Below are 135,834 nucleotides of genomic sequence, written 5' to 3' on the forward strand. Positions count from 1 at the left end.
CAGACTTGGGTGCCTGAAGCTAAGCATCCAAAGTCATATTTAGGTTCTCAAGTCTGGAGAACATTGGCCTCAGTCTTGATCATTGCATTTCTGGAATGAGAGTGTGGGGTTTTACAGGTTCTTTTACTTACCAAAGAAGCCACCCAGTCACAAAACTCCTTAGTCACTCGCCTTACGTTCTCATCCAGGGGAGGAACGTAGCTCAGACTGGCCTCCTTTTCCCTTGCTGCTACCTCTTTCTTGGACAGGTAGGTGTACTGCGGATTCTTGCCTTTGGACTCCTTGCTGCTTAAGATATTAATGTTATAAAATAACATCTAAAATGTCTTTGATTAGCACAAACAAGACCCAGTAATAACTGGCACGGCACAGTCACTACTACAGAGGACCACATAAAACTTGTGTTTATCTTGCTTTGGCTCACAAATGGTCCAAATGACTTGTACAGTTGGGACTAAAATAGCACAGTGATTTCATGCATTAAACGTTCACCTATGGAGGACTTGGTTCAAATTGGTCTCACAAACATAGGGAAGCCACCTATCCTGCATCTAGCGAAAGTCCCACGGTTTGAAGGCCAGGCCTATGTTCAGATCTGCATTTTTCTGGGGGGAAAAAGTAATCTGGCTAAAAACAAACAACCCTTCAAACTGGCAAACGATACATGTCTGTCACTACACCATTCTGACACTGGAACCTTCATCCTCCCTTACCTGCTTGTTGTATCACTACTGAATGTCTTGTCTTGGTTTAGACTGTGAACTCTTCTGGAGTTGGACTGCCTCCTTGTGGTTTTGTACAGCACCCAGCACAATGTGACCACATTCCTGATAGCAGCCTCTGGGCAAGACTAACTAGTGTATTCTAGGACATCAGTTTATAGTCAGTATAATCTGAAGCAGGGGTAGGCAACCTATGGCACTTGTGCCAAAGGCAGCATGCGAGCTGATTTTCAGTGGCATTCACACTTCCCGGGTCCTGGCCACCAGTCCGGGGGGCTCTGCATTTTAATTTAATTTTAAATGAAGCTTCTTAAACATTTTAAAAACCTTATTTACTTTACACACAACAATAGTTTAGTTATATATTATAGACTTATAGAAAGAGACCTTCTAAAAATGTTAAAAAGTATGACTGGCACGCAAAACCTTAAATTAGAATGAATAAATGAAGACTCAGCACACCACTTCTGAAAGGTTGCCAACCCCTGATCTGAAGGATGCAAGTAAGGGTATTTTGTGATCATAGAACCATAGAATATTAGGGTTGGAAGAGACCTCAGGAGGTCATCTAGTCCAATCCCCTGCTCAAAGCAAGACCAACGCCAACTAAAAATACTGTCCCTTTGGTATCAGATTTTATTAAAAAGGTTGACCCAAGAAATATTTTTTCAGTAAAAGACACGAGGTGTTTCTCAGAACACTGACCACCTCAAGATATATTATGTGGGTCTAGATGGCTCCCAAACTCTTTTTGGACACACCAGTCAAAAATACTGTACAAAGGTTACAAATATGGAAAGGAAATGTGACAACTGTCCTTCTCTGCACAGGAAAGTATGAGGATTGACATAGCCGGGGGCTATGTGTCAGGATTAAGATGTATTTGCAGAAGAGCGTAATGTGGGGAAACTTGCTTTGGGCCATGTGCCAAGTTCTGTGCTGACTTTTGTCCCATGAAACACCACTGAGTTTGTCAGGGTTACCTGGGGTGTACATCAGCAGAGAATTCACCTGTGTCTGGCCCTAGTTGGCACCGTTACCATATCACCTGTGTAAATAGACACTTTAAAAGTCATGCGTTGGCCATGTTTGTTCTCCACCTATCTGGGGAACATGGGTTCCCACGGTCACTCCCTGACCCAGTTCTTCCGCATGGCTGTGAAACATGCTCTGACAGGCAAGACTCTCTGAAGGTGAATTGGCACAGAGTATGGAGTACCCCCAGCCTTAGAAACAGGCAACTCCTCTCTTTCAATACAGCTACATTCAGAGGAGAGAGATTGGACTGGATTGAACCCAGGCCCAGCAGCAGAAGGTGGATTCAGGTGGCCCTGGTGCTGCTCGCACTGTCCTGTCCAGTACTCACAGGGCTGATGACCTGGGACATGCTTCTTTACTTTTCCCATCCTCCAGCTGATACTGCACTTGCTGAGGAGTGTGGCTGTCCCGGTCACAATCCTCGTATCCACCTTCGCTATTCAAGCGCATCTCAGGATCCAGGATGCCCACAATCTCTTCGAAAAGCTGAGAGCCAAACAAGAACAGAGCACGGTATTCACACCAGCGCAGTTCCCATGGAGACTGCGTAAGGGGGCACATTACAAACAGAGCTCCTGGACAGCATAGCGATGACCAGACGGAATCAGTCCTATTGTCCACTCACCTGTCCCAGACACCAGATGCCTCAGAGGAAGGTGCAAGAAACCCCTGAGTTGGCAGATGTGGGATAATCTGCCCCCATGAAGGACTCATACAATCCCCCAATAGTTAGAGATTGGTGTCATACCTGAAGCATAAGGTTTAACATCCCTTCCAAAACCTTGTTTAGCATTAACTACTGTATCTCTGGATAGTTATCTATATAAATGTCCAGTCCTTCTTTGACTCATGCTAAGCTCTTGGCCTGAACAGTATACTGTGACAATGAGTTCCACAGTCTACTGATACATTGTGCGAAATATTTTTCTTTCATTGGTTTTGAATTTAGTGCCTTTAATCTCATCAAAAGTCCCTCTGTTTCATAACCCAAGGACAGAAGTTGAGGCTACGCTGTGACCTGGGGTCTCACTGATCAGACCCAAGATTCCTCATTTACCCCACAAATTTCAAAGAGTTTGCCTGACACACTAAATACACTCTCCTGATGCTCTTACTGCTTCTTATCCTTACCCCAGTATGTTCCCTCATAGCATTCTGCCCTGACGAGGAATATGCTTGCCATGAATTCCTCTCTCCCTTGCCCCTCTCCCAACACGAGACTAACCCTGTCCCTTTGCCTGGTCCCTTCCTCTCCAAATGACCATGTTAACTCTCCCACTCACCTTCACTGTCTGCCCCCAGCTTGCCTGTACAGAGTCCCTCTGAGCTCTGTACCAGAAGCTCCCTGCCCCAAACCAGAGGTAGAACTGTGTGCCGACTACTCTCTGCTGCTTCTTTGCATGAAGCAGGGAATGGGTAGGGACAGAGGCTGGAGGAAGATGGGGCTGTTCGAGAGACAGGCTGGGGAAGAACGGGAGTTGGATCAGGTCAGGACTTGCTCTGGTATCTTGGTCAAACTCTTACCTCTTTAATTTTGAGCAGAGACACTTACTGTCGTGGAATATCTGGTTATATTTGATGTCTGGTAATAACTTAATTTTGGCTACACACTGCCTAAATACAGCCCCGTGTGCTTGACTTCTAAGCAGCCCTTTAAAAATAATGCTCTCTCATGTTACATTTTGACAAATGAATGGGGACAGGTTCACTGACTGCAAATAATGTGACAAAACTCAAAACTGACGCCAGTTCAGATCTCTCGCTATGTTTAAGATCATTCACCTTGCCATGATGAGTCACATATTCTGAAGATTTTCTATATAAGGAACAGCTGACAACTGAATTATTTGTGTTTAAACTTGCCAGAAAGACACTTGTCTGAAAGAAGAACAGCAGCAATCATGGAACCTTTACCTCTGGAGGGATGCTTTCTTCCAGATGAGGGTAGAGTGCTAGGGGGTGCTGGCTCAGGCAGTGTTCTGTTTGTGCAATGTGATCCCGCCTGGCTTTCTGCAATGGACTGAGCTTGGAAAGGCTGACTTGGGTTTTGGTGCACTTTTTACTTCCTTTCTGCTGGGCCATGCGTGAAGCATCAGATGCGTGATTACGCAGAACAATTGGTACAGGCCCCTTTGTGCCACAGATGATGATGTTGTCAGATGGTGGAGGGAAGCCGCTTCTGAAATCATCCAGGCCGCTTTTCAAGAATCTCCAGCGCTGGCTGTTAAGGGAATCCGAGAACTTCCGTTTGTTGCGTTCTTGAAAGTACTTAGATGGCATTTTCTCCTGGTACCTGAAAGCAAACACTTCTGGTCGGTGCTGGAAGTAATGGGGCTTTTAATGAAGCACATGAACATCACTGGAGACTCTCTGGTGTTCTTATTTGCAGTGTTGTTAAACATTCAAATTCCAAATGGCTATGCAACTCCCCCATGTTGGCACACATTGTCCAGGGGGCAAGCCTGCTCCATCACTCAACCTCAGAGAAAAGCCTGGCCCTAAGTACGGCTCTAGGGGAAGCTGGTGATCCTATAAAGTAGAGCTGGCCAAATGACAGAATTGCCATTCTGGGGAAATGTTGAAATTTGGTTTAAAAAAAAAAAAAAAGTCAAAATCTGGGAATTTTTTGCAAAATGAAATATTCTGAAATATTTCATTTTTATCAAAAGCCTTGATTTAGATAAGGTTGAAACATTTTGTTTCTACTTTATCATTTCTACTGCTATATTATGGTTTATATGTTTATTTAATGTACAGTATATTATATACTGTAAAACCGCAGTGTTACGAACACCAGAGTTACGAACTGACCAGTCAACCACACTCCTCATTCGGAACTGGAAGTACGCAAGGCAGCAGCAGAGACCAAAAAAAGAAAAGAAGAAAAAAAAAGCAAATACAGTATAGTACTCTGTTAAATGTAAACTACTAAAAATAATAAAGGGAAAGCAGCATTTTTCTTATTCATAGTAAAGTTTCAAAGCTGTTTGAAGTCAATGTTCAGTTGTAAACTTCTGAAAGAACAACCATAACATTTTGTTCAGAATTATGAACATTTCAGAGTTACGAACAACCTCCATTCCTGTCATGTTCATAACTCTGAGGTTCTACTGTACTATCAAAATTGAAGTGATAGTCAAACCAAAATGATAAAGTCAAAATGAAATGTTGTGATAATTCTAGCTAAAGTTTTGTGGAAATTTATACATTCCCATGACACTTTGAGATTTTGTCAAATGTGCATTTTTTTTTAAATGGAAAACTGTTGGTTGGAAAAATTTTCACCAGTTCTACTATTCAGGTTGTCATTATGGCTCATTACTATGTGACTTCAATTGCCCAGAACTGGCAAATTCTAACTGCTCAGGCTGAAATCATTCACTCATGGTCTATGCCTCAAACTGATTTTTTTTTTTTTTTTTTAAAGTTTCACTGAAAATGATTTAGTCATTTCTAAGAACAAGATCAGGGAAAACAGGTAGTTTTACCAATTTAGAGTTTATTTGTTGTTTTTTTTAATAGCTTTAGGGCAATTTTTTTCAAACACACCAAGGTCCTATTTTCAAAGCAGACTTAGACAATGAGGAACCTAAGTGCCATTAACTTTCCATGAGGTTTAAGTGATTTTACAATTGCTGCCCATAATGCCTCCATGGATTGGAACAGAACTTGCAATTTGGCAGGAAGATGGTCCTGTGGCATGATCCTCATCTGACAAAGCCCAGAAGATCTATCAAACAGATTGCATATAATCTAAATTTTAAAAAAAGTTTCCAGGAAACATCCAATTTACTCTGAGCATCAGACAATTTAATTCCAGAAGTATGTTACAATAATTAGTTAGAATACCATGGTATTTTCAATTTGATTGTGAGCTGAAACTGCAAAAATCAAAATACATACCTTACGTGTTGCACAACTCAGGGTAAAACTCTCACATGCAAGATGGCATCTAGCTCTGTCACTGATGCATGGACTGGATTTATAAAATGCTCCCCATTCAATGACAGTGCAAATAAGTGTGTAGCTACGTTTTTAAAAATACAAACTCTTGCAGTGTTGCTTCAGGGCAGGCAGGCTCAAATGATAAGCTCCCAGTGCATCTTGCATACTGTAGGCATGTTTGGAGCTGGTTGTTATGGAAACCAAATCCCATAGACTCACAAGTCCTCTCTCTCTCTCTCTCTCTCTCTTGCACACACACAGAATTCTTGAACAGTTTGTTGTGAAATGCAACTTACGAATTAAAAGCTAAATTTGATTTCACCACACCAGTAGAGTTCTCATGCATGAAGTGTTATAATTAAAAACTTGACTAGAAAGTCGTCCCTAATGTTTATAAAATGAAATAATGTTCTCCCTCAGTGATGTTTTGCTTCACACGATTATGCTAAATTGTCTTCAGTGTTGCTCTGCACAAGTGGGGGAATGTTCATTTAAAGAATAAAACAAACAATTTCTGATCCGGGAATGACTTAAAGGGAAAATGCTATCACTGACTCATGGACTTGAATGGGAACTACTTGTGTAAGTAAGGACTACTCTTGTGAACAAATGTCACAGAATCAAGCCCAAAGGGAGTATTAAGTTGGCAGTAGGCCACATCCAGCTTGTTCCTGACCACTGCAGCTCCCCTTGTATATAGAAACTAGACAATCATGTGACCTAAAATAATTATGTACATATTACAAACACACAGATTAAAGGTGTCATATAGCTGTTGTGCACATGTCTATAGCGGAGCTTTGGAATCCAATGATGTGCATACTACAAACACACAGATGAAAGTGTACTGTTGCACAGATGTTTTGCACATGTACACAGTGGGGATTTTGCATTTGTGGACCACTGCATAGAGTTGCTGCCTACACTGTCACTTACCGGCATGCTACTGCTGCATCCCCAATGGTAATATAGTACCAATACATAACAGTGCATCAGCCCTTGGAGACAGAGAGTTCAAGGTAAATCGTAGGGAGCAGGTTATACCTATGCAGCCACAGCAGCTGACAGTCACTGCTGGAGCAGAAGTAGCCTCAAGTAGGTAATTTTGAGTTTTGTGGCAGAAACTGGTAACTCGGATTGGGGCCTCACACTGGCTTTCTGAGAGAGAGCAGGGTGGGTTGGAACTCTCATCTCTCTCTCCTCCCTGAGGGACCAAACAGCTACTGTGCTGTCAGCTAGCCTAGCCTTTCACCAGACCAAGGCAGCAGGGTAGGCTGGGAGTTGTAGTCTCAGGGGCTAGGTGTATGAGGCACTCCCTTCCTTCAGTGCAAGGAGAGCGCTGAAGTCACTGATGGGGAAAAAAGGCCAGGAAGTGTGTGTTTTCTGTATACACCAAGGGAAGACAATTTCAGAGACTAGGGAAGGAAAATAGCTTTGTAGAGGGAGGGATATCGGTTTATTTTTTTTAAAAGAATGCCACCACATTTCAAATATTCAGTAAATCGGTCACTACATTTTTAAATAGCTGTTTATTTCGAAGGTCAAGCAGTTTCACAAACCATAGCCATACAAGAGTTGCATGACTATTACAGATGAACACCACGTTTTCTTTAGAGAAAGATTATTCAAAGTTTTTCTTTTTGGCGGAGTAAGAAGTGGCAGGAAGATGCTTCCTGTATAACTACGGTTGCCAACTGTCTAATCACACAAACCCAAACACCCTTGCCCCGCCCGCTGCAGCCTTCCCTAACACCCTGCCCCTTCTCAAAGGTCCCACCCACTCCATCCCCTCTCCTTCCGTCGCTCGCTCTCCTCCACCCTTACTCACTTTCACTGGGAGGGGGGCAGGGGGCTGGGTTTGGAGTGTAGGAGGGGGCTCCAGGCTGAGCCTGGGTCAGGGGGTTGGGTGCAGGAGGAGGTGTGGGCTCTGGGAGGGAATTTGGGTGTAGGAAGGGGCTCCAGGCTGGGGTAGGGGGTTGGGGTGCAGGAGGGGGTACAGGGAGTAGGCTCTGGCCAGGAGGCACTTACCTTGGGTGGCTCCCGGGCAGCAGTGCTGCAGGCTAAGGCAGGCTCCCTGCCTGCCCTGGCCCCACACCACTCCAGGAAGCAGCCATCATGTCCTCCCCCTGGGGGAGGAGCAGGGGTCTCTGTGCGCTGCCCGTGCCCGCAAGCGCCGCCCTCACAGCTCCCATTGGCTGCAGTTCCCAGCCAATGGGAGCTGTGGAGTCGGTGCTCAGGGCACGGACAGTGCGCGGAGACCTCTGTCCCATCCCAGGGGCCACAGCGAGGGACGTGCCGGCTGCTTCCGGTAGTGGCGCGGGGCCAGGGAAGGCAGGGAGCCTGCCTTAGCTCTGCTGCACTGCCAGACTTTAAGCGGGCTAAAATCTCCCGGACTGGCTTCAGTAGCCTCTGGGATATATGGCCTGATTCTGGGAGACTCCTGGCGAAACCAGGAGGGTTGGCAACCCTCTGTAAAACCCAGGACTGATTGTTTCTAGATCTTATACTGAAAGAATTTTCTCTTTGCTTGCATTTACAAATGGAAGACTATTTATATTCAAAGATGGGTTTCAAATGCAGTAGATGAGCATGTGGTGACTACTGAATAGTAGTTCCTTAAAATTCAGAGGTCCATTTTTGTGTTGACATGCATCGGGTGAATGAAGCTGCAATTTAGAAGCAACAACTGATTCCCGCAACTGAAGAAATGCTCCATGTCATATAGCAACTGTTTCCACCAAGCTGGATTCAAAATGGGGTTTTCACTGACTCAAACTATTACCGCAGTCCAGAGGAATTGTAAGTCAACAGGGGTTTTACAGCGAGAAATGGTTCTTCATCTGCTCTAGCAGTGGACCAGCACATTATAACAACATGTTTTGCAAGAGCACAATCGGATCCAGAGCATCTAATGTCATAATAGTTTTGGACAAGGATAGCAACTTCAGATGTTTCTCTCCCTTCAAAAGGTGTTTAAGGGAGGAATCTTTATGACACTAGAGAAGTACACATCTGTCACCTCCAATTGTATTTTCCAATGGGAGGAAAATAATGGAGCAGAAGTTATCTAGGCTAATACCGGTACCAACATGGAAAAGTGTGGGAAAATGTTGTGACATTAGGATTTAGGACTCCAGTGACATCTCACTCTCTGCACGGGGGGTTTCTTTCAGAAAAAGACAAAGCAAAGTGCAGCTTCCTAACTGCTCAGAGTCCTCCAAGACCCCCGCAGTGCCCTGTGTCATGTCAAAACAAGGTGTGACTTCCATGATTAAAAACAATTTCTAATTGGGAATGAAGGTGCCCAGCAGGAATGGTTTGGGAAAGTCTGGGGACTAACTAGCTCGCACTTAAATCTCCTCTCAAACATCACTGAAATGGTACGACACGGAACAGCTAGCTGTCTCCAAAGCTACTGAGAGAAGACACTGAAGCCTACTCCATATGGGTGATGGCTGTGATTGCTTGTGAGTGATGATATCCCTCCAAGCAGCTCTCAGGCGGCTTCCACAGGTTTTCCTGAAGCCCATGAAATACAGAGGAATCAGGGGAAGATAAAACAGGCTACAAACCAGTAATTGGAGCTCCTAAAATATACCCTGCTTTCCTCCCTCCCCACATCTACACTCCTGGATATTATGCGGTACAAATCTCTGTTGAATTATTGTGTCCTTAAGCCAAGGACCTCACTTGGGACATGAAAACCATTTTCTGCCCAGCTCTACTGTCAACCCTGCAACTAAGGTCTGGCTCATCCTGTCTCTTCCTCCAGATTACCGGTAGATGGCAGCAGAGAACGCCTTTCCCTGTGATCTTCAGACCACAGGGCTACATAGTCATAGATAATCTGTTGGAAAACGACAAAGCATGGTATAATGGGTTATCATTGTGTAACTTTGGGGCTAATACTGCACAAAGGCCCCAAGAATCAACTGCAGCCACTTTTTCAGTTTGGAACCTCGCCTTTAGCCAGAAAGCAGCAGGAATTTTGGCTGCAGGCTGATTGCATGGTGGCCTGCACTCGCCATGTCACAGTACTGTCTTTGGACGTTGGTGGTATTTTATAGGGGCAGCAGTGGCATGTGCTGCTCCACCACATCCTGTTAGGAATGCCGTCATGTTGTCCACACTGCTTATTTGAGAGGTTTCTCTGCTGATATCGTAGAGAACCTCCATATCTGAAGATCGTTCCACTATCTGCCACCCACTGACGTGCTCAGGTCAGTGGGCAATGCATGCTTACGGGCACTGGAAGGGAAAGTTGGTAGCAGAAAAAGAAGAGCTTGCATGGATGATGTGGTATTCTGGGTGGATCAAAAGGACTGTTCATCCAAAGATTAGCAGAGGACCATACTGAAGGGCCGCCATGGTTGCAAACCTCCAGTGACAAAGCTGCCATATAACAAGAAAATAAAGCATACGAGAAAACAGCTGTTAAAATACAAGCTTTTGCTTTAGTGCTACAGCCTCCAGTTCCTCCCTCTCGACTCAGTCGAGCCATCCAAAGTGTCTGCTCCAGGTACTGTCCTTTTTGGAACCTTCCTCCACCTTCACGCCAGGCACCATCCACAAAATGCAAAGAGCCAGGTTGAGAGACCATCTTGACAGAGAGACTCCTCTCAGGAGAGGCGTTAGTTCTGGGGTTAGCTGTGCCTCCTTAGCACCAACAAGAGTGGAGGAGAGGGTTGTGTAGTTTGATCTTTATGTGCTGTGGTTCATGCTCATGCTGACCAATTCTGGGACTAGTTTCACAGCTGTGAGCCATGTGCCAAGCAAGCTGTTAATTATGATGGAATAAGTGGGGCCAGAAAGTCAGATGTTAACATGACCCTGTTGCTGTATAACACTAAACAGTCAAACACGGTTTGAGGTTTTGGGTACAAAGGTCTCAGCCTGCTCAGTTCAATGGCAACAGCTACCATTACAAAACCAAAACTTTATAACCTTTTATTAGAGAGAAAGAGAGCAGTTAAAGCAATTAAAATTGTAAAGCATTAAGTGAGGTTTTAGTTTAACAATACCCCTTGAATGTTCATTCGCTTTAGCTATCGAGAGTTTTTAAATAAGGAAACACAGATTCGTCAGTCATTTAGATCAGTGGCTCTCAACTTTTCCAGACTACTGTACCCCTTTCAGGAGTCTGATTTATCTTGTGCACCCCCAAGTTTCACTTCACTTAAAAACTACTTGCTTACAAAATCAGACATAAACAATGAAGCTAATGTCTGCTGCAAACTCTTCCTTGCTACCTCACTGCTAGAGAAACACAGGCACCTCCAGGGCCGGCGCTTCCACTAGGCGACCCTAGGTGGTCGCCTAGGGCGGCAGGATTTGGGGGGGGTGGCGTTTTGCCACCCTTGGCAGAAATTCGGCAGCAGGCGGTCCTTCCGCTCCGGGTCTTCAGCTGAAATTTGGCAGCGGGTCCTTCACTCGCTCCGGGACCTGCCACTGAAGTGCCCTGAAGACATGGAGCGGAAGGAGTCCCGCTGCCGAATGCTCAGAGGAGGAAAAACCCTGGCGCCGCTACTGGGCACCACACACGGTCCGACCAGCATCTATGAAACCTGGCAAACTTGTGTTAGCATTGGGGTGTTTAAGGCATTGATTTTAGCAGCCTTGCTGGTCCCAGGCTCATAGCAGTGTTGCGAAAGATGCAGTCTTGGCCAGCTAAGCTGGGAACTTATTAAACATAAGGTTAAAAAAAAAAAAAAAAAAGAGATAAGGTGAGGAAGGAAAATGACACTAGAGAGGGAGCGACAGCATGATCCCATGGCTCACATTTCAGGTGTTGTTCGGGATTTAGCCAAAGCCAGTGGAGGTGGCGCTGTCATTGGTTCTCTCTCTCTGGCCCAGACTGGTCAGGATGCCTTTCAGGATCAGGACGATAAAGAACCAATGGTATCATGGTAGATTTTAGGGACCCAGGAGAAGTGGGGATGGCAGCCATGATGGTAACACTCGCTCCTTCCAGCCCACCCATCTCTACCCCAGCTTCATGATTCCCCCCAAAGTCTCGTAAGGACTCCAACGAAGAGGGTGATTGATGGAATAGCCCACCCCCTCATTATTTTGTTGACCACTTAGATCTAAGTTCTGACACCCTAATTTTGGTCCATTGATTTCTGATTCCATTCTCCTTTGCTCACTACTTATGATCTTAACACAGTCGTTGGGTGGCGTCAATAGACCTTTTCGTTTGGACAAATTCAGTCTGTCTAACTTTTTGCTGACTTTTAGAAGCAATTTTTTGTAACAGGCTGAGTTGAACTTTTGTTACCTTGAGCAATTTAGAGTGCAGGCCTCTGCACAACAGCTCTGTCTCCTGCACACAAGTTTTACTCACAAGGATAATATGTCCATTTTCCGTGCAGCGTAGCTGTGTGGGGGAAGTCATGGCCACACAGGAAAGCAGAAGCGGCTGTGGAAATCCCTGTCAGGCTCTGTAATTTCAGTTGTGAAGAGTGGAACATTGCTAGGTCCATAAGGAAACTGGGACTTCCCCACAGAGACTCAAGAATCGCTGAGACAATTCTGTGTCTCCTTGAGCCTGGAGGGCAGCAGGCACCAGGGTCATGTCTGACTATAAAGGACACAGGTCGCACAGCTATATCTTGCTGCTACTTATGTCCGATAAACAAATGACTGGGGAATTTCCTCACATACAGCTAGATTGTTCTTTTGGCTCAGGTTTCTAATCTAGACCTCAGAATTACAATGCTAGTTTTGTATAAACATGTATGTACTGTAGCTCAGGGGTCTGCAACCTTTGGCACACGGCCCATCAGGATAATCCACTGGCGGCCTGCGAGACATTTTGTTTATGTTGACCGTCCACAGGCAAGGCCTCCCACAGCTCCCAGTGGCCGCAGTTCACTGTTCGCGGCCACTGGGAGCTGCGGGGGGAGGGAGGGGGGGGTCGTGTGCCCGCAGACAGTCAACTTAAAAAAAAAAAGGCTCCCGTGGCCCGCCAGTGGATTACCCTGATGAGCCACGTGCCAAGGCTGCCAACCCCTGCTGTAGTTAGTGTTACTTCATCTTTTTAGCTTCCTGCTCTGCTGTATAATACACTCTTGCAGGCGCTGTCATTTTGAAACCTGGAAGAGGAAGGGAGAATCTGTGCAGCAAAACAAGACATCCAAATGTATTAAATTAGCTAACTAAATACAGTAGAGACAATGGCAGCCAAATGGCAAACCTTCTAATGACTCCAGTGTCTGCACAGTGGTAAAACGCAAGAGAATGCCTTTGGAGCACCAATTGTCCTCTGGAACATGTAGTAATAAAATCATACTATTATAGATAAAAGTGGATGCACCTTGTTATTTACACAGGTTGTTAATGGAAGCACATTGTTACCTGAAGTACTGAGAAAGTCATTATTCAGAATGTAAATATGCAGATTTCTTAACCTCAGTGCAGTTGTTAATCTACAGCAGCTGACCAGAAAACAGACCTCACTCACTTCCACGATACTGCTTCCAGCTCTGGGACCGTCTCTGCCACCAGAACTGTATTCTCTTCCAGACAGAGGGGCAGACCCTTAGCGGATATAGATTGTCCTTGCTCCATTGACAATAATAAATCTCCAACAATTTACAGCAGTTGAGGATCTACCCCAGACTACCTTACAGACCTGTGCAGTTCAGAATGCTAAATTGATGGGCCATAAAAGGCCCTTCCATGTGTTTTTGCTGTGCAGTTCATGAGTTCTAAGTCCATGCTCATGAAGAAGATGCTAAATGGAGGTAGTGAATTTACCTTGGACAGGTTGCAACAACCTCATTGAGGGATGGATTATGGCTAAATGATGCTACTTCCACCTACAAACTTTGACATATCTTTGCCAGACTCTCCCTTACAGTCCGGTCCCCTAACACCGGAGCAGTTATTCCTCATTCACAGCAGGTGGATGACATGAGCTTCAAAAGGCAAGCTTGCATCAGGAGTGAAGGGGCCATCTTCTAAGAACAGCCCTGTGACCTGTTATTTTATTTTGAATGCTGATCTCAGAAACATACCTTTTGAAGGAATGAACATTGAATAGTGCTGCAAGACCCATTTCAGAACACGAGTCATCTTTTTTTATCATGTGGGCCTCAGTTATTAAGTTCCCAGGTGGTGTACTGTAGAAATGCTTCACTCTCACCGATCAATGTTTGAACAAACACCCTCGTGACGCAGCTATGGACCTGATCCAAAGGCAGTGGAAAGGCGCACAGTGACTTCGGTGGGATATTGATCATGGTCTAATTAAATACTCTTATTTCACAGATGGTGAGATTCAAAAAGGGACGTGAGGGCCTAATTACTCAGCACCTGCAGCTCCCACCGACTTCAAATGGAAGTTTTGGGTACTCAGCACCTCTGAAAAAACCACACCTTAAGCAACTTTCCAAGGTGCATTTTGAAAGTTGATCTGGAATAAACATGTTATGGAAATAAAGAAGATGACTCTGACATACTTACGGGCTGAATTCTGCCCGTAGATTAATGGGTGTAGTTTCCATTAACTTCAAAGGAAGTCCTGGGCACATATCTGAAGGCAGATTTTGGCCTTTTGAATCCCTTTAGCCATAATACTGCCGTATTAGCTGAACACTCACCTAGGAATCACCATTAAGTTTATTCACATACTGTGCTTCTTCCATCAAGTGACAGTAATATTTCTTTTAAAAGCAGACAGCACAACAGAGCTTCGGTGGGCATTTTCTACTCCATGCTCCCCAGTCTCGGCAAGAAGCTACCTGATTTTTAAATCTTGTTCTGTGATTTTTAGCTGTGTTAACTGAAACTGGGGTGACCCAAAGTTTAGTTTGAACTAGTTTTAACAAAAGGCAAAGAGTACGAGATTGTGCTGCAATTGGAAAAAAAAGATTCAGAACATTCCAGGCAATTATAAATAAAAACATCTCAATTTGCCCTTTTCCTACCCACAAAAACAGAAACCCACCCACCCACTCACCCACCCACACAAAGAAGTCTTGTTCAAAGACCCTTTTCACTTCTGAATAAGAATTGTTTTGTGGGAAGTAGAAATGAACTAGTGCCAAGAGGATGAAGGCAGGGGATTTCTGGGGGGGAGAAAGAGAGAAGCAGAGTGCAAGTGAGCCCTTGTCTACACTACCACTTACTTCAGTATAACTTATGTCACTCAGGGGTGTGAATAATCCACCACCCTGAGTGACATAAATTACATTGACCTAAGCGTTGGTGTGGACAGCCCTATGTTGGCAGGAGAGCTTCTCCCGCCAATGTAGTTACCGCCTCTCACAGAGGTGGAGTTATGATGCTGATGGGAGATCTCTCTCCCGTTGGCATAGAGCGACTTCACCAGATGTGCTACAGACAAGGCCCTAGTGTAGACTAGCCCAGAGTTTGAAGCTGAAACTCAGAGGTGCACGTATGTGCCAAGAGAACTAGGCAGCAGATGCAAAAGCACATTCAGGATTAAAACCTAGACTGGAAGCTAAAGGTTCTTAAGATTTTGTTTAGCAGAAGCTGAAGAATGGCAACTCAGTAATTAAGGGTAACTTTTGTTTCTCACTAAGGTCAGAGAAAGGCATCTCCATACTTTAAGAGAATTATTTAGGACATTTAAGGGTACTTCTGTTCCTGCAGAATCAAGGACCAAATCCGGAGGGGGAAAAGCCATCTTTTGAGAATCCAAATCAGTAGAAGATGAACCAAATCAAGCCAGACTTAAGTGGAGGCTCCTGTTCTGTATGTCCAACCAGCTGTCTTGCCTTGTACCTGGGACTAGAGACTTAATATTAAAAGCCTAGGTGGAGTAATAGCTAGGACTTTCTATCATAATATCCAGCTAAGAAGCCTTTAAAATACAAAAACTAATCTGAAAGCTGCCGTAGCCTACAAGAGAAAAGAAGAACAAATCGTTCAGTAACTTAAAAGTTTAACATCTTACTTAAATAAGGCATTGAAACATTTGTCTAGGTTGACCCTTTTTGTATCTGCAGCGGATAATGAACACTGCTAACTGAACGGAAAAAGTGACCTGTCATCTACCTTTCAGTACAACATAATATGAACTACAGAATTACAGGGTGTTCTATTGTGAGTTGCTTTTAACAGCTAGCAAAAAAAGTATAATTTAGTTTATTACATGGGTGGAAACCTGAATCCTCGATCTTAGGCTTTACTGAATGTTAATTCGTTTGGGCTTTGTCCAGTAGGAAGAAATCAGCCTTTTGATAACACTAGTCAAAATGTTAATACATTGTTTAATGTGGATTCCAAGTGACTAATAGTCCCATAAAAGGAAACATAGGGCACTGGGAAACTCCCGCTGGCTAACAGTATTGTAACTAGTTTCAGAGTGGTAGCCGTGTTGGTTGTTTCTGCTGATACAGACTAATAGTGCTTGTGGCACCTTAGAGACTAACACATGTATTTGGGCATAAGCTTTCATGGGCTAAAACCCACTTCATCCGATGTAACTCTGGCAGTAGCCACATCCAGCTATCCTCTGCCATGAGGGGTTCCAGCAATGCATGGAAGTGGTGGGGATATGAAGGTAAATGGGAAGAGAATAGGAGGTGTGAGGGAACCACATATACACAAAAATCCTCCCGGTCTCCTAACACAACAACAAGGGTTCAGTTGAAGTTAAAAGGTAGGAAATTAAAAGTCAAGAAGAGGAAATGCTTCAGTAATTAGACTGTGGAATCCACTGAGGCCAAGAACTTAACAAGGTTCCGAAAGGGACTGGCCATTTATATCGATATCAAGAATATCCAGAGTTATAATCAATGCCAACAAAAATGTGGCTGAAGCAATATTAAACTTGGGTTTGAGGGTTTAAGCCCTTCTCCAAATATTAGATCCCAGGATGAGACCTAATAGGGGGTGTATGTGTGTGTGGGGAGAGGATTTTTCATGTCTGCCTACTGGGGGGTTCTGGCACCTTCTTGTCCTCTGAAGCATCTGGGGCCAGCCACTGTCAGAGACAAGATACTGGCCTAGATGGACCTTGGGTCTGACCCAGTCCTGCAATTCCTATAATCGTCTGCACCCATTTAGCCCCGGTGATGATATACTTTAATTTCTAATGCGGAGGAGCAATTCTTACCACATATAAAATGGTAAATCTAGGGGGAGGAGGGGAAGAAAAGAGTTTTTGGATGGAAACTAGCATGCCTAAATCAGCCGGCACATAGAGCCAGGGCCTGCCAATATAAAACTAACTAAATAATAAAATCATAAATGATCAGACCCTTGGATTGAGAGGAATAGGTAAGGATTTCTTCTAACCGGGAAAATGAAACTAGCACAGACTTGCTTATCTACGGGGAAGGAAACCGAGCTACTCAAAGATAGATGGGGTTTTCTGATGTGGGAATTCCCACCTACACACTTGTAGACTAAGTGAAAATGCCCTACAAATAGCAGTCCAGAAGCTCCCTCTGAACTCCACACCACATCTACTTGCCTCCAACTGAGCAACAAGTGGAAGAGGAGCAGCAGCAGCTACAGAGCTGAACATGAAGTCTCTTATTCGTCTCTCACTCCTGCTTCTTCTGGCTGCAGTTCTGGTGCAAGGTACAGTAGCATTTCCCGCGGCACAGCTTGAGGTTTACATTATTCCTGCAAACTTTCATTGCTCTTCAATCCTCTTTCCTGCAATGTGTCTTAAAACGATCACCCGTCTCAAACCCTTAGCACAAAACCCCTTGTTAAACGCTTTGCAGTCTCTTACAAGTGTTATGTTAGAGATCAAACCTGCTAAGAGCTGCACAGACACAATATCAGGAAATACTTAAGGCAATAAATAAGAGGTAGCTGTTGACTTTGTGTAATTGACAATGCAAAGCAAGCTACAAGCAGGAAAAGTCACTCATTTTGTACAATCTTATTTTGTTACTTAATGTGGTTTCTCCCCTCCCCTTCTGGAAACTGGTCTCTCCCAGCAGGAAAAGTCTGATTTGTCAAGCAAAGTGTAAATTAATGCTCAGTTTATGGTAAAATAGATGCTCTTCATTACAGAGATATAATTTTATTATATATGATCATAGAAAGGGAAAGTATAGGATTAACACCACCAGCTCCATGCAGGTGCTGATGTGCAAATGTCTCCCACGCAGCCATGATCATGCCCAACTTTCATTTATCGAGGCAGTGGTTGAAATGTTATTTGGAGCCACCTCTGCTGGAAATGAAAGGGTTAAATACTGCTTAACAAGTGATTCTGGCCCAGCTTCTCAAAGGTATTTAGGTTCCTAACTTCCACTGATTTCAATTATTCGATTTCCTGAATACATTTGAAGAACCGTCTCTCTCTGCTCTGATCTGTCAGAAAACAATTCAGACACAGGCAATAGGCCAAAAACAAACAAACAAACAAACAAATAAACACCACACCTCTTATTTTATTTCACCTGTCACAGCTGCTAAACCTACACTGACTTTGGTGGAGTTACACCAGCGTAAGAGAGGAGAATTTGACCTAGTAGTTTTATCATAATAAACAATGTTGTGCTCAAATGTATTAATAAATCCATATTCTTTATGTCATCGTAGGAATGGCAACCTCCAGCAGAGGACGCTGTCTTTGTGTAACAGCTGGTGCAACTTCAATCCACCCAAAATATATTGCAAAGGTTGAAATATATGGGCAAAGCAGCAGTTGTCAGCAAATCGAAGTGATGTAAGTGCACAATTAATACCGTGCAGCGCACATTATTTTAGTATTTATTTGGTCACTTCCTTTTCATGGTAAGTCATCTTTTCTCCTGACAGTGTCACACTGAGAGGGAACGGGCAAAGAAAATGTCTGAACAGCAAATCCAAGCAAGCATCACGCCTGATACAGGTAAGTCATAAGGATGTTGCCTCTGTCCTGGCTTTTTCTAGAATGCTCCACTTAAAGCTTTTTCGATGCAAGTTGTAGGGAATTCAACTTTGGGATTTGAGGAAATATTTTACTTTAGTCTGTACTAAACCCTTTATAAATCCAATGTTAGACATTTGAGAGACAAGCCTCAGCGCTTGTTATCAGTCTACTACATATCTTTAGCAGCTGAGTTTCCTGGATCTCAAACCCCCGGGACTGACAGCACTGGCATTTTGGTATTGGGAGATACCGTTGGATGAGAGGATCCCCTTTTAGCACAGCGTACAGGAATCCTGGGTTTAAACCCCTTTTCTTAAATCACTGAGTCATCATTGTGCGGCTTTGTATTGGGTCTTTAAGTCAAATAAATCAAGATGCTCATTCTGGACAAGATTTTATGAGCTCTTAACTTTAAAAAGACCTAACTTGCATGCATTGTATTTACATATTAGATGCAACGAGGAAGCTGATTCTTTGTCTGTATGAAGTATTATCATTGACATGAGAGGCAGCAAGCTCAGGGCCTAGATTTTAATGTCACCCCTTAGTAGAGACCTATAATATTGATGTAGAACAAATGCACAATATAACCCTTTACAAAATACACTGTAATGATTTCCATTATGCACAGAAGTATAGAAGAAGGGGGAAAAAATGGATGGATAAGTGACTCCAGTAGGAAACTAATCCTTTGTGAGATGGTGAAGCCCAAGTATAGGAATACAAAATGGGGTAGTGGAATAAGCTTGTTTAAATAATAATTGCATGCCCTAAGCTAGAGCACATGCAGAAACACAGTGATAGCCCGTTCCAAAGGGCACCTTACAAAGCGGGACAGCTGTTCAGAAACAGGCCCCAGTGCACCTGACAGTAAACTCCAATAGGAAGTTGACCTGATCGCCTAGATTTGTTAAATGAATAGATGGACTGTGCATAGCTCAACTAAAATTTTACTTGATAGAAGAGCCAGGCCTTTGGAAACAAATGGTTAACCTAGTAACCATGTATAACAGATTCCTGTAATGGAGTCTGAATAGGAGATATGAGGCTTTCAGTCCTGGGCACTTGAAAGTTTTCTGACTGGGAAGGGAAATTTGATCATGAATGTGGCCCACGTGTAGTTGTGTGTGTTTCTGGTTTGGCATTGCCTGCCTGCTGTTTGCTCTTGTGAGCATTTGTGGGTTTTGTGGTGCACCATGCTTCCAGTTCACTGAAGCAAAGTTTTCAAGTGAAGCAGTGTCCTCTGTTGGTTACAATGGGGTTCTGAGAGTCAAGACTGCTTGGTTCTATTCCCAGTGCTGCTACCTAATCACTATAAACCATATTCTGACACATTTAGACCCAGCAAGTATTACTCTAATCCAGAAATAATCCCATTGACTTCAACAGACTATTCCTGGAATAAGGGGCTATTCAGCATAAGTAAGGGTATCAGAATCTGGTCCTGTGTGACATAGTGTAAAGTGCTCAACCTCCATGCCTCAGTTTCCCCACCTGTAAAGTGGGGGCATTGATATTTCCCCACCTTTGTAATGCACTTTGCTATCATGGAGATGCAATAATGGAACATGCTTCCACTGTACTTGAAGGAGGCCAGACCAGAGAACTGATAGTATTTTTCCCCCTTCCAGAAATTCTTGAGGAGAAGTAAGTAACAGCAGCGACCCGAAAGGAAGACTGTGGAAAACTACTAGTGAACATGACTGCTCATGCCATTTACCTGCTCACAACGAGGCAAGCACCCAACCAGCCTGACTCGTCACTGGAGTGCTATTCCATAGCTTCTAGCCATGAAAGTACATCAGGATGTGTGATCAGCCCCACAGCAGATAAAATATTTGCAACTGTTTTTCTGTGTCAACATCTGTCATCATTCTGCACACTGGTTATTTTGACTGCTATTGTTTAGCCTTGTCAGGGTTTTTGTTATCAGGGACTTGACCTCAGCCAAGGCAGATTTGCTAAGACATGAAAAAAAAGTAGGTCCTCTCTGATATGCATTTACCTTAGAGATACTGTAGAACTCCGTCCCAAAGAAACCAGTTGAGTCTTTTGGGTCAATCATTTATATTCTATGAATATTCAGGAATAGCATTCTCCTTTTTTAAAAAATATGCAAGGGAAACCCCCATTTAGCTAAAAATAGCTTGATGCAAACTAACAGAAGCCAGCAAACTCAAGGTCAGCGTTTTAAAGCTTGGTTTAACTCAAAGTACTGGTTTATTAGTTTCATAAGAGAGTTTAAGAGGAATTGTCACCCTCCGTTTTGGATTTTTATCTTCCACCAGTTTGTATCATACTGACTGTAACATTGAGACAATTTGTCATGAATAGTAAGTATAGATGTACAATCATTTCAAAAGACATACTTTGAAATACATAAAGGTACATTTTGTTTTTTGTCTGAGTGTAGATTTTTTTTAACATTGAACTAAATATCTTGAATTTGCACAAATGTTTTGTAAATAAATAGATGTGCTGGATACAAGCATTGCTTTTTTTTCTTCTAAGGAAAAAAATACATACCTCCCCCAAACACACTGTGAATAATATTACTGGACTCATTTTGGCAGACCCTCAGCAGACATAAATCAGCTTAGCACCACTGATTTCAATGAAGCAGTGTTTGCGTTGGCTAGGGGACTCGTCCACTATAACAAAGAACTCAGTAAATAATTCTCCCTCTCTCCCTGCCCTGCCATTCCATTCCCAAAGCATGTCTACAGTAGCATGCTGCAACTTACCCCTGCACTTCAGGGGCTCACAGTTCTCATGGGAGCAACATTACCAACCCCAAAGTTTAAAAATCCTGAGTTAGGATCCCCCCCGCACAAAAAATGGGTTAAAAATGCCCTCCCCCCCACAAAAAATGGGTTAAAAAAATCATTTTTTTAAATGATAAATTTTAAATAAAAAAAATATTTTAAGGTAGGGGAGCAAGTCGCACACTTTGTTACGTCAGCAAACTGAACTCCTTGTGCTCACCATTGGCTCCTTGTCCCTCCATTCTCACCCACAAGCACCAGGTGTACCATCCTCCCCACTTCCTCCACTTCAAGGACACACTGTAACTAGCCCGCACTCCATGCCAGGGAGTCTGTTTTCCTGCACCCGGAGAACACCCCTTGCTTCGGTGCAGGATGTTGCTGCTACCTTCGGCTCCAGCACCTCCTGCCAGCTGCCTGCCTCTGGGCCCAAGTCTTCTGTGGCTCAGGCCTTTGGCTACATCACTTAAGTTCAGACCCCTTCCAAGATATCATAAACAAGCCCCAACAGAACTGAACAGTTCTCCTACCCCTCTGGGCTACCCAAGTCCTTTTCTCTCTCTCTATTTACAAGCTGTATCTCAGGGCTTCCCTGGCAGGAGCCTGCACCACCCCCATATCCCCTGTTGTCTGTACCTGGACCCTGAACTCTTCTCAGCTGGAAAAACCTACCACCTCTACCCATACCAACCACCCTCAGTCTACTTATTACAGCTTAGCTCTGCTCCCTCTGGCCAGGAGCCAGGTAGTGACACCTCCCCAGCTGCAGGGCATGACTAATTGGGTGCCTGTGCTACTCTTGCAGGTGGTGGGGGTTAAGCCTTATCACAGCCCCACCCCCTCCCCAGGCTTTCTATGCTCCCCATTCCTCCTACATAACAGTGGTTCTGTGTGCCTTCCCCCTCCTCTTTTCTTCCCATGCTGCAGGTTCTAGGTAGCCACCTAACAGGGTCTGTGTTCTCTAGTCTCTTATTTCTATCAGACAGGTGTCACAATTTATAGGGTGTGTGTGTGCTCTATACCTCCAGCTTTCATACAGTCTTTCTGGGAGAATCAGCTTTGTTCTAGGCCCTAGACCTTTGCTTTTTGCAGTGGTGAGCCTTGCACCTCAACTACCCCACCACCAGGACCTCTGGCTTCTCAACATGGCTCTTCCACCAGTCCAAGTGAGTTTAGACCCCTGGGAGAGACTTCACCCCTTTGGGGAGTGACACAGCCAGCAGGACAGCCCTTCAAAACAAGCCAGAATTTATCAGTCAACTGGAATACAATATTTAAGGGTCCTCAGGTTACCATGGCAAAGCAAAACTTAACTGAGAGCAGGGCCGGCTCCAGGCACCAGCCCAGCAAGCAGGTGCTTGGGGCAGCCAAGGGGAAGGGGCAGCACGTCGGGCTGTTTGGCGGCAATTCGGCGGCGGGTCCCTCTCGGAGGGAAGCACCTGCCACCGAATTCCTGCCGAAGAAGAAAGCGGTGCGGTGGAGCTGCCGCTGGAGTGCCGCCGATCGCAATTGCGGCTTTTTGTTTTTTGTTTTTTCCCGCCGCTTGGGGCGGCAAAAACCCTGGAGCCGGTCCTGACTGAGAGCCCATGTTTGCAAAATTACCTGCCCTCTTTTCCAAAGCCTCCTGGATTTCATCTGTCTCTCTGCCCTAGAGAGCAGCAGCAGCAACAACCATATATCACCATCTGCCCACATGTAGGCCTTTCTTTCAAATTGCATTCATGCTGTGTTCACATGTTCTGCTTCCCTTGGCTCCAGGTGTTATCTAGTTGTTGGTACTTCATTATACCTCTGAGGCAACTCCTTTGATACCCTGACAGTTAATTCACACCAACCCACCCATGTCTATTTAACACCAACACCCTTATTTCCCTGTCACAGGGGAGAAATGAACTCCTTCACAACCAGTGGGTAGCAATATGACGTAAGTGGGGGAAAATGAGTCATGCATCTCTTCATAATATTACCACAGAAATGTCCATAGTCTGCAACAGGCCATTCAGAATGTTAACATTCTAAACTGAGATGGGGGTATTATGCTGGAAGGTGTTAATTGCTGCCGTTAAGTGATATATAGACAATTGGAGGTGTTTGAAGCTGATGAGACTGCTAACCAGATATCAGGGGTTCCACATGCCCCCCATTTTCCCCTTCCAGTTTTCACCAAAAGCAGTTTACTCCCCTTCGATGCTTAGAACAGTCTCAGAAATTTTGGAATTGATTGGATGCAGATTTCAAAAGTTATTGCATTGTAGACAGAACAATGCCCTTGAGGTGAGTGTAGGGCCTCCCAAGCTTGGCCAAAAAGATTAGTTATGTTTGGTCTGTCGTCTGATTTGTGAACTCCATCAACCAAAGGGGTAGTGACGGTGAGCAAGCCGTGAGTGAGCTAAGTCCTTGTCACACTTTCATTTTTGGGTCCCCAGTTCCTGCATCGACCAAGCGTTATGCTTATAAGAAGCACATGGGATTTTTTTCAGGCGAAAAGCCAAATGCCGTGTTTATTGAAGATACAACAATTAGCATGTGCATTTTAATTACAACACACACACACACACACACACACACACACACACACACACACACACACACACACACACCAGTTGATGTTATAGTTACCAGTTTAGAATCCGGATCAACCTAGTGGCCGGCTACGTTGATCACCCGTAGGAAGGAGCCGGGTTCTGTCGGTCGCGACACAATGCTCCAGGGAAGTCTTGGCGGGACGAACCCAAAGTTTTATGGCAAGGCACTTTGTTTATATAGCGATTTTTTTTTATTGGGCCAATGAGTTTTGCACTGATATGCTGTAATTAATTGTTGTTTGACGAGTGCTTGTTTTTTTAAATTGTTTTTTTTAATTTATTGTGTGTTTTTATTAAGTTTTTTAGGGAGTTATTTGATGCTGGTTTTGATTACAGCTATTTTGTTTCCATTGATAGGTGCCTGTTTTAATTTTAGAGTTGTTAATTTGCCCTTTTTTGACATTTTAATAGGGGCGTGTTGCAGCCACCTGACAACCTTGCGTCTGTCTTTGGTTCTTTTCTAGACCATTGCACTGACACCCAGCCCCAAATCAATTAGTTTTGTGCCCCCAGCCCTCGTATCTGTCCCCACCCCCATACGCACGTTCACTTTATATGCATAGCCCCAGTGTCCATCTGCCCCTTGTCTCCAGTACACCCCTGCTCCTTCTGCAGCTGTGGAGATTCTTCACGTCCCCTTCCCAGAGCTGTTCACATGCCCCCTCTGGCTCAGGCCTGGTGATGCAGATAGAGAAGAGCGGCGCTGACCCATGCTTTCAGTGTGGCAGAAGGCAAGTAGAGCTCTCCTCTTTCCCTCAGGAGCAGACAGATTTTTTTTTCTTTTTCGGTGGGGAGAAAGCAACGGCTACCATTTCAACATTTATTTACATGTGTCTGACAAAGTGGGTATTCACCCACGAAAGCTTATGCTCCAATACATCTGTTAGTCTTAAAGGTGCCACAGGACTCTCTGTTGCTTATTTCAGCATTGCCATCCTCAAGTGTTCAGAAACTGCAAGTCAGGCCTCAAAAACAGCACAAGATTGGCTTGCAAATCACAATATTTAAGAGCCACCGGGTTTTTATTTTCATTCTGGTTTCTCAGTCTTCAGGGTACATTCAGGTCATGTTTTCAGGTTTTCCTCTTCATCCATGAGGGCCAGACACATTTTAAACAAAGGCTGAGATTTTCATCGAATCACGGGACTCCAGAAGCTAAGACTTTAAGACAACAAATATCACAAGTTTCACCATAAAAATATAATGAGAGTTGGCAACACTGATTACAGAATAACTACTCAGTGGGAGAATGGGTATCAAAAGCTGTCCCTAAGTATAAGCCATTATTGTTGAGACAGACCCTTTACTCACACTGGTGAGCAATTACATGAGTCGTCCCATTGACTTGACTGGGATTGTTTGTGCAAGTAACTGCTCACCAATTCAAGTAAGTGGTGCACAATTTTGCCCTAAATTACGCTGACATTAAAATTTCTCCTTGGAAGAGTGTTTTTACACTTACTGACAACTAATTGCTGTGGGAAACACACTAGCTTTCTGTGGCTCAGCTATCTGTCATACTATTCAATATAGGATGACTGTTGGAATAATTGTTACTATTCATAAAGGACATGGGAGTGCCAATGGACTTGTGTTGGAGGAATTTAATTAAGCGATTTGAAGGCTGGATTGTTGTAGTTTTGGATAAATGCCAGCAAGCAGAGAGTGACTTCCCAGAAATCACATCTCTTGACTTTCAAAGCAGCGTCCAGAGTCACAAAATGCCATGGACTATATTTTACAATATCCCACAGACTCTGTAGGAACATTCCTCAGCTGGTTTAGATTATGTTATAAAAGATTTCTATTTCTTGTAAATCATGCCTGTTCTCTGCATTTGCAGTCTCAGATCATCCCATTTTGCCACCCCATGTCATGATAAGTCTCAGATACCAGAAAGGGATGTTATTCACTATTGCATTGCAGTCAATAATTGAGGTGGCAAAAAATGGAACACATAGCATCCCTCTCACTCAAAACTGTACTTCCTCTCTGCCCCCGAAGTCTCCCCCTTTCTTTAGCTGGTAGCAGTCAGAAGAAAAAAAGTTATGGCATAGCCACATTCAACCTTCCTCCCCTGATCCAAGCACAGACACTAGTGTAAACCCAGGCTCTGATCCTGCACACGCATCTGTAGCCATGTCCTTAAGTTTAAGCACACAAGCAAGCCCATCAGGCCCTATACTTGTGTGAGTCGAGTTAAGGATGAATGTGGTTGGAGGATCAAGGCTCGGATTATGTTCCTAGGGTCTGAGTTCCAGAAATCCTGCATACCCACAGCTCCAGTTAAAGTCAATGAGAGCTGAAAAAAACCCAGCGAGACATAAGGTCCAATTCGCCTTTGTTTTGCACCATGTGCAGCCATTTACAGCTGAGCAAGCTGAGTGCAAATTGGGCATGAAATGATACCATGCTGATTTGGTGACATTTTACATCCACTTTGCATAGGTGTAGACAACTCCACAAGGAGCCCTGATGCTGGGAGCATATGGTAAGGATTTGCTCTTGAACCAAGTCTAGTTGGTTAAGTTTTAGCTACTAGAAATCATTGTATCTTTATTTGTCTTGTAACATTTTCTGACTTTAATGCCTTGTACTCTAGGGATACCATATTGAAGGTTTTAAAAAAGAGGACACTCCACGGGGCCTTGGCCCCGCCCCTTCCCCGCCCCAACTCCGCCCCTTCTCCAAAGTCTCCGCCCCCTCCCCGAGCGCCCCGCATTCCCCCTCCTCCCTCCCAGCCGCAAAACAGCTGCCCGAGCGCTACTGGCTTCACAGTTTGCCGGGCAGCCCCCAGACCTCCAGACCCTGCGCCCCCAGCCGGGCGCTTCCCCAGCGCAGCTGGAGCCCAGGAGGGGAAGCGCCCGGCCGGGGGCGCAGGGTCTGGAGGTCTGGGGGCTGCCCGGCAAACCGTGAAGCCGGTAGCGCTCGGGCAGCTCGGCTCTTCAGCTACACAGAACTGAGGTGTCTGGGGGGAGCAGCAGCAGCCGCCGCAGGGGAATCCGCCTGCAGCTCGCAGTCTGCGGGAGCCGCAAGGTAAGCAGGGGACTGGGGCAGGGATGCCGGCAAAGCTATTTTCCCGGACATGTTCGGCTTTTTGGCAATTCCCCCCGGATGGGGATTTGAGGACCAAAAAGCCGGACATGTCCGGGAAAAACCGGACGTATGGTAACCCTATTGTACTCGTACTCACTTAAAATCTCTCTTTGTAGTTAAATAAACTTGTTTTATTCTTTAATGAAACTAATCCAGTGCTGCATTCACGCTGAATTGTTTGGGTAACTCCTTTTAAAGTAGCAAACTGTTGGATACTGTTCCCTTACAGGGGCAACTGGACCTAAAATATCCAAATTGTCCAGGAAAAGGCTGGCCAGTGCAGAACACACATTTTGGGGGAACATTTGGGACTGGGAGTGTTTTGGGGTCACCCTGCAAGTGGTAACCAGCGCAGGTGGAAGCCAGAGTGTGGCTGGGAGGCTGCAGCTATACACAGACACTCAGAGTGTGACCTTCAGGCTGTTTGTGGGAGCTACAGCAGCAAAGCATTGTGAGGTGCTCCAGGTTGCAGGGGAGGGATGTCACAACCCCTCGCTGATCTGCATTGCACCTTGGAATGTCAAAGACATATAGCAAGCCTCTCATTTTTTCAAAATTATCCTTGACATTTTGACAGCAGTTTTTAAACAGTTTGTTGTCAAAATTTAGCATTCAGTTTCTGGAATTTACACTGTGAGGATTATCTAAGTCATAGCATTGTTTATACTCCCTGATTGGATGATTTATGCAAACAAACAGTGCAGATTTCAAATTCTGAATATCACGATCATCTACAATGTGAAATTTGCTTTGAGTGAATATTCAGGTTCAGCATTCTTTGTATTAATGAAGTTCAGCCATTCACAAGGAGCCAGTGCAAAATGGTTGCAAATATGGTCAAATCCAAGTTAGTTTTTGTAAGCAACCAAATATTTACAGAATATTTTTTGCAGTTCTTTCCCTTCTATTATATAGATACTGATTCAAAGCCCAGTGAAGTGAATAGGATTCTTTCCATTGATTTCACTGGGCTAGGAATGGGCGATGGGGGATGGATCACTTGATGATTACCTGTTCTGTTCATTCCCTCTGAAGCACCTGGCACTGGCCACTGTCGGAAGACAGGATACTGGGCTAGATGGACCATTGATCGGACCCAGTCTGGCCATTCTTATGTTCTTAAACGGTTGGTACCCAAGTGAACAATGCTTATCTTGGACAGAATAACATTTCGGCTGGTTGCAGACATGCTAGGACCTTTGGATTTCAAAATGGCAATGTCCTTCCATGATATGTACAAGTCCTGTTTATTTCTCAGTCACCAGTGTTTTGCTGGCTTGAGGCCAGAGTGCTCAGTCCTGTTGGCCCATGGCCTTCACAGTGCACATGTTTTTAATCTAGTTTTCTTATCAAAGAAATTCTGTAATCTCACTTTACTCCACCATCCTCCTCTTACAGGCGGTCCCAGTCACTGGATCAAGGTTTCTGATCTCTATCTTCCCTCACACTTCCCCTTTCTCCTGGGTATCATGATGTTCCCTGGTTAGCCACATGCTTAACCTGAAGCATGGAGTAGGTCCACTAAAGTCCTTGCTGGATCAGAGATCGTGTTCAGCACCTTGTATGATCGAGCCCAAGAAGATCTGGAAGTGATCACCTAGAACTGGGTTATGACTCAGATTTATAAAATGGAAAATCTCTTACTTTTTCCCTTCTGTCTTAGTTATGCAGCTAGCAGAGTGTCAGCAAGACTCAGACTGAAAGAGGAACTGGGGAGTTGGGGGGTCTCCTGTGGTTATAATGAAGATATTATTTCAATATAACAAAAACAAACGCAAAGCAGGGGGCAGATGAATTCCCTTGGTTAATCATCAGCCATTTGATGCCTAAATATATATACACAGCAAATCTCTCACTTTCACATTAAGATTAAACAAAGGCCGTTTGATTAATTATCCATCTTACAACTATCTTAACATAGGGCCTGATTACCAAGAAAAGCCTTTATGTAAGGCGCTCCAGGGGGAATTCAACCCCAGATGGCTAAGTCACCCAGAGGGCAGCGGTCATAGACTGATTCTCTGGATGAGGCAGAGGGTGTACCCAACACACCCAACAGTGGCTTACACTTGCTTCCTGCATAGTCACTACACCTGTGCGAAATGAGAGGATAACAGAGTTAGAACAATTGTGGGTGGCCACACAAGCTGCAAGACAATGGCGAATCAGGCTGAAAGACGCGTTTTAGTGCCGTTTCGCTTCCAGTGTGTCACAGTGTAATTGTTCTAACCTTTGGGTACGTCTACACTTACCGGAGGGTCCGGCGGCAGGCAATCGATGTTCTGGGATCGATTTATCGCGTCTGGTTTAGACGCGATAAATCGATCCCGGATCGATCCCGGAAGTGCTCGCCGTCGACGCCGGTACTCCAGCTCGGCGAGAGGAGTACGCGGCATCGACGGGGGAGCCTGCCTGCAGCGTCTGGACCCGCGGTAAGTTCGGACTAAGGTACTTCGAATTCAGCTACGTTATTAACGTAGCTGAATTTGCGTACCTTAGTCCGAAGTGGGGGGGTAGTGTGGACCAGGCCTCAGTAGACAAATATTTCATGCAATGTACAGCGCTACTGGAGAATGGAGACCTGCAATACGGAAGAGAGCAGTTGATTTAATGTTAGAAAATTAAATGGAAGCCTAGAAAATTAAAGCGAAGTCTTGTTAACGGATGTATACGTTATACCATTTTTCCAGCCAGGCAGCTGGTTGGGATTAGTGAGCAACAACCTTTTATTGCTGCTTCCTAGTAGCTCTGCAAAGCAGAGAGGATTCCTGAGTAAAAAGGATTTAGGAGACTTATTTCTGTTGGTAATCATTTCAGGCTGCCTGGGCACAGCTGCTACTTCAACATCTGCTTAAGCCGCAGACTGTGGTTTGGCAAAGAACATCAAAACTTAGTGGGATTTACTACTTTTCTTTTCTTTTCCAGAAAAACACTCCATTTAGTATAAGTGAACAAGAAAATGGAAGCCCAGGAGGGTATTTCGGGGGAAGTGGTTTTAGAAGTGCTGTATTTGTTAGGCTAGACATGTAGGAGATGTATGTTCATGTAGCGCAGTGACCACACTCAGGCCCAGGCAAAACACACAGGAGCGCCTGTTACCCCTTGGCAGCCTCACGTTCTTGAGGTCAATGCGGATGGATGGCCCTTCGCCTCTGTCAGGATCAGGCCCTCAATTTGGTCATTCACATAGGAAGAACCAAATTAGACAGGCCATTTGGGGCATATACTGACATAGCAAAAGGCTCGAGTGTTTTTGCTCTTTGCCGCTCCATTTTCCTGTGGTTTACCACCATTTTCTCTTCAATGTTCTTGATTTCATTCTCTTTCTATCCATACGTCTTCCCTTGTGCCCCCTCTCCATTTGCCTTTTACCTCCATTGTATCCTCTTGGTTCCTGTTCTTAAGCTCATTGAAGGCAGTGGGAGACTCCCACTGATTTTAAGGAGCTTTGGATCAGGCCCATGGCCCTCATCCAGCCTCAAGTCTCTACTATGCCGCCATCCAGTGAGCTGCCCCTAGACTCCCCTCTCCTTCTGCACCTAAGGCCTGTGCAACCAGGTTGACTATCCTTCCTCCTTCCCGGGGCTCTATGCAGGAGGGTATCCCAAAATACATTGCACAACGTGAAAGACACCCACAATCTTCTGTCATCAGCACCATCAGCTGAGGCAATGTGGGCCAGCTATTGAGAGACCCAGAAGGCAGGGGTACAAATACGATTTTACAGCGTGGTAGGACAGGTCAATATATACACTCTGGGCTTAGTTTGAATTAAATTTTGTTAGTTACAGTGCGCTCTCCGATGCTCTGGGTGCATGCACTCTCTGTTTAAATACAAAATACATGAGGAGGACCAGTGTCCAGAAACTAAGGCCAACATTTTCAAGTGACCATTGGTTTTGGGTGCCTTGTTTCCTAGGATCCCCAGCTCACACCTAGCCTCGATGTTCACTGGTGCTGAGTGGCTGCAGCTCCAGCGGAAACCAAGAGGCGGTGTGTGCGTTCACTACCTCTGAAAGGCAAGCAGCCCTTTTAAGCGGTCTCAAGATGAGCACCCAAAAATGGAGGCCCTCAATAGTAGTGGTCATGTTTGAAAATTCGGCTTTGGAAGTCCCGTAGCTCTTCCTCCCCAAACAGAGGGCCAAGGTGTGGTCTGTGTTGGGGCAGTGCCCCAGGAAATCCCTGGGAAGGATTGTGCTTCAAGAGGTACAATCCCACCCTTAGCCACCCAGCATGCAGGGGAAGCATGTACAGCAGCTACCAGGTTGGTCAACGCTGAGAACGGAACTGGAGAATCTCAGAAGTTGAGAGCATGTTTCTATAGCTCAAGCAGGGGCTGTGGATCAGGAACATTGGACCTTGCAGCATCAGCCCATGGGGCTGGCCAGGTACTCAGGCAAGGCAGCCTTAGCCCTGGCTCTTCCCTACCCCTTTCTGCTCCCTGGGGGTGTTTGGAAGGACACTTTCAATGTTTTATGGGTTAAACCTGGCACCTTGATTTGAAGTTGCCTGACTCTGCACAGCAAATGTGCAGTGTGTTGTGTGTAGAAGTGCAAAGCCAAGAGGGATGGGCAGGGGCAGAGCACAGGGGAACCAGTCCTGCATGGATGAGAGCATGGCTGCCCAGACACCCGCTGTTCCCCAATAGCAGCAGGAATGAGACCAAAGAGGGTGATGTGCAGCCTCATTTTCATGAGGAGGGTCGCACGGAAGCCTGTGTCTCCTCAGATAAAGCCATTCTCAGCCACCCTTTCTTTAGCCTGCACTTTTCAAGTGAGGTGCTGAAGGAGACCACCACCACTACTCAACGCAGAGAGCGACACCAGGTGAAATCACAGCCCCACGGACATCATTGGCAGACCTATTATCTTCAGTGGGGCCAGGATTTTACTCCTAGTCCTTAACCCTACTTGTTCTAACATGCCACTTCCATTCACGCTTGCACCAGAGCACAACAGGCCTTAGGGGCCTGCCAGTCTGGGCACAGTGCGCAGCAAGGAGCAGTCTATAAACACTCCAGATACACTCTCATATTTTAGGCAAGGTGGGAAACACTGAAAGACATGACACCGTGATCCACTGGACTTTCAGAAAGCCTTTGACAAGGTCCCTCACCAAAGGCTCTTAAGCAAAGTCAACAGCCATGGGATAAGAGGGGAGGTTCTCTCATGGATCAGTAACTGCTTAAAGTTAGGAAACAAAGAGTAGGAATAAATGGTCAGTTTTCACAGTGGAGAAAAATAAATAATGGGGTCCCCCAAGGATCTATAGTGGGACCAGTGTCATTCAACATATTCATAAGTGATCTGGAAAAAGGGGTAAACAGTGAGGTGGCACAGTTTGCAGACTATACAAAATTACTCAAGAAGTTAAGTCCAAAACTGACTACCAAGAGTTACAAAGGGATCTCACCAAACTGGGAGACTGGGCAAGAAAATGGCAGATTAAATTCAATGTTGATAAATGCAAAATAATGCACATCGGAAAACATAATCCCAACTATACATATAAAATTAGCTTTACCACTCAAGAAAGAGATTTTGGAGTAACTGTGGAAAGTTCCCTGAAAACATCTGCTCAATGTGTAGCCGCAGTCAAAAAAAAAAAAAAAAAAAAAAAGCTAACAGGATGTTAGGAACGATTAGGAAAGGGATAGAGAATCAGACAGAAAATATCATAATGTCACTATGTAAATCCATGGTATGTCCAAACTGTGGATACCGTATGCTTTTCTGGTCAACCCATCTCAAAAAAAGATATACTAGAATTTGAAGAAGTACAAAGAAGGGCAACGAAAAGGATTACATGTATGGAACAGCTTCTCTATGAGACAAGATTAAAAAGACTGGAACTATTCCTCTGAGAAAAGAGACAACTAAGAGGGGATATGATAGAGATCTATAAATCATGAGTGGTGTCAAGAAAGTGAATAAGGAAGTGTCATTTACCCTTCACATAACACAAAACCCAATGAAATGAATAATCAGCAGGTTTAAAACAAATAAAGGAAGTACTTCTTCACACAATGCACAGTCAACCTGTGGAACTCATTGCCAGAGGATGTTGTGAAGGCCAAAAGTATAACTGGTTTCAAAACAGAATTAGGTAAGTTCATGGAGGATAGGTCCATCAATGGCTATTAGCCAAGATGGCCAGGGAAGCAACCCCATGCTCTGTGTGTCCCTATACCTCTGACTATCAGAAGCTGGGACTGGATGACACAGGATGGATCACTCGATAATTGCCCTGTTCTGCCCCCACCCCGCCTCTTCCCACGCAGTTCCGCTCCCTCCTCTGAGAGTGCCCCATCCTCACTCCTCTCCAGTGCCTCCTGCACGCCGCAAAACAGCTGAACATGGCGGGCGGGAGGTGCTGGGAGGGAGGGGGAGGAATTGATCAGCGGGGTCGCCGGCAGATGGGAGGCGCAGAGTGGGAGCAGGGGAGCTGGCTGCCAGTGGGTGCTAAGCATGAAGTCTGTGCCTATGCACCCAGCCACCAATGAGGATAGGTAGGACTTTGACCCTAACTTAGAGGAAAAACAAATAAGCGTTTGGGTCAAGTGTGTACAAAGATTTATGGCCAGCTGCCTAGGTACATACAAGACCTTGGCTTTATTTGTGCATGTATTATATACACATCCTGTTCATCTTATCTGTAAAGAGGGGAATTCTTATGCTGTTCTGGTGTGAGTTGTCAGCACGGATCTTCCCAGCCTGTTCTACAAGAAAACATCATGTGTTCTATCAAATCTAAACTCACCCCTTCCCTGAAATTTGGCTTTAATAACAATAAGATCACAAAGATCAGTTCATGGCTTCTCCCAGGTTGGCTTCAACTTGAGTTCCTCACTCAGCCCACACTAGAGTGGGTCAAAGCTTGGGATTTCTGCTCTGTGGGAAAGTTCAGTGTTTTGTTTTTGTCCAATTTGGTCCACTCGGACTGCTAGGGACCCCAAAGCTTCCACTCTCAAGCAGTACAATAAAAACAGCACCCCAAGCCCAGCGCCCCCAACTCCGGCACCCCAGGTTGTCATCTGGGTTGCCTGCCCTAAATCTGGGCCTGGAAACAATTTACCAAAGGTTGTGGTGGATTCTCCATCACTGTCAATTTTTAGACCAAGATGGGATGTTTCTCTGAAAGAGATACTCTAGCCCAAAAGGAATTATTTTGGGGAAGTTCTATGGCCTGTGTGATACAAGTCAGACTAGAGCCTGGTCTACACTTAAAATTTAGATTGGCATGGCTACATTGCTCAGGGGTGTGGATTTTTCAAATACCTGAGTGATATAGCTATGTTGACCTAAGGCCCCCCCCTCCCCCTCCCCCCCCCCCCCCCGTGTAGGTGCAGCTAGGCTGACAGAAGAATGCTTCTGTTGACCTAGCTACCACCCGCTTGGAGAGGTGGAGCTCCTACAGTGATGTCACGGTAGCCTGCATCTATACTATGGGGTTATTGCAGGATAGCTATAGCACCGGAGCAATACTGCTATAGTCCCACATCGGAGACATGGCCTAGATCATCACAATGGTCCCTTTTGGCCTTGGAATCGATGACTCTTCTCACGCAAGAAATACTCAGTCCTTCAACATGCAGAGTATCATTAGAGGCTAAAGGATTATTCCATTTTAGTTCATTATTTTCTAGCACAATGTCTTTTTTTATGCCACAGTTGTTTTGTATTAATGGCAGGAAGCTTCACTGCCCTTTCAGTCTCCCAACAGTTTGTTATCCGTTTGGCTTGCCACTCTAATACGGAAATTCTTAATTTATTTTAGTTAGAGTAGAAATCCCCAGATATGCTGTATCACATCAGTTGGTTTCCCACTGATGCAAATAAGACTTAGGTATGTGCTTAAAGTGTTTTCCTGATTAGGGACCTGTGAAGGGGTCAACTGGTGCCTCCTTATAGCCAGGTGTGATGTAGCAGCTCTCTCTTCACTGTGTTTGTGTGTGTGTGTGTGTGTCTCCTGCTGGTGGCTGTGCCACCTGTGTGGTAGTCTGCTTCTTCCAGTGATGTGGCCCTCCAGCCAGGTCCCTTCAAATGTAACACTTCTTTATGTCGTAGAGTTCAGAACTATAACACACAAGAACCCCAAAACAGAAGGAGACAAAGCAGGCTGCTCCCGAGAGCAGTGAGGAACAACTCATCCTATCTTACTACAGGCTGTCTGACTGCAAACTCACTGCTGCTAGTCTTCGGCCCAGCTTACAGACTACATTACAGAGCCCTCTAGCCTGGAAGCAGAACCAGGGGAACCACCCCCTCCCTGAAATTCAAAGTTATAACCTACAATTTTAATACAGTTTTAATATACCACAATTTGGACCTCACTGAACCTGTGTCATTCCTTCATATTTCATATGTTGTGAAAGAGCAGAAGACACAACAATTGCTAAAGTCCAGAATCCAGGGCCTGTACTCACACTACATAGCACCACACTCCTTGTGCAGTATCACTGAAAATATTGCCTTGTAAATTAAACTAAGTAGAGAGTATACAGTCTAGGTGAAGAAGTCACGAAAGCCAATAGTGCTGTTTTTGCCAGCTGTTCCCTTTTCATTTAAATGCCTGTTTTCTCTTCAGAACAGTAAGTAGGTTTCATTTTCCGTGACTCCTAGGAAATGATCAGACCGCATATGGGATGTGTGCAGGGAGCTGTCTGGGTGAGCTCACAAGAGAAACTAAGCCATGGGGATTTCTTAAAGATAAAGCCCCCCAAAATATTTCAGGGGTGGGACAGAGAAAACAGAGTCAGATTATCTCAACTCATGAGTTGACTCATCTTTGGGGCTTTTAAATATTAACAGACATATTGCACTTTTTTCCTAATAGTATGTCCTTCACACTTGCATGGAATTTGTAGTGAAAACTTTGGTTCATGTTTCCGAGCAAGATTTCTAAGAGATATGAGAAAACAGGGCACCCTTAATGGAGGGACAGGAGCTGAGATAACTTGACTCCCTTCTCCCCACTCCTCACCACACACAATGTTTATTTGTGGCTTTCACTTCAATAATTTCCCCTGTGTTATTTTTGCCTAGGAGAGCAAAAAGGCAGCTCCGCTTCCTGCACACAGAGAGGCGTACGTCGATCACTTCCTAAAACTCACTGAAAGTGAAACCTAGTTTGAGTCCTTATGAGAAATCAGGAATTTCAATTAAAAGGGAACAGTTGGCAAAGCAAAACAATTCTGTTACCCGTTGGGACTTCCCCGCACCTATTGAATAATCTCTGGTTATTTTAGCTGTCTTGGCAATAATCAAGACCAATCAGCATCAAGGAGGGAAAAGGCTTAGCGTATAAATGTACACTGGGAAACACTTTCTCTTAGACACTCCTCAACCTCTCCCAGACATCCAAGAATAATACAGAAGAACCTTCACTCTCATCACCATGAAGGGAACCTGGGCTGTCGTCCTTTGTTCACTGCTCCTGATTGCAGCTGAAATTCAAGGTAAGAGGCAGCAATATCACAAAAGACATGTAATACAGTGAGGAAGCCAGAGGTGTGAGTCACTGGAAAGCTGTGTAGAATAAATGCTTGGAAATTACTTTTGTGGCAAAAAAGAGATCTCTGTTCAGGGTTTGTGTTCTACTGCCGCTCGCAAACATCTGTCTGCTCTGCTTGTGTCTAGAAGGTGTGTGTTGTCCACACAGGACTCGGACTGATCAGCTTGTATGTAGCAGGGAAATGAATATGACAGTTTTCGGCAGGCTTGGATTTCTGCCCAGACTGTCCCCTAGTTTGTAAGGGTGTGAAATCAGCCTTAGTCTATCAAATTCTGTCTTGTTTTAATCAGCAGAGGAAGACAGTTTGGACCTGACCCAAAGCACAGTGAAGTCAGTGGGAACTTTCCCACTGATTTCAATGGGTGTTGGATCAGAGCCTTTGTGAGCAACAATGATTTTAGTTCCAACTGCTCATTCACTCCCATCACTTTTACACCGGGGCGAGTCCTGTTTTCCATTGACTCGTGTGAGAGCAGAATCAGGCCCTCGGACTTCAAAATTAATGTGATGAAGGCAAAAGAGTGTAGCACGTTTTGTGACGTTGTCCTAATGTAAATATGCACATGGAAACATTGCAGGACAAATTACTCTGCAGCCCTGGGATGAAATGGAGTGTTTTCAACCACTCCTCTTCCAACTTAAATATATTTTATTGAAGACATCTCAGGTATCTAATATCGTTCTAATCTCTCTCTCTCCTGGGCCCATTTCTTTTAGGGCAGCTGACCTCGGGACAAGGACGTTGCAGCTGCACAGAGAAAGGTTCTAATTTCATTCAGCCAAAAGCCTTAGGAAAAATAGAAGTGATTCCCAAGAGCTCTTCCTGTGACCATGTTGAGATCATGTGAGTAATGACTTAACCATTCAGCTGTCACCACTCCGTAGGGCTGCTTGTCACAATGGCAGGAAATATGGGGATTTCCCCCCCTTTAACGTAACCCCAGGTTCTGATGTCCATCCCCGTTACAAGCAAAGCAAAGTGCAATGAGGCTAGAGACTAAGGCCCAGATCATCAGCTGGTGTGATCAACACAGCTTCATAGACCTCCATGGAAATACACCAACTGAGGATTAGCCTGGAGGATGGGATTCTCCAGGGCTCGGTGCCTTGTTTAGTCATTGACACCTGTGCACAGTGGGTGCACAATGCTACCAGATCTGAATAGGAGCATTTTGCACTCCCTTGCACAGGGGCCAAAGACTACACAGGTTGTAGGGAATCAGGCCCTGAGACTAGATGAGAACCTAGATCCCACTTCCTAGGTGCATAGAAATACATCAGGTAGATCCTTCTAATGCTTTAGCTGATTTGAGGTCTTTTGATTTTATATTCGCTCCCAGCTCATGGGGACAATGTAGCATATTACTCAGCTCACCAAGAGCTGGACTCCTGCTATTCAGACCCTGATCCCAGATAACAAAGACAATGGTGACCTTTCCATTCTATGGAAATGAATTCTGTTTTGCTTTGTTCATTTCAGTGCGACAATTAAGTCCACTGGAGAGCAAAGATGCTTGAACCCGAATGCCAAATGGGTGGAGAAGATGATGACAGCCCTCATCAAGAAAAGGTAGGTTTCCCATCCGTCTGCAGGGAAAAACTCTCGTGCTTAAGAGCTCACTTCAGTCTCATACATAAATGAGATCCAACTTCGGGCCTAATTGATAGTCACTGCAGTCTCACAGCCTGTGCCTGACCCACAGCTCACAGCGTCCTCAGAAACCTGCATTGCAACTCCAGAAAATGGCATATTTTTTGGGACACAGTATAAGGTATCTGGGGTATACAGAACCCCCCCATTGCAGCAATAGCCCCTGCTTCACGCAGAAGAGCAGGTCAAATGAACTGCATTGTTTCAAAGGGAAAAACAAGTTGGTTTAAACAGCCTGTGTGTCTCAGACTCAGTACTAAACTCACTTGAGCTGAATTTTGGGGCTCTTTATCCATGGGTGGGCTTCAAGAGCTGGGAAATGCCATCCATGATGCCTATTGAGAAATCACATAATCCTTTAGGACTAGATTGTGCCACATTTACCCTCACTGAGTAACACCTTACTCCACAAGTAATCCTATGGAAAGCAAAGGGACTATTCACAGAGTAAGGTGCCAATTAGCTTAACAGTGTCAGAATCTGGTCCTCTGAATTTAACCTACTGATCTACCAAGTACTCAATGGTCCTGATACTGATGAGACTTAAACTGGTGTAAATCAGGAGTAAGTCCAATGGAGTGGCACAGCGTAAAGCAGGACCGGCTCCAGGGTTTTTGCCGCCCCAAGCGGCGGGGGGAAAAAATAAAAGCCACGATCGAAATCGGCGGCACTCCAGCGGCAGCTCCACCGCGCCGCTTTCTTCTTCGGCGGGAATTCAGCGGCAGGTGCTTCCCTCCGAGAGGGACCCACCGCCGAATTGCCGCGGAACAGCCCGACGTGCCGCCCCTTCCCCTTGGCCGCCCCAAGCACCTGCTTGCTGGGCTGGTGCCTGGAGTCGGCCCTGGCGTAAAGCTAGTGTGAGAGGAAAATGAAGCCCTTCTGTACGTGAAATCCAGAAAGAAACATTCTAATGAAAGGATAAAGTTCCCACTGTGTTTTATTTTGACAGGTCTTCACAAAGCACTCACCGGTAAAGGAGAAGAGTTAAAGATCACTTCATCAGAGTAATGAGATTTTAGGATTTCAGCACTTCAGGCTCCCTCTCCAGAGAGCAATGAACTTGAGTCTGTTTCCTCCACCTAGCTCTACAGCTTTTAAAATACAAATGCTGCAGCTGAGGCAAGTTGTTCCCAACACAAAGTCGTTGCATCCATTAAGGTAACATCTGGGTTGTGACATCATCTCAACACTGTGATGGAACCTCAGCCTGTCACGGCAGGACATGTAGTGAGGCATCTGTAACCTCATAATCCTACTGGCAAACCAGTGACAATAAAGGCCCAGTTTGTCTTTGGGGTCTCCTGGTGGCTATAAGTGGTAATAGATTGCTTCTGTTTATCTAATTAGCAAATATTTCTTTGAGCTACATGGATGGGTTATTATATTATTATAATCATAACTCGGAGATAAAAATATTCTCAGGTAACACATACTAAGAATTCCAAGTTATTTTTTCAAGCAGGTTTGAAATTAACTTAATTCTTAGATATACATGTTCCATGTTAATTTATATAATATCACATATGATTGTTGTTCTAGGGTATGTGAAACATTTGTCTGTAGGCTTTATAAATAAAATTGAAGAAGGATTGTAATCTAAAACTAACCACACTGTGTGTTTAACTGATGTATAAACATTTATTACATAGATTAAATGCATCTGATTATTAGGAAATGTAATATAACAAATGACTGTAATATAATATTCACAAACATTCCTTGTGTTAGACTTCTTCTTTTAAAGATAAACCAATTAAGTGAATAAAAGATACTGAAAACTGTAACAGCTGCCTTGGAGTTTGTACTATGTAATCATTCATCAGCTGAAATTTCATTCATAGTGCTAGATATATTTACAGTTGACTAACTCCATCAGAGAATTAATGCTAATATCCTACCATATGAATTTGATAAAAATACACGTATAGAAAGCTTGATGCTTGCATACATTCATTCACACTACATTGAACCAATATCCAACCAATTGCACTTTCTCAAGTCCTCCTCCTACACCTCTAACACCAGAACTGCACCCCATCCCCACTCATCTACTTACCTTTCCCTGTCACCCCAAAGAAAACGCTGGAAGAATAGATAAGCATTGCAGCTTCACCTGAAGGTCAAGTCAACACATTTGGTCTTTGGCAAAGCGGGGCGGGAAAGCTAGTGCCACACTGGAGGGCACCTCCCTGAAGAGGCTCTGGGCCTGCAGCTCTTTGCCTGTGGCAGCGCGAAGGGGCTGAGACGTGCGTCCCTGGTCTGTGACAGAAAGGAGCTGGTCCCAGAAGAGCAGCACAGGGGCCCCGATCCTCCAGAGTATTTAGGTACCTAATTCCTACTGATTTCAGCGGGAACTGGGTGTCCAACACCTTAGGGGAACTGGGCCTGCCGGTCCCAGCTGGAATCCCCCCTCCGCTGGCCAGGGACAGCTCTTTCCCTTTAATACAACAAATTCCTATTAAGCGGGGACACTTTAATGAAGCATTCGGCCCCTATCACTGTGCCTGGCCCAAGGAGCCCCATCTCTAGTGCTGGCCTTGTTGCCCAGCACCCTCAGCAGCACACAGATACTTCCCGGAGCTTTGAAAGGGGAGGGGCGCATGCCTGCAGGGCAGCAGAGATCAAAACACTGAGCAGAGCAATCAGGGCAGGCATTGTGCGATACTGGCGGAAGCCAGTTCTGTGGACAAAAGAATCAGCAGTGTCTCCACTGGCTCTTTGTCGACAATAAAGGGAGGGGAAAAGACAAAAGTCTGTCATAGGGGTGGAAGGTTTTCTCACCAAAACTGGGCGTTTTTCCCGACAAAAGTCCCATTATAGTGTGGACGCTCTTGCTGTTTTGTCGCCAAAAGGCAGTTTTTGGCGACAAAACTTGGTAGTGTAGGCAAGGCCTAAACTGACAAACTAAATTGGAAAAAGGCACTCTTATTCTGGGATTAGTGTGTCTACACAGGGATTTATACCAGTATAACTACGGCAGTATAAATATCCTAGTATAATTATGCCACTAAATTCTGTACATAGACAAGCCCATACTCACTTCTTCTAAACATGTGGGTTTCGTACAGATCTTTATGCCAAGCTTAGTGCTGGGGTATAACACGATCCAGTGGCTGTAAACTGAAGCTAGACAAATTCAGACTGGAAATAAAGTATAATTTTTTAACAGTGAGGGTAATTAACCATTGAAACAATCCAGCCCGGCCCTACACCAAATGGCAACCCAGGCGAGAAGCCTCTTCAGTGCCCCCCCCCGCATTTGTTAAAATTTCGAACCTTATTTTTTATTGCATGTGTAGCCCATTTCACGACTTTGATGCGTGATTTATCCCTGTCATATAAGATGATAAATTTGCATGCTAAGATCTGTACAATAAAAACAGCACCCCAAGCCCAGTGCCCCCAACTCCGGCACCCCAGGCAGTCGACTGGGCTGCCTGCCCCTAAATCCAGCCCTGGAAACAATTTACCAAATGTTGTGGTGGATTCTCCATAACTGGCAATTTTTAGACCAAGATGGGATGTTTCTCTGAAAGAGATACTCTAGCCCAAAAGGAATTATTTTGGGGAAGTTCTATGGCCTGCGTGATACAAGTCAGACTAGGGTCTGGTCTACACTTAAAATTTAGGTTGGCATGGCTACATTGCTCAGGGGTGTGGATTTTTCACACACCTGAGTGATGTGGCTATGTTGACCTACCCGCCCCCGTGTAGGTGCAGCTAGGCTGACAGAATGCTTTTGTTGACCTAGCTACCATCCGCTTGGAGAGGTGCAGCGGGGTGGGCAAACTTTTTGGCTCGAGGGCCACATCGGGGTTGCAAAATGGTATGGAGGGCCGGGTAAGGAAGGCTGTGCCTCCCGAAACAGCCTGGCCCCCGCTCCCTATCTGCCCCCTCAGAACCTCCGACCCATCCAACCCCCCGGCTCCTTGTCCCCTGACCATCCCCTCCTGGGACTCCCACCCCTAACCACCCCCCCCTGGAACCCCACCCCTATCCAACCCCCCTCTCCCTGTCCCGATTGCCCTGACCCCTATCCACAGCCCTGCCCCCTGACAGGCCCCCCGGGACTCCCACGCCTATCCAACCCCCCCCCGCTCCCCATCCCCTAACCACCCCCCCCAGGACTCCCACCCTCTATCCAACCCCCCCCATCTCCCTGTCCCCTGACTGCCCCGACCCCCATCCACACCCCCGTCCACTGACAGGCCCCCTGGGACTCCCATGCCTACCCAACCCCCCCCTTTTCCCTGTCCCCTGACTGCCCCACCCCCAGAACCTTTGCCCCATCCAACCGCCCCCTGTTTACTGTCCCCTGACTGCCCCCCAGTCAGGGGAACCCCCCGCCCCTTATCCAACCCCCTGGCCCCCTTACCATGCCGATCAGAGTGGTTGGACTGGCTTATTGGAAAGCCTGGGAGGAGGGAGGGTGCAAGCTGTGCTGCCCACGTGGCGGCGTGGCTGCGGGGGAGGGGGGACAGCAGGGGAGGGGCTGGGGGTAGCCTCCCCAACCGGGAGCTCAGGGGCCGGGCAGGATGGTCCCATGGGCCGGATGTGGCCCATGGGCTGTAGTTTCCCCACATCTGTCCTACAGAGATGTCACGGTGGCCTGCATCTATACTATGGGGTTATTGCGGTGTAGCTACAGCACCGTAGCTACACTGCTATAGTCCCATATCATAGACATGTCCCAGATCATCACAATGGTCCCTTTTGGCCTTGGAATCGATGACTCTTCTCACACAAGAAATACTCAATCCTTCAACATGCAGAGTATCCTTCGAGGCTAAAGGATTCTTCCATTTTAGTTCATTATTTTCTAGCACAATGTCTTTTTTTACGCCACAGTTGTTTTGTATTAATGGCAGGAAGCGCCACTGCCCTTTCAGTCTCCCAATTGTTTGTTATCTGTTTGGGTGCCACTCTAATACGGAATTCTTAGTTTATTTTAGTTAGAGTAGAAATCCCCAGATATGCTGTATCACATCAGTTGGTTTCCCACTGATGCAAATAAGACTTAGGCCTGGTCTACACTACGAGTTTAGGTCGACTTTAGCAGCGTTAAATCGAATTAAGCCGGACACGTTCACACGACGAAGCCCTTTCTTTCGACTTAAAGGGCCCTTTAAACCGGTTTCTTTACTCCACCTCCGACGAGGGGATTAGCGATAAAATCGGCCTTAGCGGGTCGGAATTAGGGTAGTGTGGACGGAATTCGACGTTATTGGCCTCCGGGAGCTATCCCACAGTGCTTCATTGTGACCGCTCTGGACAGCACTCTCAACTCAGATGCACTGACCAGGTAGACAGGAAAAGGCCCGCGAACGTTTGAATTTCATTTCCTGTTTGCTCAGCGTGGAGAGCACAGGTGACCACGCAGAGCTCATCAGCACAGGTAACCGTGATGGAGTCCCAGGATCGCAAAAGAGCTCCAGCATGGACAGAACGGGAGGTACGGGATCTGCTCGCCATATGGGGAGATGAATCAGTGCTAGCTGAACTCCGAAGCAGTAAACGAAATGGCAAAATATTAGAAAAGGTCTCCAAGGCCATGAAGGAAAGAGGCCATAACAGGGACGCACAGCAGTGCCGCGTGAAAATTAAGGAGCTACGGCAAGCCTACCACAAAGCCAGAGAAGCAAACGGAAGGTCCGGGGCAGAGCCGCAAACATGCCGCTTCTACGCGGAGCTGCATGCCATTCTAGGGGGTGCAGCCACCACTACCCCAACCGTGTGCTATGACTCCCTCACTGGAGAAACACACAGGGAAGCGGGTTCGGGGTTCGGGGTACGAGGAAGATGAGGATGGAGATAATGTAGATAGCTCACAGCAGCAAGGAAGCGGAGAAACTGGTTTCCCCAACAGCCAGGATATGTTTATCACCCTGGACCTGGAACCAGTAACCCCCAAACTCACCCAAGGCGTGCTCCCAGACCCTGAGGGCACACAGGGGACCTCTGGTGAGTGTACCTTTGTAAATATTACACATGGTTTAAAAGCAAGCGTGTTTAATGATTAATGATTAATTTGCCCTGGCAATCGTGGCCAGTACAGCTACTGGAAAAGTCTGTTAACGTGTATGGGGATGGAGCGGAAATCCTCCAGGGACATCTCCAGAAAGCTCTCCTTCATGTACTCCCAAAGCCTTTGCAAAAGGTTTCTGGGGAGGGCTGCCTTATCCCGTCCGCCATGGTAGGACACTTTACCACGCCAGGCCAGTAGCATGTAGTCTGGAATCATTGCATAACAAAGCATGGCAGCGTATGGTCCCGGTGTTTGCTGGCATGCAGACAACATCCATTCCTTATCGCTCTTTGTTATCCTCAGGAGAGTGATATCATTCACGGACACCTGGTTGAAATGGGGCGATTTTATTAAGGGGACATTCAGAGGTGCCCGTTCCTGCTCTGCTGAACAGAAATGTTCCCCGCTGTTAGCCACGCGGTGGGGGGAGGGGTGAAGTGATCATCCCAGAGAATTGGGTGTGGGGGAGGAGGGGGGTTAGTTGGGTTTGTGCTGCATGTTAACCCGGAAACTGCAGCCCCTCCTTTTACATTGCAAACCCATTTTAAATGGCCAACCCAATGGGTGCTTGATATGGGAAATGAGGGCGCTGCTGTTTGAAACCATTCCCACATGTTAAGAAGGTTAAAAAAGCCAAAAGACTGTGTCTTACCATGGCTGCCTGCAAGCCGAAATCTGTTGCCTGGCACTGTGTGAGTGATCTCTCACACCAAACTGGCAGGCCCTCAATATAAGAGAAAAATGCGACCTTGTAACGAAAGCACATGTGCTGTGTAATGTGAACAGCAAAATTTAACGTGAAAGAGTGTACCCATTGTTCTCTAAAATGTGTCTTTTTTAACCACCTCTCCCTTCTCCTCCACCAGCTGCAAATGTTTCTCCTTCACAGAGGCTAGTGAAGATTAGAAAGAGAAAACGGAGGACGCGGGACGATATGTTCACGGAGCTCCAGATGTCCTCCCACGCTGACAGAGCACAGCAGAATGCGTGGAGGCAGTCAATGTCAGACTACAGAAAAGCACAATATGAACGAGAGGAGAGGTGGCAGGATGAATCGCGGGATGAACAGAGCAAGTTGCGGGCTGAAGATGATAGGTGGCGTCAGCTTGCAGACAGAAGGCAAGAGTCGATGCTCCGGCTGCTGGAGCATCAAACTGATATGCTCCAGCGTATGGTTGAGCTGCAGGAAAGGCAGCAGGAGCAGAGACCGCCGCTACAGCCCCTGTGTAACCAACAGCCCTCCTCCCCAAGTTCCATAGCCTCCTCACCCAGACGCCCAAGAACACGGTGGGGGGGCCTCCGGCCACCCAGTCACTCCACCCCAGATGATTGCCCGAGCATCAGAAAGCTGGCCTTCAATAAGAGTTAAAGTTTTAAACTGCAGTGTGTCCTTTTCCTTCCCTCCTCCCCCACCCATCCCGGGCTACCTTGGCAATTATCCCCCTAGTTGTGTGATGAATTAATAAAGAATGCATGAATGTGAAGTAACAATGACTTTATTGCCTCTGCAAGCGGTGCTCGAAGGGGAGGAGGGGAGGGTGGGGTGGTTGATTTACAGGGAAGTAGAGTGAACCGGGTGGGGGGGGGGGGCGGAGGGTTCATCAAGGAGAAACAAACAGAAGTTTCAGACCATAGCCTGGCCAGTCACAAAACTCGTTTTCAAAGCTTCTCTGATGCGCACCGCGCCCTGCTGTGCTCCTCTAACCGCCCTGGTGTCTGGCAGCGCGTAATCAGCGGCCAGGCAATTTGCCTCAACCTCCCACCCCGCCGTAAATGTCTCCCCCTTACTCTCACAGATATTGTGGAGCGCACAGCAAGCAGCAATAACAATGGGGATATTCTTTTCGCAGAGGTCTGAGCGAGTCAGTAAGCTGCGCCAGCGCGCTTTTAAACGTCCAAATGCACATTCCACCACCATTCGGCACTTGCTCAGCCTGTAGTTGAACAGGTCCTGACTCCTGTCCAGGCTGCCTGTGTACGGCTTCATGAGCCATGGCATTAAGGGGTAGGCTTGGTCCCCAAGGATCACGATAGGCATTTCAACATCCCCAATGGTTACTTTCTGGTCCGGGAAGAAAGTCCCTTCCTCCAGCTTTCGAAACAGAGCAGAGTGCCTGAAGACGCGAGCATCATGTACCTTTCCCGGCCATCCCACGTTGATGTTGGTGAAACGTCCCTTGTGATCCACCAGGGCTTGCAGCAGCATTGAAAAGTACCCCTTGCGGTTTATGTACTCGGTGGCTTGGTGCTCCGGTGCCAAGATAGGGATATGGGTTCCGTCTATGGCCCCACTACAGTTTGGGAATCCCATTGCAGCAAAGCAATCCACGATGGCCTGCATGTTTCCCAGAGTCACTACCCTTGATATCACCAGGTCTTTCATTGCCCTGGCAACTTGGATCACAGCAGCCCCCACAGTAGATTTGCCCACTCCAAATTGATTCCCGACTGACCGGTAGCTGTCTGGCGTTGCAAGCTTCCACAGGGCTATCGCCACTCGCTTCTCAACTGTGAGGGCTGCTCTCATCCTGGTATTCTGGCGCTTCAGGGCAGGGGAAAGCAAGTCACAAAGTTCCATGAAAGTGCCCTTACGCATGCGAAAGTTTCGCAGCCACTGGGAATCGTCCCACACCTGCAGCACGATGCGGTCCCACCAGTCTGTGCTTGTTTCCCGGGCCCGGAATCGGCGTTCCACGGCATGAACCTGCCCCAGTAACACCATGATTTCCACATTGCTGGGGCCTGTGCCTTGTGAGAGGTCTATGTCCATGTCAATTTCCTCATCACTCTCGTCGCCGCGCTGCAATCGCCTCCTCGGCTGGTCCTGGTTTTGCTTTGGCATGTCCTGGCTCTGCATATAGTCCAGGACAATGCGCGTGGTGTTCATAGTGCTCATAATTGCCGCGGTGATCTGAGCGGGCTCCAGGATCCCAGTGCTAGCTATGGCACCTGGTCTGAAAAAAGGCGCGAAACTAGTATCTGACGGACCAGGGCAGGGAGGGAGGGAGGGAGGGGCAAGTGACAACATGGCGTACAGGTACAGGGAATTAAAATCAAGAAAGGTGGCTGTGCATCAGGGAGAAACACAAACAACTGTCACACAGAATGCCCCCCCCCCCCCCCAAAGATTGAACTCAAAACCCTGGGTTTAGCAGGCCGTTGATTTCACGGAGGGAGGGGGAAGCTAATGAATACAGAACAAATCTATTTTTTACATCTTAAGCTGGCAGCCGACGGTGCAGCATGATTGATAGCCACTGCAGTACGATGACGACGGATACCAGTCATAATATACCATCTTCTACCAAAAGGCAAGGGGCTGTTGCTGTGTAGCAATGCAGCCCCACATCTGCCAGCCCCACGTCTGCCAGCACCCAGATCGCCCTCGGCCTCTTCTGGGTGCTTAGCAGAAAATACTGGGCGCTTGGCAGAAAATAGCATACTACGACTGATAGCCATCATCGTCAAACAGTTCAATAGGACTGAGCATGTCTGCCCAGGTGCCCATGATTGACAGCCACTGCAGTACGATGACGACGGATACCAATCGTAATATACCATCTTCTATCAAAAGGCAAGGGGCTGCTGCCGTGTAGCAATGCAGCCCCACGTCTGCCAGCACCCAGATCGCCCTCGGCCTCTTCTGGGTGCTTAGCAGAAAATACTGGGCGCTTGGCAGAAAATAGCATACTACGACTGATAGCCATCATCGTCAAGACAGTTCAATAGGACTGAGCATGTCTGCCCAGGTGCCTCTGATCGAACCGCAATATGACGACGATGGATACCAGTCGTAATATACCATCTACTGCCAAAAGGCAAAAGGCAAGGGGCTGGTGCAATGCAGCCCTACGGCTGCCAGCCCCACGGCTACCAGTCATGCTGCACCGTCTACCGCCAAAAGGCAGTTAGCTGCTGCTGTTGTGTAGCAATGCAGTACCACGTCTGCCGGCACCCAGATGACATATGGTGACGGTGAGCTGAGCTGAGCGGGCTCCATGCTTGCCGTGGTATGTTGTCTGCACAGGTAACCCAGGTAAAAAGGCGCGAATCTATTGTCTGCCGTTGCTCTGACGGAGGGGGAGGGGCCTGACGACAGGTACCCAGAACCCCCCGCGACACTGTTTTGCATCATTCAGGCATTGGGATCTCAACCCATAATTCCAATGGGCGGCGGAGACTGCGGGAACTGTGGGATAGCTACCCATAGTGCAATGCTCCGGAAGTCGACGCTAGCCTCGGTACTGTGGACGCGGTCCGCCGACTAGAGCACTTAGAGCATTTTATGTGGGGACACACACAATTGGCTGTATACAACCGATTTCTATAAAACTGGCTTCTATAAATTCGACCTAATTTCGTAGTGTAGACATACCCTTAGGTATGTGCTTAAAATGTTTTCCTGATTAGGGGCCTGTGAAGGGGTCAACTGGTGCCTCCTTATAGCCAGGTGTGGTATAGCAGCTCCCTCTTCACTCGGGGTGTGTGTATGTGTATGTGTATGTGTGTGTGTGTGTGTGTGTGTGTCCTGCTGGTGGCTGTTCCATCTGTGTGGTAGTCTGCCTCTTCCAGTGATGTGGCCCTCCAGCCAGGTCCCTTCAAATGTAACACTTCTTTATGTCTTAGAGTTCAGAACTATAACACACAAGAACCCCAAAACAGAAGGAGACAAAGCAGGCTGCTCCCGAGAGCAACGAGGAACAACTCACCCTATCTTACTACAGGCTGTCTGACTGCAAACTTACTGCTGCTAGTGTTAGACCCAGCTCACACACTTCACTACAGAAGACCCAGCTCACTCTAGCCTGCAAGCAGAACCAAGGGAATTACCCCCTCCCCAAAATTTAAAATTATAACCTACAATTTTAACACAGTTTTAATATACCACAATTTGGACCTCACTGAACCTGTGTGGTTCCTTCATATTTCATATGTTGTGAAAGAGCAGAAAACACAACAATTGCTAAAGGCCAGAATCCAGGGCCCGTACTCACACTACATAGCACCACACTCCTTGTGCAGTATCATCAAAAATATTGCCTTGTAAAATAAACTAAGTAGAGAGTATACAATCAACGTGGAGAAGTCACAAAAGCCAATAGTCCTGTGGAATTTTTGTCTTTGCCGGCTGTTCCCTTTTCATTTTAATGCCTGTTTTCTCATGGGGACAAGTAGGTTTCACTTCCCATGACTCTTAGGAAATGATCAGCCCACACGTGGGATGTGTGCAGGGAGCTGTCTGGGTAATCTCACAAATGAAACTAACCCATGGGGATTTCTTAAAGATAAAGCCCCCCAAAATATTTCAGGGGTGGGACAGAGAAAAGAGAGTCAGATTATCTCAACTCCAGTCCCTTAATCCTAAATGTGAGTTGACTCATCTTTGGGACTTTTAAATATTAACAGAAATACTGCACTTTTTCCCTATTAGTATGTCCTTCACACTTGCATAGAATTTGTAGTGAAAACTTCGGACCATATTTCTGAGCAAGATTCCTAAGAGTTATGAGAAAACAGGGCACCCTTAATGGGGGGACAGGAGCTGAGATAACTTGACTCCCTTCTCCCAACTCCTCACCCCACACAATGTTTATTTGTGGCTTTCACTTCAATAATTTCCCCTGTGTTATTTTTGCCTAGGAGAGCAAAAAGACAACTCCTCTCCCTGCACACATAGAGGCGTACGTCGATCACTTCCTAAAACTCACTGAAAGTGAAACCTAGTTTGAGTCCTTATGAGAAATCAGGAATTTCAATTAAAAGGGAACAGTTGGCAAAGCAAAACAATTCTGTCACCTGTTGGGACTTTCCTGCACAGCTTGAATAATCTCTGGTTATTTTAGCTGCGATGGCAATAATCAAGACCAATCAGCATGAAGGAGGGAAAAAGCTTAGCGTATAAATGTACACTGGGAAACACCTTCTCTTAGACACTCCTCAACCTCTCCCAGACATCCAAGAATAATACAGAAGAACCTTCACTCTCATCACCATGAAGGGAACCTGGGCTGTCGTCCTTTGTTCACTGCTCCTGATTGCAGCTGAAATTCAAGGTAAGAGGCAGCAATATCACAAAAGACATGTAATACAGTGAGGAAGCCAGAGGTGTGAGTCACTGGAAAGCTGTGTAGAATAAATGCTTGGAAATTACTTTTGTTGGAAAAAAGTGATCTGAGTTCAGGGTTTGTGTTCTACTGCCGCTTGCAAACATCTGTCCGCTCTGCTTGTGTCTAGAAGGTGTGTGTTGTCCACACAGGACTCGGACTGATCAGCTTGTATTTAGCAGGGAAAGGAATATGACAGTTTTCGGCAGGCTTGGATTTCTGCCCAGACTGTCCCCTAGTTTGTAAGGTTGTGAAATCAGCCTCAGTCTATCAAATTCTGTCTTGTTTTAATCACCAGAGGAAGACAGTTTGGGCCTGATCCAAAGCACAGTGAAGTCAGTGGGAACTTTCCCACTGATTTCAATGGGTGTTGGATCACAGCCTTTGTGAGCAACAATGATTTTAGTTCCAACTGCTCATTCACTCCCATCACTTTTACACCGGGGTGACTCCTGTTTTCCATTGACTCGTGTGAGAGCAGAATCAGGCCCTCTGACTTCAAAATTAATGAGATGAAGGCAAAAGAGTGTAGCGTTTTTTGTGACATTGTCCTAACGTAAATATGCACATGGAAACATTGCAGGACAAATTACACTGCAGCCCTGAGGATGAAATGGAGTGTTTTCAACCACTCCTCTTCCAACTTAAATATATTTTATTGAAGACATCTCAGGTATCTAATATCGTTCTAATCTCTCTCTCTCCTGGGCCCATTTCTTTTAGGGCAGCTGACCTCGGGACAAGGACGTTGCAGCTGCACAGAGAAAGGTTCTGATTTCATTCAGCCAAAAGCCTTAGGAAAAATAGAAGTGATTCCCAAGAGCTCTTCCTGTGACCATGTTGAGATCATGTGAGTAATGACTTAACCATTCAGCTGTCACCACTCCGTAGGGCTGCTTGTCACAATGGCAGGAAATATGGGGATTTCCCCCCCTTTAACGTAACCCCAGGTTCTGATGTCCATCCCCGTATTACAAGCAAAGCAAAGTGCAATGAGGCTAGAGACTAAGGCCCAGATCATCAGCTGGTGTGATCAACACAGCTTCATAGACCTCCATGGAAATACACCAACTGAGCACTAGTCTGGAGGGTTGGATTCTCAGGGCTTGGTGCCTTGTTTAGTCATTGACACCTGTGCACAGTGGGTGCACAATGCTACCAGATCTGAACAGGAGCATTTTGCACTCCCTTGCACAGGGGCCAATGACTACACAGGTTGTAGGGAATCAGGCCCTGAGGCTAGATGAGAACCTAGAGCCCACTTGCTGGGTGCATAGAAATATATCAGGTAGATCATTCAAATGATTTAGCTGATTTGAGGTCTTTTGATTTTATATTCGCTCCCAGCTCATGGGACAATGTAGCGTATTACTCAGCTACCGAGGGCCAGACTCCTGCTATTCAGACCCTGATCCCAGATAACAAAGACAATGGTGACCTTTCCATTCTATGGAAATTAATTCTGTTTCTGGGGTGACCAGATAGCAAGTGTGAAAAATCGGGACAGGGATGGAGGGTAATAGGTGTCTATGCAAGAAAAAGCTGCAAAAATCAGGACTGTCCCTATAAAATCGGGACATATGGTCACCCTATCTGTTTTGCCTTGTTCATTTCAGTGCGACAATGAAGTCCACTGGAGAGCAAAGATGCTTGAACCCGAATTCCAAACGGGTGGAGAAGATGATGACAGCCCTCATCAAGAAAAGGTAGGTTTCCCATCCGTCTGCAGGGAAAAACTCTCGTGCTTAAGAGCTCACTTCAGTCTCATACATAAATGAGATCCAACTTCGGGCCTAATTGATGGTCACTGCAGTCTCACAGCGTGTGCCTGACCCACTGCTCACAGCGTCTTCAGAAACCTGCATTGCAACTCCAGAAAATGGCATTTTTTTGGGACACAGTATAAGGTATCTGGGGTATACAGAACCCCCCCATTGCAGCAATAGCCCCTGCTTCACGCAGAAGAGCAGGTCAAATGAACTGCATTGTTTCAAAGGGAAAAACAAGTTTGTTTAAACAGTCTGTGTGTCTCAGACTCAGTACTAAACTCACTTGAGCTGAATTTTGGGGCTCTTTATCCATGGGTGGGCTTCAAGAGCTGGGAAATGCCATCCATGATGCCTATTGAGAAATCACAGAATCCTTTAGGACCAGATTGTGCCACATTTATCCTCGCTGAGTAACACCTTACTCCACAAGTAATCCTATAGAAAGCAAAGGGACTATTCACAGAGTAAGGTGCCAATCAGCTTAACAGTGGCAGAATCTGGTCCTTTGAATTTAACCTACTGTTCTACTAAGTACTCGATGGCCCTGGTTCTGATGTGACTTAAACTGGTGTAAATCAGGAGTAAGTCCAATGGAATGGCACAGCGTAAAGCTAGTGTGAGAGGAAAATCAAGCCCTTCTGTATGTGTAATCCCGAAAGAAACATTCTAATGAAAGGATAAAGTTCCCACTGTGTTTTATTTTGACAGGTCTTCACAAAGCACTCACCGGTAAAGGAGAAGAGTTAAAGATCACTTCATCAGAGTAATGAGATTTTAGGATTTCAGCACTTCAGGCTCCCTCTCCAGAGAGCAATGAACTTGAGTCTGTTTCCTCCACCTGGCTCTACAGCCTTTAAAATACAAATGCTGCAGCTGAGGCAAGTTGTTCCCAACACAAAGTCGTTGCATCCATTAGGGTAACATCTGGGTTGTGACATCATCTCAACACTGTGATGGAACATCAGCCTGTTACGGCAGGACATGTAGTGAGGCATCTGTAACCTCATAATCCTACTGGCAAACCAGTGACAATAAAGGCCCAGTTTGTCTTTGGGGTCTCCTGGTGGCTATAAGTGGTAATAGATTGCTTCTGTTTATCTAATTAGCAAATATTTCTTTGAGCCACATGGACGGGTTATTATATTATTATAATCATAACTCGGAGATAAAAATATTCTCAGGTAACACATACTAAGAATTCCAAGTTATTTTTTCTAGCAGGTTAGAAATTAATGTAATTCTTAGATATACATGTTCCATGTTAATTTATATAATATCACATATGATTGTTGTTCTAGGGTATGTGAAACATTTGTCTGTAGGCTTTATAAATAAAATTGAAGAAGGACTGTAATCTAAAACTAACCACACTCTGGGTTTAATTGATGTATAAACATTTATTACATAGATTAAATGCATCTGATCATTAGGAAATGTAATATAACAAATGACTGTAATATAATATTCACAAACATTCCTTGTGTTAGACTTCTTCTTTTAAAGATAAACCAATTAAGTGAATAAAAGATACTGAAAACTGTAACAGCTGCCTTGGAGTTTGTACTATGTAATCATTCATCAGCTGAAATGTCATTCATTGTGCTAGATATATTTACAGTTGACTAACTCCATCAGAGAATTAATGCTAATATCCTACCATATGAATTTGATAAAAATACACGTATAGAAAGCTTGATGCTTGCATACATTCATTCACACTACACTGAACCAATATCCAACCAATTGCACTTTCTCAAGTCCTCCTCCTACACCTCTAACACCAGAACTGCACCCCATCCCCACTCATCTACTTACCTTTCCCTGTCACCCCAAAGAAAACGCTGGAAGAATAGATAAGCATTGCAGCTTCACCTGAAGGTCAAGTCGACACATTTGCTCTTTGGCAAAGCGGGGCGGGAAAGCTAGTGCCACCCTGGAGGGCACCTCCCTGAAGAGGTTCTGGGCCTGCGGCTCTTTGCCTGTGGCAGCGCGAAGGGGCTGAGACGTGCGTCCCTGGTCTGTGACAGAAAGGAGCTGGTCCCAGAAGAGCAGCACAGGGGCCCCGATCCTCCAGAGTATCTAGGTACCTAATTCCTACTGATTTCAGCGGGAACTGGGTGTCCAACACCTTAGGGGAACTGGGCCTGCCGGTCCCAGCTGGAATCCCCCCTCCGCTGGCCAGGGACAGCTCTTTCCCTTTAATACAACAAATTCCTATTAAGCGGGGACACTTTAATGAAGCATTCGACACCTATCACTGTGCTTGCCCCAAGGAGCCCCATCTCTAGTGCTGGCCTTGCTGACCAGCACCCTCAGCAGCACACAGATACTTCCCGGAGCTTTGAAAGGGGAGGGGCGCATGCCTGCAGGGCAGCAGAGATCAAAACACTGAGCAGAGCAATCAGGGCAGGCATTGTGCGATACTGGCGGAAGCCAGTTCTGTGGACAAAAGAATCAGCAGTGTCTCCACTGGCTCTTTGTCGACAATAAAGGGAGGGGAAAAGACAAAAGTCTGTCATAGGGGTGGAAGGTTTTCTCACCAAAACTGGGCGTTTTTCCCAACAAAAGTCCCATTATAGTGTGGACGCTCTTGCTGTTTTGTCGCCAAAAGGCAGTTTTTGGCGACAAAACTTGGTAGTGTAGGCAAGGCCTAAACTGACAAACTAAATTGGAAAAAGGCACTCTTATTCTGGGATTAGTGTGTCTACACAGGGATTTATACCAGTATAACTACGGCAGTATAAATATCCTAGTATAATTATGCCACTAAATTCTGTACATAGACAAGCCCATACTCACTTCTTCTAAACATGTGGGTTTCGTACAGATCTTTATGCCAAGCTTAGTGCTGGGGTATAACACGATCCAGTGGCTGTAAACTGAAGCTAGACAAATTCAGACTGGAAATAAAGTATAATTTTTTAACAGTGAGGGTAATTAACCATTGAAACAATCCAGCCCGGCCCTACACCAAATGGCAACCCAGGCGAGAAGCCTCTTCAGTGCCCCCCCCCCATTTGTTAAAATTTCGAACCTTATTTTTTATTGCATGTGTAGCCCATTTCACGACTTTGATGCGTGATTTATCCCTGTCATATAAGATGATAAATTTGCATGCTAAGATCTGTACAATAAAAACAGCACCCCAAGCCCAGTGCCCCCAACTCTGGCACCCCAGGCAGTCGACTGGGCTGCCTGCCCCTAAATCCAGCCCTGGAAACAATTTACCAAATGTTGTGGTGGATTCTCCATAACTGGCAATTTTTAGACCAAGATGGGATGCTTCTCTGAAAGAGATACTCTAGCCCAAAAGGAATTATTTTGGGGAAGTTCTATGGCCTGCGTGATACAAGTCAGACTAGGGTCTGGTCTACACTTAAAATTTAGGTTGGCATGGCTACATTGCTCAGGGGTGTGGATTTTTCACACACCTGAGTGATGTGGCTATGTTGACCTACCCGCCCCCGTGTAGGTGCAGCTAGGCTGACAGAATGCTTTTGTTGACCTAGCTACCATCCGCTTGGAGAGGTGCAGCGGGGTGGGCAAACTTTTTGGCTCGAGGGCCACATCGGGGTTGCAAAATGGTATGGAGGGCCGGGTAGGGAAGGCTGTACCTCCCGAAACAGCCTGGCCCCCGCTCCCTATCTGCCCCCTCAGAACCTCCGACCCATCCAACCCCCCGGCTCCTTGTCCTCTGACCGTCCCCTCCTGGGACTCCCACCCCTAACCACCCCCCCCAGGACTCCCACCCTCTATCCAACCCCCCCCCCATCTCCCTGTCCCCTGACTGCCCCGACCCCCATCCACACCCCCGTCCACTGACAGGCCTCCCGGGACTCCCATGCCTACCCAATCCCCCCCTTTCCCTGTCCCCTGACTGCCCCACCCCCAGAACCTTTGCCCCATCCAACCGCCCCCTGTTTACTGTCCCCTGACTGCCCCCCAGTCAGGGGAACCCCCCGCCCCTTATCCAACCCCCTGGCCCCCTTACCATGCCGATCAGAGTGGTTGGACTGGCTTATTGGAAAGCCTGGGAGGAGGGTGGGTGCAAGCTGTGCTGCCCACGTGGCGGCGTGGCTGCGGGGGAGGGGGGACAGCAGGGGAGGGGCTGGGGGTAGCCTCCCCAGCCGGGAGCTCAGGGGCCGGGCAGGATGGTCCCATGGGCCGGATGTGGCCCATGGGCCGGATGTAGCCCACGGGCTGTAGTTTCCCCACATCTGTCCTACAGAGATGTCACGGTGGCCTGCATCTATACTATGGGGTTATTGCGGTTCCGTCTATGGCCCCACTACAGTTTGGGAATCCCTTTGCAGCAAAGCAATCCACGATGGCCTGCACGTTTCCCAGAGTCACTACCCTTGATATCACCAGGTCTTTCATTGCCCTGGCAACTTGGATCACAGCAGCCCCCACAGTAGATTTGCCCACTCCAAATTGATTCCCGACTGACCGGTAGCTGTCTGGCATTGCAAGCTTCCACAGGGCCATCGCCACTCGCTTCTCAACTGTGAGGACTGCTCTCATCCTGGTATTCTGGTGCTTCAGGGCAGGGGAAAGCAAGTCACAAAGTTCCATGAAAGTGCCCTTACGCATGCGAAAGTTTCGCAGCCACTGGGAATCGTCCCACACCTGCAGCACAATGCGGTCCCACCAGTCTGTGATTGTTTCCCGGGCCCAGAATCGGCGTTCCACGGCATGAACCTGCCCCAGTAACACCATGATTTCCACATTGCTGGGGCCTGTGCCTTGTGAGAGGTCTATGTTCATGTCAATTTCCTCATCACTCTCGTCGCCGCGCTACAATCGCCTCCTCCTCGGCTGGTCCTGGTTTTGCTTTGGCATGTCCTGGCTCTGCATATACTCCAGGACAATGCGCGTGGTGTTCATAGTGCTCATAATTGCCGCGGTGATCTGAGCGGGCTACAGGATCCCAGTGCTAGCTATGGCACCTGGTCTGAAAAAAGGCGCGAAACTAGTATCTGGCGGACCAGGGCAGGGAGGGAGGGAGGGAGGGGCGAGTGACAACATGGCGTACAGGTACAGGGAATTTAAATCAACAAAGGTGGCTGTGCATCAGGGAGAAACACAAACAACTGTCACACAGAATGGCCCCCCCCCAAAGATTGAACTCAAAACCCTGGGTTTAGCAGGCCGTTGATTTCACGGAGGGAGGGGGAAGCTAATGAATACAGAACAAATCTATTTTTTACATCTTAAGCTGGCAGCCGATGGTGCAGCATGACTGATAGCCACTGCAGTACGATGACGACGGATACCAGTCATAATATACCATCTTCTACCAAAAGGCAAGGGGCTGTTGCTGTGTAGCAATGCAGCCCCACATCTGCCAGCCCCACGTCTGCCAGCACCCAGATCGCCCTCGGCCTCTTGTGATTGGCTGTATACAACCGATTTCTATAAAACTGGCTTCTATAAATTCAACCTAATTTCGTAGTGTAGACATACCCTTAGGTATGTGCTTAAAATGTTTTCCTGATTAGGGGCCTGTGAAGGGGTCAACTGGTGCCTCCTTATAGCCAGGTGTGGTATAGCAGCTCCCTCTTCACTCGGGGTGTGTGTATGTGTGTGTGTGTGTGTGTGTGTGTCCTGCTGGTGGCTGTTCCATCTGTGTGGTAGTCTGCCTCTTCCAGTGATGTGGCCCTCCAGCCAGGTCCCTTCAAATGTAACACTTCTTTATGTCTTCTTTATGTCAATATTAACAGAACTATAACACACAAGAACCCCAAAACAGAAGGAGACAAAGCAGGCTGCTCCCGAGAGCAGCGAGGAACAACTCACGCTATCTTACTACAGGCTGTCTGACTGCAAACTTACTGCTGCTAGTGTTAGACCCAGGTCACACACTTCACTACAGAAGACCCAGCTCACTCTAGCCTGCAAGCAGAACCAAGGGAACTACCCCCTCCCCAAAATTTAAAATTATAACCTACAATTTTAACACAGTTTTAATATACCACAATTTGGACCTCACTGAACCTGTGTGGTTCCTTCATATTTCATATGTTGTGAAAGAGCAGAAAACACAACAATTGCTAAAGGCCAGAATCCAGGGCCCGTACTCACACTACATAGCAACACACTCCTTGTGCAGTATCATCAAAAATATTGCCTTGTAAAATAAACTAAGTAGAGAGTATACAATCAACGTGGAGAAGTCACAAAAGCCAATAGTCCTGTGGAATTTTTGTCTTTGCCGGCTGTTCCCTTTTCATTTTAATGCCTGTTTTCTCATGGGGACAAGTAGGTTTCACTTCCCATGACTCTTAGGAAATGATCAGCCCACACCTGGGATGTGTGCAGGGGGCTGTCTGGGTAATCTCACAAATGAAACTAACCCATGGGGATTTCTTAAAGATAAAGCCCCCCAAAATATTTCAGGGGTGGGACAGAGAAAAGAGAGTCAGATTATCTCAACTCCAGTCCCTTAATCCTAAATGTGAGTTGACTCATCTTTGGGGCTTTTAAATATTAACAGAAATACTGCACTTTTTTCCTATTAGTATGTCCTTCACACTTGCATGGAATTTGTAGTGAAAACTTCGGACCATATTTCTGAGCAAGATTCCTAAGAGTTATGAGAAAACAGGGCACCCTTAATGGGGGGACAGGAGCTGAGATAACTTGACTCCCTTCTCCCAACTCCTCACCCCACACAATGTTTATTTGTGGCTTTCACTTCAATAATTTCCCCTGTGTTATTTTTGCCTAGGAGAGCAAAAAGACAGCTCCTCTCCCTGCACACATAGAGGCGTACGTCGATCACTTCCTAAAACTCACTGAAAGTGAAACCTAGTTTGAGTCCTTATGAGAAATCAGGAATTTCAATTAAAAGGGAACAGTTGGCAAAGCAAAACAATTCTGTCACCTTTTGGGACTTTCCTGCACAGCTTGAATAATCTCTGGTTATTTTAGCTGCGATGGCAATAATCAAGACCAATCAGCATGAAGGAGGGAAAAAGCTTAGCGTATAAATGTACACTGGGAAACACCTTCTCTTAGACACTCCTCAACCTCTCCCAGACATCCAAGAATAATACAGAAGAACCTTCACTCTCATCACCATGAAGGGAACCTGGGCTGTCGTCCTTTGTTCACTGCTCCTGATTGCAGCTGAAATTCAAGGTAAGAGGCAGCAATATCACAAAAGACATGTAATACAGTGAGGAAACCAGAGGTGTGAGTCACTGGAAAGCTGTGTAGAATAAATGCTTGGAAATTACTTTTGTTGGAAAAAAGTGATCTGAGTTCAGGGTTTGTGTTCTACTGCCGCTTGCAAACATCTGTCCGCTCTGCTTGTGTCTAGAAGGTGTGTGTTGTCCACACAGGACTCGGACTGATCAGCTTGTATTTAGCAGGGAAAGGAATATGACAGTTTTCGGCAGGCTTGGATTTCTGCTCAGACTGTCCCCTAGTTTGTAAGGTTGTGAAATCAGCCTCAGTCTATCAAATTCTGTCTTGTTTTAATCACCAGAGGAAGACAGTTTGGGCCTGATCCAAAGCACAGTGAAGTCAGTGGGAACTTTCCCACTGATTTCAATGGGTGTTGGATCAGAGCCTTTGTGAGCAACAATGATTTTAGTTCCAACTGCTCATTCACTCCCATCACTTTTACACCGGGGTGACTCCTGTTTTCCATTGACTCGTGTGAGAGCAGAATCAGGCCCTCTGACTTCAAAATTAATGAGATGAAGGCAAAAGAGTGTAGCGTTTTTTGTGACATTGTCCTAACGTAAATATGCACATGGAAACATTGCAGGACAAATTACTCTGCAGCCCTGAGGATGAAATGGAGTGTTTTCAACCACTCCTCTTCCAACTTAAATATATTTTATTGAAGACATCTCAGGTATCTAATATCGTTCTAATCTCTCTCTCTCCTGGGCCCATTTCTTTTAGGGCAGCTGACCTCGGGACAAGGACGTTGCAGCTGCACAGAGAAAGGTTCTGATTTCATTCAGCCAAAAGCCTTAGGAAAAATAGAAGTGATTCCCAAGAGCTCTTCCTGTGACCATGTTGAGATCATGTGAGTAATGACTTAACCATTCAGCTGTCACCACTCAGTGGGGCTGCTTGTCACAATGGCAGGAAATATGGGGATTTCCCCCCCTTTAACGTAACCCCAGGTTCTGATGTCCATCCCTGTATTACAAGCAAAGCAAAGTGCAATGAGGCTAGAGACTAAGGCCCAGATCATCAGCTGGTGTGATCAACACAGCTTCATAGACCTCCATGGAAATACACCAACTGAGCACTAGTCTGGAGGGTTGGATTCTCAGGGCTCGGTGCCTTGTTTAGTCATTGACACCTGTGCACAGTGGGTGCACAATGCTACCAGATCTGAACAGGAGCATTTTGCACTCCCTTGCACAGGGGCCAATGACTACACAGGTTGTAGGGAATCAGGCCCTGAGGCTAGATGAGAACCTAGATCCCACTTCCTAGGTGCATAGAAATACATCAGGTAGATCCTCCTAATGCTTTAGCTGATTTGAGGTCTTTTGATTTTATATTCGCTCCCAGCTCATGGGACAATGTAGCGTATTACTCAGCTACCGAGGGCCAGACTCCTGCTATTCAGACCCTGATCCCAGATAACAAAGACAATGGTGACCTTTCCATTCTATGGAAATTAATTCTGTTTCTGGGGTGACCAGATAGCAAGTGTGAAAAATCGGGACAGGGATGGAGGGTAATAGGTGTCTATGCAAGAAAAAGCTGCAAAAATCAGGACTGTCCCTATAAAATCGGGACATATGGTCACCCTATCTGTTTTGCCTTGTTCATTTCAGTGCGACAATGAAGTCCACTGGAGAGCAAAGATGCTTGAACCCGAATTCCAAACGGGTGGAGAAGATGATGACAGCCCTCATCAAGAAAAGGTAGGTTTCCCATCCGTCTGCAGGGAAAAACTCTCGTGCTTAAGAGCTCACTTCAGTCTCATACATAAATGAGATCCAACTTCGGGCCTAATTGATGGTCACTGCAGTCTCACAGCGTGTGCCTGACCCACTGCTCACAGCGTCTTCAGAAACCTGCATTGCAACTCCAGAAAATGGCATTTTTTTGGGACACAGTATAAGGTATCTGGGGTATACAGAACCCCCCCCCATTGCAGAAATAGCCCCTGCTTCACGCAGAAGAGCAGGTCAAATGAACTGCATTGTTTCAAAGAGAAAAACAAGTTGGTTTAAACAGCCTGTGTGTCTCAGACTCAGTACTAAACTCACTTGAGCTGAATTTTGGGGCTCTTTATCCATGGGTGGGCTTCAAGAGCTGGGAAATGCCATCCATGATGCCTATTGAGAAATCACATAATCCTTTAGGACCAGATTGTGCCACATTTACCCTCGCTGAGTAACACCTTACTCCACAAGTAATCCTATGGAAAGCAAAGGGACTATTCACAGAGTAAGGTGCCAATCAGCTTAACAGTGGCAGAATCTGGTCCTTTGAATTTAACCTACTGTTCTACTAAGTACTCTACTAAGTACTGTTCTACTAAGTACTCTACTAAGTACTGTTCTACTAAGTACTCTACTAAGTACTAAGTAACCTACTGTTCTACTAACCTACTGTTCTACTAAGTTCTACTAAATTCTACTGGTTCTGATGTGACTTAAACTGGTGTAAATCAGGAGTAAGTCCAATGGAGTGGCACAGCGTAAAGCTAGTATGAGAGGAAAATCAAGCCCTTCTGTACGTGTAATCCCGAAAGAAACATTCTAATGAAAGGATAAAGTTCCCACTGTGTTTTATTTTGACAGGTCTTCACAAAGCACTCACCAGTAAAGGAGAAGAGCTAAAGGTCACTTCAACAGCGCTTCAGGCTCCCTCTCCAGAGAGCAATGAACTTGAGTCTGTTTTCTCCACCTGGCTCTACAGCTTTTAAAATACAAATGCTGCAGCTGAGGCAAGTTGTTCCCAACACAAAGTCGTTGCATCCATTAAGGTAACATCTGGGTTGTGACATCATCTCAACACTGTGATGGAACCTCAGCCTGTCATGGCAGGACATGTAGTGAGGCATCTGTAACCTCATAATCCTACTGGCAAACCAGTGACAATAAAGGCCCAGTTTGTCTTTGGGGTCTCCTGGTGGCTATAAGTGGTAAGATTGCTTCTGTTTATCTAATTAGCAAATATTTCTTTGAGCTACATGGATGGGTTATTATATTATTATAATCATAACTCGGAGATAAAAATATTCTCAGGTAACACATACTAAGAATTCCAAGTTATTTTTTCTAGCAGGTTAGAAATTAATGTAATTCTTAGATATACATGTTCCATGTTAATTTATATAATATCACATATGATTGTTGTTCTAGGGTATGTGAAACATTTGTCTGTAGGCTTTATAAATAAAATTGAAGAAGGATTGTAATCTAAAACTAACCACACTCTGGGTTTAATTGATGTATAAACATTTATTACATAGATGAAATGCATCTGATCATTAGGAAATGTAATATAACAAATGACTGTAATATAATATTCACAAACATTCCTTGTGTTAGACTTCTTCTTTTAAAGATAAACCAATTAAGTGAATAAAAGATACTGAAAACTGTAACAGCTGCCTTGGAGTTTGTACTATGTAATCATTCATCAGCTGAAATGTCATTCATATTGCTAGATATATTTACAGTTGACTAACTCCATCAGAGAATTAATGCTAATAGCCTACCATATGAATTTGATAAAAATACACGTATAGAAAGCTTGATGCTTGCATACATTCATTCACACTACACTGAACCAATATCCAACCAATTGCACTTTCTCAAGTCCTCCTCCTACACCTCTAACACCAGAACTGCACCCCATCCCCACTCATCTACTTACCTTTCCCTGTCACCCCAAAGAAAACGCTGGAAGAATAGATAAGCATTGCAGCTTCACCTGAAGGTCAAGTCAACACATCTGGTCTTTGGCAAAGCGGGGCGGGAAAGCCAGTGCCACACTGGAGGGCACCTCCCTGAAGAGGCTCTGGGCCTGATTCCCGTTTACACTGCGGCTCTTTGCCTTGGTGTGGCAGCGCGAAGGGGCTGAGACGTGCCTCCCTGGTCTGTGACAGAAAGGAGCTGGTCCCAGAAGAGCAGCACAGGGGCCCCGATCCTCCAGAGTATGTAGGTACCTTATTCCTACTGATTTCAGCGGGAACTAGGTGTCCAACACCTTAGGGGAACTGGGCCTGCCGGTCCCAGCTGGAATCCCCCCTCCGCTGGCCAGGGACAGCTCTTTCCCTTTAATACAACAAATTCCTATTAAGCGGGGACACTTTAATGAAGCATTCGGCCCCTATCACTGTGCCTGGCCCAAGGAGCCCCATCTCTAGTGCTGGCCTTGCTGCCCAGCACCCTCAGCAGCACACAGATACTTCCCGGAGCTTTGAAAGGGGAGGGGCGCATGCCTGCAGGGCAGCAGAGATCAAAACACTGAGCAGAGCAATCAGGGCAGGCATGTGCGATACTGGTGGAAGCCAGTTCTGTGGACAAAAGAATCAGCAGTGTCTCCACTGGCTCTTTGTCGACAATAAAGGGAGGGGAAAAGACAAAAGTCTCTCGTAGGGGTGGTAGGTTTTCTCACCAAAACTGGGCATTTTTCCTGACAAAAGTCCCATTGAAGTGTGTAAGCTCTTCAGGGCCGGCCCACAACATTTTGGCATCTGAGGCGGGGAGCTCAAATGACGCCCCCATGGCCCCTCACTTGGGTCAAAACTTTGAAAGGTCCCAATTCTGCCTTCTTCCTGTTCTACTCCTCTCATGGTACTGCTTTGTTACCTACCCCAATAAAGGAGAACTAACAACTTAAAATGCCTTGTTCAAAAATTTTAAGTAACACTTAACTTTCAAATGCCTGAACAGCAAATGTAACTTTTCTTGTCTGCATAGTAAACACTGGCATTTTCATCTGTTTGAATAATCAAAGTGGTGCTTTCCGTGCCTTCTTGGTTGCAAAGATTTGAACTGGTTCCTGAAGGTCCACAGTCTGGGCCAGCTCATGCTCTATTGAGATGGCTGCAAGGCCGACCAGCTTCTCTTGTGTCATTGTGGAGCGTAGATGTGTTTTTATTAACTTCAGCTTGGAGAAGCTGCGTTCTCCACTGGCACCTGTCACAGGAAGTGTTAGAAGTATGCGCAGAGCAACAAAAGCATTTGAAAAGAGGGTGGTCATTTTATTTGTGCACATATATTCCAAAACAGCCTTTAGAGTTGATCCTGCTGAAATGTACCAACAGCCCCCAACTAAAACCTCTCCAGCGCATGATCAAGGATCTACAACCTATCCTGAAGGACGATCCCTCACTCTCACAGACCTTGGGAGACAGGCCAATCCTCACTTACAGACAGCCCCCAAACCTGAAGCAAATACTCACCAGCAGCTACACACCACACAACAAAAACACCAACCCAGGAACCAAACCCTGCAACAAACCCCGGTGCCAATTAGGTCCACATATCTATTCAAGGGACACCATCATAGGACCTAACCACATCAGTCACACCATCAGGGACTTGTTCACCTGCACATCTACCAAGGTGATATATGCCATCATGTGCCAGCAATGCCCCTCTGCCATGTACATTGGCCAAACCGGACAGTCTCTACACAAAAGAATAAATGGACACAAATCTGACATCAGGAATCATAACATTCAAAAACCAGTAGGAGAACACTTCAATCTCTCTGGTCACTCAATAACACACCTAAAAGTGGCAATTCTTCAACAAAAAAACTTCAAAAACAGACTCTAACGTGAAACTGCAGAACTGGAATTAATTTGCAAACTGGACACCATCAGATTAGGCCTGAATAAAGACTGGGGGTGGTTGGGTCATTACAAAACATAAACCTAATTTCCCCAATAGTAATTTCCCCCTACCGTTACTCACACCTTCTTGTCAACTGTCTGAAATGGGCCACTCTCATTACTACTTCAAAAGTTATATTTCCTCCCTTGGTATCCTGCTGTTAAGTGAATTATCTCGTTAGACTGACCTCACACTTGGTAAGGCAACTCCCATCCTTTCATGTATTTATACCTGCTCCTATATTTTCCACTCCATGCATCTGATGAAGTGGGTTCTAGCCCACGAAAGCTTATGCCCAAATAAATTTGTTAGTCTCTAAGGTGCCACAAGGACTCCTCATTGTTCTAGCCCAAAAGGAATTATTTTGAGGAAGTTCTATGGTCTGCGTGATACAAGTCAGACTAGGGCCTGGTCTACAGTTAAAATTTAGGTCGGCATGGCTACATTGCTCAGGGATGTGGATTTTTCACACACCTGAGTGATGTGGCTATGTTGACGTAACCCTCCATGTAGATGCAGCTAGGCTGATAGAAGAATGCTTCCAGAACAGCCTTTAGAGTTGATCCTGCTGAAATGTACCAACAGCCCCCAACTAAAACCTCTCCAGTGCATCATCAAGGATCTACAACCTATCCTGAAGGACGATCCCTCACTCTCACAGATCTTGGGAGACAGGCCAGTCCTTGCTTACAGACAGCCCCCAAACCTGAAGCAAATACTCACCAGCAACTACACACCACACAACAAAAACATTAACCCAGGAACCAAACCCTGGAACAAACCCCAGTGCCAACTCTGTCCGCATATCTATTCAAGGGACACCATCATAGGACCTAACCACATCAGCCACAGCATCAGGGGCTCGTTCACCTGCACATCTACCAATGTGATATATGCCATCATGTGCCAGCAATGCCCCTCTGTCATGTACATTGGCCAAACCGGACAGTCTCTATGCAAAAGAATAAATGGACACAAATCTGACATCAGGAATGATAACATTCAAAAACCAGTAGGAGAACACTTCCATCTCCCTGGTCACTCAATAACAGATTTAAAAGTGGCAATTCTTCAACAAAAAAACTTCAAAAACAGACTCTAACGAGAAACTGCAGAACTGGAATTAATTTGAAATTGGACACCATCAAATTAGGCCTGAATAGGCCCTGGATGGGTCATTACAAAAACTAATTTCCCCATACTAATTTCCTCCTACTGTTACTCACACCTTCTTGTCAACTGTTAGAAGTGGGCCACTCTCATTACCACTACAAAAGTGATTTTTTCCTCCCTTGGTATTCTACTGTTAATTGAATTGTCTCGTCAGCACTGACCCCCCCCCCCCCACTTGGTAAGGCAACTCCCATCTTTTCATGTACTGCGTATATATACCTGCTACTGTATTTTCCACTCCATGCATCTGATGAAGTGGGATTTAGCCCACAAAAGCGTATGACCAAATAAATTTGTTAGTCTCTAAGGTGCCACGAGAACTCTTCGTTGTTTTTGCTGATACAGACTAACACGGCTACCACTCTGACTCCTTGTGCAGTACCATTGAAAATATTGCCTTGTAAATTAAACTAAGTAGAGAGTATACAGTCTAGGTGGAGAAGTCACAAAAGCCAATAGTCCAGTGGAATTTGTTTGTCTTTGCCGGCTGTTCCCTTTTCATTTAAATGCCTGTTTTCTCTTCAGAACAGTAAGTAGCTTTCACTTCCCGTGACTCTTAGGAAATTAACAGTCCGCACATTGGATGTGTGCAGGGAGCTGTCTGGGTAATCTCACAAGAGAAACTAAGCCATGGGGATTTCTTAAAGTTAAAGCCCCCCAAAATATTTCAGGGGTGGGACAGAGAAAACAGAGTCAGATTATCTCAACTCCAGTCCCTTAATCCTAAATGTGAGTTGACTCAGTTTCGGAGCTTTTAAATATTAACAGAAATACTGCACTTTTTTCCTATTAGTATGTCCTTCACACTTGCATAGAATTTGTAGTGAAAACTTTGGTTCATGTTTCCCAGCAAGATTCCTAAGAGATATGAAAAAAACAGGGCACCCTTAATGGAGGGACAGGAGCGGAGATAATTTGACTCCCTTCCCCCGACACAATATTTATTTGTGGCTTTCACTTCAAGAATTACCCCTGTGTTATTTTTGCCTAGGAGAGCAAAAAGGCAGCTCCCATCCCTGCATACACAGAGGCGTGCATCGATCACTTCCTAAGACTCACTGAAAGTGAAACCTAGTTTGTTTCCTTATAAGAAATCAGGAATTTCAATTAAAAGGGAACAGTTGGCAAAGCAAAACAATTCTGTCACCTGTTGGGACTTTCCTGCACAGATTGAATAATCTCTGGTTATTTTAGCTGTCTTGGCAATAATCAAGACCAATCAGCATCAAGGAGGGAAAAGGTTAGAACATAAATGTACACCGGGAAACACTTTCTCTTAGACACTCCTCAACCTCTCCCAGACATCCAAGAATAATATAGAAGAACCTTCACTCTCATCACCATGAAGGGAACCTGGGCTGTCGTCCTTTGTTCACTGCTCCTGATTGCAGCTGAAATTCAAGGTAAGAGGCAGCAATATCACAAAAGACGGGTAATACAGTGAGGAAGCCAGAGGTGTGAGTCACTGGAAAGCTGTGTAGAATAAATGCTTGGAAATTCTTTTTTCCAACAAAAGTAGCTCTGAGTTCAGGGTTTGTGTTCTACTGCCGCTCGCAAACATCTGTCTGCTCTGCTTGTGTCTAGAAGGTGTGTGTTGTCCACACAGGACTCGGACTGATCAGCTTGTATTTAGCAGGGAAATGAATATGACAGTTTTCGGCAGGCTTGGATTTCTGCCCAGACTGTCCCCTAGTTTGTAAGGATGTGAAATCAGCCTCAGTCTATCAAATTCTGTCTTGTTTTAATCACCAGAGGAAGACAGTTTGGGCCTGATCCAAAGCACAGTGAAGTCAATGGGAACTTTCCCACTGATTTCAATGGGTGTTGGATCAGAGCCTTTGTGAGCAACAATGATTTTGGTTCCAACTGCTCATTCAGTCCCATCACTTTTACATCGGGGCGAGTCCTGTTTTCCATTGACTTGTGTGAGAGCAGAATCAGGCCCTCTGACTTCAAAACAAGACTGATAACACAAAAGAAATTCCCAGCTCTCAAAAGAAGAGGTTCAGAAGGGCCTAGTGTAAACAAACTAACGAGATCAAGGCAAAAGAGTGTAGCACGTTTTGTGACATCGTTCTAATGTAAACATGCACATGGTAACATTGCAGGACAAATTACTCTGTAGACCTGAGGATGAAATGGAGTGTTTTCAACCTCTCCTCTTCCAACTTAAATATATTTGATTGAAGCCATCTCAGGTATCTAATATCGTTCTAATCTCTCTCTCGGGCCCATTTCTTTTAGGGCAGTTGACCTATGGAAAAGGACGTTGCAGCTGCATAGACAAAGGTTCTGATTTCATTCAGCCAAAAGCCTTAGGAAAAATAGAAGTGATTCCCAAAAGCTCTTCCTGTGACCATGCTGAGATCATGTGAGTAATGACTTAACCATTCAGCTGTCACCACTCCGTGGGGCAATTGTTGCAATGGCAGGAAATATGGGGATTCCCCCCTTTAACGTAACCCCAGGTTCTGATGTCCATCTCCGTATTACAAGCAAAGCAAAGTGCAATGAGGCTAGAGACTAAGGCCCAGATCATCAGCTGGTGTGATCAACACAGCTTCATAGACCTCCATGGAAATACACCAACTGAGCACAAGCCTGGAGGGTTGGATTCTCAGGGCTTGGTGCCTTGTTTAGACATCGACCCCAGATCTGAAGAGGAGCATTTTGCACTCCCTTGGCACAGGGGCCAATGACTACACAGGTTGTAGGGAATCAGGCCCTGAGGCTAGATGAGAACCTAGATCCCACTTGCTGGGTGCATAGAAATATATCACGTAGATCATTCAAATGATTTAGCTGATTTGAGGTCTTTTGATTTTATATTCGCTCCCAGCTCCTGGGACAATGTAGCGTATCACTCAGCTCACCAAGAGCCGGACTCCTGCTATTCAGACCCTTATCCCAGATAACAAAGACAATGGTGACCTTTCCATATTATGGAAATGTATTCTGTTCTGTTTTGCTTTGTTCATTTCAGTGTGACAATGAAGCCCAAAGGAGAGCAAAGATGCTTGAACCCGAATTCCAAATGGGTGCAGAAGATGATGATAGCCCTCATTAAGAAAAGGTAGGTTTCCCACTCGTCTGCAGGGAAAAACTCTCATGGGCTTAAGAGCTCACTTCAGTCTTATACATCAGTGAGATTGAACTTTGTGCTCAATTGATGGTCACTGCAGTCTCACGGTCTGTGCCTGACCCACTGCTCACAGCGTCCTCAGAAACCTGCATTGCAACCCCAGAAAATGGCAGATTTCTTGGGACACAGTATAAGGTATCTGGGGTATACAGAACCCCCCCATTGCAGCAATAGCCCCTGCTTCATGCAGAAGAGCACGTCAAATGCATTGCATTGTTTCAAAGGGAAAAACAAGTTTGTTTAAACAGCCTGTGTGTCTCAGACTCAGTACTACACTCACTTGTGCTGAATTTTGGGGCTCTTCACTCATGTGTGGGCTTCAAGAGCTGGGAAGAATGGCCATTCATGATGTCTATTGAGAAATCACATAATCCTTTAGGACCAGATTGTGCCACTTTTACCCTCAAAGCAAAGGGACTATTCACAGCGTAAGGTGCCAATCAGCTTAACAGTGGTAGAATCTGGTCCTTTAAATTTAACCTGCTGTTCTACCAAGTACTCGATGGCCCTGGTTCTGATGTCACTTAAACTGGTGTAAATCAGGAGTAAGTCCAATGGAGTGGCACAGCGTAAAAGTAGTGTGAGACGAAAATCAAGCCCTTCTGTATGTAAAATCCTGAAAGAAAAATTCTAATGAAAGGATAAAGTTCCCACTGTTTTATTTTGACAGGTCTTCACAAAGCACTCACCGGTAAAGGAGAAGAGGTAAAGATCACTTCAACAGAGTAATGAGATTTTAGGATTTCAGTGCTATAGGCTCCCTCTTTGAGCCACATGGATGGGTTATTATATTATTATAATCATAACTCGGAGATAAAAATATTCTCAGGTAACACATACTAAGAATTCCAAGTTATTTTTTCTATCAGGTTTGAAATTAATGTAATTAATGTTAATTTATAGAATATCACATATGATTGTTGTTCTAGGGTACGTGAAACATTTGTCTGTAGGCTTTATAAATAAAATTGAAGAAGGCTTATAATCTAAAGCTAACCACACTCTGGGTTTAACTGATGTATAAACATTTATAGATTAAATGCATATGAAATATAACAAATGACTAATATAATATTCACAACATTCCTTGTGTTAGACTTCTTCTTTTAAAGATAAACCAATTAAAGTGAATAAAAGACACTGAAAACTGTAACAGTTGCTTTGGAGTTTGTACTATGTAATCATTCATCAGCTGAAATTTCATTCATAGTGCTAGATATATTTACAGTTGACTAACTCCATCAGAGAATTAATGCTAATATCCTACCATATTAATTTGATAAAAATACACGTAAAGAAAGCTCAATGTTTGTAAACCAATATCCAACCAACTGCGCTTTCTCAAGTCCTCTTCCTACACCTCTAACACCAGAACTGCACCCCATCCCCACTCATCTACTTACCTTTCCCTGACACCCCAAAGAAAACGCTGGAAGAATAGATAAGCATTGCAGCTTCACCTGAAGGTCAAGTCGACACATCTGGTCTTTGGCAAAGCGGGGCGGGAAAGCCAGTGCCACACTGGAAGGCACCTCCCTGAAGAGGCTCTGGGCCTGATTCCCGTTTACACTGCGGCTCTTTGCCTTGGTGTGGCAGCACGAAGGGGCTGAGACGTGCGTCCCTGGTCTGTGACAGAAAGGAGCTGGTCCCAGAAGAGCAGCACAGGGGCCCAGATCCTCCAGAGTATTTAGGTACCTAATTCCTACTGATTTCAGCGGGAACTAGGTGTCCAACACCTTAGGGGAACTGGGCCTGCCGGTCCCAGCTGGAATCCCCCCTCCGCTGGCCAGGGACAGCTCTTTCCCTTTAATACAACAAATTCCTATTAAGCGGGGACACTTTAATGAAGCATTCGGCCCCTATCACTGTGCCTGGCCCAAGGAGCCCCATCTCTAGTGCTGGCCTTGCAGCCCCATCTCTAGTGCTGACCCATCACCCTCCTGGGCCCCTGCGCTCTCTGCCTGTAGGGGGCGCAGGCAGCTCCCAGTAAGCCAGACTCCGAACAACGCACGTGCGGTCGCTTTTGTAACAAGTTTGCCCCTCTGCGGCTCCCCTAGCGCTGGAAGCGAAGATGGCGGCGCCCAGTGGTCGCCCACGTGGTTGTTCTGGGAGGGGCAGAGCGACTCGTAGTCGGTAGCGCCCCAGCTCCAGCAGCCATGTCTGGCCGCAACAACAACAAGCTGCCCAGTAACCTGCCCCAGCTGCAGAACCTGATCAAGCGGGACCCGCCGGCTTATACCGAGGAGGTGAGAGAGCGGGACCCCCGCCGCCGGGGGGAGTCAGCCGCTGCACAGCCCCTAGGATGCCCCTGGGCCCCAGGCCCCATCCTCAGTGCGCAAGGCAGAGTCCGCAGCATGGAGAGGTCTCTGTGCCTTCTTAAAAAACCCTCTTTCCCTTGGGAGGCCCGGAGGGCAGTGACACCGCGTGTTGTGCCCTGCGGGTGCCAGAGAGGGACAAGGCGGGGGAGTTAATATCTCTTAATGGACCAGCTTCTGCTGGTGGAAGGTGCCGGCTGGCGAGCTTCACAGAGCTCCTCTTCAGGTCCGGGGAAGGTAACCAGAGTCACCCCCATTCAGTGTCACCTCCACAGCGCAATCCCCCTGCCCTCAAAGGGCTGTATGTCCTTGCTCGCAAAGGGCGTGTGTACCTGGCGATAACTAGTTGGACGATGATGGGAGTGAAATCCTAGTGGTGACGAGGCACTGAGCTTCTCAGCTCGGCTGGCTACATGGAGGTGCCTTGTCTGCGCTGCCTGGAGTTAGCTGTTTTGATGTAAAAACGCACCTTTTCCCCTGTTAAGATATAGCTGTCTTCACCAGAGATGGTGGTATATAAGGCAACACGCCTCCTCATTATTTTTCTCACATGGGGCTGGACCCCTTGAACTCAATGTGACTTTACATGCTTCAGATCAGGCATGTGCTAAAGCATCAAGCTGAACCCAGGGCCTTAGCTCTGGCTAGACACCTTTTTTTGCCAGCAATTTAACTATTTTAGTTAGGGGTGATACTTTTACTGATAGAATTATACTGGTATAAAGGTGCCTTATGCTGGTGTGGTTTATTTGTCTTCCTGTAGGGGACTAGCTATGCTATTATGAAGCACTGCTGTACTAGTATAACTGCATCCATACTGCGAAGTCTGTACTGGTATAGTTAATGTGGTACAACTTTTGTGTGTAGATCAGTGCCTAAGAGAGACTTTAAAAGTTGCCTTAGGGCTTGTGTACTCATGGAAGTATTAAGGAACAGCTATTGCACCTTATTCAGAGTTGTGGTACAAGCATTGGCGAGCCCTTAAACTGCCAGCTTGCCATCATTTTAGCTTCTTAAAAAAGCTAGAAGTAACTTTATGCCAGTCCTGAATCCCCTTACCAGTTCTTGTAGTCCTACAATTGCCTATTTCTTTTTAAAATAAAAACTCCCCTCTTGCTACTGAAAGTCCCACCCAGACATCTGAAACTGACCGACGATAGGGGAGACATCAAAACTGACAAGACGCTTAGGGTGAATCTACACTATCCTGCTACATCGGCGCGTTGGGTGAAGATGCTCTACGCCGATAGGAGAGCGCCCTCCCATCAGCATAATTACTCCACCTCCACAAGAGACGAAAGCTGTGTTGTCGTCAGGAGAGTGTCTCGTGCCAACTTAGCGCTGGTGTGGACAGCACTTAAGTCGATGTCATTTGTGTTGCTCGGGGTGTGGCTTTTTCACACCCCTGAGTGACATAAGTTACATCGATTTAAGTGATAGATAAGCTCTAAGTGTTGTCAGATGCACAAAGAAGAGAAACTGTAAATATATTTCTATTCTCTCGTTCATTTCACACAGATGGGTGTTAAAGACGGTTAGCCCGCTGGCATATGCATGGTCCAAGATAGTGTCTATGCCAGTGGAACAGTCATGTTGACCATTAGCTTTGGGTTGAGGGAACTGTTCTGTTTGATCCTTGATGTTAAACACAGCCATTCTCCCAATGTACATATGGTCAATAGGTCTGGATACCTTCCTCGCTGTCCCATCTCCCCTGTGGTTAGAGGTTAAGTTGAAACTAGAATTTTAAACCTCAGGAATTCTCCACACAGCGATGATTGTTTAAAGTGGCATTATGCAACACCGGTCTCCCTCCTGCCTGTAGGCAATGTGCATGCATTATACCTGCACCGCAGCTATTTGTGCTTTACCGGCTTCTGATGCATACTTTTCTGGACGGGGACTGTGCTCGGCTGCTCCCCAGTCCTGCAAAGACTTAAGCATGTGCTTGACTGCTCACAGTGCATAAAATCTTTGCAAGGTCAGGGCCCGGGGGTCCATGCAGTTTCTAGCACAACGGTAACCTAACTTTGATTGGTGCCTCTGTGCTCCACTGTAAATATTAATATCTCACCCTAATAAGAGACGTACTCCCATCTCAAGTGGATTAACTGTTAGTCACATCACTGAGACACTTGAGATGTATCATCAAAAGCTGCTTGGCTTGAATGTCACAGGGAAAATGTAATTATATATTTAAAGGGACTCGGTGCCATTTCAGGGGGCATGGAGCAGCGTTCATGTCGCACTCCCCTTCAGTACCCTGCCCAAGCTGGGGAAGCTAATGATCCAACCAGCAGACCGTTGTCGATGATTAATCCTGGTCACGAGCCGCCTGAGGCAGGTTGAGCATACGCTAAAAAGAGTGCCGTTTCGAGGGGGATTGTCTGACATGAATGGGTTTCTAAGGGCCTGATCCTGTACCACTGAAGTCACTGAGAGTTTTGCTGCAGTTTTCAGGTGGAGCAGAATGGGGGCCTTGGATCTCTTGATATTGAGAAGCTATCTTATCCAGTAATGACAACTAAGATTGAAATGCCATATTTGTGTTTCAGTTTCTCCAGCAGTATCGTCACTACCAATCCAATGTGGAGATTTTCAAACTCCAGCCCGATAAGCCCAGTAAGGAGCTGGCTGAATTGGTGATCTTCTTGGCACAGGTAAAATTCTGTAATTCTAGGAAAAACAAACACATAGAACTATTAAAGATGGCCTGCAAAACCTTTCCCCCCAATGAAATAATTGTAAGCTATATACAGCTGGCCCATATAGCTAGGAGCAGGTGTTGCTTTCTGTGGATTACAGTATAAAATGGTAAAAGTAAAACATATTTTAAAAACTGAACTGTTTGTTTAAAAAACAAACAATAACCCAGTTGAGTCCCATTTGACAGACTGCATTGCTTCAGCAAAATTTTTAATAGGTGTGTTGTTTCAGAATGATTCTGGAACATCATAGTGATGCCAAATGGAACTTGTTACTCATAATTATCTTATTTTTGTAATGGGTGTTGCAGATCACCTTTAAATGCATCGAACATACAGATTTTACAGCACTCTTAATCCTTTAATAAAGAAGTGAGCTTTTATGTAGGTAGTTAATGATAGAAACTTCAGCATTCAAAGATATATTGCACATCAACAAAATTTGAAAAAGTTAGTCGTCATTTAATGTATATTTTTTTTAGGGGTATTTTTTTTTATAGTATCAGATACTCTCAGGGAAATATACCATTGTTACACTGTTAGAGTTTATTATAGGGACTTCAATAAAGATTATTTTTTTAAACAGGTTGGGCACTGCTATCCAGAACATCTTGTTGATTTTCCACAACAGCTGAAAGAACTGCTTTCTTACAACCACACCATTTTGGATGCAGATCTTCGAATGGTAAGTCTGACATTTAAAGCACTGATGTTTATTGATAAGGTCTTTAAGAGGATTCTGTACAGAATTTTATTTTACAGTATAAGCAGGGGTTAATTTCTCCCAATACTTCTGTTAGTCTTAAAGGTGCCACAGGACCCTCTGTTGCTTTTTATTAATTTTGTGTGCCTCAGTTTTTCAGTGCCCAGCTTTCTGAAAATCGGACTCCTTCAAGATGCCTCAAATTGGGTATCCAAAAATCAAGGCCAGAGTGGTCCTGTTGGTAGAGAAGTGGTACTCTGGTTTTGAGGACCATCACACAGTTAGCAACTCTGGGCTCCAGTAGCACATCTTTTCCCAGATCCTTCAAAGACTAATACACATGCTTAATGTACTGTCAACAGTCATGTTGACTTCTCTGGAACTACTTGTTGTGTGTAAAATTAAGCATGTGTAAAAGTCTGAGCAGGATTTGGGCCTGACTTTTTTATTTTTATTTTTATTTTTTTTTGTAGATGAATAATAAATGCTCTTGTCTCAGTCATTTTCAAATTGTGATTCTGGTCACTGCTTCTTTGTTGCAGACATTTTGCAAAGCTCTGATCTTATTAAGAAACAAGAATCTAATAAACCCTACAAGTTTGCTGGAACTCTTCTTTGAACTCCTGCGCTGCCATGATAAACTTCTGCGAAAAGTAAGCTGCAAAATAAGAATTGGTTTTATGTCCTTGGTGAGCCTCTTGTCGATGTTTTTCCCTCTCTTATGAGAAGGAAGCACAAGTAATTCAGCAGCACCAGACAGCCTGTTTGCTCTTCCCAGTAGCTGAATATATAACCTGATTGTAGTTCTGTTGGTTCCACTAGTGAAGATTTTAGTGTATTTGGGCTTTTAGCAGCTTGATGTGACTGTGACCAAATATTCTGGAGATGGACACTCAGGGATAAATACAATGAGTATGAAAGGGCCAGCTTTAGAAACCTGAAATGTGAGATAAAATAGTGTGTCACCCGGCCCCCAAAAGGGCTGGGGGGTTGGCAGTTCATTGAGAGTTATGGGCTTGGTTCCTAGAAGTTCTGAGTATTTGCTGGTGTCATTGACTTCCTGGGGCCTGAGCAGCTGTAACTCCTTGTGTGGGCTCATGTGCCACTCATTTAAGATTTAGTGGAAATATCGTTCCGATGATGGTGTTGTGACATTCCCCAGGGTGCGATCTGAACCGCTGGACTGCTGTGTCCTCTTAGCTCTCCAGCCTGGGATGCCTTTTACCCGGCTTTGCTGGTGAACGACAGCCCCTCCAGGCTCATCACTCTCAGCCACCAGCACGCAAAGTCACTCCCAGCGGAATACATGACTGCTATGCCCAGCCATCCATGAATTACATACAGAGAGGCACCCACGTAGCCCGCAGCTCCAGCCTTGCTCCCCAGAAGTGTGCGTCTTAGGCCTTGGCTACACTGACGCTGTACAGCGCTGCAACTTGCTGCGCTCAGGGGTGTGAAAACGCCCCCCCCCTCCCCCCGAGCGCAGCCAGTACAGCGCTGTAAAGTGCCAGTGTAATCAGCGCCTGCAGCGCTGCACACTTCCTCGCAGCCCTGCAAGCTATTCCCCTCGGAGAGGTGGAGTACATACAGCGCTGCGAGAGAGCTCTCGCAGTGCTGGCGGTGCGACTACACTCGCGCTTCACAGTGCTGCCGCGGCAGCGCTGGGAAGTCCCGAGTGTAGCCAAGACCTTATACTGCTCAGTAGCCCACGGGACAGTACACGTTCATAGACAGTTCGTCATTCCAACAAGGGGTAATGAGTACGCACCAGGCTTGTTGACCTAAGTAGAGATTCCCAAGCACTTCTACCAAAACACACTGGTTTAGATAAAACAATAAAACAAATTTATTAACTAGAGAAAGTGATTACAAGTGATAAGCTATAGAAGTCTGAATTGGTTACAAAAGAAATAAACGGATAAACATGCAAGCTAATTCCTAAATTTTACCAAGGCTAATAGGCTTCAAAGCAAAAGGTTTGTCTCACCGTGAGCTGCAATACATTTCCAGGTCCCTCTTCTCCCCACACTTTGTTCAGTTCTCTGAGAGTCGTTGCTCTCGTGAGCAGAGAGGTGGCTAGGGACATTTCCCCTCTTCCCACCCCCCTTCTTACACTCTAGCCCTTTGTGCTGGAAAAATCCTTGCTGGATCATAGGGACAGGCAGTTCCATTGTATATGTGAGTGCCAAACTGTCCTTCGGGTGAATTGTAAATTTCTTGTTTGCAACTCCCCATCTCCCTCCCCACCCCCCTTCTGGAGAATGTCCGATTAAGCTGGTAATGACTCATTAGCACTTTGCTGGCATGCTAGGGTGTCTTTGTCTCTGAGAAATTGGTTTGTGGATGTTACCCAGAACTACAACATGTTTCAGTAACAATCATCATTTTACATGCAGTGTTGTTGCACACATTTCACCAGGATCATAATATTCAGCAGATTGAGTTTTCAAATGAGAGCTCACAAGGCGTACTTTGTACAAAATATAGCATAACCATATAAAAGTGGTGAACGTGGGCTAAAGCGTGTCATAGGTGTACTAGGAATAAACATAATTACATTGATTTAAAAATCAGCATATCTGATCTCTCTTGGAGACACTATGGATAATTGTCTAGGCATAAGTTAGAATGTGTTCTACATCCCTGCATGATACTAATTTCTGGAATAGAATTCAGGAGTTTATTCCTAAAGTTATGGGATAGACACTCCTATTCACTGAGGACTTTTCTGTTGTAGGTACAGTACCCAAACAGGAACTCCTGAGTTCTTTAGGGAAACTTGTAAATGAAAAGCGCTGTTGGCCATAAACATATTTAAATGCCTTCTTTGTTGCAGAAAGATTTATCACTAACTGAAAATGGAATTGACTAGAATCAAACTTATGACAACAGTCAGTCAAAACTTAGCTGAATTTGTAAAAGAAATTTCAGCAATACAAGAATTGTTTTTATTACAGCTATATTTGATGTTGTTCAGTTCTCTATGATCCCCATTCTGCAAAGACTATGGTCTTGTCTACCTAAGGAAATTGTGCAGAATAGTATCAGAGGGGTAGCCATGTTAGTCTGGATCTGTAAAAAGCAACAGAGAGTCCTGTGGCACCTTTAAGACTAACAGATGTATTGGAGCATAAGCTTTCGTGGGTGAATACCCACTTCGTCTGACGAAAGCTTATGCTCCAATACATCTGTTAGTCTTAAAGGTGCCACAGGACTCTCTGTTGCTTCATGCAGAATAGTTATTCCACATTAACTCCCCATGTGAACGCTCTTCTTCTCCTTTTGTGGTTTAACTTAGGGTTTGTCAAGACGAATAGTATGCAGCAAGCGAGGGTGTAAATCTACATTGCATTAGTGTGCTGTCTGTGTGGCCCCTGCTCCCACACACGAAAAGTTCCCTAGTGCACATTGACCTGCTCTGCTTTGAAACAGGACTAGATAAAAGTGCACTCTCGAACTTGTAGGGTGTGGTAGCAGGGTCTGCAATGATAGTGTGTGGCAGGCTGGTGCACTGTAAATTTATAACCCAACTTGCCACCCGCTCACTGTTCATCAAACGGTTATTTCACTTTGGAAGTGGATTAAGCTAAAGTGAAAAAAGTCACTCAGTGCAGAATAGGAGTGTCCCCACGGGGGATTAGTGCAGCATAGCTATTGTTCTTTAAAGTCACACAGGATTGGGGCCAATTACTTTTTTTTCCCTCTCCCAACTGTGGCTTTGGAAAAAACGTCTTTGCCATAGTGACTGGCGCTCTCCTTGCATGATAGTACGAATGGGCTTTAGGAAATGAACTTTGTCGGCTGCATAGTGTAAATACTTCTCTTTACTGTACATGTCACTGTTTGTTTACAGACTTTATATACTCACATTGTGACAGACATCAAGAATATAAATGCTAAACACAAGAACAATAAAGTGAATACAGTAAGTATGCTGGCTTCCAGGTTTACTTTGAATGAATGCTTTTTATTATGAAAACTTTTTCAGACTCGCTCATCATTTTCCCAATTTCTTCTTCTTCTTAAGACACTGCAAAACTTCATGTATACTATGTTAAGAGACAGCAATCCTACTGCAGCCAAGATATCTCTGGATGTGATGATTGAACTATATAGAAGGAATATTTGGTGAGTTTGATTGCACGGAATTGGTTCTTGATTATTCTGGGGCAACCCAGGATGGATAAAAATCGATGATTTAAAAAAATATAGACTTTTTTATTTAAATTAAATGAAGGTTTATTTTTAAAAATAAACGTATTGGAATTTGACAACCTTTGTTAAGGCCTAAATGTACTGTAATCTATTACAATCATTTTAAATTAAACACACAAAAATAATATTAAGAAGTACATCTTTGCTGCCTAATTTTAAAGAAAGTCAGACCACTGCACTGGTGGAAGTCACTGGCTAAGCACCTGGAACCAGAGTTTGTTGAAGAGCTTAACCCAGCTTTTGACAGCAGTAGCCTCTATTGCAGGTACTCAGAGACTGTTTTCTTCTTTTCATTGTATTCAGCTAGTTCAGGTCAATGACTACTTTATTCAAAGTTAAGAAACAAATTGGGAGTTGAAAAAGCAGAAAAGCTTGTTTTCCTCTTCCAATCTATGAATAAAAATGAAGTGGGAGAAGATGAGATCTACTAGTTCTAAAATCTTGAAAGACATGGTGGCAATCAATTCAGTTCACTAAGTACAGATAATACTTTTTTAGTTTAATAAGTCAGTTAGTTTTAAATGCAAAACATGTTTTGATAAACTTTCTGATAAACTTTTTCCCTTTTGTATCTAACATGTTCAAGATAGCTTTAACGAATGAAAAACATTTTAAAATACTATTTTTGTGCATATAATTGCTTAAATAAATGTGTATAGAGGTGTAGTGCAGCTTCCTGGTTAGAGAAAAGAAGCATCAAGTGTGGTGTAAAGGCTATATTTTTGTTGCAAATCAACATGTTTTAATGGTTCCCAACCAATAAGAATCCATCTTTCTTTCGGAAAATAACTAAAAAGTACAAATGCAAAACAGGTTTAAAATTGATGATTTAAATCGAGGTTTTCTGCTTGCTGATCTCAGTCGTGATTAAAATCTGTGATTAAAATTGCTTTGATTTTAAATCGGTGCACCCTGGGGCAATCTATTTGTAGTGTGGTTGTACTGTGTTTTGTAGAACACAATCTAGAAGGGCAGAAATGACAGACTTTGCAGGAGAAGGTGCGCAGGAAGAATCTTAGACGTTTTCCTTTGAAGAACAATAAACAAGTATACTTGTACATATACATGCTTTCTTGAGCCTCTCTATTGATGCATTAAATCTTGAATGTCGTTCTGCTGTATAGTAAGTCGTGAAGTCCAGCTGTGGCTGATGTCCAAGCCCTTGTGTACACTTGCGGCAGTGTGTATAGTGCATGTAGGTCCATGCAGTGGGGAAAGGCGCTGGCAGTGAGGAGATAGCGGGACACTACACTGCTAAAAATATCAGTGTAGACCTGGGAGGCACCGCTTGGGTGTGTTGAGAGATGTGTAGGGTATTTCCTGAAGTTTCTGGCGTGTTTTGTACTCTACTTGCCTAAGCAGTGCCTCCCCAGCGACACTGCTATTTACACCCGTGCTAGCCGGGTGGGCGCTGGCTGTTTTCTACACGCTGCTGCAAGTGTAGGTGTACTTCAAGAGAAGAAATAGGATTTGCATGGCTAGTATTAGACAAGAACCCTGTACATTGATGCTACTTGCTTGGTGAATTCATGTTTTTAGGAGTGAGTTGGTTTTCTGAAGTAAAAGCAAACGTTGTTTTGAATAAGCAGGGAGCTGGGTAAGCTCCAAGATGGCAATGTATTAGAAGAAGAACAGAACTTTGAGTATTAATGGAGATGCACAGATGTTTATTGATTCCACTGCTGCCTTAGTTCTGGTGCTGCTGCTCTCGGCAGATGTTTCACCGTGAGGAATAGCAAGGGTGGATCTTCATTTGCCTATTGTTTTAGGTTCTAATTATCCCAAGTGTGTGTCGTTGTGGGGGGGGGGGGGAGTTGTCACCTAACTTGTACCCCCCTTTTAACCTCTTGGTCCTGCCATGGAAATGAACGGTACAGATAAAAAATACTGCTCCTTTTAAGCATTTTCTGCCTCTTTGGGATCTCCCCAATATTCTGCAGGGGGGTTTGCACAGCCCTTCGTTCTGTATCCCAGGCAGCGTTCCTAGGGACTTCAGCAGGAGTTCAGCCCGACTGTGCAGCAGGACTGGCCCCTATAGAAAGGAGAGATAATAGCTGGGGCATTAGGCGAGTTGGCAGAGCATGTTTGGACTTCAGGAGCTTTGTTCACGTGTTGATCTTGGATATGCCATGAATCCGTTGGACGGGCAGGCAGATAAGTCATGCACTGCCGCAATGGGTCTGCCAGCTCTAGAACAGCAGTGTAATAATGCCTCTGGTACAATGGAGGGGAAAGAAATATTGCAATAGAGTGAACACTTGGAATATATAGATGACCATCTTACTTATAGATGCATCGGCTTTAAGGCCAGAATGGACCATCGTGATCATCTAGTCTGACATGGGCCACAGAACCTCACCCATCCACTCCTGTAATAGGCCCGTGACCTCTGGCTGAATTACCGAAGTCTTCAAATCATGATTTAAGACTTCAAGTTATAGAGAATCCACCATTTACTCCAGTTCAACCCAGCAAGTGACCAGTGCCCCATGCTTCAGAGGAAGGGGAAAAACATCCAGGGTCTTTGCCAATCTGACCTGGGAGAAAATTCCTTCCTGATGCCCCACATGGTGATCAGTTAGACCCTGAGCATGTGGGCAAGACCCACCAGCCAGATACCTGGGAAAGAATTCTATGTAGTAACTCAGAGAGGGCCATGTAGTGCCCCATCTCCAGCTATTGGGGATATTTCCTACCAGCAGTTGCAGATGGGCCATGTGCCATTGGAGGGAATGGTATGATGAGATTACCTAGATCATACCTTCCCCTTTTAAGGACAGGGCTTTTGCAGTATTGCTAAGTTGCTTTATAGGTATTCGAGACTCAGCTCAAATTCAGTGCAGGACCTACAATATTTATAAACCTCTCTTACAGATTGTTTCAAACCTTTCCTGTAGCTTTTGTAACGAAAGCCAAATCTCTCTGCATTTATTTTAACAGGCAATTTCTTATCACTTGAAGTATCTTTTACTGTGGGGCCTGCCGTTGCTTTTATTGGTTCATCTTTGTTGTCAAAATGAAATTGTGTTCTTCTCAAGTGTGAACTTACCCAGAAGCATATATGCTTTATCTATCTAGACCTGATGATTTTTGTGTAGGAAAACTGACAACAAATGGCATGGAGAAACATCATCTCTTGGTTTGCGTTTGAAATCACTGATGGTATGATGAAAGCAGCTAGTATTGTGGGATTTGTTTCCAGTGAATCTACTTTGCATTAAATCTACCATGATGTCTTGTTCTGCAAAATCATCAAACTTCTTGGTGAAGGTATATTCATGTTTTGCTTATTCCAGGAATGATGCCAAAACAGTAAATGTTATCACAACAGCCTGCTTTTCCAAAGTCACAAAGGTGAGGTGGAAACCTATCTGAAATGCCAGTATATTTTGCTTCCGCTGTTTTTGATGTGTATATATATATATATGTGTGTGTTTGTGTGTGTGCAACTTCCTTTCTATACAGTAGAACCTCAGAGTTATGAACACCTTGGAAATGCAAGTTAGTAGCCCAGCTATTGCTGGCTGGTGTGACATTCCATACCCCCTCATGCTGGGCAGTGCTAGCCAAAAGTGACTTTCAGGAGCATTGTCTCATGTTGATCGGCACTGTTGCGCTTTCTCAGCTCCAACAGTGAAAATAACTGGTATCCCAGCTGCCCGTTCCCAGAAACAGCCCTGTATCTGGATGCTGCAATGGTGGTGGTTTTAGAAATGCCTAGGATGCCATGGGTTGGTTCGTTATATGATAAAGGCCCGTACTCTCTTTCTTAAAACCACCATAGGCTTGTGAAACCGAGCATAGGATCTCAAGCTGCTGCCAAAGTTACCATGAATGGCCTTATTGCTCAGAGCAATAAAACCAAAATTATACTAGCAACTCAGGAAACCAGCCTTTGCACAATAGGTTGTGTCTACACTACAGTTGTGTCAGTCGATGATCACACCTTTTCACGTCCTTGGCTGACATAACTCTGCTGGCCACAGCCCCTGGCTTTGGTGCCGTTGTGCTGGCACAGCTTGTCTTATTTAGGGCTGGTGGAATAAACTACTGCTGAGCAGTGTGGCCAGTAATAAGATCCATCCACGCTGGGGTGCTTTGCTGATATACCTGTGCTCGTAAAGCAGCCCTTGTGCAATAGTACATGTTCACGTGGGCCACTGTGAAAGTCCTGCTACCCTTTGAGCAGTTGCTTCACTGTTGCAAGACTGGCAACAAAGACTGAGAGTGTTTTTTTGCACGTCTAGTGTTTTCAGTCAGCCTGTTTGTTTTACGCCATTTCATATCTCCTGTTATAAGCAACTGGTGACCTAACATGGGGACCTTTGCCTCTTGTAAACTAATTCTTCCCTTCCTTCCCCCCTTCCCCCCAAATGCCCATGTTTTTCAGATACTAGTTGCTGGTTTGAAATTCTTCCTTGGGAAAGATGAAGATGAGAAAAAAGACAGTGATTCAGAATCTGAGGTTAGTCCAGAGGCTAATTCTCCAGCTGTTACTTTCTCAAACTCTGCAAAATTTATCTGCAGTAGGTATTATGTATTTTATTTATCTGCCCTAGTCTCTTCTTGCATTGTCTTCTCTTCTCCATCCAGGATGCCAGCCACCTACACCCATTTGTTTATATGTCTCCCCCACACACCTGTGGGCTTTCTTCCATGCCAGCCAGAAGGAATAAAAGGGATCATTTGTTGGTTTGCCCCTCAGTTTGAGGGATTCAGTCTCCTCAGGACATGTGCTGTTATTGTTAATGGGAGATATGCCTGTACGTTGAGGGGAAGATCAGGAAAATGGTCCTCTTCGTTTTCAAAATCATTAAGGGCGACTTAGTGACTGGCCCATTTGTAGTACCCGGGCTGATGGTCGCGTAGCTGGCAGCATGGGAAGTCATAACCCGCATTATTAGAATGAGCTAGTAGGAAAAAGAGGTTTTTTTTCCCCCCTTACAGACTGAGAGAATGTGTTTGGTTCTAGTAGTGCCCTCAGTATGCTGGGCACTGCACACTGGTGATACAAAGCAGGAGTGGCCCCTGCCCTGAAGAGCTTACACTGTAAAGTACTTTTCCAGGCAGTGTGTGATGCTTTTAGGGTCTGTCTTGTAGTTGACCACTCTCCAAACTCCCAATTAAAGTCAGTCGCTAATGTGCTTGAGTGGGGTTTTGGGGATGGAGTTCTGTGGTTGTTTAGAAGGCAAGGAATTACCGGAGGCTTCATGTAGACTTGTGATTGAGGAACTGGGTTGGGATTCGGGAGACCAGGGTTGTGTTTTTGTTTTTTTTTAATTAAAGCTCTGCTACAGACTTTGCATGTGACCTTGGGCAAATCACTTAATCTCGCTGTGGCTCAGTTCTTCATCTGTAAAATGGGGAAAATAGCACTTCTTTATCTCACCTGGTGTTGTGAGAATAAATGTACTGATATGTGGGGAGTGCACAGAGGTTAGTGATGGGGGTCAGACAAGTACATAGATGCTATTAAGCATTCTCTTTTGAACAAATTCACTGAAGTATGTTACCCTGACCATCCCTCCACCCCCAGCTACTTTATCTGATCTGTATCGAGATCCTTTTAAAGCGTTACTCGTTAATTGGGTATTGTTGAATAATATGTTACTGTTGCCTAATGACTAGTACCATATCTGTTTTATTGCTTTATTGACATGCAGTTACCTGGTCATAAACCTTGGTGTATGTGTTCTCTTTTATTAAGTCAAAGTTTTAAGTATTGAAATGAATGTCAGGCTGGTTACATGGCAAACATTTGGAGGTAGAGTGAATTGGTTTCCAATTTTTGAAAACCTGGTGTGTGACCCTGACAATTGTTGCTGTCAATCAGCTGCAATATCCTATTTGAAGCCTCATTCCCTTGAGTCATGCTCTGTCTGATGTTCCTTTCCGAAGGATGAAGGGCCCACAACCAGAGACCTCATGGTGAGATATGCAACAGGAAAGAAAACCACCAAGCACAAGAAGAAGCTGGAGAAAGCCATGAAGGTTCTGAAGGTAAGGGAAGCCCAGTTGGACATTTTGGCATCACCATGGAACTAGCAGCAGTGTCCCAGCGTAAAGTTACCAGTGGTGGCTTGGTAGAAAGGGAAACAAGAGTAAATTGAATACTTGTAAAGCTAAATAGGATTTTAAAAGCAGTCAGCCCTAACGATGCAGTGCTCAATTTAATCAAACTCCTAAAGATGACATGCTGTTCTCATTTCCCTTTTTGAGACCACAGTCATCTATGTCAGGTTCTCTCCTTCATCGGTTCATACACTGGGACCCTTCAAGACCAGGATTTTTTTGCTCTCATCTGTCCCTTTTTAGCCAACTACCCTTTGTCATGTCTTCTAAGCAAAGCTCCCTGTACGTGGAAGAACACGTGTTGAAAAGAGACTTTGCTAGGTTAGATTGTGGACCAGGTTCTGCCTTGACTTGCATCTCATTCAATCCTTTTGCGTGGGGTACACTGTAGGTCAGGGCAGGATTGTGATGTGTTTTCTGAACTGCTGTTTCCCATGCCCAGTGCTTGGTTGGGAACTAGTATCTATATAGCTAGAGGTATGTTTCAAGAGTTTGAGTGGAGCTTTCGTTACGCAGTTTGCATTGACTTTGCCTGGAGTCGTATGGCTGAAAACCACACGTAACTCGGGAAATGTTGAAAGTGCTGATGAACTTTCCTATTTAAAATCAAAACATGCCTATTAAAGCTGGGAATGTGAAATGGCAGCTTTCCAGAACTGATGTCTGAAATTCACTTAGAAGAACTCTTCCACGGAAAGGAAAAAGTGTCTCCTTGTCTCTTCCTGTCCTACAGAAACACAAGAAGAAGAAAAAGCCAGAGGTGTTTAACTTCTCCGCTATTCATTTGATCCACGATCCCCAAGGTAAGCGTGGTGTCCAACCCAATTGATATACATGTGCCTTGGAAATTCTAATACATGTTCGAGCCGAGATACAGATTTTCAGGCAAAACTGCAATGGGAGAGACACCTGTTTGAACGTGGGAATGCTATGGAATGCTTAGATACCACACTTTGTCACCGGATCTCAAAGCGCTTCACAAATGTTGATTAAATCTCACAGCACCTTGCAAGTTAGGAGGAATAGTCATAGATTTTAAGGCTAGATGGGATCACTGTTATGCTCATCTAGTCTTGACTTCCTGCATAACCCTGGCCATAGAGCTTCACCCAGTAATTTCTGGGCTGTAACTGCTGTCTGAGCTAAGCTTATTTTTAAAAATAGATACCCAGTCTTGCTTTAAAGGCTTCCTGGAGAAACCTAGGGAAATGGTAGAAAGTTTTAATGACTAATTACCATTCATCACTTAGTCATTTAAAAATTTGCCCCTTATTTCTAGTCTGTTTTGTCTAATATTACTCTTTCACTCTAGACATCATGAACTTGATTTTTTTCAGATAGGCCTCAACTCAGCCTCCTTTTTAGTGCATATTAACTGGCTTTAAATATTGACAGTAAAATTTTAAAGCTATGGAGCCGTATAAAAGGCATGTGCCATCCCTGTGCGCCCCCTGGCAGCCTGGTGTACCCTGCTTGAATTCCACGGTTGAGCGTCAGTACGTTGATTTTAACAGATCTCAAGACTCTGGTTCAGAGCTCCCGAACTTAGGGTACGTCTACACTTACCGGAGGGTCTGGCGGCAGGCAATCGATGTTCTGGGATCGATTTATCGCGTCTGGTTTAGACGCGATAAATCGATCCCGGACCGATCCCGGAAGTGCTCGCCGTCGACGCCGGTACTCCAGCTCAGCGAGAGGAGTACGCGGCATCGACGGGGGAGCCTGCCTGCCGCGTCTGGACCCGCGGTAAGTTCGGACTAAGGTACTTCGAATTCAGCTACGTTATTAACGTAGCTGAATTTGCGTACCTTAATCCGAAGTGGGGGCTTAGTGGGGACCAGGCCTTAGTCTGCAGAGCAAAGTCTCTGAGACTGGCCAGGCTGGTCTCCTGGACTGAGAGATCCAGCGCAATCTGCATGGCTTCTAGTCCTGTCTTCCTTGCTCAGCCTCTTGTTCCTGTTTAAATAGCCCACCCACAGGATGGTACAGGGCCTCCTTGGTTGCACCCAGGTTGCTTCTCTGGAGTTCTTCTAGATCCAACTTCAGGGCCTTACAGAGGAGCCCAGCTTTGCTCCCTGTGGTTCCTCCTGCAAATTGGGTTTTCTTCACCCTTTGAGGCCCAGGTGTTTCAGGCTGTCACCTGATCCCAGTGAGTCCAGCCCCCTTAGGCAGGGAAGCAGCTAAGTATGGCACAGGCAGGGCTGATTGAACAGGGCTGGCTAGCCCCAGGCCTCTTGGCCCTTAAAGGAGCAAGCCACCCCGTGACAAGCCCATTGATTTACCTTTTGCTTGTTTATCCTGTTCCCAATGTTATGAGCAATTTTTTTCTTTATTCACGTTTTTTTCTTGCTGATCTAATGCAGTAACCAATTTACCTTGTGTATCATCAGGGTGAGGCTATCTGAGCCTTAATAGCTGATTAGCTAATGATCTGTGGCAGCTTTATTCTCCGAAGTCTCTTGGAATGTCAACCTGACACACATCCTGCTCTGACATCCTCGAACCCCCAGTGCTATTACTTCTTGCTGACACTCCATGTTGCTTTCAGATTTTGCAGAGAAACTCCTAAAGCAGCTAGAGACCTCCAAGGAACGATTTGAAGTGAAGATGATGCTCATGGACCTTATCTCTAGACTAGTTGGAATACACGAGGTACACATCATGTTAACTGCACTGGGTTTTTGAGCTCTCATGTCCGAAGTAGGCTTGTCCATCAGTAATGGGTCTGAATGTGATCAAGATGGCACCGTGGGTTAACGCTTTGGCCTTTCACCACGGGAGACTTTGTCGTTGTAAGTGAAGATGAGTTTGGCTTCATTTTATTTCCTAATGGACTTATGTGTGGCACTATTAGCTGGCCTGAGAGGGCCAGCCGTATAACAGTAAGAGCCTTGCAGGCCAGGCCAGGGGTGCTAGAACAATATGTATAGTGGTGGTGCTGAGAGCCATTGAACCAAATTGTAACCCTGCATATGATCGAAACCACTTCAAGCCAGGGGATGCTGCTGCACTCCCAACATCCCAAATTCCAGCACTAATGGGTCAGGAGTCACTGAGGTTTATGATAACTACATACAGGAGTGTCCATCCTAGGATCTGAATGCTTTTGGCAGTCTCTTCAAAGTACTTGTTAGAGATTGAGCAGGAGGACCCAGAGGCGGATTGAGTAAACAGGCTTCTTTATTGTGGTACTTGTTCCCCTCAACCCAGTTGTCGAGTAAGCCCTGAGGTTAATCACATCATGCTCTGTTATCTAAGTTAAGATGTAAATGCCCACATTTACTACAACATCCCCAAAACCCTGATTTAGTATTTACTGAATATAATTATCCCCACCCCTGTTTACTGTCTACATCATTAAGCATATTCTGCAGACATTTTTACCTTGAAGATACATTTCTTTGCAGTAATTGCAGCCAGAAGTTTCCTTAATCAGCAGTTCACAGAGAGGGGAGGAAGGGGCCATGACCCCGAGCTCGTTTATGTAGCTGGGAAAGGAAGAGAGGCGGAGATAACACTTCTTTACACAAAGGATATCCTTTAGACAGCCACATTCCTTATGCAGCTGCAACGCTTATCAATCCTTAACAAGCAGAAGGGAGAGGGATGGCACTTCATCTATCCAGCGCAGAAACGGTGCCTGCCTGTGCTTCTACTCCTTAATACCATGCCAGCACATGAGCGGTTTCCCAGGTCTTTACTTAACCCTTACACATCCCAACAGTACTGTCAGTCATAAATGGACTCTGGCGATTCCCCACCTAACAGCAACTTGAGTATAACTGAACTGTATTGATCCCCACAAACAGAATTTCTACAGTCCTCCAACTTCTCCTTCCTCCCAGCTCCCTGTGGGCCCAGGAGAAAAGATGGGCCTTGCAGCCTGTCCTGAGGGTTGACAAACTCAGGTGGTACTGAGTGTGTGAGGGAAACCTGCCCAGCCAGGGCCCGTGCCGTCTGGCTCTGGCAGGACTATCTCTTCATTCCAGACTGTGACAGAAGAAAAATTGAGTGGCTTGAAAATTTGAATTCAGCAGATACTGTATGAAACCCTAAATGTTCAATATTGAAGTGCAATGCGTTCGGGTCCATTGCCTGGCGGGCACATGGCCATGTGATGAAGAAGGCCACACCCATGACAGGTGCCCCTTTGACAGTCATCTTGAAGACTAGCCTCTATGCCCACTCACTCCTCAGTTACCCGCTTGTGCTTACAGCGGGTCCCTCCAGCTTTGGACTGAGGGATGTTTTTCTCTGGGTCAAGAAAGCAGCAGACCTAACATGGGACACTTGCACGACAGCCCCAATTCAAAGCCCCTTCCTTCCATTGACTTTAATGGGATTTGGATTGGGATCAATATTTACTTTATTAAAGAAAATATTGAACATCTCATCACAGTATTTCCTCCCCCCCCCACCCCCCCTCAGTCCAAGGCAGGAAAACAAATCAGAATCCACTCTCTGTTACAAGCACGTTGCCCACTAACACCAATGCAGACTGTGTGTACCATTGTCTGTACAAAATTATTATGAATGTTTCACAGCCCCTCCCTCTAGACAGGCAGATACAATGAAGGAAACGCTGGCAGGGTTTTAATCCAGTATCCACTTTCCTTCCCACAGCTCTTTCTCTTTAACTTCTATCCCTTTGTGCAGCGGTTCATGCAGCCCCATCAGAGAGGTAAGCAACCATCTACAAAACCTGTATCCTCTCCCTGCCTTTGTGTTCTGCATTCCCATATTGCCCTGTGTGCAGTCGGTCTCGAGCAGTGGTGCTGTAGGATAAAAGGTGGACAATCAGGTTTGCCTTGTCAGATAGGGAGGGCATGGAAGGAGGAGGGTGAAGAACAGAGACAGTTTGTTATGGGATACGGGAATGGTGCGTTCCGTACTTGCGAACGTGGGAGCTAGAATTCTTTAAATACAGACTAGAATGGATCCCCTGAGTTGTGTGAGTTAAACCAAGCTGCTACAAGAAGCTGTCTGTAATTGTTTAGCAAAGTTTGTCTCTCTTGCCGTGCCATAGTTAACATTGCAACACTATTTCAGTCTGGAGCAGTGGCTCTCAACCTTTCCAGACTACTTGTACCCCTTTCAGGACTCTGGTTTGTCTTGTGTACCCCCAAGTTTTGCCTCATTTAAAAACTACTTGCTTACAAAATCAGACATAATGTGCTGTGACGCTTTTGTATGTCTATTACCGAAAAATGGCTTACTTTCTCATTTTTACCATATAACTATAAAATAAATCAATTGGAATATAAGTCTTGTACTTACATATCAGTTTATGGTACATAGAGCAGTATAAACAAGTCATTGTCTGTATGCAGTTTTAGTTTGTACTGACTTTGCTAGTGCTTTTCATGGAGCCTGTGGTAAAACCAGGCAACTATCTAGATGAGTTGATGCACCCCCTGGAAGATCTCTGCCTACCCCTGGGGTACACGTACCCCTGGTTTAGAACCAGTGCTCTAGAGCAGACTTTGCAAAGTGCTCTACCGTCCATATGCAGTGCTTCAAAAGAGGTGGCCAGCTGAGGGCCTGGGATAAAGTTTGTGGTATCTGATGGAGTGCTTTATTGTGACAGAGAGTGAGCCAGAGGATCTGGTTCTGCGAGGCCCCAAGTGACTTCATGTTCTCTGTGGAAGTTCAGGGTGCTGAGCTTCTTGCAGGATGGGACGCAGAATTAGAAGTTGTGATGCGCGGAGATATTTATAAGCCACTGAAAGCAGAAATGGCTGTCTATTGACGGTGGAACCTGTCTCTCTTTATTTTCTACTCTCCTAGAAGTGACCAAGATCCTTCTTTTTGCTGCGCAAGCGTCTCATCAGCTGGTGCCGCCAGAGGTCAGGATCCTTCCAAATCTCATTAATATTAAAAAGTAGACTGTGTGCAAACATTGGAAATATAACTGCTGAATGTGTTGACAGAGCTATGCTGAGAGAGGCAAAAAACCTGCCCAATCGTGTTAAAACTCTCAGGCTGGAAGTGTTGTTGGATGCTGGGTATTGTTTACGTAGGGGGAAAAGTAATGCAAGGAGTGATTTCTCAGTGGTGTCTGCTCAGTTCCTCTGAGATTACACCCTCTTGGTGTCAGGTGGGGTTGAAAAGCACATGCTGATCTTTCAAAATGGGAACACTTATGCTTATTGTATGGTTTAAGTTCCATAAAAAAATTAATAATGAATACCTGTGACTCTTTGGGGTTCACCCAGGCCAGTAGGGGGTTCAGTCAGCACCTGCCTTGCAACTCTGGGTGTCTTAAATCCTATGCTGTTGTGGCTCCCTGCCATGACACCAATATGCATACAAGTGTGCTGGTCTCACACTGGCTTCCACGGTCCAATTACTTTTAGCAGGGAGACCTCAACAACCCTTCCAGCCCTGAGTTCTTCCCCAAAGACATCTTCATGCAGTGCTCAGCCCCTCTCAATGTAGCTCTCTCAAAACCTTATTAAGTTTGCCGCTCCTTTACAGAGACAGTACGCAGCCCCAGCCTGTTTGTTTGGCTGAGGATTTTCCTCTTCCGTTTGAAACACTAGGCTGCCATTGTGTAATAAAACAAGATTAAGTTTATTCACAAACAACTTACATGTAAATGATGCTAAGAAGAAGAAATTGGGATAGGAACAGTTACAAACAAAGAAACAAACACAAGTAAAAATACACTTCCAAGACTAAAACCTAACTTAACAAACTAGAGTTTTTTGTGCAAAGTAAAGTATCAGGGGGTAGCCGTGTTAGTCTGTATCCACAAAAACAACGAGGAGTCCGGTGGCACCTTAAAGACTAACCGATTTATTTGGGCATAAGCTTTTGTGGGTAAATTGGGTTTTTTACCCACGAAAGCTTATGCCCAAATAAATCGGTTAGTCTTTAAGGTGCCACCGGACTCCTCATTGTTTTTGTTCAAAGTAAGAGTTTCACCACAGTTGTTTTCCTGCATGGCTAGCTGGTTCTTACCCAGGGTTCAATCACAGAGCCCAAAGTGCTCTGTTTCTTTGACTGTTCAGGTGAAGGATAACTTAGGGGTTCTCTCCCTCTCTTTATAGTCCAGTAAATCTCTGAAATATGTTCTTCTGAAGTATCAGAGGGGTAGCCGTGTTTGTCTGGATCAGTAAAAAGCAACAGAGTCTCCTGTGGCACCTTAAAGACTAACAGATGTATTGGAGCATAAGCTTTCGTGGGTCTGATGAAGTGGGCATTCACCCACGAAAGCTTATGCTCCAATACATCTGTTAGTTTTTAAGGTGCCACAGGACTCTTTGTTGCTTTCTTCTGAAGTGTATCCCCAAGATTAAGGTCCTTTTCCCTGCTGGGTGTAGACTCCATGCTGTGTGGTGCAGACACCATGCAAATGATCTTCCTGCAATCTCCCATGCCAGTAAATAGCCCACTGTCCCTGGCAACACCTGGCTTGTGGGGCTGGTCCCTTTCCTTTGTCTCGAAAAACCTATTTATCAACTTCCCCTGATATGCCTGGTTAAAACACATTTTAGTCACACATTTCTGGATAACTCTTTGTAGATTAACCGTATATACCTCACACAAGAATGTGAATGATCAGTGAGTTAGTTGTTTTCCAGTGATTTATTACATGCCACCTTTTGGATAAGTATGACCACAGCGGATGGGGATGTACTGAGCGGGTCAGGCCAGCTGAGTCTCACTGCTGCATACCAGGGAGCTCCTTGCCATCTAGCCTTGGGATGCTCTTAGGGTCACAAACTGGCTCTCATATAGCACTTTTAATCGAAGTAAAGCTTAAAGGGCTTTACAAAGGAGGTCAGTAGCATTATTCCCATTTTACAGATAGGGAAACAGAGGTACAGAGCAGTGACGTGACTTGATCAAAGTCACTCAGCAGGCCAGTGGCAGACCCAGGTCTGCTGAATCCACGTTCAGTGCTGTATTCACATTTCCTCCCTGTAGTAGGATTTGTATCGCAAAAATGCTCCATTCGAATGTCTCTAAAAATAGCCTCTTAAAGGGCCAAGTCCCAAGCTTTGAGTGAGTTTGCCCTTTGTGAATATGGCATTGTATGCAAATGAACATAACTACAATAGGAATGTATGTTCATCTGGCTCTACTTTACTTTCTCCCTTCTAGATCATCCAGTCAGTATTAATGACCATAGCCAACAACTTTGTCACTGACAAGAATTCTGGGGAAGTTATGACTGTAGGGTAGGTACGAAAGTTCACGACAACTCAGTCTGAGATCTGTGGGGAACCTGTGTTCCTAGAAACACTGTACAACTCCTAGAAAATACACCTCTACCCCGATGTAACACGAATTTGGATATAACGCGGTAAAGCAGCACTCCGGGGGGGCGGGGCTGTGCACTCCGGCGGATCAAAGCGAGTTCGATATAACGCGGTTTCACCTATAACACGGTAAGATTTTTTTGGCTCCCGAGGACAGCGTTATATCGGGGTAGAGGTGTAGGTTGGTGTATCTCTTTAAAAAACAAAAACACCCCATTGAAATAAAATGACCTTTTGTGCAGCGTGCTTTGAGTACGGTAAACGATTTATTTTTAATTGCCAACACTGCTCTGTCACTGGGCGTAGAGGTCATTGTTTAGCACCAGGATGCTCCATTCTCTTCTCCCCAGATGGGGCTGAATCCCTGCTTTCCTGGGTAACAAGATCTTTAGGAAGGTTCTGTGTGTATCCCATTTATCTGTAAACTCTTATGTACGCCATGATTTTTCAGGGTGTAGATAACATGATGGTCAAGACTTCATTCCCCCTCTATACAACGACTGAAATTGTGCTAGCAACAACTAAGTTTAAACATAGCTGTTGCCAGTGGAATGCTAACCCACTTTCTGTGCCTAGTATAAACTGGCTTATTTTGCTGAGACCCATGCTATAGACAGATGCATAATAATATTAATTATATAATAATTGTATAATGTATTATATCTCTCTTATAATAGAGATCTAAGATGAGTCTCAGGAAAAGGTGTCCCTGTTCATACCACTTGCATGGGGGTCCGGGAGGAAACATGCTCACTAGTTCCAGCCATGCTTTAAGAATGGTTCTTGCTAAAATGGTTTCAACCATAAGGAGGGGGTGGGGGATGGACTTTAGAAAGAGACTGGGAAGGGAGAGGGTCAGTGTGAGGGTAAAGTTACTTTGAAAGGGAACTCTCCTGTGTGAGCATACAGGCCCCCAGCATAGGCTGTCCTTTACTGATCTAACCATGGATGAATGCAGTCAAGATTCCTGACTCCACTAGGCACAGATGGTCCACAGATTTAAAGGGTTTTAGCTTTTCTGTATGGGCTGCCCACTTCCACCCTTTGGTCTTGGATGCTTTCTAGCTAGTTAGTGATTGCTGTGCCAGTACTTTATTTTAATTTTCAAAGATGCTGAGCACCTGTACCTCTGGAAACTGGGCCATCAGGATGGCTAGGAGAACAGACTATGCAAATCTGCCATGGATACAGCCCCTTTGATAGGCTACCTGGGGGGTTGAGTCCCGTGCTGCTCTTTTCTCTGACACTGAGTTGTGTGCCTCAGGATGACCGTCCCTTAGTCTCAGACACAGTCAATGTAACATGCTGCTGCCAGGGTCTTTTCTAACTGAGAATTTTTTTAAAAAACTTTGATTTTTCTAGAATGAATGCGATAAAAGAGATAACGGCGAGATGTCCTCTGGCTATGACTGAAGACCTGCTCCAAGACCTCGCCCTGTACAAATCTCATAAAGATAAAAGTAAGTTTAGTGCTTTGCAGGTGGAAAAATGTGCTGTTCTTTTATTTATGCGTGTTTATGCTATGTGTTCTGATGTCACATCATCATTGCTTGTGTAGGGAATAGGTTGGAGTTCAGAGTATTTCTCATGTTAGTCTCCTGCACCTGTGTGTCTGTTTCAGGTGTCCTCATGTGAGAGATGAAGCAGTCAGAGCAGTCGGGAGGGGAAAGGGGTAGTTGCCTACTAGCTACCTGAACTGAAGCTACATAAGGGCTTGAACTTGCACAATTTGATCAATGGGAACTTTTTCAATTGGTTGATCATTGACCGTAGGGGATGCAGGTTCATGTCCTAAATAAATGTTGATTGTGTGAGTTATCTTGGAAATGTCTGATCTAATCCTAGAGAAACTTTCTTCTTCACTTCTTTTTTAGAAGTAACAGATCCACACCGATATTGGTAGCTGCTTAAATTTTGAAAAAGGATTTTTGGGGAGATGTATCCAATAAACAAAACGAGTAGAGCAAAGATAGCAGTTACGTTGGAAAAAGGCTGAGAGTAGAAGGTAGTTTTAAAAAGTAGGTAGTCCAGAGCAGAAGGGAAAGACATGGATTGTCAAATAGAATAATGCTAAGAAGCGCTAGCATTTCTGAGAAAGATGTAAAGAAATATAGCGCTTTTCCTTTTACCCTCCTCCCTAGCCTCAGAACAAAACCTAATTCTAGCTCAATGCTTTCCTCTTCATTTGATCCAGATCCTGCTTTTTCCAAGGTGTTTGTTTATTCCTGGTATTTGTTTTGTAGATGTAATGATGTCTGCAAGAACTCTGATACATCTCTTCCGATCATTGAATCCACAGATGTTACAAAAAAAGTTCAGGGTAAGTGATGTTTATGTGCATTAATTTGTATCTGAAAATGAGGATGAAATAAATTGAGCATCTCAAGCCAGTGAACATGGTTAACTGTGTGCATACTTTTAACTAAGAATATGTGCATTGCATTTTGCCCTGGAGAGATCACCTAAAGGCAAAAGGCAGTGTGGCCTACTGGACAGAGCATTGGACCTAGGAGACCTGGGTTCTATTCCTGGCTCTACCACTGGCCTACTAGGTGACCTTGGGCAAGTCACTTCCCGTCTCAGTTTCCCCATCTGTAAAATGGGGATAATAATGCTTTTTTGCAAAGTGCTTTGAGAGCTATAGAGTATCTCTGTCTCACCGCTTCACTGCAGAATCCATCATTAATTTATGGAGAGGAGATGTTTTTCAATCAAGTGCTGTGCTCCGAAAATGGAATATCAGAAGCTCTTCATCATTTATTGTTCTGTGTGACTAAAACCTAAACTTGTTAAAAGAAGTGGATGGAGGCATTATCTGAACCTGGAGGGCTGTGGATCTCTGTCGTTGCAATGCTCATTAATGTATAAAGCCCAAACTGCAGAAGTTTAATCCAGAGTTTTGAAGTGCGTGTTGGGATGTGTGCCTCTGGCCGATTTCTAACACTGGCTGATCACTTCTTGTTTCATTGGTGAAAAAACACCTTGTAACAGGGCAATGTTCCCTTTAAGGGGAGCAACCAGCCCTGTTCTGGTGAGCAGCTTGGCAGGCAGGTGCTGGGAATCACCTGACCCAGCTGGGTAGCAGCAGCTGATTGGGTCTGATGTTTTCCGGCTAGGGGATATAAATGAGGACCTGTGGCAGTCCAGGACCGGGAGAGGGCTGGGAGAATGCTCTCCTGTAACTATGGCAGAGGACTGCAGGAGGCCCTGTGGACCTCCTAGGCAGGGTGGAAATCCTGACACTAAACTGCCAGAGGCCGGGGGGACGCCACAGTCTGTGTTGTGAGCAGTACTATGTATATTGCCATATCATGTTTCCCAGGCTGGTGATCAAGTCCACCCACCTTATGCCCCTTTTTAAAATGTCCTGTTGGTGAAATTAAAGAAAACAAAGAGCTACTTAAAACATGTACTTTGTTTACTTGTAGGGTAAACCTACTGAGGCCTCATCAGAAGCCAGAATCCACGAGTATGGAGAATTAGATGCCAAAGATTATATTCCAGGAGCAGAAATATTAGAGGTTGAAAATAAGGAAGAAGGAGGAGGAATACACGAGGAAGGTTGGTTAGTTTTTCTTCACTTCCAGGCAGTACAGCATTGCCACTAGAATTCTAGTTGCATGTGAAAATGTGGTGCACGTCTCTTGTTGTAATGCAGGAACTTGCATGTGTTTGACACTGTCATGTCTTGAGTAACCCTGGCCATGTGTGCATTTGTCCAGTGAAACAGCACTAGTGCTGCCCTTGAATGAATGCAATACACCCAGTTATATTTGACATTGGGTCTGTGCTGCTTCATACAGTAGTTGCTTTAGCAAGAGGTAACAAAGGGGTTTTGTTGCTTGCATGACTAATCTTCAAGGAAAAGCAGGTCATATGACTTCAAAAATGCACCTGTTCAGCTCTCCCCAAGATAAATAACTGTTTGCTTACTATGTCCTTGAGTCATTTTGAAGAATTAAGAAGAGCAGTGCTCAGGCTGTTGAAAATGTAACATGACTTTTTCATATAATGTGTGCTGCTTCCATATCTGTGTGAACTGGTTGGATGTTGTGGAGGCTGCAGAATATCACTGCATGCATGTAGGGTGCCCTGCGCAGTAGACATCATGGGGCACTCGTGTAGCGCTGTTTATCTTCAGAGCCTTTTCCAAACACATTTTATAACTTTATAGAGCTCTTTACAATAACTGCAACATAGGCTGGCAGTAAATTAGGTTTACACGATCACTTGTCTCCATTGCCAGTGATCAGACATCAGGCATGTGTTTTGCATGCTGCCTTTGGTGTTTTCTTACAACTTTGGGGATAACTTGTTTATTACTATGGTTGGTCCCACTTACAACAACTGATGACGTCACAATCTCCATGAAGGATCTGATTCTAGGTGCTGTATAAACTTGTAATAAAATGACAGTTTCTGCCTTAAATAGCTTGTGTACTATGTTAATTACAAGATGCAGGCAGAGATAACATAGAAGGAAATGAATCTGGGATCCAGTCTTAATTGCTACATTTATTATCATGCAATTGAACTAAGTCTGTTCTAGTCACTGTGTGCGCCTCTTCCCCTGGGCAGATGGATGGCAAAGTGCCAGTTTCAGTGAGGAGGAAGACGACGAAGATGGGGAATGGATAGATGTGCACCACTCCTCAGATGAGGAGCAGCAAGAAGTAGTGAGTTTTGTCATCACTTTCTGGCCTAAATATAAATGTGATTTGCAAAGATTGGGCTTGATTCTCTATTGGCTTGCACCTTTAATGTAGTTTTCAGCTGTGCCAAGTGGGTGTAGAAACAGTAGCTAATGAGAGTGGTGGTGTGTCATACCCCTTTGCACAGGTATAAGTGAATATCCACGGGTCAAAGCAGGGGAGAATCAGTCTTGTGTGTAAATATTTTACAACCTATGGGGAATAGGGCAATTTCCCCCCATCTCCAACAAAGAAGAATAGTATTTTGGCACATTTATACTGCTCCTTACCCCTTCTCTCTCCCTTACACATGAAGAAGCACATTCAACCAATTTCCTGAAAAGCCTGGGAACTCCGTGATCACAGGCTGTGTGGTGCCCCAACGTGGGCTCTGTTGGTAATGTTACACCCACCGTTGAACTTCGCTGTAGACCTAAAGAAGGCCAATGCTATTCCCTCCCCTACGCCTCTTACCTCCCAAGTATTGTACCTCCTATTATGTTTTCAATATTCTTGTCTTCTGCCCTAACCAGCCATATGCCCTTATTATAAAGGCAAGTCCTGTTTCTCTCCTCCGACCCACGTAGTTGGAGAGAAACAGGACTTGCCTTTAGAATAAGATTATAGTGTACAAATAAACCATACAAAACCATTGCTTAAAGACCCTGATGATCGTCGCTGTTGTCTGCATTTAAAGGCGGAGAAGATCAAAAGCATGCCTGTAGAAGAACAGAAAGCCAAAGCAGCAGCAGTTAGCACAAGTCGGGTTTTAAGTCAAGAAGACTTCCAGAAAATACGCCTGGCCCAGATAGCCAAAGAACTCAACTCGGCACCTGGCAAAGCTGCAAAGAGGAAGAACATTGAAATAGACAGCGATGAGGAGCGCAGGTAGAATACAAAATTCCTGTTCACTCAGGTGGTATAATGGATATTATTTGTATTGCGGTAGCACTTAGGAGCCTGAATCATGGGCCAGGACCTCATTGTGTTAGGTGCTGTACAAATGCATAATAAAAAGATGTGTCCTCATGCCACACAGCTTCCAGTCTAAGTATGAGACGAGACAGAGGGTGAATATAGGAGGGTTAGCACAAGAGAACAATGAGATGATACTCATCAGCTTGATAGGCTGTGGTCTCAGCACACCGGCTGCCGAACCGCTGCTGAGATTTTTGAAGGTATGGTAGTTAAAAAGGGATTTGAAGGAGGACAATGAGGCAGCTGTGCAAATGTTTATGGGTAGCTCCTCTCATGCATAAGGGCAGCACGGGACAAAGCACAGAGGTGCTTGTGTGAAAGTGGGCAGTGAGGTCCGAGTCCATATCTCGAGAGCGAATGAGAGATGATGGAGAGGGTGGGGATAGACCCATGCGTGGTGGGAGCTCCCGTGATGGCAGACAACATAATATTCTCTTTTCGTTTTGCAGGGGAGAGTTGCTTTCACTCAGAGATATTGAGCATCTGCATAAGAAGCCTAAATCAGACAAGGAAACAAGACTGGCCACAGCCATGGTGAGGAGCCGTGATATTCCAGAACCTCTTCCTTGCAGATTTTCAGGGGGGTTCAGGCTTTGCAACCTGCAGAGTTACAAGAACACAGTAGGGGCAGGTTTGAAAGGGCACAGGCATGAATGACAGCTAGACCCCCTGGTTGCCATTTGTGCTTTTGAAGATCTCCCCCTCCTGGGTTCTTTGCCACCCTGGCACAGACCAATGGTTAACTTTAGGCCAGTTCCCTGTGTCTTACTGTGGCTGATGCTGGGAATTTTAAAAGCTCTTTTTTTAATAGAGGCTCTTGTTCAAAAGATCCAGTTAAACAGCCAATCACAAAGCACATAAAATCGCCCAGGAAAGCAGAGTGAGTCTGGATTTGCAGCTCCAGGAATGGAAAGTGTGCAGTGGTAAATGGCATTTCCACAGAGGCCAGTTAGATGATCTCACTTGCGAGAAAGGAAGATAACCCTGTGGGCTTTAATTGTTTGGATATTTTTTTCCTCCCAAGGCTGGAAAGACAGACAGAAAAGAATTTGTGAAAAGGAAAACGAAAATGAATCCGTTCGCCAGCTCCACTAACAAAGAGAAGAAGAAGCAGAAGAACTTTATGATGATGAGATACAGTCACAACGTCCGAACAAAAAATAAACGTTCCTTCAGGGAAAAACAGGTCAGTATTTAATACTCAGCCCATTGGTGACAAAGTAAATTGGAGACCAGTCAGAGCAGTGTATGCAACAAACTTTAGTTACTTGTATTTCAGCTAAAATAAGCGCCCCTCACATTCTCTAGGAGGTTTTATGTGCTTAAAGATTTCCCGTGTCAAAACTTAGTTCAAATGAACATATAATGGGCTGCTTCTCTTAAACTAATGATCACCTGCCAACCAACCCAATAAAAAAGCCCTTTGTGCAGTCTATACATCCCTTAGCCTATGTCCTACCCAAATGCCTGGGCTTTGTAGCAGTCACAGATCTGGGCTCTTGAAGACCAATGGCTGCCGGTGCTGGGGGGGGCTTGTCTGCATAGACAACACCAAATCATGTGGTGAAGTTATGTTAGAGTTGTACCATGGTACGGTCATGTAATTATAACACAGCGTGGGCCCCTTGGCATAGGCAAGGTCAAACTTTGATTATACTATCAGGACACCAGTGTGACAGAACATGCTGCCTTTGCGTGGTAGAATTGGCTTTGCAGACAGGCCTTTTAGTCTATCCTTTTATTTTCCTTTGGGCTCCTCTTCAAACCCTCATTTCACAGTCACCATCTTCCTGATTACCTTATTCACCAGAGACAGTTCTGTCCTCCCTTTCATGCTGGCTGGGTATGCTGTGTCTATGATAAAAGGTGCCTCTTGAAATCCTCTCATCTGCTCTGGAAAATCTCAAGGCCAAAGTGTTGCCGACTATTTTAATGTCACTGTACTTGCGCCGACTGTTTTGAATGTGTTCAAAGAGCCATTTCCAGGAAAATCCTGCTTTGTGGCTTTCTCACCAAGCTGTCCCTTCGGTAGAGTATGTGTACTGACTTCATTATAAACCCACCTTTGTCAGTAAGATTTGGGTCCCAGTCTGTTTCTGGCTCCAGGGTCTGTTTCTGGCTTTTTATTCCCTGCTAAGGGCAGCCAAACAGTGTTGAGATCAGTTTGCCAGTGGCTTTTGTCTTTACAAACCAAATGAGGAAAGTAGATCCTGGATATTCTTACGCTGTTTTATTAAATAACATGACCCTGGACCAGTACCTCTAAATTTGCTCTTTACTTGGTATCTTCTCCATTTCCCACAAATGTGGGATCTAGGCTGACCCCATTGACTGCAGCAATGTGCTGATTCCACCCTCTCTTATAAAACACAAGAGGTTCATTTTGTGAATGAGCAGCTTAGGAACTTCAATGAGCTTGCTAATCCTCTGCACTTGCATTGAGGTGCTGACGTCTCTGATTTGGTAGGCAGCCAGACTACCTCACTACATCAGATCTCTATGAGAAGCAAAATGAGCAGCGTGTTAGTGATTTGAGCCAAAAGGCTTGAACTAGCCCCCGTTGTGGGGGACCAGGGTGGGGGAGAACGGCTTAAAAGAACTAAAATTTGATTTTATAGTTTAAAATCCAGAGCTCAAATCCGCATTTTAAATTAGGGCTGTCAAACGGTTAAAATAAAAATTGCAATTAATCACAGTTTTAATCACACTGTTAAACAATAATAGAATACCAATTTAAATATTTTTGAATGTTTTTCTACATTTTCAAATATATTGATTTCAATTACAACAGAGGATATAAAGTGTACAAACGTTTATACTTTTTTATTACAAATATTTGCACTGTAAAAAGATAAAAGAAATAGTATTTTTCATTCACCTCATACAAGTACTGTAGTGCAATCTCTTTATTGTGAAAGTACAACTTACAAATGTAGGATTTTTTTTTTTTTTAATATAACTGCACTTAAAAACAAAACAATGTAAAACTTTTTAGAGACTACAAGTTAAAGCGGTTTCCCAGGTCTTTACTTAACCCTTACATATCAACAATTTTCACGATAGAGATCGCACTACAGTACTTGTATGAGGTGAATGAAAAATACTATTTCTTTTTTCTTACAGTGCAAACATTTGCAATAAAAATAATATAAAGTGAGCACCGCACATGTATTCTGGGTTATAATTGAAATCAATATATTTTAAAATGTAGGAAACAACCAAAATATTATAAGAAGTTTAAATTGGTATTCTATTATTGTTTAACAATGAGATTAAAACTGCGATTAATCGTGACTATTTTTTAAATCTAGTTATTCTGTTTTGTGTTAATTGTTTGCATTAACAATGATTAATTGACAGCCCTATTTTAAATGCGTCAACATTTCTGGCAGAACCTCTCTGGAGTGACTCTGCACTTGTAAATGTCAGTCTTTTTTTTTTTTTTTTTTTTTAAAGAAGTTTCATTTGCCCTTTAAAGACATTACTTTAAACCTACTTAAAGGGACAAGAGTGATATCCAGTGATAACTCTTTTCCAGTTTAACACCATTGACACAGTGCAATGACATTTATATTACATTAGTGATTTTTTTTATTGTACAGTGTCAAAGAAGTGTCACTACTGCTATGTTTACTGCTTGAATCTAGGAGTTCACTGACTCTTTCTTGGTTGTATTACCAGTTCTATCTAGGTACGAGTATGATCCTGTCACAATAGTGCCTGCCATTGTTTTTGGTGTAGGGGTTTGAGGTGTCTTTGTCTCTCATTTTTACAATATATATTGAGATTTTTTCCCCTAAAGTATTAAATAATCTGCTTGGTTTCTTGGCATTTTTAATTTTTTCTAGACTAAATTATTAAGTCTAGCCTGATTAGTGTGTCACAAGGAAAGTTTATAGCTTTTCCTTACAAGAGTAATTTTAGTTAGTATATTAAACTTTCCTAAGTGCTTAAAATAAGAATTAAATTGTTTCCAAATTACATTTTTTATAAAAGCTTTTGGCAGTGAAATATCCAATTTTATCTCAATGTAAATTGTTTGTGCCAAGTTCTGTTTCAAAGTAGCAAAGTGCATTACATTAAATACATAGCTGTAATACATCTGTGCATAGAATACCTAGGACACTAGCCCAGGCAGGCTGGCTTGATTCCAGTCAGGTGACTCATAGACTTTAAGGCCAGAAGAGACCATCATGATCATCTGACCTCCTGCACATTGCAGGCCACAGAACCTTACTCACCCCCTCCTGTAATCAATCCATAACCTCTGGCTGAGTTACTGAAGTTCTCAAATCATGATTTAAGACTTCAAGTTACAGAGAATCCACCATTTACACTAGTTTAAACCTGCAAGTGACCCGTGCCTCATGCTGCAGAGAAGGGCAAAAAACCTCCAGAGTCTCTGCCAATCTGACCCGGGGAGAAATTCCCTCGATGCCACATATGGCAGTCAGTTAGACCCTGGGCACGTGGGCAAGACCCACCAGCCAGACACCTGAGAGAGAATTTTTAACTCAGAATCCTCCCCATCTAGTGCCCCATCATTGGCTGTTGGAGAGATTTGTTGCTCACAGTTCTAGATCGGCTATATGCCATTGTAGGCAGTCTCATCATGCCATCCCCTCCATAAACTTACTATACACGGTCTTAAAGCCAGTTAGGTTTTTTGCCTCACTGCTCCCCTTGGGAGACTGTTCCAGAACTTCACTCCTCTGATGGTTAGATGCCTTCTTCTAATTTCAAGCCTAAACTTGTTGATGGTCAGTTTATATCCATTTGTTCTTGTGTCCACATTGAGGCTCAACTTAAATAACTCCTCTCCCTCTCTGGTATTTATCCCTCTGATGTATTTATAAAGGGCAATCATATCTCCCCTCAGCCTTCATTTGGTTTGGCTAAACAAGCCATGCTCTGTGAGTCTCCTCTCATAAAATAGGTTTTCCATTCCTCTGGTCGTCCTACTAGCCTTTGTGTGCACCTGTTCCAGTTTGAATTCATTTTTCTTAAATATGGGAGACCAGAACTGCACATATACCAAATCTAAAATGGCATCGCATCTTGCTGGTTTGGCTACAGTTAGGTGAAGAAATCTGTCAGCTATTGCATCCAGGAAAATCTAGTCCCTACTGTAATTAGTAGCACGTGTCCTCCAATCTATAACCGAATTAAGCCCACAGTTTTAACTATGGTGTGATTTTTGAATTCCTGTGTGGTGATCTTGCCTGCTAATGTCCTCCACTCTAGAGGTGGCTACACGCCAGCAATGAACCGGATATGTATATGTACAGTTTTCACATCACATGGGGATCGCTGCATGATGGGTGCTATATTGGTATTTCAGTTAAATACTTGAAAACTTGTAGTCAAAATACCTCAATATTCCACTGTTATGCAACATGATTTATTTATGTATTTATTTTGTATTCTAGCTGGCATTACGAGATGCACTTTTGAAAAAGAGAAAAAGACTGGTGAAATAACTTAAAACAACAAAGGAGTGGACTGTTTTATATCCTTACTGTGGGTACAGTAATAATCCTGGAAACAGTTTTTATATTGGAAAGTACAGGATCACCTGTACTGAAGAATTGGATGTCCATTGCATATAACTCTGAATACAACTGATGATTGAATATAACTCTGCAGCACCAAATAAGTCTCATTTGTACGTGTTGGCGTCAAGAGGCCTTAATATGCCAGAAGATCTTGCGTTCTAGAAGCATCTTAGGAAAGGAGGCAGTTACCTTTTATTGAATATAACTTATTTTGAGTTAACTGGTTATGGCCCTGTAAATATTAACTAAAGCAAGGAGAATTTCATTGTCAAATGTTTTGCCTGAATCATGGAAAATGTAAGTCCTAAATCAGTCCATGTAGAATAACTTTTACATAGATTAAAAACTTTGTGCCTTTCATAAGCATGTAATTTTTTAAAGGACGTTTACTCTACAATACACCATAGTTGAAAATGGTTAACTTTCATTTCCCGTTTTTAGAAATAGAAGGTGGGTGAGGACTGAGGTAATACCTTTTATTAAAAAAAAACGAGGAGTACTTGTGGCAACTGAGAGACTAACAAATTTATTTATTAAATTAGTCTCAGGTGCCACAAGTACTCCTAATCCTTTTTGCTGATACAGACTAACATGGCTACCACTCTGAAACCTATCTTTTATTAGACCAACTTCTGTTTGTCAGAGATAAGCTTTGACGCTACACAGAGCTCTTCTTCAGGTCTGAGAAAGGTAACCAGAGTGTCACAGCTAAATACAATATCAAATCGATAGAGTATGTGCTAACTACTTATGCTAAACTTTCATTTCCCGTTTTTAGAAATAGAAGGTGGGTGAGGACTGAGGTAATACCTTTTATTAAAAAAAAACGAGGAGTACTTGTGGCAACTGAGAGACTAACAAATTTATTTATTAAATTAGTCTCAGGTGCCACAAGTACTCCTAATCCTTTTTGCTGATACAGACTAACATGGCTACCACTCTGAAACCTATCTTTTATTAGACCAACTTCTGTTTGTCAGAGATAAGCTTTGACGCTACACAGAGCTCTTCTTCAGGTCTGAGAAAGGTAACCAGAGTGTCACAGCTAAATACAATATCAAATCGATAGAGTATGTGCTAACTACTTATGCTAAACTAAGATGGGGTTTCTCAACCTTTCCTTTGAGTCGCCCCCCCCCCCCCCCCAACATGCTATAAAAACTTCATGGCCCACCTGTGCCACAACAACTTTTTCTGTGCATATAAAAGCCAGGCTGGTGTTAGAAAGCAGGGCAATTGCCCGGGGCCCCTATGCCACAGGGGCCACCGCAAAGCTAAGTTGCTCAGGCTTCGGCTTCAGCCCCGCGTAGGGTGACCAGACAGCAAGTATGAAAAATCGGGACAGGAGGTGGGGGGGGTAATAGACGCCTATATAACACAAAGCCCCAAATATCAGGACTGTCCCTATAAAATCGGGACATCTGGTCACCCTAGCCCCGGGTGGTGGGGCTCGGCCTCGGGCTGCAGTCCTGCGCAGTGGGGCTTTGGCTTTCTGTCCCTGGCCCTAGCGAGTTTAATGCCGGCCATATTTGGAGAACCCCCTGAAACCTGCTCACAGCCCCCGGTTGAGAACCACTGTTTCTAAGGGACCTTTGAAGGTGAAGTGACCCGTTAACATGCCTGTAGTCATAGGACAAAAACGGGGGTTAGTGGGTTACAGTGTGTTGTAATAAGCTAGAAATCCAGTGTCTGTATTAAGGCTATGTTTTGTAGTGGCTAGCAAAGTTATGAATTTGAACTCCCAGGCTTGTCTTTTGAAAGTGTTGTGCAGGTTTCCTTTGAGGATGAGGACTCAGATCAGATATGGAGTGACTGTTTTGTGAAAAGTGTTCACCCACAGGTGATATAGTGGTTTTGTCTTTTATAATTTTCCTGTGTGAATTCATTCAAGGGTGTAGTGATTGTCTGGTTTCACCCCCATAGCTGTTGGAGCATTTAGTGCACTGGCTGAGGTACACCACATGTTTTGATAGGTATGTGCAGGACTCATGGATCCTGAAAGGTGTATTGTAGGGGGTTGTTGATCATCAGAGCAGTGGAGATTTGTCTGCAGGTTTTGCCTCTGTTGTGGCAGGGTCTGGTGCTGCTTTGAGTTGGTGACTTGTCCTGGTATAGCACCCCCTTCTCCCCTGCCCCTTTTTGTGTTCTGTGACCACAGAGGTGTTAACAGGCCCCTGAATCTTGAATGGTCCTTTTAGAATACGTGCTAATGGAGGTTCAGTCTTGTTTCTAGCTGTGACATTTACCTTTCCCAGACCTGAAGAGCTCGAATAAGCTGGAAAACTTGTCTCTCTCACCAACAGAAGTTGGTCCAATAAAAGATATTCTCACCCACCTTGTCTCTCCAATATCCTGGGACCAACACAACTACACCAACACTGCATACCTTTCCCCTTTTTGTTTAAAATAAAACAAAAACAACTCGTAGTTTCGTAGCTTGTTCAACCAACTGATTGTGGATGTGCAGTTAGGTTATTCTATGCTCCAAAACTGGAACAGTTAGTTGAAGAATGGGATCTGCATGACTCTGTTCTAAAACAATGCCCCTCTCCTGAAACGGACACCATATAAGTGCGGAGATTTACCCATACTGAGTCAATTGCAGCATGAGGCCTAAATCTGTTGGAAGATGAAATAAAGTGCATATCTGTACCACCCCCCTTCTGATAGCACCTAACGAATTACTTTTCTGTAACATTTTGCCATGCAAATTTTTTATTCAGAAATAATAATTTGCATCCTGTTTCTGCCACATTTCTCCCTCTCATCTCTGTCCTTTTTGTTAGCTGTCCCTCCTCCCACCTTGCTTTTCTTTTGACAAGTTCCCTTTTAAAAACACTTAACAGTACATTTCAAAGCTAGAAGTTACAAACTGGATTGATTTTTTTTAATGCCAGTTCTCCCTCCACTTTAAGTTTCTACTATAGAAAATGTAAACGGTAGCTCATGCTTTGTTTGTATAATACTCACACCAGCTTTAAGTGTTGGTAGAAAGTCTAAGTCCATACCTACACGAACAGGGTGCTGCTATACCCCCTGCCTTGGAGTGGTTTCCATTTTATAGACAGGCTTTACCGTTTGGTTCAATGGCACTCAGCACCCCCACTATAAAAAAAAAAATGTTCCAGTGCCCCTGTATGCAGATAGAGACGTGTGTAAATACATACCAGAGGCCTAGGAAAGAAGCTTTAGTGGTTTAAGACTGGCGATGGCTGAACTGGGATGGAAGGAGGCCGGGTTGGGTCTGTGAGGCTGGGGCTTAGTGAAGGGAATGTTGTAAAAGCTTTGCTCCAAGGCGTAGCCTGATGCTAACGCCCTGACTGAAACCTGGCGGGTTTACAGCCGCTTAACACCCTTTGTTTTTAGAAATCTGTTTCCTTATATAGCGACAGGGATTTACATCTGCCCGGGGGGCAGAGCCTGACCTGCCATGGCCCCTACTACCCTCAGCGCTAAGCCAGCAGGAGCCTGAGCAGCGCTAAGCCAGCAGCCCCGGCTCCTTGCAGCCGCCGGGGGGAGTCTGAGCGCTACGCGGTGCGAACTGCCCGCCCGGCCGGCCCCGCTGCTGAGCCCGCCGCGGCACCTGCTCCAGCCAGAGCCCCGGCCGGAAGCGGAGGGAGGCGGCCGCTCCGCCCCGCCCCGCCCCGCCCCGGGGCCGCTCCCTGCTCAGACCGGGCTGAGGGGCCATGGGCGCGGGCCGGGGCTGCGCGCTGCTGCTGCTGCTCTGGGGGGCGGCCCGGGCCGCGGCGGCGGCGGCTCCCCCGCTGTGCAACGTGAGCCTGGAGCAGGAGCCGCGGCAGCGCTGGCTGCCCGCCCTGCGGCACTTCGACCCGGCCTTCCTGCGGGCGGCCCTGGCCCGGGTCATCGAGTGAGTGAGTGAGCGAGCGGGGCGGGCTGGGGGCAGCAGCAGCGCGCCTTGGGGCGCCGCCCGTCCCCGCTGTCTGGGCCCCCCCAGGTCCCACACCCAGCCTGGGGCGCGGCTCGGGGTCCCCCCCTCGCCTGCCTCCGTTTTTCCGAGGGCGCCCATCACCGTGGCGTCTGGCTGGTGGGCTCTGCCCAGCCCCGCTCCGGCGGGCGCCTGGAGCCAGCAGCGCGCCCCGAGGGCACAGGGAGACCCCCAGCCTGGCACAGGTGTGAGTGCGGGCAGCCCTTGCCCTCCGCTCGCCTTCCCCACCCGCTTCCTTTGCCTTGTGCCTTGTCCAGGGGTCCTCAAAGTGGGGGTTATGAGATTATGTGGGGGGTCGGGAGCTGTCAGCCTCCACCCCAAGCCCCGCTTTGCCTCCGGCATTTATAATGGTGTTAAATATATAAAAAAGTGTTTTTTAATTTATTAGGGGGGGTCGCACTCAGAGGCTGGCTATGTGAAAGGGGTCACCAGGACAAAACTTTGAGAACCACTGATCTTGTCCTCATCCGATCTCCCTGTGCCGGGACGGCACCTGCCGGATGGGACCGGAGCTGCTGTGGTGTTTCGAGCTTGCCCTGGGGCTCTGCTGTGTGAGCAGCTGCATTGGTAGCAGGCTTAGGGGCTGTGCAGAGGGGCCCTGGAAGGCCTTGTTGCGAGTGGCTGAGGGGATGATGGGCTCATACTTTGTACACCTGGGAGGAAGGGGCGGTAGCTGGTTCTGGCCCCTAGGCTGGGCGAGGGCCGCACAGCCAGTGTGTGCTCTGAGTGGTGGTGGATTTTGCTAGCATCATGCCCCAATACTCAGACTTTATGTAAGTAGAGTGAATGTCACCCTAATAAATAGCAATTTTAAAACCCCCAATACCACGGTGATGGCACGTTAGAAATGTATAAAATTAGGAGTTTGAGGGACCTAATGGTAGATGGAAAAAGCATTGCATCCTGTAAACCCTTAAGCACGTGCTTAACTTTCCATGAATCCTGCTGAACGCTCTGGGATTACTCATGTGGATAAATGTCTGTGGGATTGAGGGATAAGGTCATGAGCCCTACAGGCAGCCTAGCACAAGTGTGGCTGCTAATTAATAATTGATAATGCAAAACAACTTTCTGTCTGGCGCTGAGCAGATGGGCAGTAAATCCAATAACTGGTTAACTTGTGAGCTGTAGGTACTGTTCATACCACTCTAACTGCCCACACCCATCTTCAAGGGAACGATTAGCTTGATATTTTGGGTTTGTCTTTCAGTGAAACTGTACCTAAGTGGGTCCATGCTGCCATTCGGCCAGTAGCAGAAGAACTGGAGTTTTTTATCCCTCAACCCTTTGCAGGAGAGATCCTGGGAATTTGCAAGGCACTGGGGATTAGTATTGGAGATGGAATTCTCATCAATTTGGCCTATGAATTTTCTGCGTAAGTATCTCACTTATCCTGGGAAATAAACTCAGAATATTCCAATTTTAAGGAAGCGGAGGGGTGTGTCTCAGTGCAAAAGGGCTATAAATTATGATTGATTGAAGATAATAAATCTCTGATCTAATATATGAGATGGAATCAGACTGAATTTTGAGCGTATAAATCAATCAAGCAACATTAATGCTCTAATGGGGGGGTGAGATGGTGCAGTGCAGTAATGTATATATTGAAACTAGGGCTGTTGATTAATCGCAGTTAACTCATGTGATTAACTCAAAACAATCGCAATGAAAAAAATTTATCGCGATTAATCGCAGTGTTAAACAATAGAATACCAACTGAAATTTATTACTTATTTTGGATGTTTTTCTACATTTTCAAATATATCTATTTCAATTACAACACAATACAAAGTGTACAGTGCTCACTTTATATTATTTTTTATTATAAATATTTGCACTGTAAAAATGATAAACAAAGAAATAGTATTTTTCAATTCACCTTATACAAGTACTGCAGTGCAATCTCTTTATCATGAAAGCGCAACTTACAAATGTAGGTTTTTTTGTTGACTGCACTCAAAAACAAAACAGTGTAAAACTTTAGAGCCTACAAGTCCACTCAGTCCTACTTCTTGTTCAGCCAATCGCTAAGAGAAATAAGTTTGTTTACATTTATGGGAGATAATGCTGGCCACTTCATTACAATGTCACCTGAAAGTGAGAACAGGCATTCGCGTGGCACTGTTGTAGCCGGCATCGCAAGATATTTATGTGCCAGATGTGCTAAAGATTCATATGCATCTTCATGCTTCGGCCATCGTTCCAGAGGACATGCTTCCATGCTGATGATGCTTGTTAAAAAAATAATGCGTTAATTAAATTTGTGACTGAACTCCTTGGGGGAGAATTGTATGCCTCTTGCTCTGTTTTACCCGCATTCTGCCATATATTTCATGTTATAGCTGTCTCGGATGATGACCCAGCACATGTTGTTCGTTTTAAGAACACTTTCACTGCAAATTTGACAAAATGCAAAGAAAATACCAATGTGACGTTTCTAAAGGTAGCTACAGCATTCGACCCAAGGTTAGAGAATCTCAAGTGCCTTCCAAAATCTGAGAGGGACGAGGTGTGGAGCATGCTTTCAGAAGTCTTAAAAGAGCAACACTCTGATGCGGAAACTACAAAACCCAAACCACCAAAAAAAATGCAACCAGCAGAAAGTTGATTTTCTGACTCATAATGTTGAAAATGAACATGCATTGGTCTACACTGCTTTGGATGGTTATCAAGCAGAACCCGTCATCAGCATGGACGCATGTCCCCTGGAATGGTGGTTGAAGCATGAAGGGAAATATGAATCTATAGTGCATCTGGCATGTAAATATCTTGCGACACTAGCTACAACAGTGCCATGCAAATGCCTGTTCTCACTTTCAGGTGACATTGGAAACAAGAAGCAGGCAGCATTATCTTCTGCAAATGTAAACACTTGTTTGTCTGAGTGATTGGCTGAACAAGAAGTAGGACTGATTGGACTTGTAGGTTCTAAAGTTTTACCTTGTTTTATTTTTGAATGCAGGTTTTTTTTGTACATAATTATACATTTGTAAGTTGCACTTTCATGATAAAGAAATTGCACTACAGTACTTGTATTAGGTGAATGGAAAAATACTATTTCTTTTGTTTTTTACAGTGCAAATATTTGTAGTCAAAAATAAAGTGAGCACTGTACATTTTGTATTCTGTGTTGTAATTGAAATCAATATATTTGAAAATGTAGAAAACGTCCAAAAATATTTAAATAAATGGTATTCTATTATTGTTTACAGCACAATTAATCGCAGTTAATTTTTTTAATCGCTTGACAGCCCTAATTGAAAAGTCAAAGCAAACTGGCAAGGAGCATCCCTTCAAAAGCTCATTAGATCCTTAACAGTTAAAAAGTAAATTAGATTTGTTTAATCATTTAGGCAGTAGGATTTCACTCAAAAAGCAGAAGTAAGGAGGATTTGTCTGCCCTGGGAAAATGAGTTCTATTCTGTTTTGTTTTTTGTTTTGTTTATTTTTAAAAAGTTGTTTAAGTATCACTTAGCTTCCGAGTGGAAACAAGTACATTTGTGTTTAAAACTGTCATGTTAGTTGATTGTGGTTATAGCCGCAACTTACTTTTTGGCTTTGTCTACAGTGGGAAAATGAGGATAGTTCTCTTTCTTACTGTGGACGAAGTTTAAATGGGGAAAAAAGTTAACTTTTGTTTATTTTCAGTTCGTTAGTGCACGAGGAAACAGAAACAGCACTGCAGAGAATGTTTAATTTAAAAAAAAAAAAATGACTCAAATTTTTCATCTGGAAAAATTCGCTCTCCATGTTTGGTTTTGACCCCTTTTCGTCACAGTAGCTGAATGTTGGGCTCACTCTAGGTGACACTGTCTCTTTGCAAGCATAACTATCTGATAAAACACTTATTTAAAGGCCGGATATAACAATGTGCGAAGCACCTGCTGTGAGGTAGTCAGTGCCCTCTGCTAACAATGAAGCCATTAGGAGTTGAGGTTTCTCCGCACCACACTGGATTGGGCCCTAAAACATGTGTGAGGTGGTGATGAAATAGCAACAGAAAGTTAATTTGTTGCTAATCATTTCTGTGATCTAAACATAATATATTTTACATGTAATCCTGTAAAAACCGCCTGGGTGCTGTGTTTGGAATCCTAGAGTGCTGCATATTATGAAACAAGGGTGACATATTTTTTTCTTTATCAGTTTTCTTAGGCATCTATTCTCTTTTATGGAAACAGTCCGCCACTATTACCATAAGCAGTAGGTTATTACATAGAGCTGTGTGTACCTTATACAGACAGGGAAAAATATTGCATTAACACATTACTTCTAGTTCAGATCAAAGGTATCCTGAGTGTAATTGGGTGCAGTTCCATTGGAGTCCTTGGAGTTGCACCTGTTTAAAAAAGAGCTGAATATGGCTTTTAGAGTTGGGTATATGCTACTTTGGAGTGTGCCGTGATCTACAAGTGATGATCAAACGTTCAATAATCATTCAAGTGTTACTGCATGACACGGATGCCACTCACAGTGAACAAAATTCTATATTTTTAATAGGAGATTTTTATTTTGTGATGTGTAAGTTGTTTCTTAATGCTAATAAAGGCCAGATAGCTCTGGTTAATTACTTTCTAGCTCAGGGGTCGGCAACCTTTCAGAAGTGATGTGCCGAGTCTTCATTTATTCACTCTAATTTAAAGTTTCGCGTGCCAGTAATACATTTTAACGTTTTTAGAAGATCTCTTTTTATAGGTCTTTAATATATTACTAAACTATCGTTGTATGTAAAGTAAATAAGGTTTTTAAAATGTTTAAGAAGCTTCATTTAAAATTAAATTAAAATGCAGAGCCCCCCGGACCGGTGGCCAGGACCCGGGCAGTATGAGTGCCACTGAAAATCAGCTCGCATGCCGCCTTCGGCGCCCATGCCATAGGTTGCCTATCCCTGTTCTAGCTGAAGAGTTGTCTGTTAAGAGTTAAAGACTGTAAGGTATGGTTTGCTATGAGGGAACATTATTGTAGTGAGACCGATTGCTGTAATTAAGGTTATATAACAATTTGCCTTTCAAACTCCTGTTTTCAGTTACTTATAACTTCTCTGAACTTTAGTTTTCAAGTAGGGGGAGAGTGGAAAAAATTGTTTTCATCAGTATAAAAATGTTTTTGGAGGCTTTTTTTTTTTTTTTTTTTTTTTTTAAGTTTAAATGCTGCAACAGCTGATGTAAGGAAGCTGAAGTTGAAATTTGGCGGGGATATCTCTCTCATTAAAGGAAAGTATCTTAATGCTCTGATGAAAATTTATTTTGATTTGACCAAGTCTGAGCATTTGAAAATCACGTTCTACATAAGTGCAGTGAGATTTTAACTAAGAAATGCTAAACTTATAATATGCACTGCTAAAGGTCATGCTACAAATGCTTGAGTGGCAAATTTAGCAATCCAGTAACAATGAGCTGTGAATGCCCCAATCACTATTAGAGCTGGTTGTGAAATTTTTGACTCAACTCTGACAGACAATGCCAATTCATTAACGGAAATTGTTTGTAGGAAAGGGTTGGTTTCGACAGATTTCTTGTGTCTCACAGTTTTTGGGAAAGTTTTGAAATTGTCTATATGTCCTGTTTTGAAACATTTGAAATGAAAAATTTCCATTTTTCTGTTCAAAATGACTTTTCATTTAGAAATTTAAGTTAATTATAGTTTAAATATAAAACATTAAAAGGTTGAAATCAAAACAAAGCATTTTGATTGACCTAAACAGATTTTTTTTTTAATTGTCAGTTTGCAAAAACTTTTGAGACTGTAACTGTTTGTCCCAATTTGGGACAGGAAAAATTTTCAAGATTCAAGACAGGAAAAATATTTCCCACCCAGCTCTATTCACTATGTCTTGTAAGACAAAAAGCTGCACAACTCCTGGGACTCACTTCCATGGGCCTCATGATGAGTAGGCTAGGGCACTGCAGAGATGTTAAGTTGCACAATTAAGCACTCAGGTCAGGCGCAGTTAGTGTTAAAAGGCTGCATGTGTAATTTGAACTCCTCTATTTTGTGTACATACATTGTAATAATCTTTCATTACATGATTACATCCTGTTTCTTAAATAATATAATTTTTTTCTACAGCCATAAGTACATATAATTTATTAAAGTCTGATACATTTATATCATTTTCATTGTCAATAATTCAATATATTTTTTTATTTTTGCCTTTAGAGAGTTGAGAACCAATATATAAAGCATGCATTTTAATATCGGGCCCAATCCTGCTATATTAAGGGTAATTATTGTTTTAGGCAAGGGAGAAGAGAGAGACCTAGCTAAGTTAATTCTTTTTAACTTGACCCCGGGCTTGTCAAGGTAAATGTAGATGCACCATTTATTTTAGGGCATAATTTTAGATTTCCCCCAACTTATTTTGTATCCAAAGAAACTGCTGAACTGGTTGATAATTTGCAGCGGACTGGGGATTGGTACCTTTAAGGTTAGTGAACGAAAGCAGCATGTTACCTACTTGAAAAGATATTTTTATGGTTGGAGGAAACTGAGATGCCTACATACCAAGAGTAGCACCTGACCTTTATAGCTAGGAGTTATAGTGCTGGGTTCTAATTGTGTTTGTCCTATAAATAACTTTCATGGACTCTGTTGGTCTGTCAGACAAGAGTAGCACATAGTACTAGAGGATATTATAGATGTGTATCTAAGTCAGTAAAAACAATTGTATGGCAATATGTACAGTATAGAAATGGTATATAATTAAAGATGGCATTGTAATATATATTCTGAAAGGGATGGAGAGAAGGTTGCAAACGCAACTTTTACTTTCACATCTGAATGTTTATATTGCTTTGTGGTCTCAACATGTTTTTTTTAAACTGTAGCTGTTTACCATTTGTATATGCAATGCCATAAGTGTTAATGACACTTTACAGAGAAAATAAAATTAAAGATTCAGTCACTGCCGTATGAAATTTCCTGAAAAATTATTCAATATTGAAAAAATGTCTGTGTTTTGGGGTTTTTTAAATAGTTCCTTCTGCTTTTGTTTTCCAAGGTTCTGTACCAGTATTGTTGCTCAAGATTCCAAGGGAAACATTTACCATGGTCGGAACATGGATTATGCTTTTGGAGATATTTTACGCAAGATTACAATTGACGTGCAGTTTATGCAAAATGGGCAGGTATGGTCTGTTTTTGGCATGGGTTGATGCTGTTTTCTGAGAATGGCACACAGGTCTGCATATCTTTAAGCAGCTGGATTTAGTGGATTGAATAACAAATCCACAGAGGAGAGCAAGAAAATGAGTAATAGAATATTTGCTATTTAGCGTGCTTCTCCATCTGTCCAGGTTTATATAACAGAGCTTTGTATATCATTGTAGTATCTGAGCATCCCGGCCTCTCTCTCTAGGGCTATGGTGTAACTGCAGTTGAGTTATTCATTATTCATTGAGTTATACACAATATCAGAGAGAAATTGAAAAACTGGACAGAATTCCTACTAAAACAAAATTGACCTGGGGCCAGGAGAGACCTACTTATAAGGAAATACTGAAAGAGCAAAATATATATTGGATAGTGAAGGGATGATACAAGTTTACAAATATTAGAATGGTGAAAACTCCAAGAATGGAGAGGAATTATTTAAGGTGGTACATGGGGGTATAACGAGTTTAATGGAAGGAAGTTAAGAAAAGGGGAACTCAGTCTGAGTTCAAGAAAAATCTTCTTGATTGTGCGATGTATTTGGCTGGAGAATAGTCTCCCAAGGAGACCAAACACAGAGCACATTTAAAACATGATCAGAATATTTGAACACATACACTAGAGTTCAGTTTTAGTGAGGAGAGGGATTGGAGAGCCAAACAGGTAATTTTCATCTCTGATTCCTCCCTTTCAGCACTATCTTTTCCTTTTTAAAAATCTTATTGCATGGCTGTCAGTCTGACAACTTCTGCAAACATTACATGCACTGACCAATGTGTGTGTTTTAGTTTTTAATATTTTAAATGATGTATTTGCTGTTGCAGTCTCCTCATATCTGTTTATCTTAGAAATGGAGGATTCTGCCTCACAGTCAGATACTCGCTAACTTGAACAACATTTTAATAGCAATTGGGTTATCCTTAGCAATGCACTGCAATGGAATTTAATCTTCGCTTTTTTTAATCTTTAGTTTCCTTCTCCTTCAATCATGATGCAGATATTTTAATGTCATAATGTTATTGTGTTAACTTTTTCAAATGACATATGGTGGAATCCAGTTATTTCTTTACTGGAAATCCACAGGTAAAATGTAAGATGCTGTTTTGGAACATTGTATTAAAAACATGTCTGTCCCATAATTGTAGAATGCTGTACATCTTCTGATTTCAGGTAGCGTATAAGGGTACCACATTTATAGGCTATGTGGGCTTATGGACCGGACAGAGTCCACACAAGTTTACAATCTCTGGTGACGAACGAGGTAAGTCAAGCTCACAACCATAGCACTGTCATACCAAAACATTTCAATAGTTTAACTTCTTAGTTGTAGTAGAACATCGTTCTTAAAGCGCTTTTGTCTAAGTGAGGTTGGAGCTATCACCTTATGCCTGACAACTCTCCTACGTTGGGTGGGACTAATTGCAATTCAGCTGCTTTTATCCCTGTCCAACTCTTCTGCCAGTCTCCCTCCAACATGCTGGCCACTGAAGTGGGGTAGAGCACAACTTTCTGGCCTTCTGCCTACACAAGCACCTGGGGCCATCCCGTAGAGGAGAGATGTTTGGATGTCTACACGGCAGCATTTGAACTTCAAACAGCAGAAGCAGGAGATGGGGGGAATTCTGGGGAGGCAGCAGGAGGAGAATTTGTGGCCGTTTGAGGAGACACCACTGAGGAAGGGAGACATGGGGCTGAGGGAGAGAGACCATCTTGTGCAGGGAGTCAAAAGCTTGGATCCCCTGGCCTGTTCCAGTATGGTGGGGCCCATGCATACAGGGCAATGTGGGGGAAAAGAGGAGAAGAGAGGCAATGGGAGCTGTAGCGGGGGGAAAGAAGTGTTTGGAGACAGTGGATTAAGGGATGAGGGAAGACTGAGAAGCAGTGGAGACCCATTTGAGGGGTCATTGGAGAGAGAAGGGACAATTGATGACAATGGAAAGGCATTTGGGGGCAATGAAGGCAGAGGGGGCAATGCCCCTTTAAATTAGAGGCCATTCTCTCTTTCTTGGGGATCTGAGTTTAGATTGGAGGATTGGGAGGCATGTATAGAATAGTCAGACCTTGGATCCCAGTTTTTCAAAGAAGCAAACCAATGTTTAATTATTATTGGGGGGGGGGGGAACAAAAGGAGAATTAAGCATTTTAAATATTAGAGATGGGTCTGAGCCCCAGAGTTGAGAGGTAGTTTGATGTAGGTCAAGTTAGGGCACCCTTGTCCACCAGGAACTGGACTGCGATGATGATCTCGCGTCTCATACTCTTATATGCTAAGGATTTATGACCTTTGTCTCTACAAAGAACAATAGTACCTACAACAGCATGTGAGGAGCGTGTATTACTGTTGTACAGAATAACAACTGCCGCTGGCTTGCTTTCTTGCCTACCTACTGCTGAACCATTGAGATAAAATTGAGGGAAGGGGTCATGAGATTGGAGGAGGTGATGGCTCTACATTATTTAAGTGACAGGAAGGACTCTTCCTGCTGACTTTCTCCTTTGTGTTTCTGGCCTGTGGATAATTTTAAACATGAATGTCAGTTTCCGTTCTGCTTAGTTTTCTTCAGCCAAACAGTCATCACTAGTTTTTTAGCTGTGCTCCAGGTTTCTGTCCAGCACTTTTCATTCCTTGTAGAATTACAATACAGTAAATTATACAGGGAACATAAAAGTAGGAGCGTTTCCCCTAGAAGCTGTTAACAGTTTAGGCGTGGCTGGCTGAATTGTGACCCTGTCCGTAATGTGTGTTACAAGACTCTGCCCTCTGTTACACTAACCTCAGCCTTTCTCTTGCCCAGTTTCTGCTATGAAGAAATAATGTTTATAAATGGAAAAGTCAGCGAGACACCAACTGTAATGGAAAAGGAACTTGGGGACTTTCTGACTGAAATTGCTAGTGCTGGTCTTTCCTGAGAGGTGTTGAGTACTTCTTGTGACAGTGCCCCTTAAAGTCACTTGATATTAAGTCTCCTACAGTGATTTTACTTTTGGGTTTTTGGTGTAGGTAAAGTGAGAAAAGACTAGTTGTCCCAAACTCTGTTGTAGTATTGGTCCCTGACGCAGTGGCTGTCGCATTGTAGCTACTTGGTGGGTCATTCTTCACCCAAGAGTTACTACAGCTGATGCTGAAGTTGGGAATCAGTGGCTGCCACTTTGATTCCCAATAGCAGCATGGATAGAGAATTTATTGTACTGGACTTTGGTGGTGAAGGAGAGGGAGAGGATTATAGAGATTGAAAACGGAGCTTGAGAGAAGAGGTGAAGGATGGTAAGATGGGGAGAGATGATGAAGATACACAGTATACATATTGGTTGGCAGCAGGAATTGCCTGCATGTTTAATAACACTTTCCCTTTCTTTTTGCAGATAAGGGAAGATGGTGGGAGAATGCAATAGCTGCTTTCCTGAGTCGAAACGTCCCAGTCAGCTGGCTTGTCAGGGATGTACGTATGCAGAGTATTTTCTTTATCTTAGTCACATACCACAAGCTGTTTGAAGATGCAAACTATAATAATAACTTTGTCGTTCCATTTTACAATTCAATTAATAGTAGGATACCAAGGGAGGAAAAATAACTTTTTGAAGTGGTAATGAGAGTGGCCCATTTCAAACAGTTGACTAGAAGATGTGAGTAACAGTAGGGGGAAATTAGTATGGGGGAAATTAGGTTTAGGTTTTGTAATGACCCAACCACTCCCAGTTTTTATTCAGGCCTAATGTGATGGTATCCAGTCTGCAAATTAATTCAAGTTCTGCAGTTTCACACTGGAGTCTGTTTTTGAAGTTTTGTCAACTGTTTGAAATGGACCACTCTCATTACCACTTCAAAAGTTATTTTTCCTCCCTTGCTATCCTACTGTTAATTGAATTGTCTCGTTAGACTGACCTCACACTTGGTAAGGCAACTCCCATCCTTTCATGCATTTATACCTGCTCCTGTATTTTCCACTCCATGCATCTGATGAAGTGGGTTCTAGCCCACGAAAGTTTATGCCCAAATAAGTTTGTTAGTCTCTAAGGTGCCACAAGGACTCCTTGTTGTTTTTGCTGATACAGACTAACACGGCTACCACTCTGAAACCTGAGTATACTAGGTTTCCTGAATTGCAGAGTTCCCCCAATAGCTGATTATTGAACCCCCAATAGTAATAATTTTTTTGAAATGCCAGGTACATCTTGTCCAAAAGCTAAAGAAAATGAACTGTCCGTAACCAAACTCCATCTTGCCATGTTATGTGGAATGAAGGTAGAAATGTACAGAGGGCTGCATAGGAAATATGTGCACGAAGCTCTAAGCAATTATTAGGATTTAGTGCACAGCTCCAGGGCTAGCTAAGGGAACCAAACAAGTGACTTTGAACAAGGTGATCAGAGGAAAGCACTTACACATTGTGACACACAAATCCAACCTTCTGCTTCTTTCCTGTTTGGCTCTCATTCAAACACCTGATACTAGTTCAGCACATCTGAAATAAATTTGCAATGGTAGTGACCTTTGTACCATACGCACAGTATGTTTCTTGCATAACTTCAGTGGAATAATAAGCAAACATTGAGACAGCTGTATATGAGAAAAAAAACCCACCTTTGGTTACCGAGAGCCAGACATTGCTAAACATTTAATTTCTTCATGTATCTTGTTTGTTATACAAGGTGCCTGCTGTCTCATTTGTTTGTTTTTATTTCACAAGCCCTATTTGCTTTTAATTCCTGCGTTGTGTTAAATTGTTAGGGTCAGTTTTTAAGGGAGTATTTCCTACAGCCCTAATCTTGCAAACACTTCGGCATGTGCATAGTTTTACACTTATGAGTAACTCCATTAACATCAGTGGGACTAGCCATGTGTGTGAAGTTACATGCATAAGTTTGCAGGAGCAAGGCCTAAATAACTCTTTTGCATTTTTATCTCCCCACTGCCACCAATATCCACATAAACCAAAGTTAAAACAAAGGCTTGGAGAAGCCTTTTTTCTTTCATCCCATAATTTACGCCTCATACTGCAAAGTGCTTCAGTGGAAATTGACAACATGCTCAGGTCCTTGACTTTTCATCATTGCTGCTCTCTGGTTACTTTCTATATTTTACTCAGTTCGGACGGCGAAACCAGAGTACACAATTCTTAGTCCTTGTCCCTTCCTGGTTCTTATGCTGAATGGTGCAAGTCAGGTTGGACAGCTATTTTCATGGAATTTTTAAAAATGTCACTTATTAGGAAAAATGTGTGTTCACCAAACCTGGACCTTGCTGGCACATGATGGCATATATCACAATGTGCCAGCAATGCCCCTCTGCCATGTACATTGGCCAAACCGGATAGTCTCTACGCAAAAGAATAAATGGACACAAATCTGACATCAGGGATCATAACATTCAAAAACCAGTAGGAGAACACTTCAATCTCTCTGGTCACTCAATAACAGACCTCAAAGTGGCAATTCTTCAACAAAAAAACTTCAAAAACAGATTCCAATGTGAAACTGCAGAACTGGAATTAATTTGCAAACTAGATACCATCAGATTAGGCCTGAATAAAGACTGGGAGTGGTTGGGTCATTACAAAACCTAAACTTAATTTCCCAATACTAATTTCTTCCTACTGGGCCTGATGAGTTAAAAGGAACGACTCTTGGCATTAACTGCTCAGTAGTGGGAGGATGGGGTTTACAATTTGGGTTTATATATGGTCCCAGTCCTGCAAACGTTTAGATGCGTGCTTAAGTTCAAGCACATTGACTAGTCCTCTTGGCTTCAGTGGGCCTGCTTAAAATGCGTACATTGATTGCAAGATCAGGGCCTAAATGAGAAACCATTCCCATACTACACAGATACCTACTCTACTGATCACTAAGCCAAACATTGACCTTTCCATAAAAGGCAGCCTTCGCTGGAGCCGAGAGCCCTCCCAGTTCCGAGCTGTCGTGATGCAGCTGTCGGCAGGCTGTGCAGTATTGATTCCCGGTGATTTTGGTTTTGCATTAGACCCTGGGCAAGGCTGCAGACTTTCAAGCTGCCATCCTCAAACTGGCTGCGACCCCGATCATTGCGGACGTTTACTACATTGTCGCCGGGACGTCGCCCAAAGAGGGCGTGGTCATCACAAGGAATAGAAGGGGGCCGGCAGACATCTGGCCTCTTGAGCCCACAGCCGGAGCGTAAGTGGCCACAAATGTTGCTTTGTTTCACCTTTGTTAGCTGCTATTGGGAAGAGTGTTCAATAGACCTGAGACCTGGTGGGAGGGCAGCATCTTGTGGTCTGCAGTGTCGACTATGGCTGAGCCAGGAGACGCGTTCACTGATGTCTCTGCATGGAGCTCCATCCAGCCCTCCTCAGCCAGGGAAGCCACTTCTGGACAGCGTAGGGGCAGTCCTCTGAGAACTGGGGGGAGAAAAGGGAGGTGTGGATGGTTTTTTTTCTTTACTGAGGACAATAAACAAAATTGAGATTATATAAGCCTGTGACAAGAAGCACAATTCAGTTACTGGTACAGCTGTGAATGTTATCCAATTGCTGTGCTGCTTCACTGAGAATAATATGCTAGTCTACATGTACGTAAACAACGAGGAGTCTGGGGGCACCTTAAAGACTAACCGATTTATTTGGGCATAAGCTTTCGTGGGTAAAAAACCTCACTTCTTCAGATGCAGTTACACTTTCACTCTCTGCATCTGAAGAAGTGAGGTTTGTAACTTTCACTCTCTGCATCTGAAGAAGTGAGGTTTGTAACTTTCACTCTCTGCATCTGAAGAAGTGAGGTTTGTAACTTTCACTCTCTGCATCTGAAGAAATGAGGTTTTTACCCACGAAAGCTTATGCCCAAATAAATCTGTTAGTCTTTAAGGTGCCACCAGACTCCTTGTTGTTTTTGTAGATACAGACTAACACGGCTACCCCCTGATACTGTATTGGTGTATTGGGTAAATAATTTGTCATTATAACTAGAATTTAGCAGACAATTCAGTTGATGCACAAGAAGAATCCAGCTGATAGAATGTTGGCTTTGCAGGGCTAACAGAAGTAAAAAACATTTTAAAAAACCTCATTTTTTTCTCTAAAGTAAAACAAACAAACATGCCAAAAAACCTAAGGTTCTTAATATACTCGGAGCAAAGCCAACAAATGAGAGAGGTCTATTGTTATAGTTTTTTCTCAGAGCAGACTCCATTTTAAGGGCCTGATTCTGCTTCACTTGAAGTCAATGGTAGTTTTGCCTTTGACTATAATGAGAGTTGGACTCAGTCTCACTTTCTTTCCAACCTCCTTAACAGTCTATGTATGGGAACGTCCAGTACAGCTGGGACCTTGCCTTTTACTGTGCCATTGGGCTTCCTGTTGACAGGGGAATTGACAGACTTGTGGGGGAACCTTCTTGTTCTTTTTAAATAGAGACATAATGACTCACGTCTGTTTTTCTTAGCCACATGTGCAACTGGGTGACATTACACTTGCTTTTTTGGTTTGTTTTGCGGTGTAGGTGGTTCCGTGTAGAGACAAACTATGACCACTGGACAACCCCTCCTCCATTTGATAATCGAAGGTGAGTTTGAGTTGGATTGTGACCCAGGATGCCGTTTTCATATTTAAGAGGTGACACAGACTTTTGGGTGCTCCCTGGGCAGCTTCGTGTGCTGAGTAGGCAGCCACTTCAGCTCCGGCAGCATCACTCGGAAGAAACTAGACCAGGTGAGGAGCAATACTGACTGGTTCCAGTGCTCTTTGGCTGGAAGCATAGTGGTTACAAGGTGACGGCTCTCTAACGTGAGGCAGAAGAAAATCGTGGGAAGGGAAAGATGCTTGGGGTTGGTGTCGCAGTAGAAAACAGAATTTAACCCTAGTCACAGTATTCAGGCCTCACAATGACAGGCTATTTGGAGGCATTGTTAAATGCTTCAGCAACATTTTTAGTCGGTTGGCTGCTTGATGCAAGGGCACAAAATATGTTGGCAGATTGGCTGCAGTTCTGTAGCTATATCCTTTAATGGTGATGCCCCTCATTCAATTATGGGGGACTGGATTCAGTTTATACCATCTTTTAGAGTAATTGAGACCCAAGCAGATGTTTTGATGTGGATTGATTTAGTGGCAAACATTTCTCATTCAGGCTGCATAATGTTTTATATGACGGTTATTTTTGTGGCGTGACATTGCATCCTTTTCTTGCAGAACTGCAGCCATTAAAGCTCTCAATGCCACTGGATGGGAGAATATTAATTTTGAGACCCTCTTTCAGGTATTTCTTTTAAATTTTGCATCATGATGTCTGGATGTTGACTTAAAATTCTGCTGTTTGGAGAGATGGTGAGAGCAGCGATTGAGGAATGTGATTGTTTTTAGTGAGGATTTGGAAAACTACACAGGCAGTGCATGGCGGAAGATATACAGCAAAGGGCTCATTTGAGTGGCTATTGTCGTCAAGGGTCACTGGAACTGCGCTCTAGTGATGGAGAACTGAGCCAGCTCTGCTGCTGATTCAGTGTGTGACCTTGGGCAAGTCACTTAAGCCCAATTTTTCCAGTGTCTGTTAATTGTGCGTGACTCAAATTTTGGAGTGCCCAAGTTGAGAATCCTGGGGTGTAATTTTCAGCCCCCATTGGCTTCAGCTGACCCTGTGGGCGCTCAGCTTCTTTGAAAATTGGGCTGCAGTGGTCTCAAACTGAGCATCCAGAATTAATTGGGCACTTCTGAAAACTTGATCCTTACCCTCTCTGGGTCTGTACTCCAGCCGATAAAACGTGGCTGGCAATACGTATTTCACAAAGAGCGTTAGTTCAGGAGGTTGTTCAAGTGCTTTGAGATCCTCAGACAAAACATGCTGTAGAAGTGTAAATTATTATTGCGGTTTTAAGGCTGAATTTGAAGATCTATATTAAGATTATTTATATGTTGTGCTAGTGCCAGTCAAGGATCAGGGCCCAATTGTGCTAGGCACTGTACATACAAGGAAAAGACAGACTCTGCCCCAAAGCGTTTATATCTGTTATTCAAAGTCTGTCTCAGAAATACTTTGCATACCAGCTTAATTAATTTTGTTGTAATTTATAGAAAATAATGTAAATCTATTTAGATTTATTTTTCATCTGAGACGGGGCAGCTTTGATTCTTGTGTTAGGTTTTTAGGCAGTAGTGCAGATAGCACATAAGGGAGTTAAAAGCACAAGTCCCACTGATTTCCACCCATTATAATTAATAACTATAGTGGTTTCAATCAAGGTTTTTTTTGCAATGCTTCAGAAGCCACAGGGGAGGAGAGAAGAATTTTAATTATTTTGTAATTATTAAATTATCATGGGCTTTGGATTAATAACAACGACCTCTTTGGTGGAAAAATATGACGACAACACAAAACCTACAGTTTCGTACAAAAACTAAAAGCTTTAATGGAGGAGTGAAAATTGGAACTCCCCAGATGGTTGGATAATGGAATATATTATGCAAAATGGGTATAAGTCAATAGAAAAAACAGTATTGAATTTTTTTTTTTAGTTTTTTGGTCATGGGGACCGGACCGTTGGCAAAGTACTGTATTTTTTTGAGTGATGGGCTCTGGATTTGGAGCTGGAATTAAATGCTTCCGAGGTGTTCAGAGCCAGAATTTTGGTCCAGCCCTTCTCTGTTAGTTGTAAAAGAATATGACAGTGTGTGATGCCACATTCTCAAGTGATACATCTCCAAACTCAAATCATCCGTACTTTCAAAATTCTACCTAGCACAGCCATAGAGACCACCAGATTAGCCATGTACAACCTCTGTAGGAGGAATAACATTACAGCAGGCTCAGACTCAAAAAGTGCCAGAGCTTGTTTTCATGCCACAGTACTCCCAGTTCCCACTGAGTGACATGACCGGCTTCTAAAATGCTTGCGTTGTTTGGGCAGAGAGATTTTTACAGGCAAAGCTGAGCGAGGGGTAATTCCAATAATTGGCTTAGGCCAGGGGTTCTCAAACTGGGGGTCGGGACCCCTCGGGGGATCGTGGGGTTATTACATGGGGGGGTTGCAAGCTATCAGTCTCCACCCCAAGCCATGCTTTGCCTTGAGCATTTAGAATGGTGTTAAACATATTAAAAAGTGTTTTTAATTTATAAGGGGGGGGTCACACTCCGAGGCTTGCTATGTGAAAGGGGTCACCAGTACAAAACTTTGAGAACCACTGGCTTAGGCCATTTAACATATGGGGCCTGATCCCAAGCCCATAGAAGTTAGCTGAAAGACTCCCATTCATTTAAAGCCCATTGGGCTTTTGATCAGGCCTATAACACAGAGTAAAATCCTGCACTATTGTGGGCATGGACTATAGGACCCAGGTCTAGAAAGGTGCCTCATTCCTTTTAGGAAGCTATGAACTATTACTTTTAAACAAGGAACATGTGTAACATAGCTGTGTTCTGACTGCTCAGACAGGAGCATGTGAGGAACGCAGGTTGACTGTATCATCAGCATTATTAGATGATTTCTTTGGTACAAGCACAGGTATAAATACTACAGATGCCGAGAGGGGTAGAATGTAAGGAGAAGGTTGATATCTACCTCTTAAATGCAGGAACTTGACAAAACTTTGGGCATTCTCAAAGCTTTTTTGTTTAAAAATGTTCAGTAAATTGCTCTGATTTTTAAAAATGGATAGGGTAATCTTTGATCTTTCATTATCCATTTTAAATAATTGTATCTCACTGTTTCTTAAACACTTCTTTTAATCTGACAAAATTTAATTTTTTTGAATAGGTATTATCAGTGAGGCCTGTCTTAAACAAGTAAGTATCATGTTTAGAAACGTAGATCAGTGCCCAGTACCACTCCAGGGCAGTTTATATTTAATATTGATTTCAATTGTCAGAAGATTTTCCTTTAAATATGCAAAATATCCCATGATTTTCCCCAGCCCTAAACACTGCTCCTGTGCACAATGCTTTTCATTGTCTGCCCTCGCTTGGGTTTGTCTTCTTTGTCGGTCACTCGCTGTCCAGTGAAGGAATCATATTTCATAAGGCTCAGTCCTCCTGAGTCTAAACTTCACAGTAATAAGCAACAATGAAGAAAATTGATACTCACACAAGCCACTCTTCTGCTGAGTGATGCATCTTGCTCCTGATATGTTGAACGTTCATTTTCCGCTTAGTTTTTGTTGCAACTCTTGCCTTTGTTAATCAGTGTTAGTAAATTTGCTTTGCTTTGAAGAGGAAAAAATAATACATGCATACCATAGCTACTGAGTATAGATTTACAAGCTACTGCATGCCTAACCAGTGCTGAGTTATTTCACTTGCCCCATAATGGCTTTATATTTTACAAAAATTTACATCTCCCCCCTCTTCCCGTTGTCCTGTTTTACTTTTATATGTAGCTCAGTATCTCCACAGCTAAGAGCTCTGGAATTTCATATATTGAGTTCCTCAGGGTCAGCAATGAGGATTTAATCACCTATATATTGTGCTTATACTCTTTCTCACAATTTGAATTCTGTCACTGTAGCAACTGAGATCAATAATATTAATATTCTAGTAAACTGATCAAATAGATGCAGACTCACAATTTAGGGCATATTTTCTGCTGGGTAAAATTCCCTTGATATGTCTAGAGCTGTGCAAGTTTTCACCAGGAGAGAATTTGGCTGTCAGCATTACCAAACTCTTCCGGATATTTCAACACTCTGTGCCTTTTTATTGTTTTAATTTGGACACGTAGAATGTTTCTTTCTACTAAGATTGATTCTGTTGCTTTGCTGTTGTTACCTGTATCTTCCTGGATTTGGGATGGTATTTTAAGCACACAGTACATCTTTTTTCCCCTCTTTCCCCCAGTTACACAATATATACCACAGTAATGAGTGCTGCAGTCCCAGACAAGTACATGTCACGGATCAGAACCTTGGAGTGAACATGTGTAAGTAATATATTGGTGCTGAGAGCTGTTTTCATTGAATATGAACTCTCAGTGGTACCTGTGGATGGGATTTCCTGTCCTGTTGAGGTGAGGGAACTTAGGCTGAGATTTTCATAAGAGCCCAACTCCCACTGAAGTTCATTGGCCTGCTCTTCCAGTCCTGGGTCGGGCCTAAAAATCACACTTAATTTTATGAAGCTTTTAATGATGCAGTTTAAATGTCCAGCAGGGGCTAGAGGTGCAGTCCTATAAAACAGTGGTTTTCAAACTTTTTTTCTGGCGACCCAGTTGAAGAAAATTGTTGATGCCCGTGACCCAACAAAGCTGCGGATGTGGGGTGTGGGAGGGGCTCAGGGCTGGGGCAGAGGGTTGGGATGTGGGGTGGGGCCAGGAATGAGGGGTTCAGGGTGTGGGAAGGGGTTCTGGGCTGGGGGAGGGGGTCAGGGCTCCGGGCTGGGGCTGGGAATGAGGGGCTTGGGGTGCAGGAGGGGGCTCTGGGTTTGGGGGAGGGCTCAGGGTTGCGGCAGGGGGTTGGGGTCTGTGAGGGGGTCAGGGGTCTAGGCTGGGGGTGCAGGCTTTGGGGTGGCGCCGGGGAAGAGGGGTTTGGAGTGCAGGGATATGCTGGCCACTACTTCCCGCAGCTCCCATTGGCCGGGAATGGTGAACCACGGCCACTGGGAGCTGCGGGCGGCCGTGCAAATGTAAACAAATGGTCTTGTGGCCTGCCAGCGGATTACCCTGACGAGCCACAGGTTGCCCACCACTGCCCTATACGATTAGTTTTCCTTGATGGTCCAATTTTGAATGAATTTTGTAATTTGAATGAATTTGGGATTCTCATATGTCAATTAAACCACAAATCACTTCAATTGTTCATTCCCCCCCGCCAAGAAACAGCATGTGCATGTACAGGGAAGTGGCAATTGCAGTCTAAATTAGATATTTGTACTTTGACCTTCTAAAAATACAAAGCAAAGAAATTGTGACTGCTGCTGCTGCTGCATTCCCATTCCTGGAAGAGAGGAGAATTCCTTCAGGGCCAAATCCTGATCCCAGTGACTTCAGTGGGAGTGTGGCTGTTGACTTTAGTTGGACATGGATTTGACCCTAGGGTTAGCAGTGGTCATGTTGAGCTTTTGAGATAGCAGGGTTTATTTTTTTTCTGTTGGAGAATTTAAAGTGTTTGCTTTATTTCTCTGCTCTGTGCAGATCCATGCTCATTTCTTTCTTACTCTCTCTCTCTTTTAACAGACAAAAGGGGGGAAAGCTGAATCTTTCCAAGTCCAGCATTACTTTTAAACTAAATTAATGCACTGTAGTTGTTTTGTACAAAACCGTTCCCTGAAGATTTCAGGTAAAGCTGACTTGCACGATTCTGATTTTGTTCATGTTCTGGAATGAAGATGTGATGTTGCACTCCACATGCTTTATGAAAATATGCTTATGAATGTGAATATGATGTCACTGAAATATGCTTTATGCAAAAGGTCTCTTGTAAGGTATCATTACAAAGCTTATAATCTGAATGTGTTCATCCTATTTGTATGTATGTATCATTCTTGTATCTGAAGCTAGAAATATGAAGTATAACTCTGAGGTCCTATTGTAACTATGCAAAGTGTGGGCCATTAATGGTGGCTTAGAATTTTGATGGCTCCCATTGACTAGGACAACTGGTTGTGAATGGGTTTATTTACCTGCAAGCCTTCCTGTGTACTGTGGGCCAGCCCCTGGGTAATGAAGAATGAGGTCTCACAGGACATGTGATCATGTCACATGATACTGGAATCCATCTTAAATCTGGTACTTTTCCATTTAGAACCCAAAGGGACAAAAGATTCCCGCCTGATGCCACAGCTATAAAAGGGGGTGGAACAGAACAAAGGGGGCTGTCAGTCATGAGAACACCCCTGCTTTTCACCTACAATGTCTGCTGGAACTAACAAGGACTGTACCAGGGGAAAGGATTGGGCCCAGACTAGGAAGGATTCTAGTCTGTGAAAGTATCAGAGGGGTAGCCGTGTTAGTCTGGATCTGTAAACCTCTCCAACGCACCATCAGTGATCTACAACCCATCCTGGACAACGATCCCTCGCTTTCACAGGCCTTGGGAGGCAGGCCAGTCTTCGCCCACAGACAACCTGCCAACCTTAAGCATATTCTCACCAGCAACCACACACTGCACCATAGTAACTCTAACTTAGGAACCAATCCATGCAACAAACTTCAATGCCAACTCTGCCCATATATCTACACCAGCGACACCATCACAGGACCTAACCAGATCAGCCACAACATCACCAGTTCATTCACCTGCATGTCCACCAATGTAAATACGCCATCATGTGCCAGCAATGCCCCTATGCTATGTACATCGGCCAAACTGGACAGTCCCTACGTAAAAGGATAAATGGACACAAGTCAGATATTAGGAATGGCAATATACAAAAACCTGTAGGAGAACACTTCAGTCTTCCTGGACATACAATAGCAGATTTAAAGGTAGCCATCCTGCAGCAAAAAAACTTCAGGACCAGACTCCAAAGAGAAACTGTTGAGCTTCAATTCATTTGCAAATTTGGTACCATCAGCTCAGGATTAAACAAAGACTGTGAATGGCTAGCCAACTACAAAAGCAGTTTCTCCTCCCTTGGTGTTCACACCTCAACTACTAGAAGAGGGCCTCATCCTCCCTGATTGAACTAACCTCATTATTTCTAGACTGATTCTTGCCTGCATATTTATACCTGCCTCTGGAAATTTCCACTACATGCATCCGACGAAGTGGGTATTCACCCACGAAAGCTTATGCTCCAATACGTCTGTTAGTCTATAAGGTGCCACAGGACTCTTTGTCGCTTTTTAGTCTGTGAAAGAAGCTTATTGGAACATCTCTGAGGGTGAGATTTTACCTGTAAACAGTTTCTTAATGTATTAGGCTTAGACTTGTGTGGTTTTGCTTTATTTCGCTTGGTGACTTACTTTTCTTTGTCTGCTATTACTTCGAACCACTTACGTGACGGTTTACAGGGTAAACTCATAAATTGTCCGCCCTCTATAACACTGATAGAGAGATATGCACAGCTGTTTGCTCCCCCAGGTATTAATTACTTACTCTGAGTTAAAAAATAAGCAAAAGTGATTTTATTAAGTATAAAAAGTAGGATTTAAGTGGTTCCAAGTAATAACAGACAGAACAAAATAAGTTACCATGCAAAATGAAACAAAACACGCAAGTCTAAAGCTAATACATTAAGAAACTGATTACAGATGAAATCTCACCCCCAGAGATGTTCCAATAAGCTTCTTTCACAGACTGGACTCCTTCCTATTCTGGGTCCAACAATCACTCACACCCCCGTAGTTACTGTTGTTTGTTCCAGTTTCTTTCAGGCATCTCTTGGGGGTGGAGAGGCCATCTCTTGAGCCAGCTGAAGACAAAATGGAGAGGCTTCCAGGGCCTTTTATAGTCTCTCTCTTGTGGGCGGAAACCCTTTTGTTGTTCTGTGCAAAGTCACAGCAACAAGATGGAGTTTGTAGCCACCTGGGCAAGTCACATGTCCATGAATGATTCAGCTTTTTGCAGGCCGATGCCATTGTTTACATGTTAGTTTTAACGTTCCCAGGAAAGCTCAGATGTGGATTGGCATCTCCCAAAGTCCATTGTCAGTTAAGTATTTCTTGATTGGGCACTTACTGAGAATAGTCCTTTCTCAAGAAGCTGACCAAATGCTTCACTGAGGCTACTTAGAATCAAACACATTGAGATACAAGTACATAGCCAATATTCATAACTTCAAATACAAAAATGATACACACATACAGACAGCATAATCATAACCAGCAAACTACGACCTTTCCATAGACAGCCCACTTGACCTCCTCTGTACAAGACCTGGTGGAACCATAGGACGCTGGTTGCAACAATGATCTATACGGTCACAGTTCATGTCAATAACGTCACACCCTACCACTTAAATCCTACTTTTTATACTTAATAAAATCATTTTTGTTTACTAGTATAGTAAACCCAGAGTAAGTGATTAATACCTGGGGGAGCAAACAGCTGTGCATATCTCTCTATCAGTGTTATAGAGGGCGGACAATTTATGAGTTTACCCTGTATAAGCTTTATACAGAGTAAAACTGATTTATTTGGGGTTTGGATCCCATTGGGAACTGGGTATCTGGGTGCTGGAGATAAGTGATCCGCTGAGCAGTTTTTGGTTAAAGTCTGCAGCTTTGGGGGCATGGACCAGACCTGGGTCTGTGTTGCAGCAGGCTAGTGTGTCTGGCTCAACAAGGCAGGGTTCTGGAGTCCCAAGCTGGCAGGGAAAACGGGCTCAGAGGTAACTTCAGCACGTCAGGTGACAGTCCCAAGGGGGTCTCTGTGACCGAACCTGTCACAGAAGGTTTTACTAACTTTTTAAAAAATTCGTTAGGTTTCTAGCAGATTTTTAAAAGAGAGGGAACTGATTTTTACTGGTGTTTCTGGAATGCAATGTGCACTTTAAATGAATGTACTGATGACTTTATTAATAATAAAAAGTCTCTATTTTTGCTTGGCCAGTAAGAAAATACTGAAATAAAAATATTCAGCAGGCTCTCTGGCTTGTGTAGGGCTATTTCGTTCTTTCATCGGACATGTAAGGGGCCTGTGACCCACATCCATAGTGGAAGCCTTATGGTTCTCTCTTTAGCACCAGCCCTGAGTAAAATGAGCTGAGTGCTGGAGCAAACCCTGGCGGGTTGGAATGGGCAGTGAGAACTCTGCAGGACTGCTACAGCAGCCGGTGAAATGGCTGCTCCTCCATGGAACTGTCTGGTTAGTGGATAGGCCTGTGTTCTTCCCCCACCCCTCCCCAACCTCCTCTGAGTGGAGAAGGGCCATGCAGAGATGTGTTCGGCAGCACCCAGGGGCCTGGATCCCCAGTGCGGGCTCCCTGCAATACGCCTCCCATGGGACCCTGGAACCAGACTGGTTCTCCTGTGTTCCAGCATTTCCTTGGCCCTTAATTGGACCGCAGGACGATAGGTGATGGAAGGGTATGTTTTCCCAATGCTACCCCAGAGCAATTTAAATTGCATTCCCTTAGCATTGCTGTAGAGTGGATGGAAATACACCGTTTGTCTTTGGTCTGAATTGCTGGTTTTCCCTGAAGATTACCACTCAATCTGAGAGGTGCTTCTTTATGCTAAGGGAGTGCGCAGAGCAACTCTGGACTGTGTGTAACTTATAATTAATGTCCTTTCCTCCAGGATAGAACAGCCAGGCTCAGCTTAGGGGATATAATGGCACTGATTGTTGTTTCCCTAACAGATTGGAGGAGCCTCAGGTCTAAGGGGGTTGTGGGGATCAACAGAGGCTGAAGTTCACATCAGTAGAAATTTTGCAACTATGTTCCCTTTGATCGTGCTGCGAACGTGCGCCTGTCACTCATTCAGTTTGTGATGCTGGAGTTGGAAGGATTGATTTAGGTTAATACCTACCCTTATGGTTTCAGTGTTTAGGATCTGATTCCTAATAGGGCACAATTTTCATTGATGTCAGTGGGAATTTAGCCCAAGGCAGGACTGTAGGATGGGACTATAGGTCTTCAAATAAAAAGTTTCCTAGGTAAGAGCTGCAGTAACACCTCCGATTGCAGTGTAGACCCACCCGCTGCCAGGGTAACCCCCAGGGCCTTGGTGAAATGGGCGGGACACGGCATTCTATATTGCATACTGCACAGTAGGTGTATGCACAGCATGCTAGGATGAGAGCTCCACTGAAATGTACTCAAAATGACTGAAGACGAGACAAATGCATGTTTTTCCGGCCTCCACCTGCCCCTTTCTCTTCCCTTTGGAATCACAGAACATCCGCATGGTCCTTTCAGCCATGGCTCATGTGAAAAAGTAACAGTGGGCAAGTATTTAGTGTATCTTGACTGTCTTTCTACATAATTAAAAAAAAAAAAAAGCTGATTTCCTATGCAGGACACCTTTAATATAGCAGGACTTGAGGGATTGTTGTCTGGGTGTGGAAGCAGAGACTGGGCATATAGCCCTTCTGAAGTCTAGGAGGTTGAACTGCTGGATAAATTCAGACAGCATCTCAGTACCTGGAGTGCTCTTCTGCAATCAAATTTAAATACAATTCATTGCGTAGCAAAATAATTTCCAAAGCGATTGCTCCCTTTAAAACGTTGATTCACAGTGTCCCTTGCAGTGTTTTTGAATTGGTCATGTGAGCTTTTCCTAACAGAGCTTTATAGAAACATGCGTCCTTTATCTCGTCATGCTGTATCTAGCTAAATGTCGTTACGTACTTACCTACATGCTCTACTTTTACCTTTGACCCAGTTTACTCAGGAGCGTCAGTTCCAGAGCTAGTGTCGTAATTGATGTGATGAGAAACAGAGGGTTCCAGGAAGAGTGTGGGAATAAAGGAGGCCACACCGATTTCTTAATTCCGTATCTACGTCACTTTAATTTGTAGAGCTGGCAGCCTCTCTCTCATTCACATATCTTCACATAACAGCCACACCCAAAGCTGGGGGGCGAGATCTTCAGCTGGTGTAAATAGGCATAGATCTATGGACTTTTCTTAGAGGTCTGCTGAGTTAAGTTCACTAAGGATCTGGCCCAGAATCTTTGTGGTTTACAGATATGATCAAATTACTCATTGCAAGTAACATTTGTTGTGAATATAGCTTTTTTTTCCTGTTTGCAAATGGATCCTGGTTTTGCAAATATTTGTCATCCAAAAGTACCCATTGAATAGTTTATGCAAACAAATGTCAGTGTGGTTTGTTGCAAACAGTTTTCACAAACAGCCAGCAGCAGTCTGATTACTCATGAACATCTAATAACAATGAACTGAACTCCACTGTTTTAATTTGCCTTTAGGGTAACTGCTGTAAATGGTGTGTGCAAGTACCGTTATTTTTTTTTTAATTTAGGTTGATTTTTGTTTTCCTTTTTCCAAGTGTGGCAGGGCCCCATGAGTACCAAAGAGTTGCTGCTGCATATACAGTGTGACTTTTATACTGGTTTCTTCGGGCAGTCTTTTCATTACTTTTCCTAAGCAAGGGATTGCCACAAGGAAAGATGACATAAATTCACTGGGATTGAGTACAGGGGTGCTGGAACAATGTGTATAGTGGTGGTGCTGGGAGCCATTGAACCAAACTGTAAACTCTGTATAAGATGGAAACCACTTCAAGCCAGGGTGTGTGGCAGCACCCCCAGCATCCTTAGTTCCAACACCTATGATTCAAGAAGGATTTTTGCATCTATGTGGAGGATGAACCCTTTAGAACTGCAGTATAGAAGGATGGTGGAGGAGGATCCTTTCCAGTTCTCCGAATCCAGAATTTAGCTAGGAATGCAAAACTGCGTCCACTGGGATTCACGTTTGGTTAAAAACGCTATTATATTCCCAGCAAGCATAGTGGTCCCAGACAAGATGAGTCAACTATGGATTTTCTAGCTATTAACTGCCCTGTGCTGGCAAGGGTATCTGCTGATGGCGTCTGTATTACTTTGAAGTTTTTTGTCTGATTAATCCTAAAAGGAACCAGAGGAGGAACAGAGAAAGCCATTCTGCAATTCCAGGAACCGGGAGCTTTCTCTTTTGGGTTTTAATTTGCCTATGTCCTCTGCACTTTATTTCTGCACTACAAAATCCTGACCTGAGCAAGGGACCTTTCCTCCCAAAGTAGGGATTGAGTGGGAACTTTCCCCCCAGAGAAACTTTTCATGTAACAAAAGGCAGCGGGACGGTGTATAAGAGCTGGTTGCTTAGTTAAGACACGAGAGGCCGGCGTGCTATATTTCCCATCCATAATCCCTGCTAGTAATCCTAATCCATTTCAGATCTCTTGCCTTTTGTAAGTGTCACATGGGGAGGCTTTGAAAGCTTCTCAAAACAACTGTGCAGTAAATAAATCATAAGGTCTGTGCTCTCTTTGGGTACCAGCACATGTGCGTCATGCTGGACGTGCAAAAGGAAATGGGAATTTTCACAGAGTGGCGAAGGGGACGATATGCTTGGAGTAGCTCGTTCATCATTTTAAGGCCTCAGATGGGACTGTCCAACTAAATCATCTCGGAGACTCTTGATCATGTTGGGCATCAAAGGCTGATATATATATATGTGCAAACA

The 135,834-nt window shown here is 44.3% G+C and overlaps 8 protein-coding genes across 8 annotated transcripts in view; 7 read left to right on the forward strand and 1 right to left on the reverse strand.

Moving 5' to 3' along the window:
- The window catches only part of LOC135878918 (protein FAM47E-like), a 6,310-nt gene extending 2,270 nt beyond the window's left edge, over positions 1 to 4,040 (reverse strand). Inside the window, exons 1-3 of the mRNA XM_065404664.1 lie at positions 3,675 to 4,040; positions 2,089 to 2,246; positions 132 to 288 (exon numbers count right to left, since the gene is read on the reverse strand). Coding sequence (XP_065260736.1) covers positions 132 to 288; positions 2,089 to 2,246; positions 3,675 to 4,040 — 681 coding nt within the window. The remainder of the gene's footprint in view (positions 1 to 131; positions 289 to 2,088; positions 2,247 to 3,674) is intronic.
- A 13,163-nt stretch (positions 4,041 to 17,203) lies between these two features.
- On the forward strand, positions 17,204 to 20,207 carry LOC135878847 (C-X-C motif chemokine 11-like). Its single transcript, XM_065404554.1, has 4 exons — positions 17,204 to 17,261; positions 18,240 to 18,366; positions 18,459 to 18,531; positions 20,184 to 20,207. Exons 1-4 carry the CDS (start codon positions 17,204 to 17,206, stop codon positions 20,205 to 20,207), a joined length of 282 nt encoding a protein of 93 aa, XP_065260626.1.
- Positions 20,208 to 36,394: 16,187 nt separating this feature from the next.
- LOC135879784 (C-X-C motif chemokine 10-like) lies at positions 36,395 to 39,136 on the forward strand. Its single transcript, XM_065405848.1, has 4 exons — positions 36,395 to 36,455; positions 37,229 to 37,355; positions 37,992 to 38,081; positions 39,112 to 39,136. Exons 1-4 carry the CDS (start codon positions 36,395 to 36,397, stop codon positions 39,134 to 39,136), a joined length of 303 nt encoding a protein of 100 aa, XP_065261920.1.
- An 11,043-nt stretch (positions 39,137 to 50,179) lies between these two features.
- On the forward strand, positions 50,180 to 52,793 carry LOC135879761 (C-X-C motif chemokine 10-like). The gene is made up of 4 exons (XM_065405823.1): positions 50,180 to 50,240; positions 51,015 to 51,141; positions 51,908 to 51,997; positions 52,769 to 52,793. Exons 1-4 carry the CDS (start codon positions 50,180 to 50,182, stop codon positions 52,791 to 52,793), a joined length of 303 nt encoding a protein of 100 aa, XP_065261895.1.
- A 6,349-nt stretch (positions 52,794 to 59,142) lies between these two features.
- On the forward strand, positions 59,143 to 61,870 carry LOC135879775 (C-X-C motif chemokine 10-like). Its single transcript, XM_065405838.1, has 4 exons — positions 59,143 to 59,203; positions 59,978 to 60,104; positions 60,871 to 60,960; positions 61,846 to 61,870. The coding sequence occupies exons 1-4, from the start codon at positions 59,143 to 59,145 to the stop codon at positions 61,868 to 61,870; spliced, it is 303 nt and encodes a 100-aa protein (XP_065261910.1).
- A 5,541-nt stretch (positions 61,871 to 67,411) lies between these two features.
- LOC135879778 (C-X-C motif chemokine 10-like) lies at positions 67,412 to 69,906 on the forward strand. Its single transcript, XM_065405841.1, has 4 exons — positions 67,412 to 67,472; positions 68,314 to 68,440; positions 69,053 to 69,142; positions 69,882 to 69,906. The coding sequence occupies exons 1-4, from the start codon at positions 67,412 to 67,414 to the stop codon at positions 69,904 to 69,906; spliced, it is 303 nt and encodes a 100-aa protein (XP_065261913.1).
- A 1,461-nt stretch (positions 69,907 to 71,367) lies between these two features.
- SDAD1 (SDA1 domain containing 1) lies at positions 71,368 to 105,056 on the forward strand. Its single transcript, XM_065404848.1, has 22 exons — positions 71,368 to 71,457; positions 74,082 to 74,186; positions 74,818 to 74,916; positions 75,477 to 75,587; positions 78,788 to 78,859; positions 78,962 to 79,062; positions 82,446 to 82,503; positions 83,540 to 83,614; positions 85,048 to 85,149; positions 85,955 to 86,024; positions 87,770 to 87,873; positions 89,845 to 89,902; positions 91,009 to 91,067; positions 93,331 to 93,407; positions 94,851 to 94,948; positions 95,732 to 95,808; positions 96,917 to 97,049; positions 98,067 to 98,164; positions 98,877 to 99,067; positions 99,607 to 99,691; positions 100,182 to 100,343; positions 104,587 to 105,056. Exons 1-22 carry the CDS (start codon positions 71,368 to 71,370, stop codon positions 104,635 to 104,637), a joined length of 2,076 nt encoding a protein of 691 aa, XP_065260920.1. The 3' UTR covers positions 104,638 to 105,056.
- Positions 105,057 to 108,398: 3,342 nt separating this feature from the next.
- Positions 108,399 to 127,679, forward strand: NAAA (N-acylethanolamine acid amidase). Its single transcript, XM_065405475.1, has 10 exons — positions 108,399 to 108,580; positions 109,869 to 110,033; positions 115,659 to 115,785; positions 116,981 to 117,071; positions 119,174 to 119,250; positions 121,788 to 121,960; positions 123,281 to 123,343; positions 123,970 to 124,036; positions 126,528 to 126,556; positions 127,604 to 127,679. The coding sequence occupies exons 1-10, from the start codon at positions 108,399 to 108,401 to the stop codon at positions 127,677 to 127,679; spliced, it is 1,050 nt and encodes a 349-aa protein (XP_065261547.1).
- Positions 127,680 to 135,834: the final 8,155 nt, after the last annotated feature.

The sequence above is a fragment of the Emys orbicularis genome, chromosome 5 (assembly GCF_028017835.1).
Source record: "Emys orbicularis isolate rEmyOrb1 chromosome 5, rEmyOrb1.hap1, whole genome shotgun sequence".
Classification (NCBI taxonomy): Eukaryota; Metazoa; Chordata; order Testudines; family Emydidae; genus Emys; species Emys orbicularis.

Coding starts and splice junctions, on each gene's coding strand:
- LOC135878847 (XM_065404554.1), top strand. CDS start 17,204: ATGAAGTCTCTTATTCGTCTCTCACTCCTGCTTCTTCTGGCTGCAGTT. Junction 17,262..18,239: donor GGCTGCAGTTCTGGTGCAAG/GTACAGTAGCAT, acceptor ATGTCATCGTAG/GAATGGCAACCTCCAGCAGA. Junction 18,367..18,458: donor TGTCAGCAAATCGAAGTGAT/GTAAGTGCACAA, acceptor TTCTCCTGACAG/TGTCACACTGAGAGGGAACG.
- LOC135879784 (XM_065405848.1), top strand. CDS start 36,395: ATGAAGGGAACCTGGGCTGTCGTCCTTTGTTCACTGCTCCTGATTGCA. Junction 36,456..37,228: donor GATTGCAGCTGAAATTCAAG/GTAAGAGGCAGC, acceptor CATTTCTTTTAG/GGCAGCTGACCTCGGGACAA. Junction 38,082..39,111: donor ACAGCCCTCATCAAGAAAAG/GTAGGTTTCCCA, acceptor TTATTTTGACAG/GTCTTCACAAAGCACTCACC.
- LOC135879761 (XM_065405823.1), top strand. CDS start 50,180: ATGAAGGGAACCTGGGCTGTCGTCCTTTGTTCACTGCTCCTGATTGCA. Junction 50,241..51,014: donor GATTGCAGCTGAAATTCAAG/GTAAGAGGCAGC, acceptor CATTTCTTTTAG/GGCAGCTGACCTCGGGACAA. Junction 51,998..52,768: donor ACAGCCCTCATCAAGAAAAG/GTAGGTTTCCCA, acceptor TTATTTTGACAG/GTCTTCACAAAGCACTCACC.
- LOC135879775 (XM_065405838.1), top strand. CDS start 59,143: ATGAAGGGAACCTGGGCTGTCGTCCTTTGTTCACTGCTCCTGATTGCA. Junction 59,204..59,977: donor GATTGCAGCTGAAATTCAAG/GTAAGAGGCAGC, acceptor CATTTCTTTTAG/GGCAGCTGACCTCGGGACAA. Junction 60,105..60,870: donor TGTGACCATGTTGAGATCAT/GTGAGTAATGAC, acceptor TGTTCATTTCAG/TGCGACAATGAAGTCCACTG.
- LOC135879778 (XM_065405841.1), top strand. CDS start 67,412: ATGAAGGGAACCTGGGCTGTCGTCCTTTGTTCACTGCTCCTGATTGCA. Junction 67,473..68,313: donor GATTGCAGCTGAAATTCAAG/GTAAGAGGCAGC, acceptor CATTTCTTTTAG/GGCAGTTGACCTATGGAAAA. Junction 69,143..69,881: donor ATAGCCCTCATTAAGAAAAG/GTAGGTTTCCCA, acceptor TTATTTTGACAG/GTCTTCACAAAGCACTCACC.
- SDAD1 (XM_065404848.1), top strand. CDS start 71,368: ATGTCTGGCCGCAACAACAACAAGCTGCCCAGTAACCTGCCCCAGCTG. Junction 89,903..91,008: donor CATGCAGCCCCATCAGAGAG/GTAAGCAACCAT, acceptor CTACTCTCCTAG/AAGTGACCAAGATCCTTCTT. Junction 99,068..99,606: donor GACAGCGATGAGGAGCGCAG/GTAGAATACAAA, acceptor TTCGTTTTGCAG/GGGAGAGTTGCTTTCACTCA.
- NAAA (XM_065405475.1), top strand. CDS start 108,399: ATGGGCGCGGGCCGGGGCTGCGCGCTGCTGCTGCTGCTCTGGGGGGCG. Junction 117,072..119,173: donor AATCTCTGGTGACGAACGAG/GTAAGTCAAGCT, acceptor TTCTTTTTGCAG/ATAAGGGAAGATGGTGGGAG. Junction 124,037..126,527: donor ATTTTGAGACCCTCTTTCAG/GTATTTCTTTTA, acceptor TTTTTTGAATAG/GTATTATCAGTGAGGCCTGT.